The 144,179-nt window shown below is 37.9% G+C and overlaps 2 long non-coding RNA genes across 2 annotated transcripts; both read right to left on the bottom strand.

The window, feature by feature from the left end:
* Positions 1-38,171: 38,171 nt before the first annotated feature.
* On the bottom strand, positions 38,172-138,590 carry LOC122422302. The gene is made up of 3 exons (XR_006263773.1): positions 138,495-138,590; positions 136,027-136,109; positions 38,172-38,295 (listed from the first exon to the last, which is right to left on the bottom strand). It is a non-coding gene; the product is annotated as an uncharacterized LOC122422302 (long non-coding RNA).
* Positions 54,158-69,286, bottom strand: LOC122422301. Its single transcript, XR_006263772.1, has 3 exons — positions 69,274-69,286; positions 58,369-58,371; positions 54,158-54,305 (listed from the first exon to the last, which is right to left on the bottom strand). It is a non-coding gene; the product is annotated as an uncharacterized LOC122422301 (long non-coding RNA).
* Positions 138,591-144,179: the final 5,589 nt, after the last annotated feature.

The raw sequence follows: 144,179 nt of genomic DNA, 5'->3' as shown, positions 1-144,179 counted from the left end.
TATACTGTTAATGTGGATTCAGGTTCCAATCTAGAAAGAGACTGGAATGAGTACCTACGATCAGGCTGGGAATAGTGAGAATAAGGAAGAGCATGTAAACACAATTACAGATCTTTTCGACTGCAATGTTATCATCTATTAAACAAAAAGTTTAAAAGTAAGGACCACTAAGAGGCAGTTAAAGAAGAAATATTCTGAGTCTATACAGAAGAGTAACATCCTTATCAGTATATTTCAGAGTAAGCTGTGTTTTTGAAGCAAAGCATGGAAAAACTCACATCATTATTAGAAAGATCCAAATCAGATAGACCAGACTAGGAAGTGTTCAATGTCATCAATGTCAAGTGTTCTTCATGTCATCACTCCATATATTTAATCAAACACAAATTGCAATCACAAGTTCTCCATGGTATTTCTTAGAATGAACAGAGTAGGCAATAATGGCCATAAACCCTTATTTTGCTCTCTCCTTCCCAAATCTCATGTGTGTGCACCAGTGCCTACATGCACACATGTGTGTGTGCACACACATACACAACCTTGCCTTCTCTCTTATTGAACAAGGAAAAATAGCTCTGTCTGATGGACTCATTTTCCAACATTCAGTGAAGGAACACTTTAAGTATCTAACCTTGTCTACTGATCTAAACAAAACCGAAGAGTCCAATAAGTGAATTCTAAGAATCACTCATACTTCCATGACCAGAGCACTGAATGACTCTTAGAACACACGGATCCTGACAAAATGTTTTTCCCAATCTACTGTCTTCACTGTCTTTCTTATAAACAGTTGGGGACCACAGATTTTGTTCCTGTTAGCTCAGATTAACTCAAATACAGAGTGTGTAGTGGTGGGGAGCGTGTGTTTTACAATGCTGTTGTTGGAAGACAGAGTATCTTCTGTCATATAAAAGCTTTTCTGTCAAACATGCCTTTAGTTAGGAAGTGACTTGACTCACCCGTGTAGGTTTGTAAATGAATTATGCCATGAATGATAGGGAGAGACCTGCTGATGTTAAATTCTTGTTAGAATTAAATAGGGCACATTCCTTCATTTAATCACAACTTCTCCAGTTATAAACCCAGTTATTTTTATGTACTGATTACTTAGGAAATTACCCAATTGCATTATAATTGTCATTATATTTTTAAAACTTTATTTTTACTATTGTCCTCGAAGTGTCCTTCGAAGTGGATTTATATTATAAACCCATTTTTCTGAGAGATTTGGCATACAAAAATGCTGGACATCTCACCAAGGATCATACTTCTCAGAACAAAAATTAACTGAAAATAACCTTTAAAATACAAGGTTATATAAATGTAATAGCATTAACAGGTTATAAAAAAACAAAAGGTGGAGGCGTGAAAAGAATACTAACTCATCTACCTCAGTCTTTCACTAAAAAATCTTGAAAAGCATTTGAATGAAATATCACATGATAGTTTATAGTAGGAAAAGGCTATATATGTAAATTATAGACTAGGATGCTTCTATGGATTTATAGGAGAATGAGGAAGTGAAAGTTCTCTAGAACAGACTATTGTTGAAATGAGTTTGTCTAAATCTTTCCTAAACCACCTTATCCTTAAGAAAAAATAAAACAAAAGACGTTTTCTAGAGTTCATGTAACCTCAGGTAGGTAAGTATCAATCCTGAAGGGCACTATTATATTTTCTTGGGCAGGGAATGCCCAAGAGAGTAGTTCTCTCAGAAAATGTCACTACAGATATTACATTCAACCAATCATGGCAAGATGTTTTCTTTGGCCACTCTGAATCCCATGTGATGCTTGCCCTGGAAAATTCAGTCTCCGCGTGGCACTCACTCAAAATCATGGACATGGGCATCATTAGTAATGCTTCAAATAAGAATATATAGATACAGATATTTATAAATATAGATTACAGAAAGTGAATAAAATAGGAACAGGCTCACATTGATGCCCAGTTCTTCCCCTGCATCTCATCTTCCCTCCATCTCTTTCCTCCTACTAGCACATCGGCTCAGTCTTCTAAGTCACAGGGGGAAAACCATTCTTTAAATATGTTTTCCCCATGTGCTAGTATTCTATTTAATATCCTTATTAGTACAAATAATGGTTTATAACAATATAGCTGGGTTTTCGCTCTTTTTTTAATTTATTTTATATTGGAGTATAGTTGATTTACAATGCTGTTAGTTTCAGATGTACAGCAAAGTGATTTGGTTAGACACCAATACCACCACCGCCGTACACACATCCAGTCTCTTTTCAGATTTGTTTCCATACAGGTTACTACAGAGTATTGAGTAGAGTTCCCTGTGCCATACAGCGGGTCCTTGTTTATCTATTTTATATACAGTAGTGTATACATGTTAATCCCAACCTCCTAATTTATCCCTTCCCCTTACCTTTTCCCTTTGGTAATTCCAAGTTTGTTTCCTAAGTCTGTGTCTGTTTTGTAAATAAATTAATTTGTATCTTTTTTTTAGATTCCACATATAAGGTATATCATACAGTATTTGTCTATCTCTGTCTGATCTAATCTGATAATCTCTAGGTCCATCCATGTTGTTGCAAATGGCATTATTTAATCCTTTCTGTGACTGAGTAATATTTCATTGTGGGTTTCTCAGATGGTACAGTGGTTAAAGAATACTCCTGCCAAAGTAGGAGACACAAGAGATGTGGGTTCAATCCCTGGGTCAGCAAGATCCCCTGGAAAAGGGCATGGTAACCCACTCCACTATCCTTGCCTGCAAAATTCCATGGGCAGAGGAGCCTGTCGGGCTACAGTCCATGGGGTCACAAAGAACTGGACACGACTGAGCACACATGCGTGCAATCTTCCATTGTATATACACACCATAACTTCTTTATCCATTCCTCTGCTGACAGACATTGAAGTTGATCCTGTATCCTGACTATTATAAATAGTGCTGAAATTAACACTGGGGTGCATGTGTCTTTTCAAATTAAGATTTTCTCTAGATATATGTCTAGGGGTAAGCATTTACTTTTTTAATCTCCATAAAAATCTAACGACTCTGCTTCTTCCCATCATTTCATCAACAAATCATCTTTCAACTCTTTGGTCTGTTGGACATTCTTCATAGTTCTCTTGAAACTAACTTTTCTGTGCTTTCATTATCCTACTTGGAATTTACCTTCTACTCACTATCCAATCTTCCTTGGTCCCCTTTTTGATACTGTTACCAGACCTGCCTCTAGAAGATGAACACAACTTTGAGACAACCACTGTGTACCCAAATATCCTGGAAGGTTCATGAAAACACACATTGCTGGGCCCCTGTCCCAAAGCTTTTGATTCAGCAGGTCTGGAGTGGGTCTGACCACTCATATTTCTAGTAAATTCCCAGGTGATGCTGATACTGGTCAGGGGACCATACATAGAAAATCACTGCCCTAAGTCTTAGTTCTACCTTCTTCTCTCACATACCCTTATTGAGAAACTTCATTTATTCTGATGATTTTTAACTCTCAACGTCTCATAGGTAAGTCTTAAATTGCTATTGTCCAATCCCCAAACCCCCACTAAAATTCATTCTCACATCTCTCACATTTCCACTTGGCTGCCCCTCCATCACCTTGATCTTAATACGTACTGTCTAGCTTGTCATCTTTCTTCAGAAACCAGTTCTTTCTCTGGATTTTCCCTTTCTTGCTCCGTGAGTAGGACCATCATGTTTTCCCAGTCATCCAGGTTCCATACTGGGATATCATCTTTCTTTCCCTGTTTCACAACAAGTTTTGTGTCTCTTGACTCCCCTTTTTTATTGTGACTTTGCCATTATCATCGCAGGTATTCATTACTTCACACCTGGACATGGGTAATCACTTATTTCATCTTTCTACCTCAAACTCACCCCCCACATATACATGACTGTCAAATTAATCTCCCTCAAATACCACTTTGTAAACTTTGCTAATTTCCCATTATGGTTGGGGCACAGCTTTCCAACTGATGTGGGCTATGAATGGATTATAGGTGTGTTCATGTATCCATTTCCGGAGCCCTGAGGTATCCGGCCTGGCCTGGGACAGCTGAGCCTCAAACAGCCAGAGAACGCATCACCTCCACCTCTTACCACTTTCAAAACCACAACCCACTCTGTCCATTTCAAGTCTTCTCTTCTTTTACCCCAAGATGCTTTTTAAATATATTCATTTTCTATGTGTGCCATGGACTGAGAAATTTTGGCAATTACTGATTTGTAAAATGTCCAAATTCCTTGATCCAGTATTAGAGATGTCAATATATATATAATAAGATACTTGTCTCAACCAAAACCAATGACACCATGTACAGTCCTCCCTTTTAAACTTCGCTGACTCTATTCCACAGGTTGGTTTAATTCTGTCTACTCTCTGATTATAAGAATATACCAGTTTCCTCAAGTCCAGCTCAAGATACTCCCTTCAGGAACAACACATCCAGAGTTTGGTGATCATCTGCTATTTTCCAGGTTAGGTGTTGGTGTAGAATCAGAACAGCAGATGGGGTTCCAAATTGCCCACTGTCACTATTTCACCTTCCCCTGTATCCCTGCGGCAACTCAGGCACCAGGCTTACTATGTTGTATTGTTTGTCTTTGACATACTTACACATTTTTTGACTATATCAAAAGAAAAACACCTCCAATGAGCAAATGTTGGGGGCCTTTCTATTTTGTGTTGGTTACTGTGGTACATGGTAAGGATAGAAGCAATTTAAACGGAAGCTTAGAACAGACAATTCTCAAAGAAGGTTAAAGGCAAAAGAGAAACTAAAACTTGCAGAACAATGTGAAAAGTACTACAATAAGGGACTCCAGAAAAGAACAGCTCTCCCTATGTTTCCTGCCAGAGAAAGCAACACCTAAGCAATCAGAACAGTATGTGCATGGGCTTGTAGTTTAGAAAAATGGCCTCACATTTATGCTGAACCTCTAAGTAGTTGTGTGTAGTTTGAGCAGAATGAGAGAGAAAAAGTGTGTATGCCTGTGTGTGTGTGTGTTTATATGTGTGTTTGGATGGAGAGTGGAGGGGTAGCTGTTGGCAGGAAAGATATTGAAGGGCTAGATATTTACCAAAGAGTTTGGACCTTTTCTAAAGGCCATGGGAAGTATTAAAGAGTTTTAAGCAGAGAACGACATTTTCTTGGAAAAAGTAGCTCTGTATACAGCATGGAAAATGAATCAGAGGGAGGAAAACTCACGGAAGTAAGACAATTTGGAAGCTGCTGCTGCTGCTAAGTAGCACACTGATGTCCAGCTCTTTGCGACCCCATGGACTGTAGCCCACGAGGCTCCTCTGTCCATGGGATTTCCCAGGCAAGAATGCTGGAGTTGGTGGCCATTTCCTTCTCCAGGGGATCAAACCCAGGGATCAAACCCACTTCTCCTGCATTGGCAGGCAGGTTCTTTACCAGTAGCACCACCTGGGAAGTCCTATTAGGAAGCTATTGCTGGTATTTAGGTGACAGATGATCCCAGTGATGACAGTAAAGATGGAGAAAAGTAAAGATATTTGAAACACACGAATGTGGCGTTACAAGGTATATTTGGGATAAAGAAGAGGAGAAAGTAAAGGCAATACACAGCGCACAGGTTCAGAGTTGGCCTTATCCAGAAAGACAGCTGAGCCTGAAATGCAGAGGGTGGATCCAGAGAGCACCTGGATGGGGGAGCAGGGAGATAAAGCTCCCAGTTGCCCACCACAAATGAAGTGATCGCCTCACCGGAGGAGAGGGAAGGGAGAGCCGGAATGGGATACAGGGGGATGATCTGAGGAGGATGAATGTGCTCCTGTGGAGAATGAAAGAAAGGACAGAAAGAAACCGAGGTTGCCAGGAAGCCCCAACCGTGGGGCAGAGGCTGCTGGCAGGATCTGGCCCGGACAGCAGAGGGGGCGGCCAGCTGAGGACTCTTCTTACCCAGACACAGAAAATACCACCCTCACTCGCCAATTCATCTAGTTCACGTGTCCCTTGAAGGTAACTTTTACATTAAAGTAAAAGGGAAAATCTGTCCAACATTGTATGAAATGGGGAATGATCCAGGAAAACCTCCTGTGGGAGAAAGTAGAACAAAAAGAGTTTAAAGGATGTTACAAAAAGGGGAAAGTTGACTTTACAAAAAGTCGCCTGAGTCTGATGAACATGAAACTGCTGGAGGCTTTGGCAAAAGTGATTTCAGCGAGAGCAATATTAACGGATAACAGATAACACCAAGGTGGGTGGATGCAGGGTGGATGAAGGAAGCTGAAATAGACCCAGAGTCAAGATCTTGTGAAAGGCAGAATGACATATTAGATAAAAGCACAAATTCTGGAGCCTGGCTGCCCGGGTTCACACCTGACTTTTATCTTTTCCACTGTTTGACCTTGGGTAAGTTACTTAACCTCTCCCTGCCTCAGTTTCCTCTTCTGTGTGATATACTAGTACCATTATTATTAATAGCATTATTATGAGGATTAAATAAGTGGATCTATGTCAAGGACTATAGAACCATGGCATCCAGGGAGCAACCAAGTTCTCTATCCCTTTATATCACCAGCACCCATTCCAGAGCCATATGCATAGAAAGTCAGTAACCCGGTAGTGATGAATGTTGAATCATCCGCTTTATTTCAGGGGAAAAAGGAACAAATATGGCACTCCAGAACCATCATCTGTAAGATTTAGGCCCATTTCACTTGAACGATATTTTCATCTTATGTTCACAAAACTTCAGTGCAGAATACTATTCTTCCCAGTTTACTAACAAGACTGTTTAATAATTTTATTTACCACATAATCCAGAATGTTGATGTCATGTTTCCACTACCAAATAAGGAACATATTTCCATAATGACTTATGAAAATCATCCCTCACCCCCAAGATGTATAGAATTTAAATTAAATAAAAACACTTTCATTCACAAGTTTTTTAAAAAGTGGCCAAAAGAATAGGGGTTAGTTTTCCGAATAAGAGGAAGTTCCATAGTGTGAGCGCTTTGGGTCACGTTGGCAGAAAGTCTGTTGGACTCGCCTTTTGACGGCCACATGGCTTCTCCAGCTTCTGCTATGTGAACTCACGCAACAAGCTCAAGAAGGAGAGAAGAGGGGTTTCTACCATGTCACATCTAATCTGGGTAGAAGTTCCTCCCCAGAAGACTTCAGCACACTTTCTCTTCTATCTCATCATCCGGAAAGGGACTCCATGATCGCTATTAGGCCAGGCATTCCAAAAGGGAATGGAATTATGCTATAGTTTAGACCAACTGTGATCTACCTCACATGACTGGGCACACCTTCTGTGCCCTGATATCTGAACAAAGGCAGGATATCTTTAGCCAAGAAGAAGGTGGGAAAGCAAAAGTGTTTGACACATAATTGGGTAGGGACATAAATACTGTATGCCAGACTCCAAGGTAAGTACTAGGGTTCAACAACAAACAAAACATGATTCTCATCCTTAATTTTCAAGATCAGAATAATTTCAGATTTTCTGCTCTAATAGGGATATCTGTGACAACAAATAATCATAGAAGTTAATTTATCTTTTATTAAATACTATTTTAAAATTTTAAATGGTACATGCCATTCACATAATCATTTTCCTTTGATGTTATTAATTTATTAACTAAAATTGTGATGTCCTATATCTTTCAATTTAAGATCAAACAATAAAAACAAAACTAAACTATTTGACATTGGATTTACTAGCCTACACAACAAAAACAATTTTCCTGTTTACTCATATGAAATTTTCTTTATATTCATAAGATAGTTTCAGATAGTTTTATAATATTTTATTATTACTATAGGCTAAACTTTCTCCTCTACAAATCTAAGAAATTGTCAAGGTCAAGGCTTATCTTTTATTTTTGATCACCAGCATGTAGCATAGAACTCACTCTATAAATGATTATTATCAAAAAAAAAAAAACAAACATGAATATATATCCTTTTAAATGACTTTTCTAGTTACTAGTTCTCTCTTTTTCCCTGATTTGTTTGCAATGGCTCTCTTTTTTAGAGTCATTTCATTTAATTTCATTTTTAGCTTAGGTTTGTTTTTGTTTCAAGCCAAGCAGCAATCCTTATATTTTGAATTAAAATGTCTCTCCTGTCCCTCTCTCCCTGCACTTCCACTACAGTGACTATTAAATTTAAAACTTAAATGCATATGTGTGACAATCATGTCACCTCCCTAAATTGTATTCTTACAATAGAAAGTACACATGATCTCAAATTGATGTTTCCATCTCAACTGACTCATTTGTCAGGAGTCACAGCTATAATTTGCCAGCCGGTTGACACAGCAAATCATGGGCTGGACTGACAGCACAGGACCTTTCATCGGTTGTAATCTACAACACATGCGTATTACAGAGCGCCAGGTGTAGCTCAGAGGGTGTCAGAGTGAAAAGCAAGAAGAGGAAATCTTCCCTGCTTCTCAGGACTTGTTAGCATAAAAGCACAGTGATGCACCACTACCTACCTTTTAGTGTAAACGTTATGAAGGACAACCCACTTCCAAATTGACAGTCCTATTTCACAAAACACTCAGATTTGAAAGTCCTAGAATGGATGCAACAGTTGTCAATAAAAGTGTTATCTTCTGTCATCCTATTTTGAAACATCAGAGACTAACACACAGGGATGGGTATTTGGAGGGAAATGATGAAGTAGCCTCAGTGCTCTTTTGTGGAAATATCCCCACTCTCATGTCAGTCCTGCATCCTTCTGATCACTCAGAGACCCACCTGGCATACCCCTGAGTAAAGTGTTTGAGATATTTGGGTAAAATTTGAACCTATCACACAATGGGAATACATGATAAATAACTAGAAGACCCTACAGTTGTGCAGTACTTCATAGACAAGAGAGAATTTTTAGTCATCAATTCAATCTTCATAGTAAGAAGATCTCTTGGAAGCTGATAGATCTGATTTTGTTTTGTAATTGAAGTATAGTTTGGCTTAGTGATAAAGAATCTGCCTGCCAATTCAGGAGACGCAGGTTCAATCCCTGGGTGAGGGAGATCCCCCTGGAGAAGGAAATGGCAACCCACTCCAGTATTCTTGTCTGGAGAATTCCATGGATAGAAGAGCCTGGCGGGCTATAGTCCATGAGGTTGCAAAGAGTCAAACATGACTGAGTGTCTAACGACACTTTCACTTATCACAAACATTCTTTTTCTATATTCTTTTCCATTATGGTTTGTCACAGTATACTGAATATAATTCTCTGTGCTGTACATTAGGACCTTGTTGTTTATCCATTCTAAATGTAATAGTTTGCTTCTACCAACTACAAACTCCCAGTCCATCCTAGGAGCTGCATCCACTTTTAAATTGCCCATCTTATCAAAAGAAGTCACAAACTAAGGTTATAAAAATCAGAATATATTCTAGACATTCAGTAGCACAAATTTCCACTTTTACATGCACAAAAACAATGTCAAAATATCACTGTGCAAGTACATATAAGTGTGCTGTTTATAAAATAATTCATTAATTTAAAAAAATATATTTATGCTGTGCTATAGATGATATGGCTTGGAAATAGGGCACATGTTTGAAATTGTACGATTAATAATGCATTCTGTGGTACCGAATGCTGGTTTTCCCCTAAAATCTGTTCTTCCATGATGAAATTGTAGCTGAACGAGAATTTTGCTATGGTTTAAATGTCTGTGGTGGGGCCTTTAGGAAGTGATTAAGTCATCAGGGTGGATCCCTCATGTACGGGATTCAGTTAGGTCATTCAGTCATGTCCAACTCTTTGTGACCCCATGGACTGCAGTACGCCAGGCCTCCCTGTCCATCACCAACTCCCGGAGTTTACTCAAACTCATGTCCATTGAGTTGGTGATGCCATCCAACCGTCTCATCCTCTGTCGTCCCCTTCTTCTCGTGCCTTCAATCTTTCCCAGCATCAGGGTCTTTTCAAATGAATCAGTTCTTCGCATCAGATGGCCAAAGAATTGGAGTTTCAGCTTCAGCATCAGTCCTTCCAATGAATATTCAGGACTGATTTCCTTTAGGATGGACTGGTTGGATTGCCTGCTGTCCAACGGACTCTCAAGAGTCTTCTCCAACACCACAGTTCTAAAGCATCAATTCTTCGGCTTTTCAATGGGATTAGTGACTTTATAAAAGAGATCTCCAGAGAGATCCTTCTCCCTTTCTGCCATGAGAAACACCACAAAAAAAATGTGCCATCTATGAACTGGAAAGCTCTCACCACACACCCAATCTGTGGGTGCCATGATGCAAGACCTATTTTCTAGACATTGTGAGAAATGAATATCTACTGTTTATAAGTTACCCATTCTGTGGGATTTTGCTATAATTGCCCAAATGGACTAGAGAGCTTTCCACTTATATATTTCCCATCCTCCCTCCCAGTAAATGTGAACACATAACTAAGTTCCCTCCAAGGGAATGGGAGAGGAAATGATGCCTGCCACATCTGGTAAAAGACCGCCTGACCTTGCTGCACTCTCTTTCCTTCCCACAGTTGGAACATGTTGTGATTCAGCCTCAGCCATAGAAAACCATAAGGCACTAGGAAATGACAGGGAGACATGATGGAAAGAACACAGATCCCTGAATGAGCCGTAAGTCAAAGCAGCATACCTGAGACTGCTTTATCAGAAAGAAAAAAACAAATATGTCTCTCTTTAACCACAATTATTGTTGAGTCTCTTTCCTATAGACTAACCTCATCCAAACCAATACATGTTCTCCAAATTCTGTCACTATAACCTTGTGACTAAATGAAAATAGTTATTTTGGAGATATCAAAAAAGTTCAGTATGAAACCTTCTGAGAAAAGTGAACTCTGGATTCCTATCCTAACCCCAAAACCCATGTGATGAACCTCACACGGCTATCCTAAAAGCTAATTACTTTGTCTTCTCTCACTAAGAGAAAGGTACAAATCAAGATGTAACTTAACCAAGGTAACCCAACCAGGTTTTCAACTCAGGTACTTTGGCTTCAAATCCATGGCCAAGTCCCACTCTTTGTTTCTGCCAAAATCAGGATAGTCTAGTGATCCTTATGTGAAGACACAATTTTATTGTCTAAAGTTCCTTAATGGTACAGCTTGTTTCCAAATGAAAATTAGCAGAAGCAATTATTTGACTACTAGAGTGCTTTCATCTACTTTCCATTTAATGGATAAATAATAGTTTAGACATTTAGACATGGAGAGGAGAAAAGAAAGGCTAATAACATTTAATAAATTGAAAATTTTGTCCATCTTAGAATTAACAATTTATCCATATTTTAATTATTAGATACATCCCTGATCTAAATACAACGTATTGTCATAAGTCAAGGATAGCATTAAAATGACAGCTATCTGAAATAATTTTATAGGCACTCATAAAGAAAATTTTGCACAAGAATGAAAAAGTGGAAAGCATCTTCTTTAAACTTAAAAGTCCTTCCCTGTAGGTCGGGCGTACACACAATATAGGAAACAGGCTTTTGTGTCTATATGAGAAGAGACTACAATGATGACACATGAGCTGAAGATGGACCGGCTTCCCTAGTGCCTTGGTGGTAAAGAATCTGCCTGCTAATGCAGGAGACATGGGTCCGATCCCTGATTCAGGAAAATCCCACATGCAGAGGAGCAACTAAGCCCGTGCACCCCAACCATCAATCTGCAGATAGTGCACCCCAACTATCAATCTGCAGAAAGAGCCACCCCTTCTGAAGCCCATGCGCCCCAGAGCCTGTGTTCGGGAGCAAGGAAGCACAGTGAGAAGCCAGCGAATCACAACGGGAGCAGCCCCACTCTAGCTGTGCCCCACTCTAGCAAAGCCCACGCAGAACCAAAGACCCAGCGCAGCCATAGATAAATAAATGAAGCTGTTTTAAAAAGAAAGACAGACAATCGCAATATTACTCACAACTTCTACTTACATGGTCAAATATTTCACCTTTTCTTTGCCTCTGTTTCCACCAAAAAATATCAGGAATTAGATTATAACAGATATCTCTTAGAACATTGCCCTTCATTAAAGGAATATAATCTTATTTCTGATAATCCATGATATCATACCCTACCTAATAATATACTTGAATTTAACAGTAGACATGTCTAAACTTCAATAAGTACAGAAAATTCCCAAGTGGCAACCTCTTGGAAATATTTTAGCTGGTTGATCTTTCCAGGCATTTTCTTTTATTCCTACATTTCCTACTGTTTCATGTAGCCAATAAATATCCTTTTAAGTGCAGTAGTAATGCTTACAATAATACTTCCAAGCACCAATTAAAGATAAAATATTAATGTTTCTTTTTTACATTTTTTTAAATTATTTTACAGATTTCCATTTTTTTTCACATTGTCTTGTTGGCAAGCTCAACTCAGAATAGTTGTAAATAAAGGAAAAGCAGAATGTCTGGACTAAAATCTGACTAATGAGAAATAAATGATCCAAACTGGGAACAGGATTAAGAATTAACATTTACCATCTATTTTGTGCCAGACTTTATGCATGATTTCAGGTGGTTATCAATGAGAGCAGAAATAAGTTTTATCCCTTCATCCATTTGATAAGTGGGAATTCAGAACTAAAAGATGTCTTATTCATAGATTATTCTCAGACAGCAAATAGTAAAGCTAGGATTAGAATTTAGATATGTTCGATTCCAAAATTCATGACGTTTTTAAAACTTTAGGAAAAACTGATTACATGTTTTTTTAAAAACTCATAAAAAGTTTTTTAAAGTGTTGATATAGAGAGATATCTATCCCTGAATTTCCAAGTAGATTTTCTTCTTTTCTTTCCTCTCCGGTCCCTGCTCCCCCACCTTTTCAAGTTCACCTTTTCAAGTTCAGATAGAAAGCAGGTAAGAGCCCAAGAACAAACATACTAGAGGAGACTGTGGCCCCACGAATGGCCCAAGTATGGAAGAAAATGAAAAGACATTTAGGGAAATCAATCAAGTTACAAGAGAGTGCTCAGCTGAGCTCAGATTTCAAAAGGACATTTGTAAGAGCTGGAAGGAAAAGTACTAAGGCAAAGATAAAGGGAAAAAAAGGAGGAGCTTACATCTGTTGGATGAGTGTAACAAGGTCTTAAAACTGAATTCATCGAGGCTTAGAAGGAATTCCAGTCATCAATGGGATGTTTAAAACTCTTAAAAGGAAACCCCCCAAGAGGAAGCGAAATGCCAACTGTTTATGAAAGGTGCTTAATATTTACAGAAAACAAGGAGACAAAAGACTTAGTCAGTGCCTGGTTTGCCTCAGCCTTCTCCACTAAGGGGAGGTCAGTCTGAATCACAAGCCCCAGAAAAGGGAAGTATTTTGTAACCGGTGGTTCTTAGTCTCCCTCTGGTTCCTGAGAAACTCCAATATCCACAAGGATGTTAGAAACAGGATAACCCTTCCAGTTCCCTTACATTCCTCCTCAGTGACCTTCACTGTACCCCGCTTCAATACAGCCACTCTGCAGCCAACCCAGAACCGCTTCATTCCTGAAAGCACAAACTCCAATAGCCTCCTCTGACCATGAACTTCCCTTTTTTAATTCTCTTTGCCACACCACACTGGCACGTTGAACTTACTGACACCAAAACTCTCTTAACTTTATATTTAGCTCATGGTGTCCCCCTCCTGTTTTTATTCTCTATTATACCAAGACTCCATGGTTCCTCATCTCAACAACTCTCACCTAGCTCATAAAATTCCAACCTCAGATCCCTCATTCTTGTATCCTCTCCATTTCTATAATCAAGTTAATGAGCCCAGCTGGGGGGGGTGGGGGGAAGCAAACCAACTTTTGAATGAATACCACTATAATTGTATCATTTTACATCTCAAAAAGAACCATCAATATTTAATGGTAATTGTTGTTTTACATATCTCTAATCAGCTCTCTCTCCTTTTTCTAGGATTTTAGAATTTCTTGAAGCTCCTCAAATCCCCTTTCATACCTTTACTCCTGTTGTATCCTGGAGATGACATGGCCCCTCAGTTCAAAGAGGAAAAATAAGCCATGAGCAATAAACTCAAATTCAATGCCTTCCTACACACAGTTAACTGCCTCAAGAACCATTCTTACAACGTGGTGGTTTAGTAGCTAATTCGTGTCCAACTCTTGCGACCCCATGGAATGTAGTCTGCCAGGTTCTTCTGTCCATGAGATTACCCAGGCAAAGATACTGGAGTGGGTGGCCATTTCTTTCTCCAGGGGATCTTCCTGACCCAGGAATCGAACTCACGTCCCCTGCACTGCAGGTGGATTCTTTACTGCTGAGCCATTAGAGAAGCCACAATTATGCTCTTGCTCTTCCTTCTGTCCAAGGCTACCTTCTCATGAGGCATACTGCATCTCATGTCTGCTGCAGTGAATAGCTACAGCAGTGACCTCCAGTGGTTCATATTTCTCAGCACCCACTCTTTTCACCATGATGCTGGTCTTGGCCACGTGACATGCTGTAGCCAATGGAACAGTAGCAAACGTGATGTAAACTGAGCTTTGGGAACAGCTTGTGTATTGAAGTTTGCCATTTCTTGCTGCTCTTGGGAAACCTGGGACCATCACTATGTGAATAATCCCAGGATAGCCTGCTTTAAAGTAGTAAAACCCTAGGCCAGAAATACACATGGCCCAGCCATTGCTATATCTGATACTGAGCCAACTGCTAGACCTAAGAAGGCATCCTCAACCATTCCACCCAGGCAAGCCACCAGTAGACCTTGGAGATCATCTCAGCCAGCTCAAACCAAAACAACTCACCAGCCAACCGACAGATTTTTGAGAAATAATAAACATGTATTGCCTAAAGCCACAATGTTTTGGGGTGATTTGTTATGGGGCAAAAGCAAATTGATCTTTGCCCCATCAAGTATATCTTCTGACTCCTATATGTTTCAGCCTTCTCACAGGCTCTTTTTCATCAGAGTACGAACACCCTGAGGTTCTTCCCAATTTAAACCATCACTTTCACTCCCATGGACAAGCTACTTCATAACCAAACTTTTTCGAAGAGGTGCCTATTTTCTTCACTTGCTGTTCAGATCTCAACACTGAAATCTGACTCTTGCAGCCACCACTCCAATGAAACTGCTTTTAAAGTTAGCAATGAACTTGCTGATCCAATGAACACTTCTCAGTGATTATTTTACTTGACACTTCTTTTTGTACACATGTATGTTTGCAGTATTGGAGCATCTGTTTATAACAGCCTCATCCCCTGTCCTTCTGAAAACGCCTAGTCATACTTTAGGACTCAATTCAAGTATCATTATTAATTCATTTTAGAAATTTCACAAACTCTTTTCTCTGGATTACCAGAATGCACAAGTAACCCTTCACTTGTCACAGATATTATTCCACCTCTTTGTTTGCTTGTCAGCCTTACATTAGATATTTGTTTTGATCCTTAAAGCACAGCATTTAACATGGAGAGGGAGGTCAGTAAGGGGTGGGGTTTTTGTTTCATTTCTTTAACAATGGAGATTCAAAATCTCCCCAACAGAAATGAGAAAAATGAAATTTAATAGAGATAAATGGAAGGGCCTCAATTTTGTTCAGAAACATAAATTTCCAACCATATTCTGCTAGACTTCTATTTTCATGATAGTTTAAGTGAACAAAGACTATGGAGATTATTTCAGTTTGAGCTCAAAGTCATCCCTAAACATAACAGTAGCCTTTTTTAAGTAGTAAAAGCTTAGGCTAGCGTAATGGAAGCATAGCACTCCACTTCAGGAGCGGTTATCATCCACTATAAAATTCCATCTGTTTACTTTCTGAAAGCCACCTTTTCCAAGAGATATCAACAGTTTAAGGGTCTGAACATCATGTAATTTGTGGAGAGGTGAAACAGACGTTTGAGAAGACTAAGGGCATGATGGCAGTTTTTAAAATGTGAAATGCTAGTGCATGGCGGCAGGATTAAGTACCTGTGATTTTGAAGAACAGAATTAGGACCCATAAGAAGATACAGAAAGGGAAATTTCCTTCTGTAGAAAAAAAAAAAGATTTACCAGCAGAAAAATAGTTCAAGAATCAAATTGGCTGCCTCAAAATGAAGGGAGAGCTCACTCATAGGATTTGTGTCCAGTGAAGGATAAGTAGCCGTCTATTGGCCTCTGTGACACCTTCCAGGAATGGTTTTTCTCATTTGGAAGATTTTGTTGGCTTACAATCCTGTAGTTTAGCTGTGTCATGCAATAGGTTGTTTACAAGAGGTTTTTCTTGTCGGCATTGTTGTTTTTCTTCATTTTCTACTCGTCTGCCTTACTTTACCTCCCGTAAAGCTGCACTAAATCTATTTGTCTAGCACTTACTGGAGCTTCACTGCAATATCTCTTTGGAACACTATTCTCTGAAATGTTTTGAAGTTGTGCCAGCTGAGGCTGTAGTCATCACTGTCACTTCCTTTTAGTGCTTTCATTCTATCTCTGCTCTTGGAACAGTCCCAGCAGAGGCAAAGCTGACTTCTTTTACAAACAAAATCAACACCATGCTCCCTCTTGATCCAACACAACAAAACAAGAGGTAGCTATAACTCCAGAGCTACTGTTTCTAATATTAGTGTCCTTGTCAGACACATTTCCTTCTCAGCGACTCTGAAAGACCCTGTAACTTTACTAGGTGAATGGTTTTGAACAGCAATCCTTCTTCATTTTTGCTGTCTCTTTCAGAGAAGAAGGGAGGCAGGAGAGAAAATACAGTTTGACCTAGGTAGAGTCAAAGTTCAATTATAATCTCCATGGCTGCTTCCTCAGAGAGAAAACAATGATGATGAAATTAGGGTAAGGGTGAAAATATTCATTAGACTAAGAATAAACAAGCAGCCAAATGGATTGATTTTAGCTTCACTTTCTTACTATGACCTTACCCACTCCCTGTGGAAAGACTAATTCTTCATAAATGTAGATCGTTGCAGATTTGTGACATAAAAATATGTATGTGTGTATGCGTGTGTGAGTGACTGAAGCATGACAAATTAGATGAAATTTTTTTTTGTACAATGCATTGTGATGATGATATCCCAGTAAGATGTCATCTGTTCTCTTTCTGTTGGGTTGGCCAAAAATTTATTTATTAGTGACTACATTTTTCAATAAAGTTTTTGGTGAAAAGAAAAATGTCCTATTTTTGCTTCACCAAATGAAATTTTTGCCCAACTCAATAGATTTCCTTTTGACCTCTTAGGAAATCTTAGACAAATTATCAACAGTTCTTGAGGTTCTACTGTGAAATTGTAAGTATTTCTATTATTTTAGGTTCCTGCCAAGTGTGCTAAATACATCATGGCTTCTTAAAAATCAGAAGTTGTACCAGGACTGCATGGAGCTCCCAAAGAACTGACGCATAAAGATAACAGGAAACAAGACAGAAGGTACATTTACATTTCAGGTTAAAATGTACAGATCACAATAACCCAGCGGTTAGAAATCATATATAATTCATCTTTTGTTAATTTATTTATTTTTAATTGAAGGGTAATTGCTTTACAATATTGTGTTGGTTTCTGCCATACAACAACATGAATCAGCCATAGGTAAACATACGCCCCCTCCCTCTTTTAACTCATCTTTAGACAGTCAGAGCCTAGACACAGAGTAAGTCCTCAATACAGTTTTCTAGAATGTGTGTTTATTCAATTCAAAAATGGTTTGATCTTCACCACAAATTCCTTTGGCATTCATAGTTCCTACGGATTCTTAAGAGTTCTGCTTTTAAAATCTACAGTTCTGCCAAATGAGGCTATTGGTGATTCAGAGCAGAGATAGAAATCATCAAATATGCCAGAAATAATATCTAAACCATATGCAGTTATTGAAAGGATATTCAAATCATGCAGCTGTAAAGACTGAACTGAGTTCTTTAAGAGTATTAGGAAGCTATTTGAAGTTCTCACTAAAGATAAGGTGCAAGTTTTCTTTCTACAAATCACTCGCAGGAAGCAACTGGTACAAAACTTGTTGAAACTGTCTTTCAGAAACAAACATAGAAGCACATTCATAGAGACTTCCTTACAACTGAAAGAAATCACCTTCCCTGCTGCTGCTATTGATCCAAAGAACTTAGAAAATGCTGAAATATTGATTTAAGCCTCATTATGGTAAGAAATGCCTAATGGGTCATGGACTTGGTTTCATAACACACTGTCACACCTCGATGCAGCTGATACCTTTCAGAGAGCAACTCGTCTTCGGATCACTCTTATTCCTGCTCATCAAGTACCTGCAGTGTGTGAGGGTCAGATCCTACCGCTATCAGTTTGCTTGATCATTCATTCCTCCCTGCGTGCAATATATATTTATTGAGAGTCTGCCAGAGTAAAACATTGTACTCTGGGTTGATGCTACTGGTATATCTGAAACAAAAAATATTCTGGTCCTTAAAAAGCTATCATTTGATCTGAAGAGAAAAGCATTGAACCATATCCTAAACAGTTAATTATTTCATTTTATGCAGACGAGTTCTGTAACACAAAATGAGAGCTAAAACCCAAAGTACTAAGTTTAGGGAATCTGTAAGAGTTTTTCTGATGCAACACTATTTTGCCTGAGATCTACAGTATGATGGTAGTTTGGGAATTTATTTCTGCTGTTGGGTCTGAGAAGAAAGGGGTAACTTATTCTGAGTCCCCTTTTAAAGATTTGAATTTCCAAGTTAGTGAAAAATGTTCTCTAATTCTTCCTAAACCCTCCTTCTCTGATTCTAACTGGGACTTCTCCCCTTTTTATTTTGTCTTCTTTCCAAGGTGATGATAAGATAGAGTAGCAGCAGAAGGAATGCAAAGAGAGAATTATTTCAATTCTATTTTTTAAATCTATGAACTAATAACTACACCTTATGATAGCTAAAGATGTAAAACATGGTGATTTTAGCAGGCAGGTCAGAATAGCCATTAGAAGTTTGGCAAGTTCCCTGGAGAGCTGGTATGTAATAATACGGTGACGATTCCAGTGAGAGCCTAAACTGGGCAACAAAGCCTGGGCCTCTGTGTGACCTGGGATGGGCCTCCAGAGCAGAAGAACATGAGCTGATAGTTCCGGGTTTCACGTGAGACAGTCTCTAGGGATGACCAGAAATAACCAAGCCCAATTTAGGGGAGAGGTTTAAGGTCCTTGTACAACAGACAGAGAACACACAATGAGTTGGGGGTGTTAGCATTAAGAGGCCATGTGCACTCACAGGCACACGTGGCCTGTGACATCTCGGATTGCCATAGGCAAGTGAGGAACCTGCCCAGACTCCAGGCTCTGGAGACACCTTACTTGGCCTCACGCCTCTATTAGCTGTATGATCTGAGGCAAGTTCCCTTACTCCTCCAAACCTAACTTTGTTCATCTGTAAAATGAGGATAATAATAATTGTGAGTCACGGGGTTGAGGCAGGGATTAAGGAAATCAGATATATCAGAAATTTTTACATATTTACACTTATACAAAGTTGTATGTCAAATATATCTCAACTTTTAAAAAAGTCTAAATCACTAACTGGTACTAGATTTGTCTTTACGATATGCATTATTTTTTATTATTGTCAATTTAGCCAAAATTTGCTGGACTTCTTAAAATATAAAATAAAACCTCCAAGTTTTGTACCCAGCATCTCCCACTGCCTTGTTATTTTGACAAAACCACCAGTTTTGGGCTAAATTACAAATATTGTGTCACTTTCCTGCTTAAAATTCATCAGGGTTCCTTATCAATATCTTCTTTGCATGGCGTAAAAGGCCCTTTTAAATGCCAATTTAAATTTACTTGCCTATCACTCTCTTTCAAGCAATCTTTATTCCAGCCATGTCAGCAAACTTACCTTTTCCCAAATGAACTCTATAATTTCAATTTCCTTGCTCTGGCAAATGCTGCTACTCCTGCCTGTTAGGCTTCTTTTCATTCTACACTTTCCCAAACACTGCAGTCCAATTTGGCCAATTTCTACTTCTCTGTCAATGCTTTGCCCATTCACCACACTGACTGCCTACTTCTTGAAATTTCTAAGTGTAGTTAATTATCCCCTCCTTAGCATTTCGAATCTAATAGCACCTACTTCGGCTTCCCTGGTAGCTCAGTCGATAAAGAATCCGCCTGCAGCGCAGGAGGTCCAGGTTTGATCCCTGGGTCAGGAAGATCCCCTGAAGAAGGCAATGGCAAACGTCTCCAGTTTTCTTGCCTGGAAAATCTCATAGACAGAGGAGCCTGGAGGCCTACAGTTCACGGGTAGCAAGAGTCGGACAGGACTTAGTGACTAAGCCACAACAACACCTACTTCATCAATGTTTTAATCTTTTCTGTGTTTATCACCAGCACTAGACGGTAAAATTCTGGAATACAGAGGACCTATTCATTGGTATATAATATCTATTTTTTTTTCTAAATAGGTGCTTAGGTTCTTATTAGTGATTTTTTTAATTAATTAATTTTTTAATTGAAGGATAATTTCTTTACAGAACTTTGTTGTTTTCTGTCAAACATCAGCATGAATCAGCCATAGGTATACATTAATGTCATCTTATTTAAAATTAACATGAGTGTCCTACACCCACAACTGCCTTCAAGACAATGAAATCACCTTGTTTGAATTATTTCTGGGCTTGATGCATGTCATTTTTCTCTATCAGGAATTCTAGAGTTTTTCCCTAATTTTAAGAAATTATGAATTGTGGTAATTTACAAAACTAAGACAGGCAAAAGAAAACAGAGGTCTCACTTTCAAGAATTAGTTCCTGGTACAAATATATTTTGTGTGTTATAAACTGCAAAGAATTATGCAAATAAGTGTTTATCTATCATCATTTTCCAGCAGCAGATAAGAATCTCAGGCAAGTAAAGGTGACATCTGGGAGAATAGCTCCTCTGGATCAAAAGCCAGAGGCAGACCCCAGACTTCTTTATGTTAGAGGCCACCAGTTCCAGGAATTCCCAAATGAAGTCAAACTCTTCCCCACCTACAGTTTGGTGCAATCAACTCTGCATTCTTTCATTCATTCAGCAAATATTTACTGGGCACCTCCTCCATTCAGTCTGTTTTTAGGCTCTGCAAATACTGCAATAAACAAAAGAGACCAAGTTTCTGCTATTAAGAAGCTTATACTTGGGTAATTTTATGTAAGGAGGAAACATTAAGATTGATGATGTTAAGAAATCTTAACAGATTTCTCTTAAGACAATTTCTTTCCTCCCACCAAAAGTGGGTCATTCTATAGAAATAAATGATCCTCCTTAACTTGCCTACTTCCCTGATGGCTCAGTGTTGAGGACTCTGCCCGCAGTGCAGGAGACCCTAGGAGAGGTGGGTTCAGTCTCTGGGTTGGTCAGATCCCCTGAAGAAGGAAATGGCAATCCACTCTAGTATTCTTGTCTGACAAATCCCATGACAAAGGAGCCTGGCGGGCTACAGTTCAAGGGGTCGCAAAGAATTGGACATGACTGAGCACACACACACACACCTTGCCCACTTAGGTCCAGTACAGTAAGATCATTAAAAGCCAGTTCTTAAGAAATTACCATTTAAGTGTTGGAAAGTGAAGTGAACTAAGAGGCTTGGCAGAAATCCCGATTTCAGAATAACCTGGATCCTTCCGTATGTTAATGAAGTTTTGAATTAAACTCTTCCTCATCTTTCTCCATGACTTATTTCTGCTCAATTTTGAAACCAGGAATTCACCATAATGCTAATCATGTCCTTAAGTTGAAAGGGAGGTAGTATCCTAAAATGTTCAGTTTACGGTTATACCACCCTGAACCCACCTGATCTCGTCTAAAATGTTTAAATTTTAACTAGCCATCAATATCAGTATGATTCTTTTTATAAACTTATTTTGGGTGTATTTTTTTTTTTAGAATGAACATAAGTAACAGTTTAAGATTGCATTTAATGTTTTTTTTAAATTACAGCTGCTTTAAATGTCCTGATTTCTAAATGATACTCTAACATTGAGGTTTTTAAGATACAATTAATTTTGAATTTTTACATTTTCCTTAGCTTATTATAAAAATTCAACTATGACATGAAAGTGTAAGCTTTATAGGAACCGTTTATGATGGAGATTTAAGGTGAATTATGTGGAACTGAATGATTGTAGGAAACACATAAATATATGTAACTATTTCCTGTTACAAAAATAAAGTACATGATAATATTGGGATATAAAAACACAGTGCTGAAATTTTGAATGCTACTCATTTTTTCCTATACAGTTGAGTGCCATAATATATATGAATTCCAAGTGTTTCTATCACAGTTGTATTTTATAATGGCAACATCTACAAAATGGTATCAAAATGCTAACGTCTACAAAAATGTTAATAGTTTTAATTCAAAGAATTTTACACATTCAGAAAAGCCATAAATAGAGCAATTTATCAGTCATGTGAAAGAAGCACTCTACTTTTTCCTTACATGAGAACTATTTGGTTTTATCCCAATTTAATTACTATGTTACCTAAGGACAGAAGATAAGTTCTGAAAAAGTAAAAGGAAATTAAAAGGGCAATAGAGTAATTGTGCATCATACTCTTTTAAGAAAAACTTTTTTTCAAAAGTAAACATTTCGGGAGATCCATTTATGAATAGATTTTAAACTAAAGAAAATGGAAAAAATATAAATGAAACGGATTATGAAAAATAATAAAATTTTACACAATATTTAGTTACTCAATTGTTTTCAACAAGTTTCTGCAGACTCAAAACTTCTATTTCAGATAAGCTTAAGATTTAACCATTTAAAAAAGACTTGTGATTAATCTGTGTTTTTAATGGATCACATTAGCACTATATTGTTTTCAGATCTGTGAAACTATAAGATAGACTTTACAAATAAAAATTAAGAATATACACATATATATATAATTTTTTTAATATATTTTGTTGTTCAGTTGCTCAGTCATGTCTGACTCTTTGTGACCCCATGGACTGCATTACGCCAGGATTCCTTGTCCTTCACTGTCTGCCAGAGTTTGCTCAAACTCATGTCCACTGAGTCGGTGATGCCATCCAACCATTTCATCCTCTGTCATCCTCTTCTCCTCCTGCCCTCAATCTTTCCCAGCATCAGGGTCTTTCCCAGTAGTGAGTAAGTCTCATTTATCCTCTTTTGTCCCCTTCACCTCCTTCCCCCAATCTTTCCCAGCATTAGGGTCTTTTGCAATTAGTTGGCTCTTTGCAGCAGGTGCCCAAAGTATTGGAGCTTCAGCATCAGTCTTTCTAATGAATATTCAGGGTTGATTTCCTTTAGAATTGACTGGTTTGATCTCCTTGTTGTCCAAGGGACTCTTAAGAATCTTCTCCAGCACCACAAATGAAAAGCATCAATTTTTCAGCACTCAGCCTTCTTTATGGTCCAACTCTTACATCCATACATGACTACTGGAAAAACCATAGCTCTGACTATACAGACCTTTGTCAGCAATGTGATGTCTCTGCTTTTTAAAACACTATCCAGATTTGTCATAGCCTTTCTTCCAAGAAGAAATATTTTCTTGGATTTGTGTTAACATCAAAAGTATCATGTGTAACAACAATTCTTAATTTCTCCTAGATTTGGTGGTGGTTTAGTCACTAAGTCATGTCCAACTCTTGCAACCCCATGGCAGGCTCCTCTGTCCATGGGATTCTCCAGGCAATAATAGTGGAGTGGGTTGCCATTTCCTTCTCCAGGGGATCTTCCCAATCCAGGAATCGAACTCGGGTCTCCTACATTGCAGGCAGATTCTTTACTGACTGAGCTTCAAGGGAAGGTCAGATTCTTATTTATTCCTCATTATATTCCCAGGTGGCACTAATGGTAAAGAAGATGCCTGCCAATGCAGAAGACAGCAGAGATGCGAGTTTGATCCCTGGGTCGGGAAGATCCCCTGGAGGAGGGCATGGCAACCCACTCCAGTACTTTTGCCTGGAGAAAAGGCTCCTAGAGAGGAGCCTGGCAGGCTACAGTCCATAGGGTCACAAAGAGTCAGACATGACTGAAGCGACATGGTATGCATGCACATATTCATTACTGATGGCTATACTATTACATATTAACACCAAGTTTTTCTGAAATATGAAATATATTATTACTATTAGGTATGTAATTGTACCTTGGATTTATTTAGCTTTCTTTTAATTTGCACCTCCTAACTTTTTCTCACCTCATAAAGTTCTAAATTATATTAATATTTTATACACAATTTCACTTTATTGAAGCAGAAAAAGTTGATAAATTACTAATCATAAGAAAAAAATGTCTGTGAGGAAAAGTACAAAACTAAGCATCAGATTAGAAAAGAACAAATATAAAGGCGAGCACTTATAGATTTAGCAAATAAAAATGCAAGACACCAAGGTAAATTTGACTTTCAAATAAAAACTAAACATTTTTAGCATAAGTGTATACCATGCAATATTTGAGACATACTTAAACCAGAATATTATTTATTGCTTAGCTAAATTTTTACATTTAACTGAATGTCTTGTATTTTTATCTGGCTAGCCTAATAAAGGTGAATTTATAAGCATTGATGTATCATTATCACAGTTTCATCTGTTTTTCATCAATAGATTTCTATGTTACAAAGTCAAAATTTCACACACTTAAGAGCTATGACTTTTTCGTGGTCAGGGAATATTGCCTCTTCTACATTTACTCAGTGTGGTTTTCCCTTTTACTTAGGGATAACCTCTTAAAAGGGATCAGCCAGCAACTTTTACATTTCCAGCATAGCAGCAAGAACACTTTAACAAACATGTAGTAAGAGTTTCACATACATGAGACAGGAGATGTGCTATAATTATCACCATTTCGCAGATGAGGAAAATGTGCTAGGAAAGGTTAAGCAACTCGTTTAAGGCTGCACAGAGGGTCAACAGGAGAAGCTGAAGCTGAAGCTCCAAGCAGCCTGTCAGTCCCCACACCATGCTGTTTTTCTCTCCCAGTTAGGGAAGAGGCAGGCGTAGGTGCACCCCTTATCTCTGCCTCTGCGGCGCTCCCACTCCCTTACAGACGTGTTCTTTAAGGATGGCCAGATCCCATGGCACTCCAACTGAGTTCCCACCTCTACTATGTGAGGCCATAAGAGGGCATGCCAGGTGTTGCAAACACCCCTAACATGGTCAGCATGCTGTGTGGGCACAGACAGAGATGCGTCAAAGGATTCCCCCCAAGGTTTCAAACCAGCCAGTTCCCAACCAGCACCCAACATTCAACTCCTTATCAGTAGTCTCTGGTTTGGGAATATTTTATTCCTAAAGATAATATCGCCTCATTTTTACACTTGATACAGTTGAGTACTTGATGTTTGAAAGGATCTCTTTGTCCATGTGTTTGTGCGGTTGAGGACAGATTTTTGAAGGTCCAAAGACTGGGCCTTGAAGGAAAACCCACAGAATCATTTTGTTTCCAAGCTCAGGAATCTCCACAACTCATCTGGTGCCAGAAATTAACCAGTGCACAATAAGGGGTCAATACCCAGGAGCTGGAGTTGGCTAAAAGGCCGTAAGGTTGGAGCAAGGACATACCAGGCTCCACAGTACTTCACACAAGACTGCCAAGGGATTAGCTGGATGTTCCTACGCCAGATTCACTTAACAGGAACATGGCAAGTTGTGGACACTAATTGGCGCTCATAAGTATTTTGGATGATATAAAAATACAACAGGAAATAGGATTTCCCCTTAGAATGTGACCCATCCCTGTAAATAGAATACATTGTATAGATTTTAATGTATGAAAAATATGAATATTGGCATGAAATTTTCAAATGTATACCACCCTTCACTCTATGCTACAAGGCTTCTATACCTATAACAATTAAAATAAATACAGAGTAATGACACAGTTTGTACTCCCATTCCTTTTTCTCCATCTAGTAAAGTTATGGCTTTGTCACACGATCACTTGCCTGAACGATGGCTTGTTTTCGTCTCAGTATCTCTCTCACACACATTGTATGTATGCATATGTATGCATGTGCATATGTGTGTATACACATGTCAAAAGGATTTAATTTTCATTTTCAGTCTATGCTATCATTCCTGGATTGATTACATACCTACTCAAAACTGTAGATTTTCTTTGTTCCTGAAACTCAGAAAAATACCTCATTGTACTACAGCTTACTAGCTCTCAAATGCACACAGACCTCATCACCTAGGATCTATGAGCATCAAAACACAGTTTTGAGAGCAAGTGGAGAGTAAAAAACTAAAAGGGCAAAGAGAAATGAGAGCCCAGAAGGGGAGAAGAAAGTGTCCCACCAACCCCACTCTGTGTCCAAATACCCTTTCTCAGTAAAGTCATAACCAACTGGCAGTAAAAGTAGCCAAAAGACTCTGGTAACTATGTAACTAACTCTCACCTAACACTGACACTCTGCCAGACATTGGTCAAAGCTCTTTACAAATCTTAACACATTTCATCCTCATAACAAATTTATGACAAATTATAATTTACCCCATTTTATCTACCCTAATCTTTCTTTCTGACAAAGATTCTCAGCTAATCTAAAAAATAATGCCTAATTTTCTTTTAATTACTTCTGAGCAATTATTTCAGAAATACTTTTTCCCTCCCTACATCTGTGTGGGCCACTAAGAAGACAGCTGATCTGTGCCCCTGTAAGTCTCTTCATTGAAGAGGTCTTTGGGAGGTAACTAAAGTCATGGAATCTGCCTGTGGGCTGAGCATTGTGGTCCTGGGAGCTGAACCTCAGGTCCTGAATGGGAGCACAGGATGGACCTGGGGGCGTGCTTCCCTATAGTAGCTGTGTCAGAAAGGTATCTGAGTGTACACAGTGGCATTTAAAGAGTCAAGAGTGGCAAGCATTCAGAAAATGAAAATACAAAATTCTTTAGAAAAGAGAAAGATTTGATCTGAAAACCAAAAAGAAATTAAATAGTCTTAGGACATTATGATGGTGCTGATAAGTCTATTGGTATTACTATTTAACTATGTGATATACTGACCAACATCACAGCCATTGGAGAGCAATGTTCCATATATTATAAATTACATGCATTTCATAATTTGGTTTGTCTCATGGTGCAGTAAACACCAAGAACTGAAGTGAATTACAGTATTTGACCTGCTAATACTGTATTGCCAGAAGTAATAACTGTAACTGTCACTATGCCTGTTAGATTTACCTTCACATGACCTTGAACACTTTGTCTCAGTTTTCAAGCTCCTTTGTTAACTACTAGTTAGACTTTCAGACCTTTCAACACAAGTAATTGTTACGATTTGCAAGTGATGATAGAACAGGTCACTGATTTCCCCTGTTACCCATAGTAGTCTTACACAGAATGAAGGTAGCTTTGCAAACTACCTGTTTCCATGGTACATAGATAAGAGACCAGTAAAAGTCTATACATTGTTTTATCCGGTAAAAGTCTATACATTTTTTTATATTACCGTGGATATTATATTACATTCACTAGCTATAAAGTTTTATTTTGCCACATAATTTATAATTTTTCACTTAGTTCTTGAACTTTACTCTGAATTATATTTTTCTAAGATCATATTTCATAGATTTGCATTTTGAATATCACCAAATTCAAGAAGCACCTGGTTATAGGAGACACTGAACTAAATGTTATGTTAATAGAAAGCTAATGGCATAATTGCTAACCAGCAAGAATATTCTAGAGTAGACAGCCCTCAGGAAGACCCATGAACCCAAATTAATGTGATCAAATAAAATATTAAGAGAATGATAGATAACTATGTTCAAGGCGCTCTTCAAAGCACATCATACACAGTAAAGTATTTAATCCTCACAACAACATAGTGAGGCTGGTACTCTTATTAATTTCCCCACTTATAGATGAAGAAATCAAGGCAAACATAGTAAATAGCAGAGGATTCAAATCCTGGTGCCCATGCTTTACACTCCTGCCTCTAGGCCATGAATTCATGCACTGCTTCTAGTGTATGTCTAGTATGAGGCCGCAGGAAAATCCTAGATTAGCTGAGAATTAGTTCCACTTTTAAATTATATGGTTAATCTAGGAAAGTTTTTTAAAAGACTGGATGTGGGATATTATGGGTTGCATAAATGCCTAGGTCCTTGGACAAAAGAAACATTGTAAGAATAAGGAGCTCTTCTTAGAAAAAGCCAATAAATGGGAAGTATAACGTAAAAATTAAATTGCTACATGTAAGCACTGGTGAAAGTGAACACAATGGTGTAGATCTTCGAAGTACAGAGTGTGGGTCTTGGATTTGCTCCAGGAATGATGGGAAATCATGCATTAAGTAGGGTCATGACGGCGAGAAGGAGCAGCAGCAAGAGTTAACAGCCACATTCAAATTAAACGGGACGCTGGCAAATTCAACAGAATTCTGAAAGTTAAGGATATCAAGTCACTACTGGGTTTCCTATCATTTATTCACTAGAGTAAGATTGAGAGAAGAATTAGAGCCACACATTGGGTTAGAAGAAGGAAAACTGAGAAGGGCCAAATCTTACTTGATAAGACAATAGTAGTAATAGTAATAGCAGAATAATTTATTTGAAAATACATGCAAGGAATAATTTATACAATGACTTTTTTATAAGTACCAATAACTTTCGAATTCTGAAAAATACAAATGGCCAATCAATGATTACTAATGATTTATAACAGAAATTTTCAAGCTATGACGTGCATCAAAATTACCTAGATGGCCTGTTAAAACACAGATTGCTAGATGACTGGTTAAAACACAAATCCCTCTCCCAGAGAGTCTGTGTTAGTAGGTCTGAAGTGGGGCCTTAAAATGTGTATATCTAGCAAGTTCTCTGGGTAATGCTGATGACTCTGATTCAGGAACCACAGTTTGAGAACCAAGGGTCTAATAGCCACAGGTTAAGCATTTTAAAGTACCTAAGATAGTCCATTTAAGAAACCACTTTGGTGTACTATGTTTATAAATCACAACATAATACAAACAAATGAGATAATTTAAGAAAAAAGTGTTAGTCAGGCTCAACTATCATTTTTATAAGTACATAGGAGAAAAGAACATGTTAAAAGACACTACAGATAAGCAATCAGCAAAGTTCAGACTCTACAGGAAAAACACATAGTTTTGAGAACAAATAAACTAGAATACAGGGAGGAAAATAAAGAGATGGGTAAAAAAAAGCCCATCAGTTAAAGGGGTCTTAAAGGACATATTAATCAGTAGTGATGTGTGGACAGTGTTTACCCCAATTCAAAAAACAAACTGTAAAAAACATGAATTTTTATGTCAGTAGAAAACAAATCATGCCTAAGTATTTCATGATATTAAAAATTATTGCTAGTCTATGTATAATAATGACTTTGTGGTCATGTTCAAAATATACTCATCATTTAAGAATAACTGGTAAAATATTTACAAGTAGAATGATGTCTGAACCTTGCTTTAAAATAATACATACATGGATCATGGGCTTCCCTGGTAGCTCAGACACTAAAATAATACATACATGGATCATTTTCTAAGTCACTTATAAATTCTAAATTTTTCTTCTCTTTTCATGCATGCTTCCCAAACTTCATCAGACAAAGGAATGATGGGAAAGTGACAACACAGCTTTTAACAGATTCCTAATAACATGTAACAAGAAAAAAAGAAAATAAACTCCAACCAAACAGAAAATACTCAGGAAGGAGAACCACTGAAAAGTTGAAATGATCCAAATATAAAACAGAGAAACTTTTGACGTGAAAAGAGTCATATAGCTTGCTTATTTGGAAGGTACAGTTCATTTAGGAAAGCAGAAAGTGGATCTCTGTCCCTTGATGGTCTTCATCGCATATCATGTCATCAGTCAAGTTATTCTGTAGTATTCAGACATTCTATAAAGTTCTTTGTCCACACCAAAATCACACCAGAGAACACAGAGAATTACATGTCATCAGATCCATCCACAAATACCAGCATTCCAAAGCACCAGAAGCAGAGAGCCCCTGAGAAATCTTTCATTCTCCCAAACTCCACATGTAACAGACTGTACTGCTAATTAAGTGAGACAGATGCTGCATCTCGCCACAGAAGGGGACACACGGCGTGAAGAGCCAGCAGAACCGCTACAAAGTGCTCAAGGTAAACAAGCCACTTCCTTCCTCCTCCTTGCTGAGCATCCTTGGGAGCATGCAGCTTATTTGCCTAAACATACCTTGCCCAGACCTTGGGCTACTTTAGTCCAAATAAGAGTACGTTTTATTTTTAATAATAGCAACTGCCAGAATGTGCTTACACTATATGTTAGTTTGATGGAGGAGCATAGGGGAAATAAAACAATCATGTTTATGAATTATAACAATATAAATAAGCTTTATTACACTCAGATCTTACATGCCTTTACAAGGACAAAACTAGATAATACTGTCACTGGTCATTATATTACTGCAGAGTTTATAGCACTTAAAAGCAAAGAGAGACATGATCTTTTGCTATTTTCAATAAGCAGAAAACTGAAGCAGTAGAAGAAAAATTGAATTGCCTATCATTTTGCATAAAGTCAGAAATGCAGCTACTAAATTGTCCTTTTGTATTACAGAAAAACAACTTACTATTAATAATTTCTGTGATTCATGCTTGTTCAATGTTGTTTAAATGCATAAAATATGTAACACGGGCCTGTTTGGTGCCAGACTCTGTGCAACTTGATTGTGAAGATATGAATACTAACGTGATAATAACTGATATTTAAGTGCTAACTATATATGAAGCATTATATTGATATTGACTAATTTGTTTCTCATGAAACCTCTGCTATGTAAGTATTGATACCATTTTCGTTTCTATTTTACAGGTAAGGAGACTGAGGCACAGAGATGTTTGTTTGTCTAGGGTCACACAGGTGCTAAATGGCAGAGGCATTGCCAGAGGATAAGTTAGACATGGAACATTAAATTGAATATGTGATCTTAGGCCTTTGCGTACAAAAGAGGAGATTTTAGTTGAGAAGAGGAGACAGACATGTAAACAATCATCAATAATACTGACAAAGAAAACGAAATTGAAATGCAACCAAGGATCCGGCACTGTTTGATAGTGGATATTCAACTATTCAAATAAAAGCTCTCCTTTCATATCAAACAGTTCTTCTGTAGGATATATCTCTTTAATGCCTCAATCAAGTGCTGCTGGAGGCCGAGACAGCCACAGTTATGAGGAAGAAAGGCCGTGCTCCCGGGATGGAGGGTCTGGGCTCACTGGACTGACAGAGGCTCACAGTTTATAAACAAGTGTATTCACGTAAGACGCTTTTCCAGGTTATTTTTTAAGATCAATTATGTTTTATTCTTTCGCTATTGCTGACATGGACTTACAACTGTCATGTGAGGTAAACCCTTTTCGATTTACGTTAGAGAATTCTGGCTGCAAATAGTTCTGGTTTTCCTAGAGTCGTGCCTGTGCTCTATGCTCTTTATCTTTCAAAGCTACAAAGGAAGGGAGATATTTAAGTCATCCTGAAACAAGATTTTGGTTATAAAAAGTGACATTTTAAAATCTAAAATATAAAAATTAACTATAGGTATTTTCATTATAAGCTGTACTCTTAGGGCTCAATATACTATAATAACTCTAATCACCAAGCCTTAATAGAGATTGGGAATGATTCAGAATATGAAATTTTTCACACCGAATTTTGCCCACTCAAGTTTCTCTTTGCTCTGAATCTATACTAAAGGCTATAAATGGCTCTCATTCCCTCAAGCATGCCAACCACTCATACTTTCCCGAAGATATGCAACGCCTTCTTAGAGAACTACAAGAATACCAATCAGTTCACAATCACGGTTACAACCTAAGACTAGAAATTCAATTCAGAGCCTGTTTATCTCCAAGGTCGAGTACAACATACTGGCATGGAAAGTAGCTCTGATGTGCTTTCCACCATGGAGGATGTCCAAATACTGGTTCAATTCTAAGGTATTCAAATGAGGGAAGGCCCTATTTTCCCACCTACTGAAAACATTCTCCATTTTACAGATTAGCCTGAGCTAAAACTAGTCAATTTAGGAATTCTGCACTCAACACAAAGAACCTAAAAATATTTATGGAATAACTGCTATGAGTAGAGCTGTCCCTATCTCAACACATCTGTGCGGGTGTCAGAGACCAAACACGGAACGTAGGGATGGGCATAGCCCTGGTGTCCCAGCATACACTGCTTGGGTCATGCTCGGAACACCCTGCAGAAAATGAGTTTATAGACACCAAAATTATGAAAGCTAGATTTCTGGTGAACACTTTATGTACAAGTCGCTATTGTTTGATTGTATTGAAATAAATGAAATTGCTTGGCAACTATAAGAGGCTGTGAAACTGCCTGGGCTATTGCTGTAGACACATGAAATAGGTCTATCTACTCCTTTCATGGATTCCAAGCTATAATTTATTTCAGCACTCATGTTTGTGCTCAGATTTTTTCAGTGCATATTGTGGGCATTATCCAGCATTTTATCAAAAGAACAGTGGCTAGTTTATATTAACTCCACCTTTTTAGTAGTTTTCCTCCTTTGACAAGGCTGTGCTTCTTTTAAATATATCTCATTTTTAGCATAGAGAATCAAATCTCATAAAAGTAAGAATATCTGCCTCGATAAATCAGCTCAAAGCCTTTTCTGAAGTGGGAATTCTCTGTTTCTGAGAAATTGAAAGATTTAATGAATATATTCTTGCTATATTATGATATCTCGTTTTTCCCTCTCATAAATACTTGTTGGGTTCATGATTTCCCGCCCATTGGACGGGAATGGCATTGCACTCGCTGCCATTGTGGGTGCTCAGACCCAGTTTAATTTCTCTCACAAGGAGAGTTGACAAAAGATCACAGCCACTAAGCCCTGGAATTACCCTAGATATTGCCCTCTGTGCTCTGCAAATGAAATCCTACAGAAGACCCTTTGGAAAAGACGAACATGATGGTTAACACTCAGAAATCCATTTTGCACAGGGCAGCATTCGTAGACACAGAAGTGCGGAATGACAGGCAGAGCTGCCAGTTCCTGGATGAGAAAAGTCAGATGCTTAGCACTATACACACGTGCGCACACACACACACACACACACACGTGGTCCCGCGCAGACCCCTCCCCTCCTTCAGCTCAGAGTGCCCAGCTCCCTTTTCCCACCCACCTCTCTCTCTCTCGTTCTCTTTCTCCCATGCCCTTGATTGACTACCAGGTCAGATAAGAAATTAAGACCAGTGAAATCAGAACCAGACCGCACCTGTCTCTTCTGCAGCCAGAAGAGAACTGAAATAAAGCACTTATGAAACTGCTGTGATCATAACCTTCAAAACGCTGAACTCCTCCCAGCTGTCGGCTTTCCCAACCAAAGGTTCCACAATAGAGACGCTGGCATCACGGCCTGAAAATTCTATTTGTATCAGAATGCTGTCATTTTGGGACAGGGCAGAGCGTTCCACACTGTAAAGGTCCCTTTATAGCTACAAAGATTCTGAAAATAGATGTTGCTCCACTAATTTAGACTTGCTAATAGGAGGATCAGTTTGCTTCTATTTAAAATGATTCATTTGCTGTGAGAGAAAAATGATAGTAAGCAATGATAAATACTTGGAAATATGAACAATGCTTACTATTGGTCTTCATTCAGAGGACGTGGGTGCTTTTTTCTATCTCTTACAACCAAACTATTGACATTTATAAACTGCTATTGGATCATTTGCAATAAAGTTGGGCTCTCAGCTAGAACTGTGAGTTACTCATTACCAGCAGCAAAGGAATAAGGAAGGGAAACAATTTACGTGCATAATGGCCCAATGTATGTGCGTGAGTGTGCATTGCTACCTATGTTTAATGAGAGCATTTTCAGTGATATTTTTCAATATTTCATTAGATAACAAAGATTTCATTTTCTAAATTAAATGATTTCTACTTAGTACAGACTGTGACAGAAAGTAACAAGCTACTAGTTTTTAGGAAGAAGTGCTTCTACTCTGGGAACTTCAAACTGATCATTTTAATGACATGAAAGAATTTCTAACGGGTTTACTTCACTAATACAAGCCTTATTATCATTCTCAGTAACATATTTCGTTCCTAAGCAATGAGGAGCAACATTTAAGTGAGTGCAACTGAGATCCATCATGAAATGTAAGGAGTCCTGTGAACAATATGCATCTCTATACTACACTTGCCCACAATCTAGCTTAGAAAAAAAGATTCTGTGTTGTCACATTGCCATAGCAGTTGCATATGGAAATTAGTTATTTGTTAAACTTGTGCAAGAGACTAAAGGTAAAAACATCCAAAAGCTATTTTAGCCAGATGTTAAATCCTCTCACATTTGCATGTGATGTTACAAATTTACATATACACGAGTCAAGAAACAGAAAAAGTCTGTAAATATTTATACACAAAGAATATACACTAAGCTTGTATACAGACGACCTCTAATCTCCTTCTTCTAATGATTTATTTTATACTGTCTCAATAGAAGCAGTTCTTCAACCGTGCTATTTTTCTTTTGAAATAGTAGATTGTTTACACGACTGCTTCAAAGATATTTATGTAATTAGGGTTCTATTTCTACATTGGCTTTTAAATCCAAGTTCCTCTTGTTTTGGAATGTCATGTGCCTACAAAAAGCATCACAGTGCCGTTGCTGCGAGCTGAGCCTTCCACACGAGGCAGGGCGGGAGGTGGTTAGGCAGAGAGACACCGAACCAAAACACCAGCTTTGGAATTCTGGCTCTTTCACCTACAAGCCTCTCTTTTCCTCTGTTTCCCCATCTTGAAACACGGAGGAGAATCACACTTACTTCACTGAGGTGTTGTGAAGCTAAGCAAGTTAATATTTGTAAAGTGGTTACAGTAATACCTGGCACCTAGTAAATGCCAAATAAATATTTGTTTAAAATAAAATAAGCATTCTCAATTATTACTACATGTATCCTAGCATGTAAAATCTGATATATATCTAACAAGATTGCTTTCAAGCATATATCTGTGTGGGTTTTAAATTTTCTGTTTCAAAATCATTGCAAACTGATAGTAACACTAATAATTGTGAAAAACATCAACAACAACATATATTAACTGTTTACTATGGCCAGGAACAATTCTAAGCATCATTTCACATAATCCTCCCCACTACTCTATGAGATAAACACTGTCATTATTTCCACTTTACAGATGAAGAAATTGAAATTTAGCAGACATTACATAATTTACTCAAGTCTCCAAAATTTTAAGTAGCAAACCAGGACTTGAAAGGAAATCTACCTGAGTCCAAGACCAGAACCCAAACAGCTTTTGCCTCCTTCAATAAAAGATTCTTCAATGTCTCAGTTTTTCTTGGGTCATCATTTCTTTGTACTTTGATAACTGAACTAGTTATCTCAAGCCCTTCTTTTGTACAGTCATTGACTTACATTGGTTCAATCTAATTATTGAAAAACAGAATGCTTGATGCCAGGCCCCTGGGGATGGTTTCTAAACTTTTAGCCACACTTGAGCTTGTTTCAAGCTGGGATGGAAAGAATGCAGGACTAGGGATCACAAAATCAGGATCCCAGCCCTGATTTTACCACTAACTATTTGTGTAACCTTAAACAAGACACTGAACGAATCTGGCCATGACAGTTTATTGTGACACAGTTATTTATGCTTTTGCACTACTATTACTTATTAAATAAACTTAAATAGAAAATAGTTTTGCTGTTGAAGAAAAATACTGTCTTGAACTTAAAAATACAAAAACTAAAGGTAGTATTTGATTTCTCCATACAGTGAGATCACTTTAAACTAATATTTTAACACGCGCCTAAATCTGATACCCTTCCTAGCACAATAAAATTCATGGCACTTGGCTTCTCACAATTTAAGAGGCCATCGGTTAACATTCAAAACATATTATTGAAAAAGTATTTTTTTTCACAGTCTGTTTTTCAAGGAAGAAGAAAAGTTTGATATTTTCTTACATACCATTACAAGAAGTTTGATGGCATTCAACTGGGCTAAGTTAACCAAAGGAATGCCTATCTGTGGTGTGTGTGTGTGTGTGTGCATATTGCACACTTTCTCTGTCTCCATTACACGCCTTTTTACAGGTCAGCATGCCCCAGTATTTCTCTAACACTGAGAAAAAGAAATCAAATACTGTTGGAAAAAGGAGAGGCTGGAATTAGTAGATGGCGACTGGATTCCTATGTTCTGCTTCTGTCAACAGTCACAGTACCATCAGCTGTACATTCCATTAAAAGTCCAAGTGGGAGCTTTAGCAGAGAAAGCAACAGAGTGGACTGTGGGCAGAAAAGATGTTCAAAACTTTATTAGCACAAGTTGGAGCACAACACATTTCTAAGGCCCAAGAGAAATGACCCAAAGGGACCATATGCCACTGTGGTATATGCCCAGGAGTGTTTGTGTGGTTGCTCACCTTTCTGCAATTGCCACTAGGAATTATGCCTCTAGTTTCAAAATGTCTTTAGCAAATGCTGAAATCATTTTTTCATATTAAAAGAGCAGATGACAAATTCACTGAGAGTTTTGCAAGAATAAGGACTAGCTCAGAAGGGATAAAGGCAGCTGATGAAGCTGCGAAGTCCAAATAAATTATCTGAACATTCTATTAAAAATAACCCCTGCTGACTTCAGCAGGTGGCAAGGAAAATGGACTGGAAGATTGTATTTTGCTTTATATATCAAATCTTTCATATTCAAGAAACAAATATTTCTTAATTGTTTTATGGTATATAGAATCACTGTTACTAGTACATTAAAGACCAGCATACACAGAAAAAAAAAATAAGCATCCTTTATGCCTATTCAAATATTTACCTTCAAGAGAAGAGATTTTCAGCCCCCCAAAGACCTGGGTTCAATCCCTAAGTCAGGAAGATCCCCAAGAGGAGGTCATGACAATCCACTCCAGTATTCTTGCCTGGAGAATTCCATCGACAGAGGAGTCTGGTGGGCTACAGTCCATGGGATCACAAAGAGTCAGACACAACTAACACTTTCTCAAAGACCCTGGAAATATTTCTATACTAGAAAATACCAGTTCCTACAAAATTTGAAAGTATTCTTTTAATATCATAAATGTTACTTGTCTTGGGAAAGTCTTAAATTAGAAACTGTAGTTTTAACTCACAAACTATGAGTTGGGCATCTTGTGGTGTGGGGTCTCCAAGACTTATGAGAAATACCTGGGTCACAAACACAAATTGTGTTTGGAACTCTCAAAAATCATACTTGTTTATTCTGAGAATCAGAGAGTCACGTAATTCCTAAATTTCTCTACAAAACAGCAGCTCTTTAAAATGATGTTTTCATTTTCTCCTCAAATAAATATTACAACAGAATTTTTCTGCTAAACAGAGTTTTAAGGGGTTTATAAGCCACTTCACTGCAGAGCAGCCATCTTGAAAAAATTATGGTAAATTGATTGAGATCTATATTAACACCATTTTACCATTTATTATTCTAAACAATACAATTTACGTTAAAATAGAAACTGCAACACTTAATACAAGAAAGAAACTTTCTTTTTTTTATGAAATTCCAGAAATGCTGAGGTGAAAAAATTTAAAATCCACCTAGTGATCTTATCCTATTATTTCATAAATATATTTATATATACAGAAACATCTAAACCTCTCTTTATATTGATATTAGAAGAGTACACTCACATTTCCTTGCTAAAAAGCCTAATGTCTGTAGGATTTATCACCAAGTAGATGTGTATTTATACATGAAATAGATTGTATCTTAATAAATATATTCTTTATACCAATCAATACTTGAAACCCTAAAATCAATTATATGAAAAAATGACCATTTCGCTCCTTGCAGCCTATAGTACCTCACATCCCCCGTGAGCCACCTCCCAGGTAAGTCAATAGGCGCTTCACATGGGACCTGAAAGGAGAATTCTGCTCTGTAAGTGTAATCCATTTATTGGTTTATGGACCAAGAAACCTCTCGGGAGTGTTACAAACTCATATGCTTTCCTTGAGTGATGGGTTTTGCACTTGGATTTCTTATTTAATTGAAAGATGTGTAAAAACTTATGTATAAATAGAGTTCCCTATTGGCTACACATTTCAAGAGTATCTCAAGAGTATAAATTATTCCATCAAGGGGTTGGAATAAATTATACTCAATAATTGGAATCAATTTTCCCTAGAGTAAGCACAAAAAAAATTCCCATTAACATGGATAGAGGTTGCATATAAAGCATGAGATGAGAATATAATATCACCTACCAAATTAGCTTTGTATTCCTGAGGAGCTGGAGAAGTAGCATGCTGAGATAAGCCTGCTCATATTGAAGTATATCCTTTCTGGGTAAAGTCCCTACTGCATCTGGATGTAGCACAATGTCAGTGCATCAACTGCAGAAAAGAGAATACACAAGCCTAAGTGGACAATCAGTTTTTCTATCTCCTATTAAATGGCAGTGGCGTTGCCTGGCTCATACCTACCTTACAGTAATTCTGCAAAGACTGAAGATTTAGTATATGAAAAATACATCCCAATCCTTTGGAAGAAGAAAAGGTTAAGCTTGCCAATTTGAGCATCAGTAGCAGCAGCGATCATGTCTGGGAAACTTAGTATATCCTAACTACTGGGCTAAATATTATATTTATGCCGTTTGTTTGAGAGCACCCAGACTTCACAGGGTTCAAAGAACAGTGCTATTACTTTCTAGCTGAATAACCTTGTGCGACTGACTTAACCTCTCTGAAACTCAAGTGCCCCATCTGCAAAATAGCGATGACAATGGCATTGCCCTCATAGGCTTGCTGTGAAGATTAAATATGCTAGTTTATATAAAGCACTTAGAACAGTTCAAGGCACAAAACAAGTGTTCCCTATTAAAAATTGTCATTATTGTTAATTTAAAGGAAAATAGAGCATAGTTGTACATATCCCTGTAATCAGCAGTATGTTTGTGGCACAAGTTCCAAAAGGAGTGTATTCTGCACAATGACTGTGGGAACTTGCAGAGGTCAGGTTGGAAGGCCATCTGATGCAAAGAGCTGACTCAATGGAAAAGACCCTGATGCTGGGAAAGATTGAAAGCAGGAGAAGGGGTCGACAGAGGATGAGATGGTTGGATGGCATCACCAACTCAATGGGCATGAGTTTGAGCAAACTCTGGGAGATAGTGAAGGACAGGGAAGCCTGGCATGCTGCAGTCCATGGGATTGTAAAGAGTTGGACATGACTGAGCGACAACAAGAACAGCAAGGAGGATTGTACCTCCCCATCACCTTAAAGTCAAAGTTGGCCTCTTGACTTGCTTTGGCCAATGAAATATGAGCAGAAGCAATATAGTGTCACTTCAGGGTAGGAGCTTTAATATCTGGTGTGGTAGCATCAAGATACTTTTTTCCTGTTTCATGGTTCTGGCTAATGTTCTAGGTGCCTGCATAGGGGAAAATGATGCTTCAGAGATCTTCGATGACCCATGATGGACATAAAATTTGAGCCAGAGATATACTGTTTTTTAGTATAAGCTTCTAACATTTGGAGGTTATTTGCTACTTTAACAATACCTTGCCTATTATGACTGACCCAGAGCCCAAAGACAGTGTCCCAAATGAGGGAGGAAATTCACCCCAAAGTGATGAGAACAAGGATGCATTGATGAGAATTACCTGCTGCCAGGGAAAGGCCTGGTCAACTTTACCAGCCTCAAAAACGGCCAGTTCAACATCGTGCATGGCAAGAAGAATAATTTCAAAATATAATCCTCAAGAATTAGAGAATAATTAGGCAATAATTAGGACACCACGCTTACATGGGGAGCCAGAGAAGGCAGAGATCCTGGGGTAGAGAAACGGAATGTCCTTTCAGAGGAAACCATGTACCTCTCATCACCTCTTTGAGTTGGAAGGAATTTGAGGGGCAGGTGTTCCACAGACTCCCCTGGTGGAGGCTCAGTCTATTTTTATTCCTATTTCTAATGTAATTCAAGCTCTTCTTTTATACCATCTTCTTGCTCCCTGATGTTAGCCAAACTATAATGGCTTGAGAAGTGAAGTGACATACAAAAACAAACATCTGAAAAAATGTCAATAAAATAAATCGATAACAATTACAAATAAAATCCCCGCAGGGTGCCAGGCACTGTGGGAGGCAGCACAGAGGCACAAAGAACCGCTAAGGTCCGTGCCCTCGTTCAGAAACCACTCGTAACGGAGGCTTTCCCAGGCACTGACCCTTTTGCTAGGCACTTTACATGAGTTATCACCAGAGTGCTCAGAACAGCAGAGGTGGATTCTATTACCCCCACTTTAGAGGTGAGAAATTTAGACCTGGGATTACTTGCATGAGGTCCTACAGCAAGAAGAAAGTCAAGACAAGATTTGAATTCTGGAATCTTGACTTCAGAAGCTGAGGTCATAACTACATGATACCCCTTCAAAGAGTCTGTGTTTTGGTTGAGGAATAAAAACATTGACATAAAAATAAATTTTAGCTGCAGTAATAGTTATAAAGTAGAAGATGCTTAACTGACAGATGATCGGCGAAAGACAATGAAGTAGAAAGCTTGGTTCTAGAGAGGAGATAGCCCCAGTTACTTGTGTGGCCTGAAGAAACTTCATACGGGAAGAGGGCTCCAAACAAGGATGGGTAAGAACTGGACAAGTGGTCATTCCAGAAAACATAAGAAAAAACAAAACCCTAGTAACTAGGTACCACCTAGGAAAGACCACCAAAAAAAAAAAACAAACCCACTACTAACTAACGAGAAGCAGAGCCAGTCTTTCATCCCAGCTTCAAATACCATTTCACTGCTAGCATCCTTCACATATTTCTTGATTCTAAAGCTGAGAAAAAGAAAAAAAGAAAGAAAAACTTCAAAAGACCTTTTCGACATTTATTTCTTTGCTCTAAACACAGCTGTAACATTATCAAGATTTCATTCTTAAAGAGACTAATCTCTCACAGAAGCAGCACTGTTCTGATGCTGCCTCTTGTATTTATTTTCCTGTATAAGACAGTGACAGATCTTAGAAACACTCTGGGAAATAGTTCCAGTTGAGCTCACTTGCCATTCAGATGAAGAAACCACGGTCCAGCCAGGCTGGGAAGGTGCCTGAGGTCACAAAGCAAGAGTCCCCTAGCTCCAGCTTCCTAAGGGGAGTGGTGGTTGGGGCAGGAATGGATTCCTGGCTCCTGCAGAGAACCAAGACAGCTAACAGAGCTGAGAGAAACAGGGCAACACAAGGGCTGAGAGTCTGGAGAAAGAGATTATTACATATACTAAAATGCAACCTGCCTTTGGCCCTCAGCATACTATGCATTGAACTTCAGAAATTTCCAGGGATTCTTCAACTTCCATTTTACACATTATAAGAAATGTTACTGCCTGCATGGTATAGATTTTTTACTCTTTGTCAGAAGAAAATACAAGATTCTCCCCAAGTTTAATAAAAGTGGAATAGCCCTTGCTAAGAACCACGGTCAGTTTTATAAATCAACTTAGGTCTTTTGCCCCCTCCACACTCATTAATCTCTTAATACTATATGAATTTCAGAGTCGTATCATTTCACTTAGTTAATTTGAAAGACATAATTTTAAAAGATGTTCAACTGAAAGTAAAACTTCTTTAGAATGTACATTATTTTAGATCAATTTTAACCATGGCTTTTGTTTTAGAACAACAGTGCACCAAAATAAATCCACACATAGAGACACGCTGAGTTGATGTCCTGGGTTCTGTTCTTAAAGCTCTTAGAGAATTGTCTGAAATTATAAGTGCCTCAAGCAACTTTCAGGGTCTACTGTCCTAAAATACCCCATTTAATATAATAATTCGTGGCTTGTTGATGCTAGGAACAGGATTAACATTCCCAAAGCAATGACAAGTTTTGGAGTCAAAAAACATTTTGAAAGACATTTTAGAGTTCATTTTTTATTTTTATTAATTTTTTAATCTAACTCAACACTCAGTGGAGTGAAGAAGGGAGAAGAAACTTCCCTCTGCTTAGCAGTTAACTATACTCACTAAAACAAAGGAAGTGTTCAAATAGCCGGGGAAATGTAATGATATTTTGAGTTTAGGTGATTTATATATTGTGATTTATTTATATATGGTGATTTATATATATTTAGGTGGTAGCATTGCTCTACTAGCTCTAAGGTAATGACTGTTTATAAAAAAAACTCTATTTACTAAACCAAATCAAAGTTACTTTTAGCTGAGTTTTTGTATCTAAACAGCCTGAAGCAAACAAAAGATGAGACAAAAAAGACAGAAAATCATTTTTGTTTCATATTTCATGTATCTCCTATCAATTTGGAGTTCTACCAATAGAAGTTGAATCAAGTAAAATAAAAGTAGAACTAGCCCATCATATACAGGAGAAATTCTATGAATCATAAGAATATTCCTAATTTATGATCCATGAAGACCTCCTAAACTGTTCTAATCACTATGAATCATTTAGATACAATAATTATTGAAGTATTAAAGCATAAAATCTCTCCATTAAGAAACGTTTAGGATTACTTAATAGTCTAATAACCATAGGAAATTTCATATTTCTGTGCTGGTTGTAAACAGATTGGTGCTTCTTCAGAACTATAATATGATTGAGAACATTTCAAAAACTTTTTTTATGGCATAGTTAACCAGAAAATCCATTTAAAATTTAAAGTTAAAAAAATATATATAAATCCTGTTTTCCTTTGTATTTTGCAAATTTTATTGCATCAGTCAAAAAATGTGACTCGGGTAGTAAAATGTAAATGTTGCTCAGTGTAATGGTATGTGTTTGAAATACAACCCATTTGCTCTTCATTCATTTTGCCTTCATAGTTGGCAACACTACAACATTTTTTCTATAAAATATTCTTTGTTGTCCTGTTATCATACTCATATAATTTCTTTATGTTATCTTTCTTGATAAAATATTTTCCACCCATGTCTGCTTTTTATCACTTTACAACTTACTGCCACATGCCCTTTTCTCTTGGCAAAGTTTATGAAGTGTCTTGGCTAAGAAAATGCTTGAACTGGCTTATCAACGGCAATTGTCGCCTAGGACTTGAGTGACCACAAGGCATTATCTCAGGGTCAGCACTGGACTGTCCTCCCCCTTTCTCTAGCGACATGTTTTATGATCACCTTGAGAAAGCAGACCAGATTTTCTTTTTTCATAATTTACAACATAACAACTGACTGAGCACCCATTAACATCTTCTCTCTGCCCCCCGTGTGTAGATTTTCCATCAATCACTAACGCATAGGCGTTCCTCGGTTCCGTCTGTGCCAGCCAGCGCAGCGGAGTCCAGGGAGGACACCGTGGCAGCTGAACAAGTTGAGCATTTAAATACCCCACTCATCCCGGGTTTTGGCTTCCTTGCATTCATCTAGCTGTTTATGGACACCCAAAAGCTCCAAAAGCTGTTTTCCTTGGCTGTGAATTGGCCTCTATAAAGTGTGTCTTAGTAAGAGTATTGTATTCCTGTCCTTTAAAACCTAGCCAGGTACTTTTCAGCTTTGGCAGCCTTTCTGATGCCTGCACCAGCAGGGCTTTGTTCCTTTACAATTACTGACAACACACAGCTCCTAACACTCCGTTTGACAAAGTCATCTTGGCACTTGGTTAACACGACTTTGAAGCACAATCACTGTCCTCCCTAGAATAGCTTGTATTTGTTTAGCATTGGAACCCAGTGAATTATGACTCCTATTAATAATGGAAATACCAAAACACGAGTCAATTTATTCATTTAGAAAAACAAAAAGGTCCTCACTACATCTTCATAAAAATGAATGACTCTGATGAGCTGTGGTAGGCAGTATCCTAAGCAGCTTGTCCAACACACACAAAAAAAGAAATTATATGATCCCTGTCATTAAAAAACTGTTATTAGAAAACTCAAATGACATGACTGTAAAATAACTGGAGAATCTTATGTAAGAGAGCAGTTGATGAGAATGTGTGATGAGCCATCAAGTGAATGTTTAACAGTAAAAAAAAGAACTTCATTTCAATTTAGAGAAAAGGTATACATTTTTTTAACAAAAAGAGTGTTAAACATAGGAAAAAATTGGTAAACACTGTAATGATTATAGAGTTGGGGGGGGGGAATTACCTTGTTAAATAAAATTTTACCTGTACCTATTTTTGTTGACATCAGCATATATTAGTCTTATTAGTCTTAGCTTATAATAATCCTAACAAATATTCAGCACCTATTATATAGCCAGCTCGACACTCGATCTTAGATTGCCTAAGGAGAGAAAGCAATGCCTGACACAAAAGTTCACGGGCTGCTATCTTATTAATTAAGGGATACAATCCTGGACAGCAGCTGTGAGGGACAAAGGCAAGGAGGAAGTCGCCTCTAAGAGGAACTGATTGCTTAATTGTACTTCATCATCCTACAAAAGTTTTGTAATTGCAACTTTTCATTGTCAAAGATTGCCACAGGGCTCATTACCTCCCCCAAGTGTCCGGGTTGCGCGTTTGCTGGCCCTGAGCAGCGGGCCCATGGCTCTGCCCTCCTCAGCATCAGGAGAAGAAGCTCGGGGCAAGCCCAGAATGCGCTGGGTGCAGGCTGGGGGGAGACACTGTCAGGGTGCACCTGTGTGAAACTGACTCCCTTCCAGCCGGCGCACCTGCACGCAGCTGGGACGGGAAGAAGATGAGCTGGGGGTGGGGACTTGAAGTGGTACCTGGAGGTGTCTGATCACACTCATCACTTCCTCTAATCCTCTCAGCAGTAATATAGATTATGTGCACTTATAGAGTTTCACTGAGTCTAAGAAGCTCACCTAAAAGCATGTAGCTATTAGCAGCCTGTAATTAAGAAAGTTTAAGCCCATACTAGTATTCTAGTATTATCAATTGGTGGATTCAGCCAGGAAAAACATATGTGAAAAATATATATACATATGATCTCATTTAGTGGAAAGAGAAATTCTTAAACTGACCTTCCCAATTATCACATACCTGGCGGCTCAGTGGTAAAGAATCTGCCTACAATGCAGGAACCACAGGAGACATGGGTTGTATCCCTGGATTGGGAAGATCCCCTGGAGAAGGAAATGGCAATCCACTCCAGAGTTCTTGCCTGGGAAATCTCATGGACAGAGGACCCTGGTGGGCGACAGTGCATGGGGTCACGAAGAGTCAGATACGACTGAGCATCCTTGTTTTTCAAAGAGTAACTGTTATAGGAGCAGACATCAGCCTCCTGGTCCTCTCAGCCCCACCTTACTTCTAGTAATTCAGGACAGACATTAATTCTAAAGAGACGTGTGTCTAAGAATGATGGAACACAAACAAAAGAAAACACTTTTCCATTCAAATAAAGACCTCAATGGCAACGGTGACTTGGCGTGCCACAGAGGTAGGAGGTGTGGAGGACAGGAAGAGAACTGCGAGAATTGCAGGATTACAAGAACTGACAAAATTACAGGATTACAGACTATAGACTAAAGCATCTTCAGTCAAGGTCATATATGGCAGGTTGATTGTCTGTTCTTGGAGGGCAGGAGCAGGTCTCTTTCATCCTCATGGCCCCATTTCCCAGCTGAGTACAAGGCACCTAATTGGTGCTCATCCATTCATTATTTCAGTCAATAAATATTTACTGAGAATCCCTTATATGTCAAGCACTGACCTACGGACTGAAATATAGCATTGAACAGAGCCGATAAATATCCCTGCCTTCTTGGAGGTTACAGTCAAATGAAAACAGATGTTCAAACTCCAGAAAATATAAGTTAACTTCATGGGGTGATGTGTTAATAAGCAAATAAAGTGAGTATTTGGTTGGCTAAACTGAATTTACAGAGTTAAGATAGAAGGGAGTGTAGAATTGTTATCTGAAGGGAGCAAACCAAAAAAAAAGTCTTAAAACACTCACTGGTGTATATGTCTTAACATTTTTAAAAAGTGAATAAGTGGTTCAACCTCTCTGAATGTTGTCTCACTATCTGTAAAATGAGGATAAAATCAACTTTACAAGATTTTTAAGGATGAAATAGATACTATATGTGAGATTATTTTCTAAAATACAAAAATGAATATTAGCTATTGTTGTGGCTCTGGTATTATATCCATCTTTTACTCTTAAAACATGAATTTGTCACTTTATAGATTTGTAAGAGCCACATATGAGTGAGTGCATGCACATACACACACACTTTCTCAGAGGAATATTCTCTCATTTCAAGAGCAAATTAACTTCTCACTCATCATTGATCCATTTGAGAAGTTATTTTTTTTTAATGTCCGAAAATATCTTTATTTTGCCCTCCTTTATGAATAATAGATTAAATGAATATAGACACCTTGACTTGGTAATTTCTTCCCACTTCTTAGAAATATTAGTATCAGTTCTAAAGATTTACTTGCATGTTGATGTATGGCAGAAACCAACACAATACTGCAAAGCAATTATCTTCCAATTAAAAATAAATTTAAAAGATTTACTTGTTCTTTGATAGGTACGTGGCTATTTCATTCTGGCAGCTTTTGCAGTTTTCTCTTTCATTCTTTCATTGCATCACAAAGTGGTTTTAGTGTGAAATTACTTATTTTTCACTTGTGCTTGATATTTGGTGCATTTTCAGGGGACTCGTAAATTCTGAAAAACAAAAAAACCTGAAGCTTTTTTCTCTTCATATTTTGCTCCTCCATTTCCTCTCTTCTCTTCTTCTGGACTTCTGACTGGACACACGTTGGAGCATTTTTATTTATCCTCTGTATCTCTGACCTTACTTGGCTTCTGTCGCTTAGTAATTCTCTATTAGTAAACGGCAGTTTACTAACACACCGCACAGAGAATCATTTGAGAAGTTTTTAAAAAGAGAAATTTTGAGCGAATATTTCTATAAAGGAATGTAACCAGCAGTCAAATAAAGCATTGTTGATTGAGGAAGTTATTTCAATAAAATCAACCCATCCTATTCAAGCATCTCAATTATTTGAAGGATGAAACCCAAAGTCATATAAGCAACAAGAACTTTGAGAGCTTAGAAGTTGATAAAAATGTTGTTATCTTGCAACTCTAGTTACATCTGTTTTCTTATGAGACTCAATAAAACAGAGATAATAAACAACATTCACAAATGACAGGTGCTCTCATTTTATTATTTATGTTTATATATGGAGTATCTTTTTATGCTTATTTATTATTTTATCTGTTAAAACTTTATATATATATTTTTTTTAAGGGAGGAGAGGGTTACTAAAATTCAAAAGTTTGCTTTTACAGACGCTTAAAGGCATCTGCTTTTCTAGAAGATAAAGTTGAGTCAAAATTTGGGATCTGCAAAGCAATATTTTGTTCTATGCGGTACATCTAATAGGTAAATTACTGCATTAATACTTAAAATACAGCAACTTCTGCTGCCAACGTAACTACTATTTGATAACTGAAATTTCTTGGGGGAAGTGGAATACATTCTAGATGTAATTTGGCAGTGTGAAAACTTGCTAATAAAGGACCATTCTTAATCTGGTCCCTTAATCCTACTTAAGGTGTTTTTATGATGAGAAGTGATTAAGTACAGAGCACTTCCTACATTCACAACATAGTAATTATTTGAATTCAAGTCACTAAAACTGAAATTTATATGTTGGAGGATGGCATGGAGCTGATCACCCAAGATTACAACTTAAAATGCCATACATATTTGCTATGGTACACACTTAGTAATTCAGCAAATTGTTGCCTTCCCCTTTATTTTCCAGGCTCAACTCAAACATGAAAAGGAAATTTGACCCGCATTTAATGACCAGATCTATTAACAGTTTTGTCATGGTACCTACATCCTAGTTCGACCCAAACATAATACTTGAGCAGCACCAGATGCCACAGCCTTAGTTTCATTAGCATGAAAATGCATGCATGGCAGTTGTTAACAGAGACTGTTTAAATAACTGTATTTGTGTAGTTAAAAAAAAAAAAAAATCTTTGTCTTACTCTGGAGATTTGAGGCAAAGCTAATATAAATCATATCAACTAAAACATTCAACATATGTGAAAAGTACTCCATTCCCTGATACGGTCAATATGGAATAATTTATGTTTGTCAACAGCATTTGCCAAGAAAAATTGCAATTAGATGTCATTGTTAGATTCTCTTTTTACTTGTTTTGTTGTGTGATTTGCCCATTTGCTCTCATAAAAGCTTACATACCTAATTTAATGTTGAATTATAACTAAAGAACTTTCATATACATTTGTCAGAATTGTCTATGGAATGTGCTAAGTCGCTTCAGTCATGTCCAACTCTTTCTGACCCCATGGACTGTAGCCCACCATGCTCCTCTGTCCATGGGATTCTCCACACAAGTATACAAGCGTACTGGAGTGGGTTGCCATTCCCTTCTCCAGGGGATCTTCCTGACCCAGGGATCAAACCTGAGTCTCCTAATGTCTCCGGCATCAGCAGAGAAGTTCTTTACCATGAGTGCCACCTGGGAAGTACTTCCTCTTATGTCTATGAATAATAGAAAAGAGTTAATAATAAGCTCACTACCAATACCACCACAATACCACTCCTTTCCAAGAACTTAGAAACAAGCTTGTATGCTGGGAGAGTATATAATAAACATAAAATGGATTGGAGAAGAAATGGCCAAAAAACTTTGACTGTAACCAGTTTATGAATTTTATCTAAATGGGGAAAAAGACAAATAGAAACAGATGTTACATACGTCTACTATAAGATTATAAAACTAACCTCCTCTCATGCTTTCTACTTCTCAAATAACATGGCCAAACAGAAAGGTCATGAGTAAAAAAGGTCATTCAGTAAAACAATTCACTTGTGCTTTATTTACTGTAAAATAACACATTGGTATTTTGCTTTTGTATATTAGTCTTCTGTGAGCTTCAGTAGCACGAATCAGGATCACTGAACTTGATGAGCTCTAGGCCAGTGAAGTTTCTAAGTTGGTCAGGAAAGGGTCAGGCCAAGACCTCATCACTTTTGCAGGCTCTTGCTTGTTGTCTTGTTCAGTCACTCAGTCATGTCCGACTCTTTTCAACCCCGTGACCTGCAGCATGCCAGACTTCCATGTCCTTCACCATCTCCCAGAGTTTGCTCAAACTCACGTCCATTGAGTCAGTGATGTCATCCAACCATTTTGTTCTCTGTCGTCCCCTTCTCCTCCTGCCTTCAATATTGCCCAGCATCAGGGTCTTTTCAAATGGGTCAGCTCTTTGCATCAGGTGACCAAAGTATTAGAGCTTCAGCTTCAGCATCAATCCTTCCAATGAATATTCAGGATTGATTTCCTTCAGCATTGGCTGGTTTGATCTCCTTGCAGTCCAAGAGACTCTTGAGAGTCTTCAACACCACAGTTCAAAAGCATCAATTCATTGGCACTCAGCCTTCTTTACAGTCCAATTCTCACATCCATACATGACTACTGGAAAAGCCATATCTTTGACTATATGGATCTTTGTTGGCAAAGTAATGTCTCTGCTTTTTAATATGCTGTCTAGGTTTGTCATAACTTTTCTTTCAAGGAGCAAGCGGGCTCTTGGAAAACAGTCAATTGCTTTTTCTTGATGAAACTCTAACTTTACTCCTTAATTTTTCATTCAAACTTCTACAATGATAAAAGAAGTCAAGTCTCGAAATTTCCTACACTTTATATTTATTAATGTCAGATTATTTTCAGTATAGTTGACTGTTTCACAAAGGAAGATTTCTAAAATTTTAGGACAGGTAACCTAGAAGAGAGGGTAGTTAAAAGAACAACCAGTATCTAGTCACTGGACCCAGAATCCTCCAACATGGCCTGGTGGCTATGTATCAGGGGAGAAAATGACATTTTATATTTCCCTAAAATCAATCCACATCCCTCCCAAAATTCTGTTTTTCCTACCTGGTGTGCCACATGAAGACAATACTAGCGACAACAGTGATCATCATAGCTAACATCTGTGATTCCCTTATATGTGCCAATCACCTTGATAAGCTTCACATACACATATAAATTTTCATTTAATCTTTGCAATAATCCTAAAATATAGATATTATAATCTCTCCCATTTTGAAAATAAGGAAACTAAATGCTCATTGCTTCAGTAATTTATCCAGTATTATACAGCTAATACGGAGAAGGCAATGGCAGCCCACTCCAGTACTCTTGCCTGGAGAATCCCAAGGATGGCAGAGCCTGGTGGGCTGATGTCTATGGGGTTGCACAGAGTTGGACACGACTGAAGTGACTTAGCAGCAGCAGCATACAGCTAATAAATGATGAGGCTGAAATTTTAGCCCAGTTCTTTACAAATCTATAAACTATGCACTTGACCATTAACATATGTATTGCCACCACCAAGTGTGTCTAAGCTATTTTTGAGCCTCTTTATAATTTTTTCTTCTTAGAAGATTCTTACCCCAATTTTTGCAACCATTGTATAAATACAATTACTTATAATACCATTTTTCCTTTATAGTTTTCCTTTCCTTTATGGTTAATCCTAAAGGACTAACCTTTCCTTTATGGTTTTCTAAAAAACCACAGCTTTGACAAAATGGACTTTTGTTGGCAAAGTAATGTCTCTGCTTTTTAATATGCTGTCTCGGTTGGTCATAACTTTTCTTCCAAGGAGCAAGCGTCTTTTAGTTTCATGGCTGCAGTCACCATCTGCAGTGATTTTTGGAGCTCCCCAAAAAAAGTCTCTCACTTTCCACTGGTTCCCCATCTATTTGCCATGAAGTATTGGGACCAGATGCCATGATCTGTTTCTGAATGTTGAGTTTTAAGCCAACTTTTTCACTCTCTTCATCCACTTTCATCATGAGGCTTTTTAGTTATTCTTCGGTTTCTGCCATGGTGGGGTTGTCATCTGCATATTTGAGGTTATTCATATTTCTCCCGGCAATCTTAATTCCAGCTTGTGCTTCATCCAGCCCGCATTTCTCATGATGTACTCTGCATATAAGTTAAATAAGCAGGGTGACAGTATACAAGCCTTGAGGTACTCCTCTCCCAATTTGGAACCAATCTGTTGTGCCATGTCCAGTTCTAACTGTTGCTTCTTGACTGCATACAGATTTCTCAGGAGGCAGATCAGGTGGTTTGGTATTCTCATCTCTTTAAGAATCTTCCACAATTTGTTTTGATCCACACAGTCAAAGGCTTTGGCATAGTCAATAAAGCAGAAATAGATGTTTTTCTGGAACTCTCTTGCTTTTCCTATGATCCAATGGATGTTGGCACTTTGATCTCTGGTTCCTCTGCCTTTTCTAAATCCAGCTTGAACATCTGGAAGTTCACAGTTCATGTACAACTGAAGCCTTGTTTGGAGAATTTTGACCATTAATTTGCTATCTTATGAGATGAGTGCAACTGTGAGGTATTTTGAGCATTCTTTGCCATTGCCTTTCTTTGGGATTAGAATGAAAACTGACCTTTTCCAGTCCTGTAGCCACTGCTCAGTTTTCCAGATTCACTGGCATATTGAGTGCAGCACTTTCACAGCATCATCTTTTAGGATTTGAAATAGCTCAACTGGAATTCCATCACCTCCACTAGCTTTGTTCGTAGTGATGCTTCCTAAGGCCCACTTGACTTTGCATTCCAGGATGTCTGGCTCTACATCAGTGATCACACCATCATGATTATCAGAGTTGGGAAGATCTTTTTTGTACAGTTCTTCTGTGTATTCTTGCCACCTCTTCTTAATATCTTCTGCTTCTCTTAGGTCCATACCATTTCTGTCCTTTATTGTGCCCATCTTTGCATGAAATATTCCCTTGGTACCTTTAATTTTCTTGAAGAGATCTCTAGTCTTTCCAATTCTGTTGTTTTCCTCTATTTCTTTGCATTGATTGCTGGGGAAGGCTTTCTTATCTCTCCTTGCTATTCTTTGGAACTCTGCATTCAATTGGGTATATCTTTCCTTTCTCCTTTCTTTGTCTTTCACTTCTCTGCTATTCACAGCTATTTGTAAGGCCTCCTCAGACAACCATTTTGCCTTTTTGCATTTCTTTTTCTTCAGGATGGTCTTGATCACTGCTTCCTGTACAATATCAGGAACCTCTATCCATAGTACACAGGCACTCTGTCTATCAGATCTAATCCCGTGAATCTGTTTGTCACTTCCACTGTATAATCATATGGGATTTGATTTAGGTCATACCTGAATGGTCTAGTGATTTTCCCTACTTTCTTCAATTTAAGTCTGAATTTGGCAATAAGGAATTCATGATCTGAAGCACAGTCAGCTCCCAGTGTTGTTTTTGCTGACTGTATAGAGCTTCTCCATCTTTGGCTGCAAAGAATATAATCAATCTGATTTCAGTGTTGACCATCTGGTGGTGTCCATGTGTAGTGTCTTCTCTTGTGCTGTTGGAAGAGGGTGTTTACTATGACCAGTGTGTTCTCTTGGCAGAACTCTGTTAGCTTTTGACCTGCTACGTTTTGTACTCCATGCCCAAATTTGCCTGTTGCTCCAGGTATCTCTTGACTTCCTACTTTTACATTCCAGTCCCCTATAATGAAAAGGACAATTTTGGGGATATTAGTTCTAGAAGTCTTGTAGGTCTTCATAAAACTGTTCAACTTCAGCTTCTTCAGCATTACTGGTCTGGGCATAGACTTGGATTACTGTGATATTGAATGGTTTGCCTTGGAAATGAACAGAAATCATTCTGTCATTTTTGAGATTGCATCCATGTACTGCATTTCGGACTCTTTTGTTTACTATGATGGCTACTGCATTTTTTCTAAGGGATTCTTGCCCACAGTTGTAGATATAATGGTCATCTGAGTTAAATTCACCCATTCCAGTCCATTTTAGTTTGCTGATTCCTAAAATGTTGATGTTGACTCTTGCCATCTACTGTTTAACCATTGCCAATTTGCCTTGACTCATGGACGTAACATTCCAGGTTCCCATGCAGTTTTGCTCTTTACAGCATCAGACTTTACTTCCATCACCAGTCACATCCACAACTGGGTGTTGTTTTTTGCTTTGGCTCCATCTCCTCATTCTTTCTGGAGTTATTTCTCCACTGATCTCCAATAGCCTATTGGGCACCTAGCGACCTGGGGAGTTCATCTTTCAATGTCTTTTCTTTTTGCCTTTTCATACTGTTCATGGGGTTCTCAAGGTAAGAATACTGAAGTGGTTTGCCATTCCTTTCTCCAGTGGACCACATTTTGTCAGAACTCTCCACAGTGACCTGCCTGTCTTGGGTGGCCCTACAGGGCATGCTTCATAGTTTCATTGAGTTAGACAAGACTGTGGACCATGTGATCAGATTGGTTAGTTTTCTGTGATTGTGGTCTTCAGTCTGCCTGTCCTCTGATGGAGAAGGATAAGGGGCTTATGGAAGCTTCCTGATGGGAGAGACTGACTGAGGGAGAAGCTGGGTCAGTTCTGATGGGCAGGGCTGTGCTCAGTAAATCTTTAATCCAATTTCCTGTTGATAGGCGGGGCTGTGCTCCCTCCCTCCACTCTGCACTCAGTGCCCCCAACCCCACAGCGGGCCACGGCCTCCCACGCCTCCGCTGGAGACTCCTGGACACTCCCGGGCAAGTCTGGGTCTGGGTCCTGGTGTGCACAGGCTTTTGTTTGTGCCCTCCAAGAGTCTGTTTCCCAATCCTGTGTAAGCTCTGGTGGCTCTATGGTGGGGTTAACGGCAACCTCCTCCAAGAGGGCAAACACCATACTCAGAGCACCCAGAGCCCCGACTCCTGTGGCAGTCCACTGCTAACTCGTACCTCTGCAGGAGACGCTCGAACACAGTTCTGGCCCAGTCTTTGTGGGGTCTCTGGGTCCTGGTGTGCACAAGGTTTGTTTGAGCCCTCCAGGCATCTCTGGTGGGTATGGGGTTTGATTCTAAATACGATTTTGTCCCTCCTACCATCTTGCTGGGGCTTCTCCTTTGCCCTTGGGCATGCAGTATCTTTTTTTGGTGGGTTCCAACATTCTCTTGTCAATGTTTGTTCAACAGCAAGTTTTAATTTTGGAGTTTTTGCAAGAGAAGATGAGCGCACGTCTTTCTACTCTGCCATTTTTGGGTCTCAAAAAAACCATAAAGGAAAACTTTATGGAAAAAAAGAACTTACCTTAACCATAAAGGAAAGATTAATCCTTCAGGACTAAAGGAAATCAGTCCTGAATATTCATTGGAAAGACTAATGCTGAAGCTGAAACTCCAATACTTCGGCCACCTGATGCGAAGAACTGACTCATTGGAAAAGACCCTGATGCTGGGAAAGATTAAAGGCAGGAGGAAAAGAGGATGACAGAGGATGAGATGGTTGGATGGCACCACCAACTCTATGGACATGAGTTTGAGTAGGCTCCAGGAGTTGGTGATGGACAGGGAAGCCTGGTGTGCTGCAGTCCATGGGGTTGCAAAGAGTCAGGCACCACTAAGTGAGTGAACTGAACCTATAATAGCATTACCTAAGAGTATTGTATAAATAGTATGAGTACTATTTTTAGTTACTTATCTTGAAATTTCCCCCTTCCAAAACATCCCCTACTTTTGAATTATTAATTGCATATTCCTACCCATAAGAATAATATTTACTCTTATCCTCTTTTTTTTTCCAGACTGAAAGCTTCACCTGTTTAGTTTCACTATAGGCAGCCTCTTCTGAACTATTCCTGGCTCTTTGCTGGCTTTCTTAGTCTGTTCTGACCAATACATTAGTGACAACAAATAGCAAGTAACACTGAGCACTACACGTGCAGACAAATCTGATTTTGAACAGGTTTTTTCCCTAATATACAAAAAGGGTGGAAAAGAGGAAACTTGCAGGCAAATGGATGCTTTCCTGAAATGTTTGTAAGGTCATCAGTGTAGAAGGATTACTTTTGGTTTGGAGGAGGAGCGGTTTGTAGATCAGCATAGAGTAGAACAATAACTGTTAGAAAAGGATATATTTCTTTAAAATGCATAGCAAGGACCTACTGTATAGCACATGGAACTCTGCTCAATGCTATGGAGCAGCCTGGATGGGAGAGGAGTTTGAGGGAGAACGGATACCTGCATATGTCTGGCTGAGTCCCTTTGCTGGTCACCTGAAACTATCACAACATTGTTAAGTGGTTATACTCCACCCAACACTAAGTTTAAAAAAAATTGTTAAGGAGATATTTCTGCTCACAATCAGGAAATTCTTTGTGATGTTGAGAGGCCAACAGATTCGGCACCAAGGAACTGAGTGTGGAGGCCTCCAAGCAGAGCTGGAAGACCTCTTTGTACAAATATTAATCATGATGCTACACTGTCTTCAGGGTCTGTTGAACTCCCAGATTCCATATTTCTTTTTGATAACACATAGTTTCTTCCAAGATTAAAAACCCTATGGTTGGTGCATTTAAATATTTTTAGAACAGCCACTACACCTTTTTAGATAAATTTAGTCTGGGAGAAAACACTTCTTGAACTATTAACTTCCCAGAGCATAAATAATAGAGCTAATTTCAGTAATACAAAGTAATTATTCTTCTATGGTCTGTATTGTGTAGCCTTGTGGAAAAGAACCATGTTTTCTTTCATCCAATCTGTCAGTTCTTGAATGGATTATTGTTCTATTGCTTTAGATGAGCTAATGTTAGTATTTTGGGATTAAAGGACTTTTATAAAACATGGTCCTTCTCTTAAGGACCTCAAGAAATTTGATAAGGAAGATACATGAACAACTATACTAAAGGTAACAAATGCAAGAATAAAAGTCTGCATAAAAAGTCTATAAAAGTCCAGAAAATGGAACTGTAACTTTATTTAACATGAGGTTATCTTGTACATAAGAATATTGATTAAAAGAAAAATTAAGAATTCCCTGGCAGTCCACTGGTTAGGACTTGGTGCTTTCATTGCCGTGGCTCAGGTTAAATCCTTGGATGTGGGGCTGAGATCCCACAAGCTGTGCAGAGCAGCACCCTCCCCACAAAGAAAGGAAAATTAAGCCAATTTTTCATTCCTTTATTTAATGTTTTGCCTCCTCTACCTCCTTTTCAACATATATTTCTTTTATTATAGGTCTTGACTTCATTACATAATTTTATATTGTTCGAATTGGGCTCCCCAAGTGGCTCAGTGGTAAAGAATCCACCTCCCAATGCAATAGGTGCACTTTTTATCCTTGGGTCAGGAAGATTCCCTGGAGCAACCCACTCCAATATTCTTGCCTGGGAATCCCGTGAACAGAAGAGTCTGGTGGGCTACAATCCGTGGAGTCGCAAAGAGTTGGACATTACTTAATGACTAAACAATAACAACATGATAAAAAATCACAGTATGAGAAAGATTTTTACATGTTTCAAAATTTCTTCTTTCCCTTTTAAGCAATTAGTTATCAAACTCATTTTTCATTTTGAATTCAGAAGTATTGCCAATATCCTTTTATAATATAGATTCTACTCTCTACTCCTGGGAATTGAAGTTCTATTCTTAATGTATTGTCATCATGTATGAGAATAACAATGACCCTCTGATAAGATGGCACAAGATTTGAAATTGTTTTGAATTTCTACACTTTAGTGAAGTTTCTCTCTGCAACTTTGTTGATCAGGTCTTTCTTTCCCACTTTTTTATCTTTTCCACATGAATGTAAGATGATAAATCAGGGCCTGGGGTATAATCCACAACCAAAGGGCAGGAACTAACTGGCCCTCAACCACATAACCAACGTACTATAATGAACAAAGCTGATTAAATTCAAGAGTGGCTCAGAACAGATTTTATCGTAATAAGCATTTCCAGTTTCAGACCAAATAACAAAGTTCTCTGAGACTCTTGGATTAATGTCATGTTTATCAAACAAGCCTGATCAGAAGGATCACCCGACAGCATTCAGTCCATATACCTCTCCCCTAAAATGTCAGATTAAGTAGATCAGGGGTGGGATCTGAAAATACTTTAACAAAAATCTAAAATTATCCTAAGAACCAGGCAAATTTAACACAGCTTTAACATATCACCATAAGTCATTGTCATCTACTACATATTTAACCTATAGACTTCATGATATAATTCACTAATGATTTAATCCAATCCATGCCTCTTTCTGACAGTGAATACTCAGTGTACTAAAGACACTTCAAAATAAATGGTGTGTACCTTTCTATATGTTCTCTTTTAAGAAAAATTGTTATTGAATAACATAAACAAGGGAGAGTTATTTATACCAGTATATACAAATCTGAAGAAAGGAATGGAAACATTATACAAAAAGAAAAAAGAAAAGAAATAACAAATATGCATTAGCCACAAACTTTAACCCAAGACTAATTGGATATACACTCAAAGAGTTCTATTCTCCTTCTCTGATCCACACTCACAGTTTTTTGTTTGTAACTACAGCAATTCAGACCTTGTAGCTGTTGAGCATAAACATTCAGACAAACATTTTCAGCACTTTACATGCATCTAGAATGCCTCTTTCTCAAATCAGAATTCCTCCATTTCTTGCCAAATCAAAACATTCCTAGACTTGCAGTCTTCTTATTTTTGGAGAACTCACACTATATTACATCAAAAGTATTAAGATGATGCCTCAATCACATTAAACATAATTTTTCTATAAATATTTTTTAAAATTCTTATAATATGCCTTTTGATACTATTTGGCCACAAAAAACTAACAAGTCACAGCTGGCTATGATTTCTCAGCAGTTACCATGCACATTTTAGGATTCTTCAAAAGGGGAAAAAGTGTCACCCATAAATTGTTTTCATATGTAAGAAATTTCATAAATAATAAAATTAAAAATTAATAAATGGCAGATAGTTTGTTGAATGTTCATCCCACTTTTGTAATTTCTTTCTCTATTTAGAATCAAATGGAGTTTTTTTGCGGGGGTAGGGTTTGTTTTTTTTTTAAGATATCAAACAACTGGTTTCTGAAAAGTTTGGAGGCCCTCTGTACTATCCCTATAATGCTTAATGGTCATTTAAGACTGTGAAATAAATCAACTCATCTGTTCCTCTTTTCACTGTCCCATGTCCATTCCAGAAATCCTTCACCTTTGAAGTAAACAAAATAAAGCTCCTTGGGTGATCAGATATGATTATTTAAAAACAGATTTGAGAGAGGATTTCGAAAGTAATATTTATGCCCATGGTTAAAAAATTTGTAGTTTTATTTGGGAGTCTGTGGCTCTTTTCTGAGCCTTACAAAATGATTCTAGGTCATTAGGCTTTCCTGCTGTTCCCATCTGTCATGATGTGTCAGTTCCATTGCAGAGGAACTAAACTTGGGAGGTAGGTGACAAGGGCAAGCCAGTATGAACATAATCAGTCATCGAAATTACCTTGCTTACTTACCTTCTCAAATATAGATACATATATTTGTGAACCTGTTAGGGCTCTGATCCTTCGTGCTTGTATGAACAGTTAGCTTTATAAAACAGAGCAGTGAATACTTCTCAAACACATATCTAAGAGCAACAATTTATTGGAATATGAACTAAGAATTGTCATCTTGGAGGATTAGAAATGAACTGACTCTCAAATCCTGACTTGGATAAGGAATTTTATTTTTCTCATTATTAGTTTTATAGTAACAGATCTAGAAATAACAAAGCATGTCAGCAAAAGTCTCTTTTCTCAATATTTGTGTCTGAGTTGGCAGCATAACTGCTGACAATCTTACATGCAATCTGCTCTGCTAAGATCTGCAGACTTAACTGTGTTTAGGTAGTTCAGATAAGCTTTGAATAAGCATCTGAATTTCTGGGTGCTTATGGAAAATGAACCAGATTCCTCTCCTTTTGAGATTCACTATGTCTTACTATAATGCATTCATGTAGGAATAATAGAAGGGCTTGCTTTACATACCTAATCTTACCATTAATATTAAACAATGAATTCAAAGTTGTCAGCCACGTGGTACTTCATTCATTCCAGTGAGCAGGAATCTTTTGTGTTTATTTTATTTCCAGACAGTAAAATGCTATGCTATTTGCTTTCTTAAAACAGCTGCAGTGTTTCTCTGGGGAACTGGCATTTCATGGAAGAGTGTGATCACTGATTCCAAAAGACTAAATGATATAACAACTGTAAAATTGTGCATGGAGTCAGGTGATATAACAGGAGAGGAGGCTGGTGGTGACAGGCTTTGTTTTCCTGGTCTAGTTAAAGTCCAGCTACTGCTTCAATTTTTTCTTCCTGTTACCACCGATCATATGCTGTTACTTTCCTTTACCAAATTAAATCTGCAAGTTGAAAAGTTATACACCATGAGGAATATTTAGGGGCTTCCCAGGTGGTGCAGTGGTAAAGAACCTGCCTGCCAATGCAGGAGATGCAAGAGATGAGGGTTCGATCCCTGGGTCGGGAAGATCCCCTGGATAGGAAAGGGCAACCCACCCCAGTGTTCTTGCCTGGAAAATTTCATGGACAGTGGAGCCTAGCAGGCTACAGTCCATAGCGTCGCAAAGAGTCAGACACAACAGAGCGATTAACACACACACACACACAGAGAAAACCTTACCTCTTCACAACTGATTTGCTTGCAGCTAGAATAAATTGCCACTTACCTGGTAAGCATATGTGGTTCATGAGTCCAAAGGACATGTTTCTATAAGAGGTGTTTTCTAAGTCCCTAGAAAAATTTACAAATATATGCTCCCCTTTCCAAAAAGCCAAAAAATAAGCCTGCTCCCACAGCCTTAACAGGTGGGTTCTTACCTGTTATCAACAGGCAAGTTGATCAACAGTAAGTAATAACTTAAACTTTTAAAACAGATTTTTTAAACTCAAAACACATTTGCCACTTAAAAAGAAAAGCCAAAAAAAATTGAGTAATACGCTTTAACCTTCTACTGTATTCCAGGCACTGAAATATTTGCTTCTCCCCACACTCCATTTCATTCTCACAACTTTTTGAAGGACATGATGTTTGGGAACTGACAACTAAAACCACCGTTCTTGGCCAGGCACAATAATAAACCATAATAACCAATAACCGTTTACATGAGTTGTCTCACAACAGGAGGCCCCCGTAAGGAATGCGGTGCTGCCACTGAAAATTAACTGGGAGGACTCAGGAGGAGCCGAAAGGAGGGAGCACGTTTCCCAGAAACACTCACTGAAATCCATCTTGGCCGAGAGATGAGTGTGCCACCAGGAAGGACCCTGCGTCAGACCACAAATGGGCGGACTAGGTGATTGGCCAGAGACAGCCAGTATACCAACTCCTTCACCATAGAACCTGGGACTGGGACCTGTCCAGAACAGTTTCCCACTGCTCACTTATACCTCTATCTGCCACCCACCAAACAGGGGAAAGATCTAGGTGGCCTTTCTAATTTCTCCCCTCTCTCTTTTTTTTTTTTTTTTTTTACCACTTGCTTCTTCAACATCCTCTTGAGGAGAAATGGGGGAAAGGAATTCTTTCCTGCTACAAAGTGATGCCACAGAAATGTAGGAAATGTCTTAATCTCCTTCTACCAAATCAAAATTTTTCACTTTATTAATTCACTAATTTAAAATCACTCTTCTGAATAAAAGCTTAAGAGAAAGTATACTGGCATATAAACAGCCTATTTATAATGCAGGATTTAATATCTCAACTTATCTCTAAAAAGATTTATCCAAAAATAACCACTTTTAAAATATTTTAACAGTGAACTTTATAAAAATTTTAAGCAGAGCTATAGAATGTTTTCATCAAAGCATCTAATAGTCAAAATTTTATGTTTTTATATACAGTAAATTAATAACTAAATTCTATTTTTAAAGAGTATTTGTTTAATATGTGAATTTAAGTTTACTGCCTAATCAACAAGCCAAGCAAATGCTACAAGATATGATAGAACTTCAGCTTAGAGAGGACATGCTGCTGCTGCTAAGTCACTTCAGTCGTGTCTGACTCTCTACAACCCACAGACGGCAGCCCACCAGGCTCCCCCGGCCCTGGGATTCTCCAGGCAGGAACACTGGAGTGGGTTGCCATTTTCTTCTCCAATGCATGAAAGTGAAAAGTGAAAGTGAAGCCACTCAGTCGTGTCCGACTCTTCCCGATCCCATGGACTGCAGCCTACCAGGCACCTCCGTCCATGGGATTCTCCAGGCAAGAGGACTGGAATGGGGTGCCATTGCCTTCTCCAGAGAGGACACGGGGGGCTTTGTTATTTTCAATATCCTCAAGTAGTAATGAAACAACCACACCAGCTGAGCCTAACCTAGCATGTGATGATTCAGAAAAAGATGTGTTTATACACATTGTAGCTAACCACCTTAAGGATAGATATTACACCCTTTAATAGATTAAGAAGGGTTTCCCTGCCTGGGAAATCCCATGGACAAAGGAATCTGGTAGGCTACAGTCCATGGGATTGCAAAGAACCAGACACGATGGAGCATACACACGCTCACACACACACACACACACACACACACACACACACAGAAGCTGAAGCCCCAGAGAGCAGGTGCATGGCTCAAGGTTACACAACTAGCAGATAATAGAAATGGGAACTAAAACAGTTCTTCTGATTCTAAACCCCTCACTATTTCCAGCACATATACTAAAAGTAAAACAAGAAGCCATAAAATATGCCAACTGAAACATCATTATTTTCATTGACATCCAATAGCAACAAATTAATAATGATAAATGTATTCAATTTATTATTTATTTATTAAATTTATACATTGAATTAATTACTTAATGCTATTAAATAGACTAATAATCATGAATTATTTCCTTAATTGAATTATCGGAATCATTTTAAACAAATTAATAACAGCTCAATGATGGAAAATATAAAGGAAATTCATGAGACCTCCTCTCTTTTTTCTTCATTCTTGCTCAAAATTTTATCTTACAAAGTTCAGAAGTTGTTACTTCCTATCTGAAGTTTCAAAACCTTTTAAACTGAATAATTTTCACTTCCAACCAACTTGGTCATGTATACCATATGTCAACAATTTCAACTAGATTCTCAGTTCATTTCCATCCCCCATAATTGTGCCTCTGCCACCTACAACTCCAATAGCTCTCTCTAAGCAAGATGTTCTACCTCCCAGCTCCCTCCCACCCTTTCTTTGCTCATACTTCTCTGCGAACTTCCTCAAAGCTCTGACCTCTCCAGCCTCACCTGGGTGTTGCTTCCTGGTTTCCCTCTCCCCTGTCCAACCTCAGTCCTCATTGCTCATGGTTGAGTATGTATTTTCTCACCTCCAGAACACTCCATTGCTTGCACACATAAATATCTGCTGTGCCTTCCAGAAAAACACCAAACTCAACCTAGTGACATCATCTGAGCAGAGAAATAAGTGCCTCTGATGAAATCACACCATGCACTTCCTCTCACCTTAGCAAAGCCTGAAACATCAGCTACCAACACTTTTACTTGACTGATCAACCATCTTCATCTCATTACCTCCAGGAATAGCAGATGAGTCCTACTAAGATTCTTGCATTATACCTGCCCCCAAGTCTCCCTGAAATCTTACTCTATGAGCCATCTTCAGCCAAAAAATAGTATAGATGGATGATGGATAGATAGAATTCACCGATGCTCAGTTCCCTTCAGAGCACAATATGCTTTTTGTGTGTCTTAACTTTTAAGAGTAACTGTACTCTTAAAGATACTGTCTTCATTCCTCATTTCCAAGTCAATTCTCAACCCATTTAGAGCTGTTTTCTGTCTCCACTTCAACCCTACTCCAAAAATATCCAGTGACTTCCTTTGTTGCCAAATCAGTGGATCCTTTTTAATATCATTGCTTAATTGGCACTGTCAATTGTTCCCTCCTTGGAAAAATTGCCTATGATTTCTAAAATTTTGCGTCACCTGTTACTTTTCTCTGTTTTTCAATGTACCCTCTCCTCTGTTCACTACTGAAACACTTGTGTTTCTCAGAGTCCTATCATCAGCTCACTGGTTTATTGATTTTAAATGCTTTCCCTGATTGACGTAATTCTTTCTGATGGTTTCAAAATGCAGATGACTCCCCATCTCTCTCTATCTCTCTCTCTCAGACACACACACACACACACATACACACACACACACACAGATATCCCTAGCCAGCCCAGTCATCTTTTCCAAGCTTCAGAATTACATATTTAACAGGCTGCTGGAGATCTCCGTCTATATATCTTGTGTACGTGTGCACACTCAGGCATGTCTGACTCTTTGCAGCCCCATAGTTTATAGCCTGCCAACTTCTCTGTCTGTGGAATTTCCCAGGCAAGAATACTGGAGTGGGTTGCCATTTCCTACTCCAAGGGATCTTCCCAACCTAGGAATCATTCCTTGTCTCTGGCATCTCCTGCACTGGTAGGCAGACTCGTTACTACTTACCTGGGAAGTCCTATGTAGATATAAATTCAACACATTTAAAACTGCTGTCATTCTTTATCCCTAAATCAGGGCTCCATCCATTAAGATCCTTAAATTAGAAACCCCAAATTCATCGTTGACTCTTTCTTGATAAATTTCTAATCCAAATATAAAGTTTTGCTAATTTTACTCAGTAAAATTTTTCTCCTCCACTGCTCTAGGTTAGGAATACATCCTGATGGGGGATTGCTAAAACTCTCCAATCCAAAACTGTTTCCAAATGGTCCACTGTTTGAAAATAATCCATGCAAAAATACCCAGGCCACTTTCCTGCCTAAATCTTTGGTGGCTCTCATGGCCTTCAAAGAATCAAGTCTTGTTCTCTGCAACTTCACCAACCTCGTCTCCCCAGATTTACTAAACCCAAGGGCAGACCCAGGTTTGGTGGGGCCTAAGGCACTGTAATTTGAGGAAGGAATCTTCTTTAAGAAAAAGGAAACAAAATTAGATACAAAAGTAAACATGTCTTTTGAGTGAAAAAAAGAAATCACAACAAATGTTGAAACCTGAAAATACAAGTCCTTTTCCTGGAGGTCTCTAGGCATTTAAACAGAAATGTTTACACAGACATGATTCTAGATTGCAACCTGGCCTCCCCTTCCCAACTAAAACTTCAATAACTCCCAGCAAACCCCAGAGATCATCAGGAACTATTCAAGTGAAAGAACCTGAAGGCTGAGTTTTATCAGCTTTCCAGTAAATTCTGTTCTACTTGCACTTTAAGTTTCAACAAACTAAGCTATGTTCCAAACACACACGAGGCAACCTGAAGTCTCTTTGCCTTTGCTTATGCATTAAAGTTACTTGTCTATTCTATGCCCTGCCCCGCCTTGCCCTGCCATCCCATCTCAGTCTCCATGCATCCTTCTTGCCTAAATAATTCCTAACTATTGTTCAACATTCACATCAAGTGTTGCCTGATTCACCCACAACAGGAGACTCCCCTCCTCAGAGCTCTCTTAATTTCAAGAGCAGCTCTCCCCTAACATTTGCAAGGTCCAGAGCAAGAATCCAAATGGAAACCCATTTGCGGTATACCCAAATATCTAAAAGTTATAAATCAAGCTGACAAACTGTTAACTAAAATAGATTCTGTCCTTCCACCATGAAGATACATCTTCTGGATGGCTGAGTTCAAAGCTAGAATTCTTGAACTCCTTGCAGCTCTGAGCCAGAACTTGCCACACTGGAAGAGCTTTTCTCAATGACAGGATCACATCGACATTTCTTAACTAACCCTTTGCACAGACTTTCTTCCGCATGGCAATGGCTTCAGATGTGCACATGTCAATAACCAGCCCTGTTATACATATTGCAGCTCCACCTATTACCACTGCAAACAGCTGTCCAGAACCAGCCTTTGGGGCTAGGAGGGTGCACATTAGGGGCACAGTTCAGCAAGTGCACTCAGGAAAGAGGAGAGTGCAGAGAATTCCAGGTCCAATGCAGTCTAGAAGAGGAAGCAGACTTTGGTGATTACATGTCCCTGATCATCCAAATGCTCCACCCCATAGGGAAGGGACAGGCCACACACAGGAGAATGCAGAGTGAGGCTTTCTAAAGCAGAAAGGTCAGGGCAGGCATCCCTCTTGCCTGGGTCTGAGGGAGACACTGTTTATATGAATGATATGTATGTATGATTGTGAGCTCCTCATGAGCAAAAAATACTTTTTCATCCATTGTTGCCAGCAAACCACAAATGCCTAAGAATAAACGAGTAAGTGAATAGAAGAAAAGCATAAATCAGGAGCTAGAATGCCTATAAAATGATTCTCATCAGACTCCCCATGGATCTCTAGAATCCGTTCACAGAGAAGAAGACTTTCCCACCAGGAGACAAGACTTCTTTAAGTGCAGTTCTCTGGGATGCCAATCACAAATGCAGTGACTTAAAATACCTAGATGGTGTCCAGCAATACGCCTTTTTACAAGTTCACCAGTGATTCCCATGTGCCTTGACCAGGGGTTTAAAAGTACAAATACCATCTGAGGTAACACCAAGAACCATCTTCAAAATAAAGTGTAATTGAGTCTCAGTCAGTAAATAATGTTGCCTGGTAGCAAAGTCTTCCCCAACTCAGCAGTGAGAGAGCAAGTCTGCCTGATGGAGAGTTGGAAGGGACAAGGTGAGGGGAGGCTGTAAAAGGGAAGATAATAAAACGCCACTTTTCAAGAAATGCATGCACAGTACCTAACCCATTATCTGGTGCCAAGTAACTGCTGAAAATGTGGGAGGTTAAAAGAGGAGAATAACCTTCAAATGCCTCTCTGCTCAGTTCGCAGTTGGTCCTGTTTCTCTCCAGCTGGGCAAAGGCAAATAGAAAGTGTGCACTGAGGTATTTTTGTCACACGCAGCTGCAATTTCTGCTACCGCACTTCAAAAAAATTCAAGTAGGATCTTTAAAAACATGTTATTGGGATGAAAGAATTTTGTTCCCAGAGAATTCATTAATCAAAGGATCACTGAAAAGACCTTACTACCAAACAATTTGTAAATAGGATGAGTTCTGTACCAAGCCCGGGATGCTTCCTTCATTAAGTTTAGGGAGGAGCAAGTTGCAACAACTGTGTGATGGAGCAGAAAAAAAAGGGGGCATTGGGGACTTCCCTGGTGGTCCAGTGATTGAGTTCACCTGCCGGTGAAGGGGACAGGGGTTTGATCCCCGCTCCAGAAAGATCCCACGTGCCGCAGGGCAGCGAAGCCCATGTGCCACAACTATTGAGACCGCCTGCCCTCACGCCCGTGCTCTGCGCAAAAGCCACCACAATGGGAAGCCTCATACCACACTTGAGAGTAGCCTTCGCTCACCCTAACCAGAGAAAGCCCCAGGCGCAGCAATACTCAGAGCAGTCAAAACCAAATAAATAATAAATAAAAGCTACTTTTTAAAAAAAAAAGAAAGGGGACATTGGAATCAAAATCTCGGCTTTGAATACTATCTTGGAACTTTGGAAAAGTTATCTTTATTTTCTCAATTCAAAAATGTAGTTAATAACAAAACTATTTCACAAGGCTATTTTCTAAGGTTTAAATACACTGGTTTATAGAAAGCACCTTCACATCACGTTATACTTAGGATCTAAAAATGTTTGATAAACTTAAGCCCCGTCACTTTATCTATAAACTACAATCGTCATGAGTATAGCACGTCACACAAGACAAAGATACATTAAAGTCCGCTTTTACCAACTTGACTTTCGAGCCAACCATCCACTAAATTTTTCTGTATTGGTATAAATGTGTCTCAAACAACAAATATTTGTTTAATTATGACGTATTTCTTATTGTCTTACTTGGGTAGTCCATAAAACCCTGAGTTTCTCACATAAAATTGAGTACATTTACCAGTGACTCCTGTGTCAGACTGCTTCAATTAGTGGACATAAATTATCACGTTTAATTGTACTCACCCAAAGCAATAAATACATGAGTGTGTGAATTGAACTTAATCTGAGTTCAGACTTTGGCTTGCCTGAGTTCATCAAGTTTCTTATTCTTCACCAAGCTCCTACTAGATATACAATGAATCTGTTCTTTTGATTTAGATTTTGCCTGAAGAACAGTAAGCCCAGTAGTTTTAAAGAACAATCCAGTATTTAAGTTATCCTATGTTCTTTTAAAATAATTCACAAACCCAAAACCAAGATGTCAGGCATGGGAAACTTTATGCAAATACATTTTCCAAAATTGCTAGAAAATGTGTGGCAGCAGGTCCCACACATAAAAACAATCTTTACAATGCCAGGGTCACCACTGAGGATGATGGCATCAGTGGTTTCGATGAATTCAGCCTGAGTTCTTGATTGACTTTTTCAATTCTTATTCAAATCCTTATTAATATTCCATATAATACCTTCTCATTTTCTTCAGACCCTAAATTTAGAAATGCCTTCATTTTTCTGTGTGTACATAAAATGCACCTAAACCTAGAAATTGGTAAGAAAGATAATAAGCTATAAATCCAGAGGCACAGGCTAAATCTTGAATTTAGTACTAAAGTCCGAGTAAATAAATTAACTCTTACTGATAATATTCTCTAAGATATTATTAAAATTGCAGTCATTTACATTTGTAAAACAATACTTTGCAATTCATAAGATTTTAATAATTAACACATCTAGTTCAAGCAAAAAAGAAAAAGGCCGTGAGTAAAGCAAACGGAATTTCTGTGCACGATTTCTAGAAGCACTAACAGTAATAGATACTAACAGGTCTTTCCCAACAGGACTCAGACTTTGATTTATGCCTCATACAATTGGCTTTGTGCTCCATTCCTTAGAGTCTTGAATGGTTAAATCTTTACCTCAATTGGAAAAGTCCATTCTGTAAGCTTTCACTATCAGAGTAGTCAGGCTGCTGATACTATTTCTCAGAAGAGTTCCGTCAAGTTCTTGAAAACCATTCAGTTAAATGATGCCTAACTATCTCCTAATCATTAAGACAATCAGTTCTATATAAATGATGCCTAACTATCTCCTAATCATTAAGACAATCAGTGTCTATATATGACCTGTTGTCAATTCTCTTCTTAAAGTCACCCTCCATGGGCAAAAACAAGAGGAGAAATATTTTCTACTATAATCTCCTTGAAGTTTAAAGAGTCAGTGCAGCTGGAAATGTCTCATAACTCTCCATTTTTTATACCATCAACTTGTCAAGAGCAAAGACTGAGGGGGGCTCCTTTGGTGTCCATGATTTGTATCTGTTTTGCTCTTTCAATTAAAAGTTTACTTATGCTTTATTTTTGTTGTTGTTGAAAGTATCCCAAAAAATAGTATCTGTAAAGCAGCACGGAGTATAGTATTTCTGTGAAATGAATCAGGGAATCTTGACTACCGAGCTCCAGGAAATGCTGGGTTAAATTACCCTGGCCCATCAGTGACCGTGCTGTGTAGTTAAAGGAGGGCTGCTCTCGAGGGCCGCTAACCCACTTACTATTGTGTGACCTTTGCTGCAGAATTTCTTTACCTCTCACTTCCATTTCTTCATCCATAAAATGAGGAGACTGGAATGCAACAGATTTAAAACTCTAACAGCCAGTGATTTAAAACTCTAATATCCAATGAGTTTTTCTGGAAAACAAAATAATAACTTGATATCTGAGTTTCACTGGCTCTACTGGTTTGTCCTTATTTGCTTGAAATCCCAACATACAAGACATAGCTTCTGGTTTCAGGTTTTAACAAGATGCATATACTTTTAATGTCAATTATTCAACTTAAATTTGTAAACTAATCTAGCATTTCCTGGAACAGGTGAGAAACCAGACTGATATTCAAGTAATGTAGCAATTAACTAGCCCTGTCTGGATCATGGTGCTATGTTTGTGGGACAAGAATATAGAAGAATTTTGTGGCACATAAAAGCAATTTACTAAAAAAAAAGAGGACAAAATCACATTTAAAGTATTCTTAACTATTTTATTTTACCAAGTGTATATTATTGCTATTGAGCTCTAAATTATATAATATACAGTTTTTAAATACTGTATATTTCAAAGTATTGAATTATAATTTACTTATAAAATGTAAGCTCAAATCTCCCATTATTCTGATAACACATATTGTCAGATGTAGGTAGTTTTGAATAGCAAATATATTGTGATGGCGATTCAAGAATAATAGAATCTTTGCCTCTAACACAGCTCTTTAAACCAAACCACAAGTTGCATGAATTGAATTGAATACGAATTGAGTGTGTTCCCTCTCCTTTAATATAAACAGTCTTTAAATATAGACATTAAAATAACCAACTCAAAAACAAGCTGAATATCCATTATGAGATGTTAGTATTGTGACATGAAGCTGTAATTACAGGTCGTTAATTTTTATACTTTCATGTATTTAATATAATACTTTATTAATTACATAGATGAAAATAAATAGACTTCACATGTTGTGTTTTGTTTAGAATAGTAATTTTTTAAAAGTTCTGAAATAAAATGTCAAGGGCTATTGTTTCTATTTTGTTCCCATTCGTTTATGGCTTTTTTCCTTTAAGACTGGGTAATGTGAACCTTACCATAGCCTTTCATTTAAAGTTTTGAAAAACTCTGGATTCTTTCTTTATCAGCAAATAAAGATAAGAGTAGCATGCTAAAAATGCCAATTTTACTTCTTGTCTTGAAAGGTGATAATGTGCTTTCCAAAGCAAATTTTTTTTCCTAAGTCCGAAGACTCAGTAATAACACCTTAATAATCTTTTCATCTTGAATAGCACAGTTCTTTGAAAATATTAATTACTGAACCATTCATGATATCATTTTGAAATTATGTTATACCACTTGTAACACTTAAGCAAATTCAAAATGTTGTACAAAGAGAAATCAATATTATTAGAGGGCTATTGACCAAGAAAAATTTTTTCAGAAACACCACTCTTCTAAGCCTATGTGAGTACAATAAGCTTGAACACTAATTAGCTGCTGAAAACAACAAAAGCTTTATATGGATGGAGAAACATGTCATTAGTCATAGGTCCTACGAGTGGAAAAATTTTAAGATACTTGAATCATGATATTTAAAAATAAATGCAGCTATCTATTATAAGTCCTTCATTTTAATCAGGTTTTTGGTACACTTAATTGATGCATTCTTGTAGCAAATAACTATGTAATGGAAAGAGATGATTAAAAATGAGTAACATGCTTATTTTAAAACCCAACCATTTCTACTGATGTAATAGGAATAACAAATCTTAAATCGCAATCATTGTATGGTAAATAATATAAGGTTTTTGACTTTTCATTTACGCTTCAGAACCCTAACCACATTGTCTCACTTATTTGTAATCCATCAACCCAGGTGACAAATAGTCTTCTATATTTACCCACTCAGAATGTACAAGAAGCATACTGTATGAGCAGCTGAAACTACAAACACTACTGTCAATCAACAGTCTGGCAGAGTACCATATTTCTTTTCACCAAGAGGCTTAAAGCAAAGAATCTGTGCCTAATTCTTTTAAACCTTATAGGTCAAAAGGTTTTAAAATTATTTTTGACACCATTTCTTTGCTTTGTCAACAGGCCTGAGTACTTTTTAGCTTGTAAAGGATATCAAAAAATGACTCATTTTAACATCACAAATTTATGGGTTTTGAGACATCACTTTTCACAGTAACATAATTCTGCAGGCAGATTAGATGAATGCTATGCCTCAGAAAGATGTTGATATGATTTTGAAAACTGTGTCCTCAAAGCCTGGCTACATAGTACCTAGAACTGAGCCAAATGGCGAGTGAGCCCTTAGAGGTGTTTTTGCCTACGGTGACGGCCACAGCCCTGGGGTGGGTGGTCCTTAGTTAAGGGAATCTCAACTTCTAGGGGTATTGGCAATTCGCTGAGGCCTACACTGTGTCACAGGAAAACATCTTAGCAGTTCTTTTGAAGTCAATGAATTAACTCCCCCCAAATCCAAATCACAACAGTCCATACACCTGATTAAGACATTAGAATCACTTTCTCCTTATACAGGAGCACTGAATCTTCCTTCCCTGAGTTTTTACTCCTCGCTTACTTGTTCCATATTCAAGTCACTTCAGTGAACCTTCTGGTCTTTTCTAAAACCTGCCCCCTCTTTTTTAACATCTCAAGTACGTCTTTCCTATGAACTGAACTATATCAATGAACTTTCCCCCTTCCAGGTATTTCCCGATCCCTGGCAGCCCTGCTGCCAAGCTATTTCCCCGCCCAACAAACTGGTTTGCTCAGAGCAGCTCAGAGAAAAGTCTTATCATTCTGTTAGCACACTACTCCTGGGAAGCAAATGTATTCCTTGCCTCTGTTGTCTAATCTTCTCACACTGATATCAGTAAGGCATCTTCATGATTACATACCTTACACCTGATATACTCTCTCTCTGCAAACTAGGTGACTCCACTCCCTTCTCCAAAGTCTCTCTCTTGGTGAGCTTTTCTTGACACGCTGAAGAGCAATGACAAGCACTTCCTGGCCTCACCCTGGCCAAACATGAAACACTTTCACGGGCTCCCAGTCACACCCAAGAGTGATACACAGGGCTAGTATGTGGGGTGTCCTTTCCTTCTTTTAATGCCACTGCATAGCCTTATACTGTGGTAGGTATGCTCTTCATATCAGACTGTGGGAATATGGTTGAGCAACTGACATACAATGCAGCAATGTATCAAACGCAGTAACTGCACAATCAACATTTGTATGATGATGCTGAGAATGCTTAGAACAATCACGTTTTCTTCACACTCCACATGATTTGAAGGGAATTACTACTCCTTTTTCCATTCATTAGGAAGCTCAGGGTATCATGTCATCGATAAAGAGGAAGTGATTCAGAAAAGAGTGACTGTAATATTCACTCACAAACTTGTACATGAGAGAGAGAAATTTAAAATATTTAAGTATACTATAATTAAGATAATTCTTGTAATTACACAAACATGTATAGTCACATAAATATATATATTACACAATAAAAATTAACACCCCCCATTATACAATTAAGCATCTTCTCCAGAGAGGAGGAAACATCTTCGAATTCTCTTTCCTGTCCCAAACTTTCAATGGCGGCGAAAGCAACCACCATTAAGTAATGGTTGCTTTACAATGAATGTTTTATTTTTTAAATGCCACTCTCAATAAAAATTGAGCTTACTGAGACTATTGCATGTTTCCTAAAGCTCAAGTTTTTTACACATAAGCAATAGCAGTATACACTAAGCCATAGCTTAGGTTTGTTGCTACTGTGATTGTTATAAAGCAAAGGATTTTAAAGGCTTTTAAATTTCACCATGTTACATCTGAATAACATTTTGCAAGCTACACCTTCATAAATTTGGACTGTAATTGTAAATGAATAATAAATAATAAGCATATTGTCCTGAAATTCTTTTCAATTAGCTCTCCAATGTGGTTTTTTTTTTTTTTTTTTTGGTCTCTATTAACAGATTGGACAAGTTATAACAAATTATAATTTCCAACATGTGTACTATGATGATGTAGGGTGGGGTGGTAAATCTCACCTGCATTTGCCAGTAAGCCATTTTTAATGATTTCATTTCTACCATTTTACTTCTAGAGCCTAAAATCTTAGGCAGTTTTTGTTTCCTAGGTATTTGTCTTTTTATTTCCTATCCTAGATTTTTTTAAAGAGAAGGAGAGGAAAGAAAAGAACTCTATACCTTAAAAATTTTAACTAAGCTCCCTTCCTAAATCTATGGTGAAAACCCATGCCTTTCAGATTTGCAAATCATTTTGCAGTAGACCCTTCTATCACATTACTTGGAACAAAACAAAGCAGAAAAGGTCTGTAGACATATTACACATAGAAACATAAGGTCATTGTCTTATAAAAATTAATCTGCTTTTAAAAAATTTTCTCAGTAAGGATGTTTCACATGGAAGGTATAGATGGTTCAGTGATATGCATATAGGTACTAAAAACTGTCTCTCTCCCAAAATGTAAAGTTTAGAATAAATCTATAAATGGCTCTAGGGTGGCTTCTTTGGCTTCAGGGGTGTTTCATATCTGTGGGACTCCAAGCCCAGTGACATTTTGATACAGTTTTAGTGGAAAACTTTATAAAGCCATTCCTTGTGCTCGATTGCACCCTAGAGAGGATAGTATGATGATGAGGTTCTCATGCACCCTTTGCCCTTGTATATACATTTTCCTACCAAGTCAAACCAATAGAACCTCATTGCTGGGTAAAGGTTGACTTGGAGTTGAGTCCTGATGGGACAGCTTTTCCCTCTTCCTCTCACCTTTCAAATTTCAATTGCCCCACTTTAAAAAGAGGCAAAGAGTTAACAGAAATAGAGTTGGCTTTAAAGACTATTTATATTACAACATCAGAATTTCCTTTTTAAAAAGATTATAATAGTGTTCCTATCTTTCACAGTGATGTGACTGAGATTATTGTCTATCTGAAAATATTTCCATTATGTCTCAGTCATAAAAAGAACTCAATAAATATGGAGTTTATTGAAGAGAAATCAGCATGTAACTGTGAAATAGTAAGTTAATAAATAAAATCCAGTGACAATATACCATGATAAAATTATCCAATAATATATATGAACTACCATTTCAAACCAACTCTCATGAAAAGGCATTTGCCATTCCTCTTATACAGCACCTGCATGATTCGTTCTATTCTCTCTGGACATTTATGTGATGAATTCTTATTACAGAGTCTGAGAAGTTTGATATTCTATTTGTAAAACATAAAAACTTGTTAAATGAATATGCTGTTTTTTCCCTCCACTTTTATTTTACCGTTACCCAGTTGTAGGCCAATCAGAAGTCAAACAAAGAATTTTCTTCTGAGATCAAGAAATGGCAATTCTATTATGGAGCACAAAGTTATAGCTGTTTTAATACATACTTTGCTGAACAGGGCATCTCTTAGCCTATAGCTGACAAAACACAATTGTACAGTGAGATTCATTTCCCTTGCCATAGATTACACTGCGTTGATTCTGTTTTGCTTTTGGTCAAATGCCAAAGCAATACATCTAGCAACAAAAAAGCAATGCCGCTAATTAAAACAACATATTCAATCCCAACATATGCAAAAGGAAATAAATATTTAAATAAACATGGACTTGATCAAGACGGTCATGATTAAAATTATACAAGACAAAATGAAGGCCTCAGAATAGTGAATTCCCTCCCTAACATCTCCCATCTTGACTGGGTTGAGAAAGTATTCAAATCACAGAATATTTAATGATAAATAGGATAATATATATGAAATAACAAAATACACAAAGTTTAAAAAGGAATTCATACTATGAAAAAATTTTGTCTCTAAATAGGGCTCATTGACATATTCTTCTAAATATTTTTTCTATAAAATTTAAAGTATAATTTTGATTACATTAAATTATATTTTAATTAGGTTTCCCTGGTGATTCAAATGATAAAGAATCTGCCCGCAATACTGGAGACACAGATTCAATCCCTGGGTCAGGAAGATCCCCTGGAGAAGGGAATGGCTACCCACTCCAGAATTTTTGCCTGGAGAATCCTATGGACAGAGGAGCCTGGCAGGCTACAGTCCGTGGGGTCACAGAGAGTCAGATAATTAGCTAGTTATCAGGTCATACATTTGTAAAGTTCTATATTAATTTATTGAACAATTTACTGACCACCTACTAGGTGCAGGGCACTATAGTAGGTGATGAAGTTAAAAGGATGAATAACACAGAAATTTTTCTTTACCCTAACTAGTAGTTCAGTGAAAGTTAATCATGCAAGGAGAGAAATAGGAAAAAAAAAGTAAATAAAACAGACAACTACATACGAAAAATGATTGAAGAAAATTAACTGTGCTTGAGATAGATAATGTTGGAAGAAGTCTACTTTGGATAGGGTGGTCCAGGAAGTGACATTTAAAAAGGCAACATCAAAGCTGAGCCCAAAGGATGAGGAGGATGTGATCATGCCAAAGACAGGGAAGGGAGATATAGTCAAAGGGACAAATGAATGCAGAGCTTTTGCAGAAGAAGAGCTCACAGTGGTCTAGGAACAGAAGAAAAAAAAAAAAAAAAACTCAATGGAGATAAATCTGAGAAAAACAGCCTGAGGTGGGACTGAAGAAGGGAAAGGGGTTGGATTTATAGACACTGAATGGAGATGGGACTAGGATGGTAGCAACAGAAGAGTGGATGGTTTCAAGATATATTTTGAAGACAGAAGTGATAGGACAGAACTGTGCTGTTAAAACTTTCATGTTGATGTATGGCAGAGATCAACACAATATTATAAAGCAATTATCCTCCAATTAAAAAAATGATAATAAAATAAACTTTACAGAATTTAAAGAATGACATCCAGAAAGGTTAAATGCATTGGACAAAGTCATGTGGATAATGCAGGGTTGGGACAAAATCAAGTCACAGACCTAAATGCCCTCTATTACACCAGAAGTTTTAGTTTCTCATATCATGTTCCATACTGTTTAATGCAATGTCATCCTGAGAACCTAAGAAAGATACATTTATGAATATGTATATGTATATGCTGCTGCTGCTGCTAAGTCGCTTCAGTCGTGTCTGACTCTGTGCAACCCCATAGATGGCAGCCCACCAGGCTCCTCCATCCCTGGGATTGTCCAGGCAAGAACACTGGAGTGGGTTGCCATTTCCTTTTCCCATGCATGAAAGTGAAAAGTGAAAGTGAAGTCATTCAGTCGTGTCCGACTCTTAGTGACCCCATGGACTGCAGCCCACCAGGCTCCTCCGTCCATGGGACTTTCCAGGCAATAGTACTGGAGTGGGGTGCCATTGCCTTCTCCAGTATATGTATATAAGTGAATCTTAATAAATCATAACTTTTTTCTTCTCTAAGAATTTAATGATAGCTGAATTTTTGTTACAGTGTTTCAGTCACCGATATCATTTGACACTACAGCTGTATACCTCGTCTGCTGAGACTGCTAATTGTCACCAAAAATCCATTCTCCCCTTCATTTGTACATGTGACTACCCAGCTCAATTATATTTCCCAGAATTCCCTGGGGGCTCAGACGGTAAAGCGTCTGCCTACAACGCGGGAGACCTGGGTTTAATCCCTGAGTCAGGAAGATCTCCTGGAGAAGGAAATGGCAACCCACTCCAGTATTCTTGCCTGGAAAATCCCATGGATGGAGGAGCCTGGTGGGCTACAGTCCATGGGGTCACAAAGAGTCTGACACGACTGAGTGACTTCACTCACTCACTCACTTGTAGTTAATAATAGCCGTGTACTAAGTTCTCACTGATAGAATTGAACAGAAGTGATCGGTGCCCCTCTGTAACTGGCCCTTGAGGTCTTGAGCTTTCTTCTTCTGTGTTCTTATTCCCCTTGCAACCAGCCAAAACCAGGATATGGTGGTGGTGATCCAGGGTATGCTATGCAGATGATGACAGCACCCTTGAACCCATCAGAAAAAGGGCTTTGAGAGAACCTGAATCTTGAAAGAAAGGGGTCATGTTGGAACTCTAATGTGAGAAAAAAAGTTCCACATTTTTAAGCCACTGTATTGTAGGATCTCTATATTTCAGCAGCCTAGCTTTATCCTAAACAATAGAGATTCATAAATCTTTACAAGTCAGTACAAGATAGTTGCCATATTGGAAGCAATCCTGAAATTTAATGAGGAAAAATAGAGAGTCCTAATCAAGTAGTTCCCTGACTTTTGATTTAAGTCTTATTTTCAAGATGTGTTGGTGGGAGCAGAGGTAATTCTCATACATGTATTCCTTTCTGCACCACCCATGCACGTACACAAACTCTGGGCTCCACTGTTCTATGTGCCTTTCCTAGGCAAAAGGGGTAGTTTCTCAAATCGTATGCCATCAGCCCCCACCACCACATCGAATGCTTCAGTCACTCACAGATCTGAAGGCTTGACTGAGGAGGCAATCAGTGTCTTTGAGATAGAGCACTGAGCTCTGTAGACAGGCAATGGGGCACCTTGAACATCAGCTACAGTGAAAAGAGCTTAGACTAGCTTCAGTTCAGTGCCAGAACCACGACTCATGAGCATATGGGTGGGATCAGTGTAGCAGCAAATATTAATAATTATGTAGCCACATGGTGTTGAAGGCAACCAAGTCACCTATGCCATCACATGAATGGACTTCAGTCTCTTTAAGGCTGACAAAATTTCCACTACTCAAAAGTATGTCATGAGGATAACAGTTGAGAACCATTGGCTATGCGTGTCAACTCTTGGTTCAATCAACTGTGGTCAGTGTAACAGGATAACATGAAAACTTTTACATCAGATGACAACTCTGGCTGCATTTCTCAGAAGGGTGATTTGGAGGTTAACAGGCAATTAGTAATTCATACATTATCCAATAGTGGTAATAGTAGCAGCATAGCAATCATGATCACAATAATGATAATAACAATAAAAATTTATCAAGCACTTACCTAGTTTCAGGCACTGTGTCAAACACTTTATATACATAATTTAATCTATAAAATTTTATTATTATTCCTATATCACAGCTGAAGAAACATTGCTTAATACAGTATGGCAGGGAGAAGTAACATCATGGTATGCTTTCTCTTGTTTCCAGAAAATGCATATAAATTGAAAACAAAAATTCCAAAAGAATACTAGCTTCTGTACCACATGATATTTACTAAGGATATTTTAGGTGAAATTTGGATATTCAGTTTCAAACTTTCAACTGTGCTTTGCATACAGAAAGTGTTAAATATTTGCTGAATATTGAGGAAATGAATAGCTTGTGATTTTATTCTTATACCTAATTCTGCAATTAAACATTGCTATATACATTTATATGTTGGGTTTTGGGGGTTTTTTTGCTAAATTTTACTATTGCCTACTTGTACTGTTACTTACATCCCCAACAACAATATATGTGAATACGAATTCCCCTTCAATCCTGCTAAAAACAAAGATCTTTTTATGAAGCAATGTGAAATTTAAATTTAATTATATAAAACTTTTAAACTCCTGTTTGCCAAAAGTAGTACAAATAAAGTTGAAAGATAACCAAGGAACTAAAAGAAGATATTCTTAATACTTACAATAAAGAGTTTATATTTTACATTTCAAACAATCCAAATGAAGTACAAGTGACGATAGGAATCTGTAATTCATAGAATATTATACACACATCCCAAGAAACATTTGAAAATGTAGTCAATTTCCCTAATAGTCTAAAAAATTCTAGTTAAGACCATAATTACTTTTTTTACCTTTCAGAATGGAAAAAATTGAACAAATTCACTCAACCCATTAGTGAAAAGTGTAGGGAGATTTGATTCATATGTTTTTCCTGGAAGCATAAACTGGTGGTTTATTGTTGTAGGGTAATTTCCAGTGTCTATGAAATATTCACATGTATAATACCCCCACAATCCAGCAATATCACTTCTAAAAATCCATACTAAAGAAATAACATAGAATACACACTTAAAGAAAGTCAGAGAAGTATTGCTTTTAATAGTAAAAAAAAAAAAAAATATGGGAGGGTGGCTGGCAACTCAAAGTTCGACTCTGAGGAGGAGTTAAATAAATGAGATACAACAGTACAAGACCACACTACAGTGGAGTACTGTTGTTTCGGAGTCACAGCGGTAAATGTCAGATCACTGAGTATGTATGATGATGAGTTGAGTGCAGCTAGTAGGAAGCAAAACACTTGTTACCAAAAAAAGATTCCAATTCCATTTGTTTTCAAACAGACGATGTGGCCCATATCAAACAAAATTCATCTGCAGATTGCTTCCCAGCAGGTCGCTAGACTTTTATGTCTAAAATAGAATTAAATGTACTGATGCAGAAAAATAAACATGATGCAGTTTTAAGGGAAAAAAAAGTAGTTGCCAGACCAATGAATGGCATGGTCAAAGAGGTAGGAATATGTATACATATGAATGTGTGTAAACATATAGGGGGAAAATTGAGACCTCCCTGGGGGCCCAGGTGGTAAAGAATCTGCCTGCAACACAGGAGACCTGGGTTCAATCCCTAGATTAGGAAGATGCCCTGGAGGAGGGAGGGAATGACTACCCACTCCAATATTCTTGCCTGGAGAATTCCATGGACAGTGGGGTCTGGCAGGCTACAGTCCTTAAATGTCAAAACTTTGGTCATTTCTGATTTAGAACATAACCTTTTATGATTAGTCAATCACCATCTAAGTATTTTTTTCCAAAGAGAAAATATTATAATTAAAACAAAAATAGCATATACATTTAAATACTTAACTTGCCCTAAATAAAGATTTCAGACTCAGAAAGGAAGAAAAAGAAACACTTAATAGTTTGGAAAATTCTGACAAGATTTTCCAATATTTAAGAAAGTTTAGTTCAATTCACTAACAAAGCTAGCATATTTTCATTTATGTACCAATCACAGAATAATTTGATGAGTGTATAAGAAGCGATTTGCCTACAGAAATGAAAGATACAATTAAGTTCTGCTTCTCTCTACTATTAAACTCTAATTTTGTGGTAGAGCACCTTACATGAGTATTTGGGAGTCAAAAAAAAAGAACATTGACAAAGCATTCCAGATGGGAAAATGGTCAATTTTTTTTTCATATTATGATACTTAACACACTTGAGACTTAAATTTAGAGTTTGCTATTTGTGATTCTTATTATGGACACACATGCTTCCTTTATTTGGTACTTTATACTATTCCATTACTCCTTATGGTCAGATTAAGTTTGAGGAAAGCATTACTATAAATATTCAAAGTTTTCTCAAGGAGATAGAAGGTAAGATTGATTTTATTCTTCCAAGAACTCTAGAATCCCCAGGCCCAAATTATTTACACTTCTTGTTTGATTACATTCAGCTCTGTTGATCAGGGAACTAAGTTTATCACCTATGGTCTCCTGAACTGGCTTCTAGGTTCAAAACTAAAACCAGCATCTCTCCTGTGACAACTTTGGGCATATAATGAGATAGACTCCTTAAAGTGACCTAAACTAGAAGGCAGCAAAGACCAAGTGTTTCAAGATCAATTGTTAAAGTAATCATTCTAAAAATTAAATCTTGTGATATGCTGTGGCCAGTAATTCTATCTTGAACTCTTAAGAAAAACACTCTTACTACACAAAGAGTCGGACACGACTGAGCGACTAAGCCCAACACTAGAAGCACCAGCTTAACTGACTCCAGTGTTGTCAAAATAACTTGTAAAACCTGGTCAGTGGTAATATTTCTTCGTGTAATCGAGCAGGACCCTGTAGGGCCTTCTCGGGACAGACTTCCTCCCCCATACCCTCTGCTTCAGTTCCTCTCAGAGGTGCTTAGATAATACCATATGATGCACATCAGAGGCGGAAACTACCACCAAGTGCAAGAAATTAACTACTTAATGACCGTGAGCATGCAGCCCCAAGACCTCCTGGCACCTAAGACCCATTAAGTCCTGTGACGCCGCCCTATTACCTCACCATCCACCAATCAGAGAATTGTGCCTGAGCTGACCGCTTGCCCTGGGACACCCCTCTCTCACCTTGCATTCAGAGTGCTTTGCTGGAACCCATGGGGAGCTCAGGCTTTTAGAGGCTGGCTGCCCCAGACTCCTTGTCTGGTACCTTACGTGAACCACCCTTTTCTTCACAACACCCTGGTGTTGGTACCTTGTACTGTGCGTGGGCAAGTGGACCCACGCTTGGTTCAGTAACAGCACTGAAAATGTCCTCCTCGCCGGGGAGTAGAAGGTGAGTTTGTTTACTCCATTTCAGATTGACTTTGCCCTCTGCTTTCCAACATACCACCAAAGAAATTAGTCAGAGTGATGAACTTTTTAAGGGGAGGCAACCATAAAGTGCAGAATCACTAAAGGCAGCCAGCCAGTGCCAGGTTTATACTCAACCAAGGTATTTCCCTGGTGGCTTAGACGGTAAAGCGTCTGTCTACAATGCAGGAGACCTGGGTTTGATCCCTGAGTTCGGAAGATCTCCTGGAGAAGGAAATGGCAACCCACTCCAGTATTCTGGCCTGGAAAATCCCATGGATGGAAGAGCCTGGTAGGCTACAGTCCATGGGATTGCAAAGAGTCGGACACGACTGAGCGACTTCACTTTCTTTCAATTCAGCTAAATACCAAGGAACTTTAAAATTACAGAACCTGTGCCTAGGAGCCTTAGGCATGCTGAGATCAACCTCTGGGGCAGTCACTGCAGATGCTTCAGTACTGAGAGTCTGGGTTAACATGGGACTCAGTAAATGACAGCTGATTTACTGACATCAACAAACAAGTTAATAGTACAGAGTAACACTGGCAGAGAAACTCTTGTTTCTGCTTTTGAGAGATTTCTCAAGCATGCTCAAATGTGAAAAGGAATAGATTTATTTTTCTCTGTAGCTTTGCCTTAGGTTTCTGTTCCATGATTTCCCCAACTAAAAGCAATCTTGCACTCTCCTCTAAATTCCATTTCTGCATTTCCATTTTATCTTCCACATAGTATTGTTCATGTACATTTAAGCATATATCCTGTCATGATACTCCTCTGCTCAAAACTCTGAGATGTGACCTCCTCCTCACCCATATCATGCAAAGAAAAAGCCAAAGCCCCCAGTTCACTATGACTTTCATCTTAAATACTCTCCTGCTGGGGCTCACGTTACCTCACTCCAGTCACCAGGAGCCCAGGCTGTGCCTCAAACACCCCAGACCCTAGCTCTAACTCCCAATGACTCTATAGAATTTACCTGGAGAATTACCCAAAAAATGTCTTTTAAAAGAGGCACACCCATGTGACTATAACTTAGGAATTTAGTATAGTTAGTGCCATTTAACAGACACAGAAGACATTAAGAAGAACTGGCAAGAATACACAGAAGAACTATACAAAAAAGATCTTCATGACCCAGATAATCTCGATGGTGTGATCACTCACCTAGAGCCAGACATCCTGGAATGTGAAGTCAAGTGGGCCCTTTGGAAGCATCACTACACACAAAGCTAGTGGAGGTGATAGAATTCCAGTTGAGCTATTTCAAATCCTGAAAGATGATGCTGTGAAAGTGCTGCACTCAATATGCCAGCAAATCTGGAAAACTCAGCAGTGGCCACAGGACTAGAAAAGGTGAGTTTTCATTCCAATCCCAAAGAAAAGCAATGCCAAAGAATGCTCAAACTACCACACAATTGTACTCATCTCACACACTAGTAAAGTAATGCTCAAAATTCTCCAAGCCAGGCCTCAACAGTACATGAACTGTGAACTTCCAGATGTTCAAGCTGGATTTAGAAAAAGCAGAGAAGCCAGATCAAACTGCCAACATCCACTGGATCATAGGAAAAGCAAGAGAGTTCCAGAAAACATCTACTCTGCATTATTGTCTATGCCAAAGCCTTTGGCTGTGTGGATCACAACAAACTGTGGAAAATTATGGAAGAGATGGGAATACCAGACCACCTGGCCTGCCTCTTGAGAAACCTATATGCAGGTCAGGAAGCAACAGTTAGAACTGGACATGGAACAACAGACTGGTTCCAAATGGAAAAGGAGTACGTCAAGGCTATATATTGTCATCCTGCTTATTTAACTTATATGCAGAGTACATCATGAGAAACGCTGGGCTGGAAGAAGCACAAGCTGGAATCAAGATTTCCGGGAGAAATATCAATAACCTCAGAAATGCAGATGACACCACGCTTATGACAAAGCGAAGAAAAACTAAAGAGACTCTTGATGAAAGTGAAACAGGAGAGTGAAAAGTTGGCTTAAAACTCAACATTCAGAAAACTAAGATCATGGCATCCGGTCCCATCACTTCATGGCAAATAGATGGTGAAACAGTGGCAGACTATTTGTTTTGGCTCCAAAATCACTGCAGATGGTGACTGCAGCCATGAAATTAAAAGACGCTTACTCCTAGGAAGGAAAGTTATGACCAACCTAGACAGCATATTAAAAAGCAGAGACATTACTTTGCCAGCAAAGGTCCATCTAGTCAAGGCTATGGCTTTCAGTAGTCATGTATGGATATGAGAGTTGAACTATAAAAGAAAGCTGAGTGTCGAAGAATTGATGCTTTTGAACTGTGGTGTTGGAGAAGACTCCTGAGAGTCTCTTGGACAGCAAGGAGATCCAACCAGTCCATCCTAAAGGAAATCAGTCCTCAGTATTCATTGGAAGGACTGATGCTGAAGCTGAAACTCCAGTACTTTGGTCACCTGATGCAAAGAGCTGACTCATTTGAAAAGACCCTGATGCTGGGAAAGATTGAAGGTGGGAGGAGAAGGGGACAACAGAGGATGAGATGGTTGGATGGCATCACCGACTCAATGGACATGAGTTTGAGTAAACTTCATGAGTTGGTGATGGACAGGGAGGCCTGGCATGCTACGGTCCACGGGGTCACAAAAAGTAGGACACGACTGAGCAACTGAACTGAACTGAGTGCCATTTAGTGTTCTAACAGAGGAAGCCAAACCACCTGACACTTTCTCCATGGATGTCTTGGAAGAGTTTGATACTTATCAACAAACGGTGTTAACAACACACAAACGGGGTGTGTGTGTGTGTGTGTGTGTTAGTCGCTCAGTCGTGTCTGACTCTTTGCGACCCCATGGACGGTAGCCCACCAGGCTCCTTTGTCCACAGGATTTACCAGACAAGAATAGTGGAGTGGGTTGCCATTTCCTTCTCTGGGGGAACTTCCCAACCCAAGGATCTAACCTGAGGTCTCCTGCAGTGCAGGCAGATTCTCTATGGTCTGAGCCACCAGGGAAGCCCTAACCAGTACTACTATCCTACTAAGTACAGCAGGCATTGCCTTAATCATCAAACCTAGGATAGGTAATACAACAATAGATCAATTTTCATATCTCTTTAAAATTTTATTTTTAGTTCTGGTAAAATACACATAAGATAAAATTTATCATCTTAGCAATTTTTTAATATACAGTTCAGTGGCATTAAGTACATTCACCTTGTACAACCATTATCATCCATCTCTAGAACTTTTTCATCTTGCTATATTGAAACTTTGTAACCACAAAACAATAACTCTTCATTCTCCCTTTCCTCAGCCCTTGGTAGACATTATTCTAATTTCTGTGTCCATGAATTTGACTAAATTTGACTACCCTAGCTTCCCTTCCACATATATACGTGAAACTATACTATATGTGTCCTTTTATGACCTGCTTATTTCATTAGCTGACTATCCTCAAGGTTGACCTATGTTATAGTATAAGTCAGAATTTTCTCCCTTTTCAAGGTTGCATAATATTCTATTATATATACATAAATATGTATATATATATATACACATACCACATTTTGTTTATCTTTCAAGCAATGGAGATATGGGTTGCTTACATCTTTTGGCTATTGGGAATAACACTACTATGAACATGGATGTACAAATATCTTCAAGATCCTGCTTTCTTTTGGGTAGATACCCAGAAGGGGATTTTCTGGATCCTATGGTAGTTCTATTTTTAATTTTCTGAGGAACTGTCATACTATTTTCCACAGTAGCTGCACCATTTTAAATTCCCACCAACAGTATACAAGAGTTCCAATTTCTCCACATCTTCACCTCCACCTATTTTCTATTTTTGTGATATAGACATCCAAACCAGGGCTTCCCTGGTGGCTAAGGCAGTAAAGAATCCACTTGCCAACACAGGAGACCCAGGTTCAATCCCTGGGTCGGGAAGATCCCCTGGAGACAGGAATGGCAACCCACTCTAATATTCTTGCCTGAGAAATCCCATGGACAGAGGAGCCTGGTGGGCTACAGTCCATAGGGTCACAAACAGTCAGACATGACTTAGTGACACTTTAAAAGGGTATGAGGTGATAGTAACAAGTCAATTTTTATAGCATTAAAAATATTTGCAAATTGATAGTCTTTGCCATTACCTAAGTACCCAAGCTGACCATGTCTCCACAAATATCAGAACAGGATTTGGTTTAACAAAGATTAGATATTTTAGTCTTGGCCTAATGTTCTAAAAAAATTTTTTTTCTTTTACTGTCTGGAGGGAAATACTAAGGATAAGCAAAAGACAAGTGAAAAAGACAATGGAAAAATAAACTTATAAATCTTTAGGTGGTTTGAGACTGATGAAAAGTTTAGTTAAAATAAAGCACCAAACGATTTGTCTTTTTGATAAGTAAAAGGTGAAAATTTAGTAACTTTATATCAGGTATCTTAAGGTTATTTTTCTTCTGTATTTTTATTTTGCAGCAACCTGAGAACTGCTACTCAACTGCAATAATTGGAATATTGCTGCTATTTTGAAGGTTATTTTTAATATTTTAGTAGGTGGTTACTTTCCTTTTATCATGGATTGTCAAAAGTGTTGCATACTTGAGAGTGATCTTATTACATTCTAGGACCAGCTTTTTTTCCCCAAGAGTAATAGTCAATAATTGTATAAAACTAGTCAACAGAAAAACAGGATTCACTTAAGAGAATTTGTTTTTCAGTTAGCTTTGCAGGGACACACTTATTCCACTGAGAATAGGATACCTGCGCTGACATCCACTCAGAGAAGTAATAACTTGCCAAATCCTACTTATCAACGTGTCCCCTTTTCTCAATTAATTCAAGATTTCCAGTTTGTTTACTTTCATCTCCAAAATAGCAACAACTTCCTTTAATATTTCAGACAGTCTGGCATTTAAGTAACTGATTGATGAATGTTCAATTGCACTCAGAAGGCGACAGCAGTTCTCATCATCCGTAATTCATTAGCATATAATGGAAATGCTGTGCCAATCAAATTAAAGTTGCATGTGATAAGAGCTCTTCGTGATTGACTGAAATTCCCCCTCACCCCCACAACTGTTGTAACTGCATTTGGTCAAAATCAGCTCTCTGCCTGCGCCCAAATTACTTTCACTCTTTTCCCTTCTCCAGCGTGTCACATTCGTATTCCATACCTAAACAGCAATGGGCATCATTTCTCTGCCAATCTTGCTTTCAGCTGCATGGTTTTGTTTTTCTCCCCTTTGTTGCTTTGCATTATTTATTCCTGGGCTCCAGCAAAATATTGGAATGTGTAGCACATGGGAACAGAAAGAAAGGATATTAATTCACAGAATTCATGTTGTGTATGTTTAAATACTTTTGGCTTTAAGAAGCTGCCATACTGAAATTAGAGCTATTTGCATATATACTAACCACTACATACCAGATGGCAAGATGCCTCTGCGTGGAGGATAATCACCAAAAGTCCATATCCGTGTTTTCAGAAAGGCATAAAAATATGATTTATATACATTTTTTGTTGCGCTTTTTTAAACAAGGGTTAAGTAACAAAATAAAACATGTCACATTTTGTTTATACTTTTAGGCCTCACAGCCGAATATGTCTTTAGTCTGCAAACATTTAAAATTTTTAACTTCAACATTTCACCACAGAAGACATCTGAAGGTTAGCCTCTTCCCTTACTCTAATAAATTCTATAACTCAGAGCTTGATCAAAGCACCCCTCTCTTAACTCTAACAATGTAAAGAAAGAAAATTTTAAATTGAAGTCATTTAGAATACCTCAGTAGTTAAAATGGTTTTCATAGAAACAATCAAACCTTCTTTAAAGTTGCAATTAATTCTTAGTTAGGGGAAAAATTCCATATGGAATAAAATTCTCTTTGGAAATCATGTGTTTGCATTCCTGCTGTATGATTATTCTTACCACACCAGAAACTTCTTAATTAATTGCACTCTTCATGGCTACACTGAAACAGATGTAAATAAGTGCTTTTTATAACGATTAACTTTCACAACAGGCTCCCTCACAAGAACTGTGCAGTTGGATTGTTGAGCGGCCGCTGAGGGCATGGGCAGCTGGGGGAGGCTGCCCAGCTCGGCCTGGGGGGCTCCCTCCTCATTTGCATAGGCAGTTTGTTCTAAATCCAACAGATGGACAGAAAGACATGTCCAAACGAAAAAGCTCGGGAGGTGCCTGTGTTGAAAAGCAAATGGACTTACTTGTTGAGTTTTGAGTGGTGATTATATAATTAGTGCCGTAAGTTGGGAGAACCCACCCTGTACTAACTTGCTTTTATTTTGCTTTTTTTTTTTTTTAAGTTGGCAAGAAAACAAGACTACTGAGAATTTAAACCAATGAAAAATGTAACAGTGAGAGAAATTAGAGTAGGAAGAACTAATAAAAGCAAAATACAGGACGAGGTCTTGTAAGGAGTCCAAGAAGAGTCGCCCTGGCGGGCTGCCAGTCCTTATTGATTTGAGGGATGTAATTCATTACAGAGGGAGCACGTATGCGTCTTCTAGGAACTCCAGCGCTCAGCATGGTGGAGAGGAAGGGAACGAGCCCATGTGTGTGCACTCTAATAGCAGAGTATTAATTTCAAGTAGTCTTGTTAACATGCTTTTTGAGGCTTCTTGGAAAAAAAATAGCAAAAATGTTACAACTACACAAATGTGCATATTCTATGCCTGACATTCTCTCAAGGACATGCGTACTGCCTCCTTGCAGTAGGTTTTTCATCATAAATTTTCTTCTTTTCCCCAGTTTTATTGAGGTATAACTGACAGATAAAATTGTAAGATATTTAAAGTATACAATGTGATGATCTGACATATGTATACATTGTAAAAGGATTTCCCCCCCCCCCATAGATATCAAGTACAGTAATACATCCATCACCTCATACAAGTCACTTTTTCTTTTTTTTGGTGAGAACATGTAAGCTCTATTCTCTTAGCAAATTATACAATAGTGTTGTCAACGCTAGTCACCATGTTATATATGAGTCCTCAAACTTGCAGTTGTGAAGTTACTTTTAAATTAGCAGGCTACCCTATAATCTGAGTGAATCTGAGAGGGAGATCTCCCACTAAGTCAGCGAGTGTCACAGAACAAAAGGGGAATCTACAAGTGACCAGAGGAAATCAGACTTGAAGCATGGGCATTTCTGATAAACCAGGCGAGTTTTATTCTAGAGATAAGATTCTCTCATGGGAAAAGGAAGACCATCAGATGCAGTCAGCACATATCAATGACAGAGACCAGATGAAGTTTAACCTGTGAGAAGTTAGACCCTGTGCCATTAAAGAATTCACCATGATTCCTCTCACAGACTTCAGTCAACATGTGCCTCTTCACAAGACAGTCCCCATCATGATCTCACGGGGCTGTCTAATGGTGGTTTCTGAGGCCTGTTCAGCTTTGCCATCAAACAATAATATCAATAATAACAATTATTTAGTGCCATATATTATGTTATTTACACAATTTTCCCTAGTTCCCCCAGACAATTCTGTAATCTAGGTATTATCTCCATTTTAAAAATTAAACCTGGGGGTCAGAGAGGTTAAGTAACATGTCCAAAGTCACACAGCCAGCTATCATGGAAGTGGAATCCAAATTCAGAGCTGTCTAGCCTGAAAGGCTAAGCTCTATTTACTCTCCCCTGCTTCAATGAGACCCCTTCATCCCATTCTCTAGGTAACATGGGCAAACCCAAGATGTCTCTTAGGTTGTAGGGTACCAAAGGTAGAGAACCATACCTTCTGAACAGCCCTTCCCACATCTCCGTTTTGTAAAGGTCTCTTGTTTTTACTTAAGTAAAGGCAAAGGACAGCCTTTCTCTTTTACAACCATCCATAAAATAAGACTAATCCAGCCTCACAGGATTTATAACTCTGATTGAAGGACTGGGACCAAAGTCCAAATACAGATGTGGAAATGATCATTCTTACACCTATTATGTATGAGGAGCTTTTGACACAAGCGCACGAAGTGAAGCTTCCATCTGTTTCTAAGCCATCCCATCTTTTATGTAGGTCTTCTGAGTTCACAGCCATAATTCCCAGTTTTAAGGCATATTGCTCACACACACACACACACACACACACACACACACACTCTTCCTAAATTTATCTATTGGTCCTCTTTCTTTCCACATGTATGTCATGGGAGGGTTTAGAATATTAGTGGTACTCAATAACTATTTATTATCATTAATTAGCTGAATGCCTCAAGAAAGCCTAATGAAAAGGGAAAAAAAGAGTTTGGTTTAGGAAAACATATGATTAGGCCCCCGCTGACATCCTCCTTTTGATTACAGAACTTGCCTGTAGACTCACTGAGAAACTGCACTCTCATTGCTGTGTCCTCTATCCAGACTGTTCTCTCTGTTAAAGAGAAAGGCTGTTAGAAGAAATTAGTATAAATTAGGATCAAACATGAATTCCCCACATTGCATCAAATTCAAACTGTGTGACTTAACCTTTAAATTGTCTTCCTTGGGATTTGCCTCCTTCCCTCACCCTTTAGGCGGCAGTTTCTCCCCAAACCTTTTAGCTCCTCACCTCCAACTTACTTAGGAAAAGAAGGACTGCTAAGAGCTGTTCTGCTTTCCTGGGATTTGTATTTAGAAGATTCCCTTTCACTATTTGATAGCCTCAGAGCTGAAACGGCTGTTACACACCACTCATCACCAACAGTGTCAGAAGTTGTATCAGCATCTTCAAAAAGAAAGTCATTACATTTTCAGTTAAAAATAACCATATTCTAAGCTTACCTCTAGTCCCTGCACAGCTTTTTATAAGTTAAAGTCAAACTGTATCTTTAACCTGTGTTTGACATGCTCAGTAATTCCTATCAGGTGTCAGACACCTTTGTTTTATTTCAAGAAGCTAGCGACTCCCTAGAAGTGGTCAAAACCAAAAAGGTCTTAAGATTTTGCTTGACTAGCATCCCAAGGTGTTACTCTTGCCCCTGATAGATCTTTCACCACAAAAATATGCATCAAGCCACATTTACCTTAGTATTGTGGCTATTTGATTTGCTTAAAAGTAATAGTGTTCCTGGAGAAGAAATTGGCAATCCACTCCAGTATTCTTGCCTGGAGGATCCCAGGGACAGAAGAGCCTGGTGGGCTGCTGTCTATGGGGTCGCACAGAGTTGGACATGACTGAAGCGACTTAGCAGCGGCAGCAGCAGCAATAGAGTTCCAATTTATGTAATAAAGTGCAGCAGAAGAAAAACACCAACACAGAACCATTATGGTAAATATAAGGAGAGTTTTCTGGTACAGATGTTACATGATGCTGAGACTTCTTCTAGATCTAATAGCATCAAGAAGGGTTAGGGGGAGTAGAGCTACTTCTGACTTGTTCTTTAGGGTATAAAAATTATGTCTGGGGCCTCCGTGTATCGACTTGATTTCCAAAGATCTAAAGAGCAGGGGGAGAAGTGATGATGGCCTTTTGTTTATAGAAGCAAACTTTCCAGTCCTGAATAACTGTATGGGGGAAGGGTAGAACAAAGTATGGTTTTAATTCTGTCCTGGATCAAACTCTGAATAAAGTGGCCTGGCTCACTGCCAACACATATTCTTTGGTTCAGAAAGTCCTCTGAGCCTGGGCCAGAGAGGGTTCTGACCCTAGATTTCTAAACAAGTGGGTCAAGATAAAATGTATCAAATATCTCATATAAATTAAAAACTGATCATTGTCTGTCTGGAAGAAATAACCTAGAATACCTTTTCTTAATTTTTATTTCTCATTTTCTTTATTTTACACACCTTACTTCAAAGAAATACGTGCAATAATTCTGCAGTCTTGCACAGTGAACCTGGAAGTCACTCATCTTTATCTGTGCATTTCACTAATGTAAAGCAAATTTCTCAACTCCTTTGTAAGTTTTAGATTGATTTATAAGACAGAGTATTATTTGGAAGCTGTTCATAGATTCTATTTATAGTTACCCAATTGAACTAACAGACCTCCGCAAACAAATCAAGTTATCATCATCACCCTGTGACTTTAAGAGTGAGCATTTTGAGTGGATTTGTATCAAGTTGTTAATGAGAGCTAGAGCGGTGGCTTATTTCACTGGATTTTCACTTCTTGAGACATGGAATCATGTACTGAATAAATCAAGTGCAAATGGCTGCATCTCAGCCTCCAATGATCTACACTAGAAAGTAACTGCACTTAATACAATCAGCAATCTCCAGGATGGTGGCCCAGGAACCCAGAACAGAAGGAGGGCTACTAGCCAGCTTTGAAGGGGATCCACATGAAAAGGATCTTCCCTGGTGGTTCAGACGGTGAAGAATCTGCCTGCAATGCAGGAGCCCTGGGTTCAATCCCTGAGTTGGGAAGAGTCCCTGGAGAATGCAATGGCAACCCACTCCAGTGTTCTTGCCTGGAAAATTCCATGGATAGACCATGGGGTGGCAAAGAGTCAGATGCAACTGAGTGACTAACACTTTCACTTTCTTTCACTTCTTAGGAAAAGGATTCGGAAACTTCATCCACGTGAAAAGAAGGCATCGGGAGACAAAATACCTTGTCATATGTCGGGTCAGAGCTATCTGGCCAGTTCGCAGCCTTTTCAGCAGTGTGTCTCCCAGGAGTACTCTCGGGTATTACCTGCTATTCTTACAGGGCTCTATGAAGGTTTACAGATTGTAGGGCAGGCACAAATGTGATACAGAAGGCAGTTTCTGTCTTCATGGCATTTATAATTCAAAAAGCCTATGAGGATACATCAGAAGTCTCCTTATATCCCCAAACAAAAGAAATAGACAACCTGCCCAACAACTCTACCAACGAACCATAGTCATGAAGTATAATCTGCTCAAGTTCTTCCTTAAAATGAACCCAAGTTCAGAATAAAACGTGATTCTAGTTTAAGAACAAAAAAGGCTATGTGAAAGTGAGAAAAGAAACCCTTGCACCTGATTGACTTTCCTCCACTTGAGTAACCACTGCATTGACACATGCTTGTTAAAGATAAATGAAATTATAAAACTTGGAAAAGGCTTAGTGCCTGGTGCATAATGAGCTCTCAAGTGTTGTCAGAAAGAAAATCAGAAGGAGCCTAGGAATGGGAAACATTGTTGATCAAAGAGGACATACATGTTTTTCAACATACATAAAATTAAATTCTAGCACAAACTGAGAACCTCTCAGAGATATACGGAGTCCTGAATTCCTTCATAACACCACAACGACTCGTTGGGACTTTATAAGAAAGGATTAGGAACATTTTGTTTATTTTTTAAAAGACTGCCCTTAGGGGGGGCCTAGAGGTAAATATGTGGCTTATAGGTTTGTGCTGATCCTCCCCAAATTTGGGGGTTGTTGTTTAATGTAAGTCATCTTGAATTTTAAACCGGCTATTCCGGACTGTTCCCTTAACTAAAACAAGACGGCCCCCTACCTTCGCTGAGAGATCTCAGAATCCCAGAAGTCTGGCAGCCTCCACTAAGCCAGCTGCTGTTTGCAGGATTCTGATGATCTGGGACTTCCCAGGTGTCAGAAGCAAACAATAGATCACAGCTGGCATTAATTGGCAGCACCCTGGTTGGCAGTCTCAGCAGAGAAAGGCCAAACACTGAACAGGCCACAGAGAGAGGACTCCCCTCACTCAGCTAATATTAATTGAAATGTCTTCGTGGAATGCTGTTTTGCACATTGCAATGAAAACAGTTTGTTTTTAGGATTTAAACATCCCTCCGCTGTGTTTGCAATCTGAACACTACAGCATGTGTTAAAACATAAGATCCAGGGAGGCAAGCTGACTATAAGCAGAGTAGTTTAGAGGCTGGGGGTTGGGAAGCTGTCTTTCTTTGGCAATTTTCAAGCTCACTGAAGTGCATGGGAGTGATATTGCAGCACGAGCAAGGGAAACGAAAGATGTTTAAACTTTAGAGGATTTTTTTTCACTGAGTGTGTTGTTGGTAAGAACCTTAGAAGAGGAAAAAATGACTTAAATCCATAAGTTTTCCTCTTGATACTGCCCCTCTTAAAATCCTAGTCCATCATGCTAACTTTATCCTGGTTATGTAGGGCAAGTGTCTCTATCCTTCTAGTTAAAAGATACCTAGGAATGTGGTTTGCAGCCAGGAGTATAGATTAGTATGCTAATGTTGTTCTATGGGTAGCATTGTTAAATAAGCCCGAGATATCTCTGGAATCAGACAGAGCACATTATGCCAGCCCCTGTGTATCATTTAGGATTATACACGGACTGTTAAGAAGACAGAACAATAGCCTCACATTTCTCTGTGTTGGTGTCATCTCCCCTTCGTATCTGGGAACAACACCCGTATCTTGTCCTCAGCTACTGACATTTGTCATAAATTCCAATTGACTTTTTGCCAGAAGAGCTTCAGGATGATTTTTTTTTTAATCTTTTCACAATCTTTAGCATGATTCATTTCGGAAGTATTGAATATTTGGGGCCCAGATATTCCAGGAAATGATCAAGAAGCAAGGAAATCAGTCCTTACTTGGGGAATCCAAAGATAATTTTGTGAAACCAGTAGACGCTCTGGAAGACCATGAAAACTTGCTGGTAGGAACTGAATACATCAGGGCTCAAGAGGTAAAAATAATAATGACAATAATAAGACAAAGATATCATTGCAGTTTAGCCATTAAAGGCTTTATGTAGAACATAAATCTGGAATTGTATTTTGAAGAATATGTGGAACTTGGACCAAAAAAAAAAAAAGTATTTTAGATGAAAAAAAAGAGAGAAGGAAAAAATAAGATAATGATAATAAATAAATAATGATAAATAAGAAAGCCATAAGAAGAAAAACAAAGTGTGCTGACAAAGAGTACTCCCAGATCTTTTGTACAACAGAGAAAGAGCAGAACTGTGATTATACTGGTTCAGTTCAGTTCAGTTCAGTTGGTAGTCATGTCCGACCCTTTGCAACCCCATGGACCACAGCACGCTAGACCTCTCTATCCATCACCAAATCATGGAGTTTACTCAAACTCATGGCATTTAGTCAGTGATGCCATCCAACCATCTCATCCTCTGTTATCCCCTCATGCTTTCACCTTCATTCTTTCCCAAAATCAGGAACTTTTCCAGTGAGTCACTTCTTCACATCAGGTGGCCAGAGTATTGGAGTTTCAGCTTCAGCATCAGTGCTTCCAATGAATATTCTGGACTGATTTCCTTTAGGATGGACTGGTTGGATCTCCTTGCTGTCCTAAGGACTCTCAAGAGTCTTCTCCAACACCACAGTTCAAAAGCATCAATTCTTCAACACTCAGCTTTCTTTATAGTCCAACTCTCACATCCATACATGACTACTGGAAAAACCATAGCTTTGACTAGATGGACCTTTGTTGGCAAAGTAATGTCTCTGCTTTTTAATATGCTGTCTAGGTTAGTCATAGCTTTTCTTCCAAGGAGCAAGCATCTTTTAATTTCATGCCTGCAGTCACCATCTACAGTGATTTCAGAGCCCAAGAAAATAAAGTCTGCCACTGTTTCCACTATTTCACAATCTATTTGCCATGAAGTGATGGGACCGGATGCCATGATCTTAGTTTTCTGAATGTTGAGTTTTAAGCCAACTTTTTCACTCTCTTCTTTCACTTTCATCAAGAGGCTCTTTAGTTCCTCACTTTCTGCCATAAGTGTCATGTCATCAGCGTATCTGAGGTTATTGATATTTCTCCCGGCAATCTTGATTCTAGCTTGTGTTTTATCCAGTCCAGCATTTCTCATAATGTACTCTGCATATAAGTTAAATAAGCAGGATGACAATATATAGCCTTGACATATTCCTTTCCCAATTTAGAACCAGTCTGTTGGTCCATGTCCAGTTCTAACTGTTGCTTCTTGACCTGCATACAGATTTCTGAGGAGGCAGGTCAGATGATCTGGTATTCCCATCTCTTGAAGAATTTTCCACAGTTTGTTGTGATCCACACAGCCAAAGGCTTTGGCATAGTCAATAAAGCAGAAATAGATGTTTTTCTGGAACTCTCTTGCTTTTCCTATGAGCCAATGGATGTTGGCACTTTGATCTCTGGTTCCTCTGCCTTTTCGAAAACCAGCTTGAACATCTGGATATTCACAGTTCACGTATTGTTGAAGCCTGGCTTGGAGAATTTTGAGCATTACTTTGCTAGCTTGTGAGATGAGCAATTGTGCAGTAGTTTGAGCATTCTTTGGCATTGTCTTTCTTTGGGGTTAGAATTAAAACTGACCTTTTCCAGTCCTGTGGCCACTGCTGAGTTTTCCAGATTTATTGGCATACTGGATGCAGCACTTTCACAGCATCATCTTTTAGGATTTGAAATAGCTCAACTGGAATTTGATCACCTCCACTAGCTTTGTTCATAGTGATGCTTCCTAAGACCCACTTGACTTCACATTCCAGGATGTCTGGCTCTATGTGAGTTATCACACCATCGTGATTATCTGGGTCATGAAGATCTTTTTTGTATAGTTCTTCTGAGTATTCTTGCCACCTCTTCTTAATATCTTCTGCTTCTGTTAGGTCCATGTGATTTCTGTCCTTTATTAAGCCCATCTTTACAAGAAATGTTCCCTTGATATCTCTAATTCTCTTAAAGAGATCTCTAGTTATTCCCATTCTATTATTTTCCTCTATTGCTTTGCACTGATCACTGAGGAAGGCTTTCTTCTCTCTCCTTGCTATTCTTTGGGACTCTGCATTCAAATGGGTATATCTTTCCTTTTCTCCTTTGCCTTTCACGTCTCCTCTTTTCATAGTTATTTGTAAGGCCTCCTCAGACAACCATTTTGCCTTTTTGCATTTCTTTTTCTTTGGGATGGTCTTGATCACTGCCTCCTGTACAATGTCATGAACCTCTGTCGATAGTTCTTGAGGCACTCTATCAGATCTAATCCCTTGAATCTGTTTGTCACTTCCACTGTATAATCATAAGGGATTTGATTTGGGTCATACCTGAATGGTCCAGTGATTTTCCCTACTTTCTTCAATTTAAGTCTGAATTTGGCAATAAGGAGTTCATGATCTGAGGCACAGTCAGCTCCCAGTCTTGTTTTTGCTGCCTGTATAGAGCTTCTCCATCTTTGGCTGCAAAGAATATAATCAATCTGATTTTGATATTGACCATCTGGTGATGTCCATGTGTAGAATCTTCTCTTGTGTTGTTGGAAGAGGGTGTTTGCTATGACCCGTGTGTTCTCTTGGCAAACTCTGTTAGCCCTTGACCTGTTACATTTTGTACTCCAAGGCCAAATTTGTCTGTTACTCCAGACAGCTCTTGACTTCCTACTCTTGCGTTCCAGTCCCCTATTATGAAGAGGACATCTTTTTTGGTTGTTAGATAGGAAGGTCTTGTAGGTCCTCATAGAACTGTTCAACTTCCACTTCTTCAGCATTACTGGTCTGGGCATAGACTTGGATTACTGTGATATTGAATGGTTTGCCTTGGAAATGAACAGAAATCATGCTGTCATTTTTGAGATTGCATCCAGGTACTGCATTTCAGACTCTTTTGTTTATTATGATGGCTACTCCATTTCTTCTAAGGGATTCTTGCCCACAGTTGTAGATATAATGGTCATCTGAGTTAAATTCACCCATTCCAGTCCATTTTAGCTCACTGATTCCTAAAATGTCAATGCTCACTCTTGCCATCTCCTGTTTGACCACTTCCAATTTGCCTTGATTCATGGACCTAACATTCCAGGTTCCTACGCAGTATTGCTCTTTATAGCATCGGACTTTACTTCCATCACCAGTCATATCCACAACTGGGTGCTGTTTTTTCTTTGGCTCTGTCTCTTCATTCTTTCTGGAGTTATTTCTTCACTGATCTCCAATAGCATCTTGGGCACCTACCGACCTAGGGAGTTTATCTTTCAGTGTTCTACCTTTTTGCCTTTTGATACCTTTCATGGGATTCTCAAGGCAATACTGAAGTGGTTTGCCATTCCCTTGTTATACTGGTTCATCCTCCAGATATTAGAATATCCCAGATTTCACAGATAGAAACTTTGACACAAAACATAATGTTGATAAGTAATTCTCCAAAAATTATGACTTAAGCCAGTGTTGATAGGTAACAACCATAGAACTGAACAAAGGCAATAAAAGCTAGCCCAAGAGTAATATCCACTCAAATCTTGGTCTCGCTTAAAGTGTTTGATATGTACAAACACATCCCTAGTTCTTCTTGGGCACCTTTAAATCATTTTTTCTCAGTGGGTGCAAACATCTCTTTAATCCATCTTCACTTCTAGCTACCTTTCCTCAATTCTTCTCTCCTTTCTTCCTCCCACTTTCACCTTCCCAAAGGATGGAGTGGAAAGCACTTTCAGAGCTTTCTCTTTTTCCTATGTAAAAGCTATCCTATTTTTTTTTGTAAAATTATTGAATAATGGATTCTTTAGTTTTTTGAGATATTTCTTTATTTTAATTTTTGGCCCCGCTGGGTCTTGTTGCTGCATGCTGGCTTTCTCTAATGGTGGCAAGCAGGGGCAACTCCTCATTGGATTTAGGTTTCTCATTGCATTTTCTTCTCTAGTTGCTGAGCCCAGAATCTAGGGCACATGGGCTTCAGTAGCTGCAGCATGTGGCTCAGCAGTTGCGGCGCACAGGCTTAGTTGTTCCACAGCCTGTGGGATCTTCCCGGACGTGGGATCTTCCCAGATGAGGGATCAACCCATGTCCCTTGCTTTGCAAGGTGGATTCTTAATCACTGAACTGTGAGGGAAGCCCAAAAAGATTTTTTAAATGGGATGGTGGTGGTGGTTTATTCACTAAGTCTGTATTACATGTATCCCATGGACTATATAGCCTGGCAGGCTCCTCTGTCCTTGGGATTTCCCAGGCAAGAATACTGGAGTGGATTGCCATTTCCTTCTCCAGGGGATCTTCCCAACCCAGATATTGAACCCTCGTTTCCTACATTGTGGCAATCTCCTGTATTGCAGGTGGATTCTTTACCACTGAGCCACCAGGAATTCCCTTTAAATTGGATAGTACTTTACAATTTTCCAAAGTTTCACCACATGATCTCATATAATTCCATAATAACACTTCCCCTCCCTCCCCTCTAATGACCCTCCCCCTGTCCCTCTCCCCACTGGTAAACACTAGTTTGTTTTCAATGTCTAATGAGTCAAAGCAATCTTATTTCTAATCTGTCATGTGAACCTAGCCTGCTAACACCTTGGACTCAGTTTGCATAACTATAATACCTGAGTCAGTGTGTTGTGAGGGACAAATTCATATAATTAAAAACATTTTGCTTAATTTCAGTGGATAGACTGTCCTGCAAAGAATGACAACCACTACCTTAAAAAAAAAAGTGAGATCCTTCATTGCTATATGTTTAGCTTGATGTAGGAATGGAATTTATATCTTAGATTGAAAAGAAAGAAAAAAAAATTAAATAAAAGTTCCAAGACAGAAGTGAAACTTTGCCCACTCTTAATCCCAAGAAAAACTTCGTTACTTAGGACAATCCATTGTCTAGCCAGGCACTCCCCTGTGATAATCCTTCCCACCTACTGAGTATCAGTCACAGGAGTGAGGGAATTTAAGATGAGTTTATTATTACAGTTTCTAACATTCAAAACTGGGAGCTAAACAAACACAAACAGTGAATGTGTAAAAATTAAGAGTGTTAACGCAAACCATATTAATGACTGTAAATGCAATCTCTGGGGACTTGAGTCACTCTTATAAATGGTTGATTCCTTTTATCACAGTATCTAGCAGTAGAAACAAACTCACACATCACTCTATTAATGTACTTAAAACCTACCAATCCAGTTGTTTACAAATGGAATTCAAAAGGAAAGGATTCATTCAATACATTTGGGAAATGCTTTCAGATCTCTTGAAGTAAGGACAGCTATGCAAAGATTCACTTTTCATGAGTGACTTGTTCTCCTGGATTTAAATACAGCAGTAGAGAATGGGGGAAACCTTAATTTTCCTTCTCACTCTGCCTACACCCCTGAAGAGCTACCTCTGTGAACTTGGGAAAATTCTTAAGTGTTCAGAACTCATTACTTATGACCTAATAAACAAAAAGGTGTGAGAACTAGGGTAAAAATTGGAGCTTCAAGTCAATCTGAGAGATTTTGCTCAGGAATGGATCAGATGAAGGCGAGCTCTTACCAAACAAAGATAATGCAGAAAGGAAATTATGTAATTATAGAATTTTAAAGCCAGAAACAACCTTAGAGCTTATCGAATCCTACTTGCTCATTGTGAAGATGATGGACTTGAAATCTGGAAATAATAAATAAGAATGTCCATGCCATTAGCTAAATTGTACAGCCATGATGGGAATCCAGAAACTGAAGCAATACACATGAATACATGCACACACACACACAAGTTAAAATGTTTAGGACAATGATTTCTTCATATACAGATAATGTTTGTACAACAAGAAAGTTACTGACAAAATAATACAATACAATAAAGCTTTTTTCTCTCTTGACTTTTCCTTGAGGAGATGTTACTGTAAAAGCGGTCCCAGGCCCAAGGCAAACAAAATAAGTCTTGTTCACTCCAGGGTGTGAGTCTTTTGCCCTCATGCTGGCTACAGAGAATCAAAAGGATGAAGGAAGTAGCCAAAAAAAGAAAATCATCACTATTATTAAGGTGACCCAGGCCAGAGCCAAAATCACATAAATGAGACCTTCTTGTATGATGGATGAAATACATCCTCCTGTTTACCACTCTTGTCTTGTTGCAATTAATATATTATTTTTTAAAGGGACATCTGTACTTGTAATTATTCAGTGTGTTGCTACTATAATTTATATTATCACACTCTTCTTCATAATTAATGTTATGCATATTTTGAGCTCTTAGTGAAGAAGAGACTCTAGGTCTGCCTAAAACCCTATGTTTACTCGAAATTACTGATACTTTCCTCTCAGTTCAGCATGTTTACAAACCTCTCTCCCCTAAAATAAGCCATCTCTCTACTCTTTCTGCCTCTTTCTCCTCTGTCTTTTCCTAACCAACCTCTCAGTGATCTAAACTGATATTCTCTACTTTTTCTCATTTAATCTCCCACAGGCTACAGCAAGCATCACTTTCAGGGATTCAGGAAGTCTCAGTTGAATCTATTTTACAACAATCCACAAATCACCAAACACAAAGACCTCTTCCCAGTCCTCTTCCTCCTGGGTAGTATCTGGCATCCCACCACCTTCTTCCGGGAACTCAGCCCTTTCCCGGCTCTCTTAATGCCACTTTCTTCCAAACTTGTGAACTTGTTTTCAGCTCTTGCTGGGTCCTCTTCTACCACCAGCCCCTCCCCTCAGTTCAGCTCAGTCACTCAGTCGTGTCTGACTCTTTGCAACCCCATGGTCTATATCACACCAGGCTTCCCTGTCCTTTACCAACTCCCAGAGCTTGCTCAACCTCAGGTCCATCAAGTCAGTGATGCCATCCAACCATCTCTCATCCTCTGTCATCCCCTTCTCCTCCTGCCCCCAATCCCTCCCAGCATCAGGGTCTTTTCCAATGAGTCAGTTCTTCACATCACGTGGCCAAAGTATCAGAGTTTCAGCTTCAGCATCAGTCTTTCCAATGAATATTCAGGACTGATTTCCTTTAGGATTGACTAGTTTGCTCTCCTTGCAATCCAAAGGACTCTCAAGAGTCTTCTCCAACACTGTAGTTCAAAAGCATCAATTCTTCAGCACTCAGCTTTCTTTATGGTCCAACTCTCACATCCGTACATCCCCTCAGTCAATAACAATCCCACCCACTGTCCAGGTTTCATCTGCACCAGTGGCTCTTAACAGATCCTTGATTGCTGCCAAGAGATATGAAGCAAGACCTGGAGACATTTTAGGGTTGTTAGAACTGCAGGAGGTGCTGGTCACCTACTGGGTAGAGGACAGGACTGCTTCTAAACATCCTACAGTTCACAGGACAGCCTTCTGAAACAAAGAATTAGCCAGTCCAAAATGTCAATAGTGAGAGGATAAGAAATCTCAATCTATACCTACTTGTTTATAGGCTAATGGTTCTTATGTAATAATCCACAGTCTATACTCCCAACTAAATTTCAGACCTATTTTTAGTACAATTCTTCATTTGTGTCCAGTAATCATCACTATTTGCCTCCAACCTTTCTCTTTTTATCATCTCTTTCCCAGATAAAGACCTCACTCACTCCAAGCTCAAGTTAGAAACTTGGAATTATTTGCCAATCTTTCTCCACCAACCCACACAACTTACGTGTCACCACATCCTGTTTTATTTTATAATCCTATAACTTCCCAGGTGATCCGGTTGATGCCAGACTCTCCCCATTTTACTCCATTCTTTACACTATAACAGCCATCATTCTACTACCAAAGTCCATCTCGTCTCACTTATACTTGAAAATAGTTAGCGTCTCTTACTGTCTAGAGAAGGAATTCTTAACCTGGATTCCAGACTTCAAGAAGGAAATTGGAATAGGACTAGAGAGGGTTTCCATACATTGTCTAATATTATATTTGAAATTAAACATGTAGTACATTCTTCTGGGAAGCACATTAACAGCTTTTATCAGATTCCCGTGGCAGTGATTCTCAACGTTTCGCATACATCAAAATCACCTGAAGAGCCTGTTAAAACTTATTGCTGGGACCCACCATGAATTTGGTAGTCTGGATTTGGGCCTGAGAATTTGCATTTCTGACAAGTTCTCAACTGATAGCAATGCTACTGATCCTGGGATCACAACTTTGATAAACACTGTTTTACATAGAAACCATCTAGAGCATTTTATTTTATTTTATTTTAATATATATAGAGGCCTGAAGCCTGAGTTTCACTCCCAGATATTCCATGGGGTGTGGCTGGGTTTCTGGATTATTTTTTAATCCCCTAATTTAAAAAATTATTAAAATTATTTTTTAATTAGGTGATTCTCATATATAATAAAGTTTACAAACCATTGTTCTAAGGGGTCCATGACCCAAAATCGGTTAAAAAAAAAAAAAGGATAGAGAAAAATCAAAAAAACCTTGAGCACGGAAGCTCCCCATGTGGCCTCTACCTGCCTTCAGGCCCCTGTCTCCGCCCACCCACCCAGCACTCAGCGCTCCAGGCCTCTCTCACTCCCTCCATCACTTCACACTTGACCCTCTATATGTTCACACCCTTGGGAATCCCTTCTACACATGGCAAATTTTCCTGCCATTATCCATTTGCTCATATACTTCCCTCTGCCCGGAATGCTCTTCCCAAACATTCTTTCCAGAAAATTCTACTCATTTTTCAAAATTAGCTGAAGCATCCCCTGCTCTGACTTTCTCCCCTCTGAACCCAAACCCAAGCACCACCAAGTCAGAACTATCACTCCCTATTTCAAGTTTCCTCAGCACTTTATTAACAGTTCTATCTTTTCACATACCATAAAAAAGTACCATTTGCATTGCTGTATCTCATTTGACTGTGAGATCCTGGAGGGCTGGTAATACCTGGTATCCTGTGCAGCACTTAACCAACCCAGTCAATAGAGTTCACTATTTCATCCACTCCTTATACTCCTCCTATTTGTTTCCCTAAACTTTTTCTATGTTAAAGGTTTTCTGCACTTTAAATAGCAAACACACTTTTAGAAAGTGAAGTTACTTTAAATGAACAGGAGTCTGTGGAATGGTTGTGAAAATCAGAGAAGGGAGACATGCAAGCAAGGCAGACCTCAACCGCTTTATTTACTTACTATGATAACTAAATATTTCATTGAACATATTCAAATACTTATAGCTCTCACTAGCAAACCTGCAAATAACTACTTAAAAGAGTGTGTGTGGTGGGAGAAACTATAAAAATGTCAGATTAGGAGAACACTTATCTGTTCCTCTGTGTCTAATTGCTGCCCTGTGTAACTTGAATTCTCATAGTGAATTACATGGGATGTGAATTTGGCCCAGATGTATTGCCAAGTCTCCTCAGCTTGGTTTCCAATAAAGTTTTTTATGAATTCTCTTCCCTGCCCTTCCACAGATAAGTAAGTTACATTCCATATACTAATTCCCTCCAAAAATATATTATACAGAATAAATCAAAGTTCTATTATTTTGTGGCTTACAAGAAGATGAATTGGGGGGAAATTTTTCTCATCGTGATGGCTCAGAGAGTAGAGAATCTGCCTGCAATGCAGGAGATCCAGGTCCAATGCCTGGAGCAGGGAGATCCCCTAGAGAAGGGAATGGCAACCCACTCCAGTATTCTTTCCTGAAGAATTCCATGCACAGAGGAGGCGCCAGGCTATAGTCTATGGGGTCACAAAAGAATTGGACATTGCTGAGTCCACAGAAGTGGACTTTTCTCATCACAATTTCAAAGTTCTACAAAAAAGATAGTAAGCCTACTAATTGATATACTTTTTGTATCAGAATTTGTAAATGAATCAGCCAAGAAGCATTTTTTAAAGAGTAACAAAGGACTAACTGACTGATGGACTATAATTTCTATAGTCACTTTCTTTGCCAAAGTTACAGCTGAAAGCAGAAAAATTTCTTGGGATTTTAAATAGCAGGGCAACCATTATTTTTCACTGTAAATCTGTTATGATGAGTTTGTCATTTTCTTGACTCTATAAATTGAAAAACATTCATTTTTAAAAACAAGCTAAAAATATTACAAAAAAATTTTTAAAAATTGTCACCATTAGATTTTCTATGTTTGCAAACAGAATATACATATTTGTTACTCAGAAATTCCACCAAATTACTAACACTATACATTTTGCCTTTTCGTTTCCTGAGTTCCTTAACTGAACTACAGAAATTAAGCAATTCTCATTTGACCATCAATTTTTTTAAGCTTAAATGTTTTCCTGTCTAGGCACAAATATCTAAAACATCATTTTTCAGTTCCTTTTCTAAATATTTCTTTGCCTCCTTAAATGATATTATTTTTACCTATTTACTCCACTTGTTAAGAATAAATGAGACACCAAGAACCAAATTTAAAGTTTCATGGAAACTTTCTATAGTGTATGTGTGTGTGCACATGTGTGTGCTCCCTACCATATGAGAAATTTTAGTTAATTCTTAAGTACTGTCAATTTGAGTGCCAGTATCAATACCATTGTTGTATAAAAATGCCACAATCTGATTATAGGTAACTGGTAACATAATTCTGATATTGATTTCTCCAAATCAAAACTTCATTCAATGTCTTTTTCTTTCACAACATGAATGAATTTGTAATGAAAAATGAGTCTTCTCTCTTTTAACAGTTTTCCTCAATTGCAAAATTTCTTGATTAATGTATGACCTGCTGTTAAAGTATCATCAGCCAGACTTTAAAATAAGCACCAATTTTTACTGTGTTCTTTTTCTCCACTTCCCCACCTCCTCCTTACCACCCCAAGGCACAAAAGGAATAAATTTAATTATTTAATTTAGCAAATTAAATTACCTTACTGGGAACTTGCCATGATGCTGTCCTTAGGCTCCCTGTCTACCAAGACTCCACATATAGGTGAAAAGTTTTCAAATATTCTTCTCTAGTGTTTACACTAAATGAATTTTCTTGGACAAGATCCCAAATGGACTTAGCTTACCTTGAATTCCTAGCAAAAGTGATTTAGTTAATTTTGCAGCAGTGATTCCATGTGCCACTAAAATTCACAATCAGTGAGTGGGTGGTCAGTATGATATGTTCTTTCAAGTTAAAAATAAATTTTCATCGGAGAGAGTGTTTTGACTATGTTGCTTATCTATGACAGCTTTATAGATAAAAGATTCCTCCTCTGGGGCACCATTGAATATGAAATAAACCCACTTGGAAACAACTTAGTAGCTATAACTGTAATTAGTAATCCACATTTAACTCCAAGAATTATATAGACCTACTGCCAAAATTGTTGGTGGAACATTGTGCTAAAATTTTCTTGGCATTGGGAAACCTAAAACAAACCTTACTTTTAGTGACTGAGATATTTTCAAGCAGTCAAAAACTATGCATTTCATAGTGCAGAATAATTCTAAGTGAAAACGCTTGATGCCCTATGAAGTAATTTTAAATGTTTTGTATTCAATTTTAAAGCCTTAGTTTGCTCTTGCAAATTATTTTGATAAGCAACAAAATGTTACCTCATATGAAATTCATTATTGCCAGAATCTAGAATATTCAAAATACAAAAGAGAAAATAAATCTGAGTAATTAAGAATAAATCAGACCTACTTCAAATTGCATTTTCTTAACAAAAATTTTAGATGATAATGTTGTAGGAAAGGGGGCCCCCCTCCAGGGCCCCAAAAGTGGGCTCTTGTCTAACACTCAGAAAAGAATTGTCTGAGGAGACACATACTGACAGAACAAGAAACTTTACTGGAAAAAAGTCTCTGCCATCCGAACAGAAAGCAGAGGGTAAGGGAACCCAGGAGAACTGCTCTGCCACAGTGTTGGGTTTTATGGTGATGGGATTAGTTTCCAGGCTGTCTTTGGCCAATCATTCTGACTCAAGAGTCCTTCCCGGTGGTGCACACATCACTCAGCCAAGATGGATGCTAGCGAGAGGGATTCTGGGAGGTGGTCTGACATGTGGTGTCTCCTTTTGACCTTTCCCAAACTCTTCTGGTTGGTGGTGGCTTAGTAGTTCCATGATCCTTACCAGGACCTCTTGTCATAAAACAACTCATGCAGATGGTTACTGGAGCCTGGCAGGGTGGGCGATTTCAGTCAGTGTGCTCCCCCTAACAATAAGAAACCATGCTATTTTGAACACTGGGAGAGTTCCAGAGTCTTAAATTATGGAGAGGGTTGTTTATTTAGACCCAGATGTGAACATTTTTATAGACAATTTCTTGGCAAAGGGAGAATATATCATGCAAATGAATATCTAGGGGCTTTTCTATTAGGACTGAGATTTTCTGTGGACAAGGTGTTAGTTATAAAAATGTTATAAAAAAATAATCTTTGGGAGGCAAGATAGGACAGGAACAGCTAATAATGAAGCACACTTAGCAGAGAATATAGAACCTTCATTTAGCTAATGTCCATCAAACTCAGCAAACTTCCTATGTTGGCATTTTCTATATAGGTGATTGTAAAACCCCTAAAATTGCAACCAAAAAAAAAAAAAATTGTTTTACTCTTTTATTTCTAAGTCTTCATAGTTGGCTTTCTCTATGGTGTTAAACACGTAGAGAATAACACAGAGGAATCATATTGTAATATATTAACTAATGTGCTCTCTCTTCAGTAATGCTTTCTTAATCTGTGTCCCTTCCCTATTCAAATTCTTTGAGATATCCTTGGCCTTAGGGTAGGGTTGACACTTTGGAGAAGAGAACAAAACAGTGTGATCCTTGGCTTTGGAGCTTTAATGACTGAAATCCAGGCCTAGGACAAAAAGATCTGGAATGATAGGTATTTTCCAGTCAGAACCAGTTTTTCCTACCCACCAACCCTGGACGAGGTGAAGTTTGCCACTGGAAGGGAGATAGAACATGGAAACAATGGTGTTTGAGCTGCTCTGGGAATCTGAACTAGAGGAGGGGCGATAACAAGAGGAGGCCTGGAGCCTGCAGATACGGTCAGTGAGTGAGCAGAGAGGGCCTCTGTGGGTGGAGACAGGGAGCCCAAAAGCCTCAAAGAGAATTCCAGCACCCCCTCTGCCCTACCCCCTCCCTGGGCTTTGCACAGAGGACACCAGAATAAAGACCGTGGTGTGGAAATTCCGGGTCAAAGGGTCTAAGATAGTTGTGCAAAGTTCCTGGTAGTCCCACCGGGACCAGGAGATAGGCTCAGGAGAACCGAGAAAGCTGTCCTGCTCCAGAAGATGCATTCAAAAATCACTGAAAGAGTTGAGAGCTGAGATTATCTAAGAGAATGAAGACCATTTAGGTTTGAAAGAAATCTAAGTAGATCAACAACCAGAGACCTGATAAAATAGGGTGTCTTGATGGATGCTAGAAAGAAGAGATGACAACCACCATGACTTCAGTTCAGTTCAGTTTAGCTGCTCAGTCCTGTCCAACTCTGTGACCCCACGGACTGCAGCACGTCAGGCCTCCCCGTCCACACCACGACTTGGCACTATGTAAGCCTCCCAAGAGGCACTAGTGGTAAAGAACCCGCCTGCCAATGCAGGGGATGTAAGAGAAAGGGGTTTGATCCCTGGGTTGGGAAGATCCTCTGGAGGAGGGCATGGCAACTCACTCCAGTATTCTTGCCTGGAGAATCCCAAGGATAGAGGAGCCTGGTGGGCTACGGTTTATAGGGTCACACAGAATCGGACATGACTGAAGTGACTTAGCAGGCATGCAAGCCTACCAGTTAGTAGGTTCAACCCTGGGGATGCAGGTAGATCTTCAATGTTCTGAAATCTCTAGGGAAACAATTTGGCAATGACAATGATTTCAGACAAGACATCGTGACCCTGAAGTATTAACCATACATTAAAGACCAAATAAGAATAACCACACCAGGGTTTGGATTTAGTTCTTCTCTGATTCCAAAATCTGAGCCAACACACTTCACTAAAATAATAATGAGTCACTTACATATTATTCAATAAATAGTGTGGTGACAACTGCCTCATCATTTTGAAAAGAAGATTACTCCTTGTGTCAAAATAAATTCCAGATGGATCAAAGATTTTGAATTACAAAATGAACCATAAAAGAATTAAGAGAAAACATGGGGAAATATTTCTTTAATTTTGTAATGTGAAAGGCCTTCCTCAACATGACATAAAACTGAGAAACTGTAAAGGAAAATGCCAAAAAATATAAACAGAGCTAAAAGATTAATGGTAAAAGGAAAGAAAAAAAGTTTTAACTATTCTGATAAAGAGTTAATTTTCTAATTTACATAATGTTTGTACAAGATGGCAAGGAAAACTCCAAAGCGAGTGGGGGGAGTAATAGAAAAATGATCAATGAACATAAATAAGCAGATCTTCAGATATAAAAACAAAATGGTCAATGTGCAAAAAGATTCTCAATTTGATTCACAACTAAAGAAATGTAAATCACATATAAGTTTTCATCTATCAGACTGACACACTTTTTAAAGGTTGTAATATCCATTATTAATGCCACAGTGAAGAATTCTGACCCTTTTGATAGGAATTTTAATAGGTATAAATTTTTTAGTGCAATTTAGTAATATTGTTCAAAATCAGGAATAAATATCATTTTTCTAAACATTTCCATTATTAGGAGCTGACTCTACTGAAAAAATTATGTTCCCATTGATTAATATGTTCTTATCAGTCTTATGTATAGTAAGACTAAGCAGGAAAATAACTCAAAGGCTTATTAATGAAAGTATGGTCAAGCATATTGTGAAAGGGAGTTCCCTGGTAGTCTAATGGTTAGGACTCAGCGCTTTTTCTGCCATGGTACGGGTTCAATCCCCCATCAAGAAATGAGATCCTGCAAGCCTCTCCATGTGGCCAAAAAAAAAAAAAAAAAATGCTTCAATTAAAACATGTAAATATATTGTGATATCATCATAAAACATTATAAGCCATGTAAAAATGACATTATGCAGTCATTTAAAAAGTTCATTTCTATAGATATTTGATTAAATGAAAAAGTAAGGTATATTTCAACTTTTATACTATAGTTCAATCATATTTGTAAAGACTTTAAATAATACATATATATATATACACACACATAACATGCATAGATATAGTATCTGTGCTGATAGATGCAACTATATTTTTCTACAAAAAAATACATATGAAGCCTCAATGGTTACCTTCTTTGAAGAGATTATTGGGAACAGAATTAGGGGCCTGAAAAAGAGAGGGTAACTTTTAGTTCTCATAACTTTCTGTACATTTCATGCATACATTATTTTTATTTTTATTTAAAAAAAATTAACTTCAAAAAAAATAAAAACCAAAGACAGTGGAGTTGTTTTGTTTTTCTTGGTTTAAAATTAAAAAGTCACTCTTCAGTAAGTACGATGCACCTCTAGAGACCCAGGCAGCTTCAGCTGCCAGAAAGGAGAGAATTTTGTCAGGCTTAGCGTAGTTCTAAATCACTGGTTTTGTTATTACACATCCCTGATTTCATTTTCATGTCCCAGACGACTTCTTTGAACCCTAATTCAAACTAACTGAAAACCTAAGGAAGTCAGTGGTCTAGAGGTCTTCTCCACTTGCAGTTGGTCCGTAATTAAGTCAATCAGTGAAAAGGTGTCAGCTTGACTTTGAAACCCCTTTTCCTAGTGTGTTGGCAAAAGGGATATAGAGAACCAAGACACTGGCAAGCATGCTATCTGCCTTTAGGCAGGCGGATGTATCTCACCTGTATGCTTCCCTTACATGGGGAAGCATGGCACAGACTAAGTTCCACCAGCCCTCCCGTCACAACTCTGATGCCACTTTCCCAAAGAGGCATCCCCTCACCACCCATCCAGGGGAGCCTGCCCTCCGTGCCCTCCTTCTTATTCTCCCCCATGGTTGCCTAGCAATAGCTAGGTTTACTGTACCTAGCCTAAGAACAGCTAGGAATATTGTACACAACATTGTTGTGTACAATAGTCTAGCTCAGTCATGTCTGACTCTTTGCAACCCTGTAGCCTGTAGCCCGCCAGACTCCTCGGTTCATGGAATTCTCCAGGCGAGAATACTGGAGTAGGTTAGGTAGCCGTTCGCTTCTCCAGAGGATCTTCAAACCCATGGATCAAACCCGGGCCTCCTGCATTGCAGGTAGACTCTTTACCATCTGAGTCACTGGGGAAGCCCACTAATAATGTAAGTACCTATATATTATATTCATACTATATTCAAAACAAATTATTTAGGGTAAATCCCATTATATCACTATGTAAAAAATATTAAGTAACAAGACTAAAGTCACATCCAGCTAATAAGGAAAAAATATATATATATATATCAGTTTCATATATAGTATGTTATATTATACATACAATTCACATTTGTAAGTAAAGTACACAGTAGAAATTTGCTTTGTTAATTTTAGCTTCAGAAAGAAATGGAAACTCTAACCCTAGAAAACCATGAAAAAAAAATCACTAAATTAAAACAGTCCTACTTCTCCTTTAACATGGACGCAGAAAGCACTTTTCTAGTGAATAATGAGAGAAGACTTTCTTCTGACTCTAACATTTTAAAAAAATTACATCGATTCTTTCCAGAATTGCCCCAGAAGCAGGAAGCTTCTCAGGGCCACTCTGCACACAGTTTTATCTGATTGTAGAGGACTCCAGTGAAGCTAAAAATGGCCCGAGAGCCATTCTATTGTATGTAGATATAATTGTCATTTCACTATTTATGTCTGGCATGTGGTTATATAGTGTCATCATTATCATCAGCAGAAGCAACAAAAATAATTCTGAAGCATGGTGCCTGGTGTTTTGAAAAATAGCATGAAAACTGATTTTCTTTACCTTATGAATTTTACAATTAAAAAAAGATAGTATGGATAACACAAACATGTAGGAAATTTTCTATGAAAGCTCAATGAGAATGGAGTGAAGCAAAAGGATTAACACCAAAGAAAGATTAATTTACCTTGACAAAAATATTCTACAACTCATTGCTGAATTCTTAATCCTAGTCTTTCTTTTGTTTTCAAAGCCCATGGGTCAAAACTCTGTAAAATGATATGCAGTTTAAAACAGACACACTAATTATAACAGTGCACAGCTCTTTCTCTTATCCAGTGGCTTCATACCAGCCAGGAAAACCATGCTAGCAACAGTCATTTTTAAAAACTGTAGTTACCAATAGGACCCTGAAATCAATTCTCCATTAAAGTGTGTTTATGGATTTGAAACAACCAACGAAACAAACTTTAAGCAAAGCAAGCAAGCTACCATTTAAACTTTTTAATATTAGCAAATAGAACCTTATTACCAATCAATCAAAATAACTTTAGACCAATGACTTTCAACTGGGAATAATTTTGCCCCCAAGGAACATTTTTAATTATCAGGACTTGGGTGTGGAAAGAGCAAGGGATGCTACTGTTTGAGTAGAGAATTGAATATTCATATGTAGAACTCAGGGCAGAAGTCAGGACTGGAGATATAAATTTGGGATTCACCAGTATATGCTAATAATTAAACTTAAGGACTTTTAAAAAGATTACCTCAGAAGTGACTGCCTATAAAAGAGGAAACGTTACATAAGCTCTGCTATAGGCTATATTCTCCAAAAATGGTCATGACAACATTTCCTATCCCACTTACTCATATACAATGTCACTCTCTGAAAGTGGAGTCTGCGTCCCCTCCCCTTGAATCTGGTTGGGCTAGTGAGTCACAACCAAACAAATATAGTGGAAGTGACACCACTTGACTTCCAAGACTAATTCAGAAAAGGAGACCCAGCTTTCCTTCTTGTTACTTGGAAAACTTGGACTTGGAGCCATGGGCAGTGATGCAAGAAATTTAACTACCCTGTGACTGCCTTGCCGTGGAGGAAGCCAGGTCAACTAGAGGTGCCGTGTCTAGGCTCTCCAAATGTCAGTCTCAGTTTTCATTGATGGGAATCTGACGACTGCAAACGAGGGGCAAAGGTGAAGCTGGGGGCAGGGCGATGGCCTTTGGATCCCTGTCCATCTCTCAGGACCCTGCTTAGTGACCAGCCTCAGCATCTGGAAGGAAACCAAGGGGAACAATTTCACTCTAATTACTCAGTTAGCAATTAGGAAAAAAATACTTTAAAAAATTACCATAATCCTAGTATCATTTCTCTGCTCAGTGATGGTGGGAACTCAGTGATAGGATAGAGGTTGTGTCTGGCACTGACCTGTCTTACAGTCTGCTCGCAATGTTCTCCACTCAAAAACAAAAGAAATTATCATGACATATTTATGAAGAAAATAGGTTCATTAACAGTGCTCTGTTTTTTCTGTCATCTACCTGTCTCCTTCATTACCCAACTTTAAATTATAAAGGCTCAGGTGCAAAGACATTTTAATCTGTTTACATACATTATTATATCACCCAGAGCTATGACTATTACAGATGATCAACTATTACATGTTTTTGGATGCTCAGGAAATCTTTAAATCTTTACCATTGCTTCAGATATTTGGTGTTTATAATGATTGTAAGCACATTCTTCACCAATGCTACTAGGATGGGATGAGAAATACATTTCATGAACCAGGAAGGTGCTCATTTATCTCATTTCTGTTCTGCCATATATTACACTAAATTATGAAAGTCTAGCCAAAGAATTCAAAGGTGAACCATAAGTAACGTTGTTTGCTGCTAAGCCCTTGGGAGGCAGCATCACAGCATTTCATGTTACTGTAAATGTTACTCTGTTCACTTAGTTCCTTGTTGGAATAATCAGTTATGAATTATTCCTCTGAAATAGAAAATAAACAATTTAATAGTGCCTTTAAAGTTATTTATATCATTTATAAGAGTGCTGGCTATCCAATAGTATGATAGCATTTATAAATAAGCATTTAGAAAAAATTAACAGTACTCAAAGGAAGAAATTATTTCAGAAGTAATTATGAATCTCAAGTTTCTGTTTCAACTTCCCCACACTAAATAAATTTGATGGTGACCATTGTAGGTCTTACAACATTTTCACTTCCGGATCCATGAATAGAGACAGTGGCAGTTTCAGAAAAATTGTATTGGATGAAAAAATATGCAATAAATTTTCAAAGAAAAAGCCAACCTTCAAGCAAAACATAAGACTCATATAAATACAGAAAAACAAATTCTAGGCTGATACCAAGCATGTTTCTTCAGCATATAAAGAGTTCTGAGAGTTATAGGAAAGTCTGATTTCACATTTTTAAAGTAGGTAGCACACTTAAAGGGTGAAATTGTAGAAGTCCCACCAGCTTGCCCAATCCCCACACTTTCACTTCTCCAAAAAAATTCCTATCACTAGTAGTTTAGGGAACCTGCAATATAGATAGTAGGAAAGGTCGTAAGAAAATAAAAATGTAATTCTACCATCCCTCATTGCCCTCCTCCTATTCTAAAAGTAGCTTCTTCCAAGGTGATGTTGGGAAATAAATGAGACCTGAACAATAACATTAATTTGTGCTTTGTAATTACCTGAAGGAAATGTGTTCTCTGGATGTACACACACATTGATGTGTACACACACATTGATTTGACTAGATAATAACAACACAAGTTAAAACTTTTCAGACCACAATTTAATAATAGATATATATTTCATTTCTTTTTTAATTGAAGTAAAGTTGACTTATTGCATTAATTTAAGGTGTACAGTATAGCAATTCAATAGTTTTATAATGGTAAAGAATCTACCTGCAATGAGGGAGACCTGGGTTTGATCCCTGGGTTGGGAAGATCCGCTGGAAGAGGGCATGGCAACCCACTCTAGTATTCTTGCCTGGAGAATCCCCATGGATAGAGGAGCCTGGTGGGCTACAGTCCATAGCATCGCAAAGAGTTGGACATGACTGAGCAACTAAGCACACACACACAAGCTAAGTTATTATAAAAGACTGACTATACTCCTTGCGTGCTGTGTCTAACCCTTCAAGAGCCTATGGATTATAGCCTGTCAGGCTCCTCTGTCCATGGGATTCTCTAGGCAAGAATACTTGAATGGATTTCCATGACCCCTTCTGGGGTCATGATCCCCCTTCCGGGGGATCTTCCCAATCCAGGGATTGAAACTGTATCTCTTAAGTATCCTCATTCTTTATGACTAGCACCACCTTGGAAGCCCTAGGATTGAACCTGGGTCTCCTGCATTGCAGGCAGTTTCTTTATCATCTGAGCCCACCAGGGAAGCCCCATAATCCTTGGGCTGTACCTTATATAACTGTGACTTATTTATTTTTTTTTTGTAGTTTGTACAAAAACATTTATATACATCTTCTTAATAGAAGTACAATTTGATTTTATTGTCTTTTGTCTTAATTCTTAAAGAAATGGGAGAATTCTTCAAGAATGTGAAAAATTCTTTAAGAATTCAAAATTCTTAAAAAAAACTCAAGAATGTGGAAAATTCCTCAAGAGATGACAGACCACCTTACCTGCCTCCTAAGAAATCTGTATACAGGTCAAGAAGCAACAGTTAGAACTAGACATGGAACAACAGACGTTCCAAATTGGGAAAGGAGTACATCAAGGCTGTATATTGTCACCCTGCTTATTTAACTTATATGCAAAGTACATCATGAGAAATGCTGGACTGTGTGAAGCACAAGAGATTGCTGGAATAAATATCAATAACCTCAGATATGCAGATGACACCACATATATGGCAGAAAGTGAAAAGGAACTGAAAAGCTTCTTGGTGAAGGTCAAAGAAGAGAGTGAAAAATCTGGCTTAAAACTCAACATTCAAGAAACTAAGATCATGGCATCCGGTCCCATCACTTCATAGCAAATATATGGGGAAACAGTGAAAGGCTTTATTTTCTTGGGCTCCAAAATCACTGCAGAAGGTGACTGCAGCCATGAAATTAAAAGACATTTGCTCCTTAGAAGAAAAGCTATGACCAATCTAGATAGCATATTAAAAAGCAGAGACATTACTTTGCTGACAAAGGTTCATCTAGTCAAAGCTATGGTTTTTCCAGTAGTCTTATATGGATGTGAGAGTTGGACTATAAAGAAAGCTGAGCATCGAAGAACTGATGCCTTTGAACTGTGGTGTTGGAGAAGACTCTTAAGAGTCCCTTGGCCTTCAAGGAGATCCAACCAGTCCATCCTAAAGGAAATCAGTCCTGAGTATTCATTGGAAGGACTGATGCTGAAGCTGAAACTCCAATACTCTGACCACCTGATGTGAAGAAGTGACCCACTGGAAAAGACCCTGATGCTGGAAAAGATTGAGGGTGGGAGGAGAAGGAGACAACAGAGGATGAGATGGTTGGATGGAATCACTGACTCAATGGACATGAATTTGAGCAAGTTCTGGGAGTTGGTGATGGACAGGGAAGAATGGCGTGTTGCAATCCATGGGATCACAAACAGTCGGACACGACTGAGAGACTGAACTGAACTGAGAATATCAAAATATCAGTTCTTTGGTTCTCCAAGACAATTTTGAATTCACAAAAGAAATTTAGAGGGTTTGGGTGAAAGTAGTTTTTACCTGGAATTAGCAAAATAGTTCTTTTCATTTGTTCATGATTCAATTCATATCAATAAAAATTCAATTTATTGATAATCAGTTCAGTTGCTCAGTCATGTTCAACTCTTTGTGACCCCATGGACTGCAGCACGTGAGGCTTCCCTGTCCATCACCAACTCCCAGAACTTGCTCAAACTCATGTCCATTGAGTCAGTGATGCCATCCAACCATCTCATCCTCTGTCATCCCCTCTCCTCCCACCTTCAATCTTTCCCAGCATCAGGGTCTTTTCCAATGAGTCAGTTCTTCACATCAGGTGGCCAGAGTACTGGAGTTTCAGCTCAGCATCAGTCCTTCCAACGAATATCCAGGACTGATTTCCTTAAAGATTGACTGGTTGGATCTCCTTATTGACAATACATCACACAATATACTAACATTTATTGTTTTAACTATGACCTCAGCTATAAAATAGAAATTACAATTTTCAGAGTCTGAAAATTTTTATCTTTGTGAATTTTATTATTTAATTAATTATTATTGTAAAATATCTTAGCTTTATATAGTTAAGTGCTTCAGCATGTCAAAAAAATTGACATATATATATTATTTTATATATATATATAAGTATATATATATCTTTTATATATATTTTTTTATTTCATTGGATAGTGGAAAATCCCTTCACATTAGGTAAAACAGATGTTATCACCATTTTCTAGGTGAAGAAGTTGAGATAGAAGTAAAGGATCTTGCCCAAGAACATGTAACAAGCTTTGGATTCTAACTAACAATAGGGACCCAGTATCCTGGCAATCAGTCAGCATCCATGCACTGACTGATGGAAGTTGTCATCCTGCTAGGGTGAAAGTTAACTGTTCATTTTAATCAGTTTAGTGATTTGTCAGTCATAGTTTAATCATTTTAATAATTTAAAAATAGAAAAAATTGAATCTACAGGTTCCTGAGAGCTTGAAAAGAAACAGCTAAAGTAAACACCATCCGAAAGGATACATGAACCCCAATGTTCATTGCAGCACTGTTTACAAAAGCCAAGACATGGAAGCAACCTAAACGTCCACTGATAGATGAAAGGATAAAGAAGATATGGTACATATATATAATGGTATATTACTCAGCCATAAACAAAGAACAAAATAATGCCATTTACAGCAACATGGATGGACCTAGAGATCGTCATACTGAGTGAAGTAAGCCAGACAGAGAAAAACAAATATTGTATGATGTGTCTTATTTTGGAATAAAAAAAAAATGATAGAAATGAACTTATTTATGAAACAGAAACAGACTCGTTTCACTTAGAGGATGAACTTTTGATTTTGAGGGAGGCAGATGGGGCAGGGATATTTAGAGATTTGAGGATAGAAATGTATATGTTTCTATATTTAAAATGGATAGCCAACAAAGACCCACTGTATAGCACAAGGACTCTGCTCAAAATTCTGTAATAATCCAGAAGGGAAAAGAATTTGAAAAAATACACACATGTTTATGTATGCCTGCATCACTTTGTCGGACACCAGAGACTAACACAACATTGTTCATCAACTATATGCCAATATAAAATAAAAAGTTAAAAAGAAAGAGAGAAAACAGGTTTCCATATGAGACACTGCTATAGAATAAGTCCCAAGTGACCAGAAAGAGAAAATGCACCTAAGCTTTTACTTTTACAAGATTCTCAAGTCCCATTTTATAGAAAATTATGCTAAATAAAAATTGTATTTAGGATCTAGATTGACCACAGTGTAAACATTTTTCACATTTTTCAAAGGAAGGAGCTCTTAGAACACGGGGGTGTAGTGGCAGACAGCATCTCTTGTGACTTTAGCAAGCCTTTTGATTTGGCCTTGCATGATAGAGTCATCAACGAACTGGAAACAGTCTGGGTCACCCAAGTGATCCACAGCTGCACGGTTAATAAGTGGTTATCACTGGCTCAGTGTCAACTGGGTGGGAAATGAATAGAAAATCCCAAATGTAAATTTGTTTAACATTTGCCATCAGTGACCTAGAGAAATGGAGAGCTTATTTAAGTTTGCAGCTGGATAAGATAAATGTCTTTTCTGGCAGTAAAAATCTCAAAAATGAAGAGAAGGCATAAAATGGAATCAGAATTCCACCTATCTTTAATTGGGAAGAAAAGTAGTGGGAAAAATCAAGATCAATAAAACTAAGAGTAATAGAGTATCTTTGAAAAAAGTGATTACTAGAATATATTAATAGAATGAAAAATTATAGCACTTGTTTGACCTTTTGATGTCTGCTTCTATAACCCAAGTTCACAGCGGCTGTACACATCCACAAAACACCTACAGTACACCAAAAAGAAATAGTATTAGGATGGAAAAAATGTTGGTGGATATCTAGTGTTCTGTATAGAAACTTTTCTTTAGGCAGACTTAGAAGTTTCTAGTGAAAGAATAAAGTAGACTTGTTCTTGTTGTGTGTATTTAACACAGGCTATATGCTGTCGGACACGACTGAGCGACTGAACTGAACTGAACTGATATGCGTTATGCGGAGAAGGCAATGGCACCCCACTCCAGTACTCTTGCCTGGAAAATCCCATGGATGGAGGAGCCTGGTAGGCTGCAGTCCATGGGGTCGCTAAGAGTTGGACACGACTGAACGACTTTCATTTTTCACTTTCATGCATTGGAGAAGGAAATGGCAACCCACTCCAGTGTTCTTGCCTGGAGAATCCCAGGGACGGGGGAGCCTGGTGGGCTGCCGTCTATGGGGTCGCACAGAGTCGGACATGACTGAAGTGACTCAGCAGCGTATGCCTTATGAGGACTTCCCTGGTGGCTCAGTGGTAAATGCAGGTGACGCAGGTTTGATCCCTGGGTCAGGAAGACCCCCTGGAGAAGGAAACAGGAACCCGCTCCAGTCTTCTTGCCTGGAAAATTCCATGGACAGAGGAGCCTGGTAGACTATAGTCCCTGAGGTCACGAAAGAGTCAGACACAACTTAATAGCTGAACAATAGCAACAACACATGCTTTATAAAGTTGCACAGTCCCTGGAGTAAAACAGAAGTATGAGAAGTGGGGGAGGACATTGTTTTTTTTTTCTTTTATTAATACAAAGACATATTTAAAACATTAAGTGATCAGGCCAATATCATGCAGGGAATAAGGTACATAACAGTTTAAAAATAAAATTAAAAAATTAGTTAATGATACGGTTATGCTTCTCACCTGGACAATTCTGCCTTCTCTATTTAGACTTCTTCTACTACGGATCTTTGAAAATAATGCAAAATGTTTGAAAATGACAAGCCTCAAGCCATGAAATACAATAAGTGATAGAGAAAACTAAATCACATCATGCTGAAAACTTTTCTCTCTGAATTTGCAGATGTTAAAAAATGAAAAGCATTTCATTGTCTGTTGGACTGAGTTCTTTTTCCTAAGAATTTCCACAAAGATTTTGGATGAAACACTCCTATAAATGTAGTATCAGTCGTGTGTAATATCAATTGAGACTGTGGTAATATCCTGCAGTTCATATGGAAAGGGCAAACAATAACTTCTTTTATTTTAAAAAATCAATTTTTGCTTATAGGTAGGATTTTGCTATTTGAAAAGGGAGAGCAAAAGGACAATGAATATATTTTTTATCTCTATCACCCTCTGTCATGAATTAGGAGAAATGTAACATTTCTCGAAAACAGTATTCTCTTTGCTCCCTCATCCAACACCAAGACAGTCACTGTAAAATGTGCAGGAGTTTAAGAAAACAATGCAGAATTGATCAAGTCATTATATGTAATCCCTTGGAAGGAAGAGTTTATATCTGTGCATGGTTTCCATGGATTAGCCTACTTAAAAATTACCCACTTAGTTTGAAGTTACCATATGTAATCTGAGATGAAACATCCCTTTTCCTTTGACCTTTCAAATATGCTCATTTTAAAATAGATCTTATATAATGTTCCATGCATGTGTATATGTGTGTCTGCCTGTGCATTTGTGTGGAGATATATATGATCTTCTTTGATTTACCATAGGGTTGTGTCCTCATAAACATCATAAATTGAAAATATTTTAAGTGGAAAATACATTTAAAACACTTAACTTACCAAACATCACCACTGAGCCTACCTTAAATGTGCTCAGAATGCTTACTTTAGCTTATAATTGAGTAAAACCATCAAACACAAAACTTATTTATAATAGAGTGTTGAGTATTTCATGTAATTTATTGAGTGAAAATGAAAGTGTTAGTTGCTCAGTCATGTCTGATTCTTTGCACCCCCATTGACTGTAGCTCACCAGACTCCTCTGTCCCTGGGATTTTCCAGGCAAGAAGACTGGAGGGGATAGCCAGTCGCTCCTCCAGGGAATCTTCCCGTCCCAGGTTTCAAACCCAGGTTTCCTAACATTGCAGGCAGATTCTTTACCATCTGAGCCACTAGGGAAGCCCAAGTTATTGACTACTCTACTGAAAAGGTAGAAACAGAATAGTTTTATGGGGACAGAATGGATGTAAATATATTAGTTGTTTACCCTCTTGATCATATGGCTGACTGGGAGATTCAACTGCCCTGCCCAGTAGCACGAAAGCATCATATGCATATCACTAGACCAGGAAAAGATCGAAATTCAAAGTTCAGTTTCTACTGAATGTGTATTGCTTTCACACCATGGTAAAGTTAAAAAAAAAATTGTAAGTTGAACTATTATAGTCTGGGACAGTCTGTATTTACCTAACATATGTATGAAAGACTGGGATACTCCTTTATTACAATTCTGTTTTCTTTCATATAATTAGCCAATCTCTGACTTTAGATCTTTGGTTGGGAGTCCAGAATTTAAATTTTAAAAGTTTTGTTTAAATTAAAAATTTAACTTGGATTTTAGTAGTTTATCTACATAGTTCCATAGAAGAAATTAAGTGATTTTAGGACAACTGCAATTAATGGAAGTTTATTAATTTTGACTGATTATTTCATGACAAACTTTAAAGGAAGCCAGCAATGAAAATTTGCAAATACTGGGATTATCCTGAAACTTTTTTAACTTTTTTAATTGAAGGATTTGCAAAAGATAAATGTTGTGAAAAAATTTTAAGGGAGCATGAAATGCCATATCATATCACATCACAATAATTTTCTAAGTCTCTCATCAAAGTATAGAAACATAGAAATTGTCACGGGTGCTAAAACTATGGCCCACTCATTTTCTTCCAAAAGCAATCATCCTAAAATCAACTTTGAATATTAAATACATTGTATCTCTCACTGTAATTCAGTTGATAACTTTGCCACCCTTGATTTTCCTAAGTGCTTTGTTAATCCATTTCTAGCTCTACAAATAGCAACTTGTGGTTAAATGTCATGCCAGATTAGAACAAATAAAATTACACTTTTTAAACTTATGTCCCTCAAGTTTCAAAGCAAGCCCTCTTCACACTGGATTAGTTCACTAAGGCTGCCACAAAACAGTAACAAATAGTGGGTGGCTTAAACAACAGACTCATGGTCTCACAGTTCTGGGAGCTGGAAGTCTGAGGTCAAGGTATCAGCAGCTTGGTTCCGTAAGGGCTGCGAGGGAAGGATCTGTCTCAAGCCTCTCTCCCTGGCTTGTTGATGGTCATCTCTTCTCTAGGTCTCTTCCCATGGCCTTCTCCCTGTCTGTGTATCTGTCTCCAAATGTCCCCTTTTTATGCTGGATTAGGGGCTATCCTAATGACTTCACATTAACAGATTACCTCTCAAAAGACACTTCTCTAAATAAGATCACACTGAGGTACTGGGATTCAGGACGTCAGCATATGGATTTGGTAGGGTGCACACAACTCAACACATGACACTATTATAAAACTTTATGTAGAAAATTCTTTACATAAAAAATATGCATGCATTCTAAGTCATCTCAGTCATGTCTGACTCTTTACGACCCTACAGACTGTGGCCCACCAGGCTCCCCTGTCCCTGGGATTCTCCAGGCAAGAATACTGGAATGGGTTGCCATGCCCTCCTCCAGGGAATCTTCTCAGCCCAGGGATTGATACAAAAAATACATCATCTGAGTAAAGAAACAACATTAGAACACATCTCTGTAAGTATGACCAACCTGGATAAGATGAAAGCACTGGGTCTGTGTGTGAAAGCCCAGCAACCAAACACAGATTCACTCAAGTTTGTAGTGGAAGTTAAAAAAAAAAAACAAAAAAAAAAAACCTGTATCAATTGAGAACTTTTTTGTTCTAGTGACAAGTGACAGAAAACCCAACCTAAATGTGGCTTAAACAAAAAGGACATGTATTGGTTCCTATAACTGAGAAGTCTAGGGACAGGACTGGTTTGGAATATGTCTGGATTCAAAGCTCAGGCAATGTCATCAGGATGAAATTTTCCTACATTACTCAGCTCTGCCTTTATCTTGTTGGCTTTATCCTTTCAGATTTAAGTCCTGCAAGAAGAAATTTTCCACAATCATCTGCAAAATTCTTCTGGTATCTTACTGTCTCAGATTGGGTCATGTGCTCATGCTAAGCACTGTGGCCTGGGAAAGGCAAATCTCTGAGTTAAGTCTGAACTTGCAAACCACACACCTCGAATGGAGTAAGTTCTAACTTGGTAAACTCAAAATGGGGGGAATGCTGATCCCTAAATGAACATCAAAATATGTTATAGAGGTGAGGTAATTGGATAGGAGATGCCAAAACTCAACAAATATTCACTACAGAGGCCCAAGTGACAAACCCAGAAGTCAGTGGGTCAACACGGAAATAGTATTTCCTTACCTATTCAAGATCTCCCTTCGGTCAACAAGTAAGTTTTAAGAACCCATTTCAGAGTTCTCATATAGTGCCTAGAGTATCTATAAAACAAATATCAGCTAAACGTCTGATTTTGTGTGCAAAAACCCACATCAACCAAACTTTTGCAAAAGATGTAAAATCACTGAAAACAATGACTTTGATTTCTTGAATATAAATAACCAGTGTGACTCAAGAATGCAGAGGACTATAGACAATAGCCAAAAGAGAATCAGCTTAAGTAAAACCAAGAAAGATTTTTTTTTTCCAAGTGGCCTTTTTTTTTTCCTTTGTGTCTCTAGTAGAGTATCCAACCACTGGAGAGAAATCAATATTTTATCCTCCAATAGACTAAGAAAAAGGAAACTGTGAAAATTTTTATTTAAAGGCTGGAGTCACTATATCTTCTCAGTTCATTAAGATGGTGTCACAGATTCATGGATATGATATTTCTGGGTCCACACTCTCTCAGACCAATTAAATGGGCATGACAAATTATTGGTTGTAGGTCTTTCATTTCAACTCATTAACTCATTGTTCATATATTTGTTGAATCATATTTAAGACTGAGGATCTAGAACATAATCAAGAGAATATGTGTGTAAAGCAGCTTGTTGGTTAGAGATGAACAGCTTTTGTTCTAGCAGATTTTGTGACATCGTTCCTTATTTTTATATAGTTTTCCACTTGAAGATCAAACAAATAGATCCTCTAGATTGTCACCACCTTTGGGTTTCTCTGTGTTGCTATTTTTGAGGGGGGGGGGCTGGATATGGAAGCAAGCTGTCTTAGAAACATGACCAACTTCATAATTTTTAAGCAAGAAGTTTGGTCTGCACCACACATGAATATATATCATTGAAAATTATCTGTTTTTGTCTTCTCTCTTTTCTGCACTGAGGAAGGGTTTCCCCTTGCACACCTCTCTCCTTTCCCTTCCTCTTTTTATCCATCAAAGAAGTGTCCAAAAACAAGAGAAAGGATTAGACCCAGCAAAGGAATACTTTAGATCCTACTTAATATGAAATGAGTTCCAATTACCAAGTTCCCCACAGTGCACACCAAAGGACCAGCTGAAAATGGTTAGGAAATGTCAGCAATTTTAAATGTGTTACTAATTATGTCTGTACCTCATCAACAACTCAGCACTTTTATTCTTGGTAACCATGACTCATCCTCTGCATCCATTCATCATTTCAGTTAGCTTTTTCTATTATGGCTATTTTCATGAGAAAAGTGACCCCAAAGAGGTGTTGGTCCTGGATGTTATTTAGAGACACACCTTCCAGCCACTTTTCTCTATCACCATATCCTGCAAGTTCTCACTCTGATCTTTGAGTATTCTGAGTACTCTAAAATCTCTTCAACACTATAGAAATGTGAGAAATAGACGTGCATTGCCATATATACACGTGTAGATTTTAATCCTGTTATCTTTTAGCCATGAGGTCAGGGATTCCCATTGTATTCCTAAAACCCAAACCTGAAATTGCTTAGACTAAAGGCTGCATTCATAAGTACCTGTTCAATAAACAAATAAATGAAAAGAATGGATGTTGCCAGACATAATAATCAAATACAATAAGGAAATACTTTACTATCTATAACTTTGAATCCCCTCTAGACTGGATGAAATATGTTACTGGAAGACCATCAATCAATTGAGCACTTTGATGAATGTCTGCACATGAGTTTGAGAGTATAAGCCAGAAAACATGCAATTATTTTCCAAACTATTGGGGAACCCTGAAGTGGAGAGGTAATCTGGATGAAAGAGGAGACCCCGAATGGCAGCCGAACTCTGAGGGACTTGGGAGAGCAAGGTTCACTGCTATGAGCTTTATAATGGTTTGTGCTAGAATATGTCATGGACTAAGCCCCTCTTTTGCCTTCTACAAAATATTCAGTTAATTTTACATTTTTCACTAATGTGAGGATGCTCTTTGGGGAACTTAAGAAGTCTGCAGCTTTCTTGCCTTGCTAGACTCCCTGATGGGTGAAGATAGCTCACAAGAAAACAGGATAAGGAAAGTATAAATCTTTGGGTGGAAATTTTTCAGAAATAGTAGAAAAACTTTTGGCTACATAAGTCATCCAAGAGACTGGGGGCACAATTCAACTCTAGAATAGATCAGATGGTTCAGGGAAACCAAGCTGCCATCCAGGTTGACTACTGCCCCCTGAGTGGAAGGATGGAAGCCTCAGAGAGGTAGAAATAGATGCTCTTTGAATATATTTTCCACTGTGCCATTTGCAGTTCCCCACCAACTATCAGCTGATTACTATCAAACAGCTTGGACTATGCCACCTTTCTTATGACTAAGCTCCTAAAAAATTACCAGAATTTATGATTATTATTGTCAGTTCAGTTCAGTTCAGTTGCTCAGTTGTGTCCAACTCTTTGCAACCTTATGGAATGCAGCGGACCAGGCTTCCCTGTCCATCACCAACTCCCAGAGCTTAGTGAAACTCATGTCCATCAAGCTGGTGATTCCATCCAACCATCTCATCCTCTGTCATCCCTTTCTCCTGCCTTCAGTCTTTCCCAGCATCAGGGTCTTTTCCAATGAGCCAGTTCTTCGCATCAGGTGGCCAAAGTATTGGCGTTTCAGCTTCAGCATCAGTTCTTCCAGTGAATATTCAGGACTTATCTCCTTTAGTATGGACTGGTTGGATCTCCTTGCAGTCCAAGGGACTCTCAAGAGTCTTCTCCAACACCACAGTTCAAAAGCATCAATTCCTCGGTGCTCAGTTTTCTTTATAGTCCGACTCTCACATCCATACATGACCACTGGAAAAACCATAGCTTTGACTAGATGGACCTTAGTTAGCAAAGTAATGTCTCTGTTTTTTAATATGCTGTCTAGGTTGGTCATAACTTTTCTTCCAAGGAGTAAGTGTCTTTTAATTTCATGGCTGCAATCACCATCTGCAGTGATTATTATAGTACCTAACATTTATTAAGGTCCTGCAATGCATCAGTTATGATGTTAAGACTCAACAAGTGTTATCTCATTTATGGGTATTTATCCATAATATCCCTCATGACGTAGGAAATATTATGCCTGGAACAGTGTAATTGACATATAAATACTCTTTCAGTGGGTGAATTCATATTAATAGCCAATTACTAGCTAGCTATTCAACCCTTAGTATGTGCCAGACAGTGTTCTAAGCTCTTTCTATAAACTAACTCAGTGATTCCTTAATACAAACCCATGAGGTAGATAATAGTCTTATTCCTATCTTTATAGCTCAGAGAAGTTAAAAGTTTGCCTATAGCCCTACAGTCTGGCTCCAGATTCCACACTCAACCACACAGTCTTCTGAATGAATCAGCCAAGTAAAATTTGGAGAAGTTAAATAACTTGCTCAAGTTCCTCTGTCCAGTGAGAACAGGCATAGGACTCAAACTCATGCCTGGCTGTCCTCAAAATCTACACTCTTAGGGGCTACACACAAAAGAGACCAAATTAATTAACTCATAACTAATGGGGTTCACAAAGATTCTAAATCTTCTTCAAGTCCCTCGAAAAGCTTGGAGCATCTGCATAAAACTCGCAGTCTAGAAGAGGTGGCAAGGTGAGATATAATTTGATATGTGGTTTAAAGGGTTTTTTTAATTTCTGTTGTTAAAAACACTATAAGTAGGACACTGTAAAAACAGGAAGCTCAATCAGGATTCTGTGGTATTAATCCAATCAAGGGATGATACTCTCTTGCATCAGGATATTAGCTATAGTAGTGATGAAAAGAAAGTAGATTTTGATGTATTTTAGAGGTACAGCCAACATAATTTAATGAAGTATTAGATGTGGAATATGAGAGTTAGAGAAGAGTAAAAAATTGCACCAAGATTTGTGGCCTGAGCAACTGATAAATGGAGTTGTCGTCAATTCAAGCAACTTTGTTTTGTTGGTTGTTTGACAGTATCGGGTTTCCCTGGTAGCTCAGCTGGTAAAGAATCCGCCTGCGATGCGGGAGACCCGGGTTTGATTCCTGGGTCAGGAAGATCCCTTGGAGAAGGGATAGGCTGCCCACTCCAGTATTCTTGGGCTTCCCTAGTGGCTCAGATGGTAAAGAATCCACCTGCAATGCAAGAGACCTTGGGTTTGATCCCTGGGCTGGGAAGATCCCCTGGAGGAGGGCATGGCAACCTACTCCAGTATTCTTGCCTGGAGAATCCCATGGATGGAGGAGCCTGGCGGGCTATAGTCCACGAGGTTGTAGAGTCAGACACGACTGAGCGACTAAACACGGCACAGCACACATGAGGGGTTTCAGAATGTTTTGAACACACTGATTTTGAAATATCTGTTGGATATCTAAAGTGGAAATGCTGGGTAGCCAATTGAAGAGAGATGGAGTTGAAGATATAATATGGGGGTTATTAACATATAGCTGGTATTTGAAAACCTTAAAATAGTTTATCAAGGGAGTGACTGTAAAGAGAGAAGAGAACTAAGGATGGAGTTCTAAGGTGCTCTCAAACTCTAAAATGTAAGACAGAAGAGGAGGAACCACTGAAGAAGATAGAGAAGGAGGGAGAAGCAAAGCAGAGGGAAACCAGGAGAATGTGAAATCCTGGAAGCCAAAGGCCGGTATATATTAAAGAGACGGGAATATCCAACGTGTAAATATTACTTATGGGTCAAGGAAGATGAAGACTGATAACAGACATTTTCATTTACCAAATTGGAGGTCATTGGTTACCTTGGTGGAGTGGCATGGAAGACTAGTAAATTAAAGTGGGATAAGAGGGATCATCCCTGGCATCCAGCGGTTAGGACTTTGCCTACTAATGCAGCGGGTGTGAGCTGATCCCTGGTCAGGGAGCTCAGATCCTGCATGACTTGGGACCAAAAAAAAAAAACCAAAACAGAAAAAATATTGAAACAAATTCAATAAAGACTTTTAATAATAGTCCACATAAAAAAAAAAAAAAACTTTTAAAAAAATAAGTAAAGTCATCAAAGAGAGAATGAGAGGAACAGAATTGAAGACAAGGAGTATACACAACTCCTTCAATGAGCTTTTTTGCAAAGGGGGCAAAGAAAGCATGGTAAATAGGAGGAGAACTGGATCCATAAAAGTTTGTTGTTGTTGTTTTAGATGGAAGAAATAACAGTATGTTTGTATGAAGAAGTGAATAATGCAGTGGCATGCATATCTGATGTTGAAAGAAGCAGAGAGGAGACATTGCTGGAACACTGAGTATGTGAGATGGGATAGCACCTCCTGCACATGTGGAGGGATGGACTTTCAATAAGAGCATGGGTATTTCATTCAGGTGGAAAGGCAATATATGGGAATATAACACTGATGAGCAGACATGGTGTTGAAGATCTCTGGAAATTCTCTTCTGATTGTTCCACATGTCTCAATAAAAAAAGAAAGAAGGTCATCTGCTAGGATTGAACATTGGGGAAGAAGTGTTAGAATTTTGAAAAGAGAGGTGTGAAACAGTCACTTAGGTATGTGGGTGAATGACCACCTCGGAAAGCATGTTTGTTTGGTAACATTAAATGTAAAGTGATACCATTCAGTTTGGCTATGTGTCTTATAAGTTCTGCAACAGCCATGTTCAGTGAAACAAGCACAAGTGGAGAGAAGCAGAAACTTGGATTTAACTACAGTTTCATCAAGTCAGCTACCGTGAAGCCCAAGAAGGGAAAAATTGTCAAGGAGATATACGAGTGAGTCATATCAATTGCCTGTGGAATTCAAGTGATTAAAGAGGAAAATGGTGATATCGTGGGAATGAAGGACATTGAAATGTTGGTAGGATCAATGGATTGGAGGTCATGGCAGGAGAGAAAAATTGTACATTTTGATCTGAAAATTCCTTAAGACTCACCAACGTGTTTATGCTTTAAGAATTTCTTTAAAATTTATCCAGCATTTTTTAGTTGAGCAATTGCTTCAAGTGATCTTAGCTAATCTATCACCAGAAATAGAACACTCCCTTAATTTTTAAACTGTTTTTGTTTTTGTTTTTTTAATTCCCTTGCCGCAAACATCCATCCAAATACAATAGTCTACTGACTTTGCTCTGCCATCCCTTTCCCTTGCCACCACCCAATTCAGGTAATTCAGCAATTCATAGTTAGATCATTGCCACACCCTGTCAGCTAGTTCCTTTCTGAATCCATTTTATAGCTATTAGAACAAGGGTTTTTCCTCTCAAATATTATTTTGCTTTTTGCTTTGCATTTAGATAACTGAACAATGAACAGTTAAATTCTTTGCTATCTTTTGTTTTTAGTATGGTACATAATCATTTTTAAACATGAAAGAGTCCCTCATAAGCATTCTGATGTCTTTCAATAGTTTGCATTATATTTTTTCTTGCAAAAATGTGCGTTGCTTGGTATTTTCTTTTACTAAAATTGAAAAGTAAAGCTATGTGCTAAGAATGAAGGAAATCAATTTATAATTGGTGCTATAGGAAGAGAGCAAATTTTAAATTACAACTCTAAGGACAAAATCCAGGTGAGCTGAAACAATACCAGTTGAAACAGGAGAACATAACAGTGTGATCCCAGGACCTCTTTCAAATCATCTGGGGTGCTTCTAAAATGTGTTTCCTGCACAGGCCCTGTTGGAAACCAAGCAAATTGGAGTCCCTGGTGGTGTGCCAAGGAGCTATATTTTTATCAATTTATTCAGGAAATTCCAATGCACTTCAGAAGTCAAGAAGCATTGATACAATTGGGTTGATCCCTACTGTGTTTTGAGCTTCTCTGTCAAGGTTCAGCAGTAAATTCCATAATTTTAAATCATTCATAAAGAATTTGAATTTGATACTTTTCATTGAATCTTTTAAATTAAACTTTCCCTTCTCATTCTATTACTTTTTTTCCCAATAATATATCTGTTATTTGTTTTATTTAAATTGTTGCAAGTTAGAAAGACTAAGAAGCTAATTTTTTATCAGTGGCTGTAAATGGTTTCATATTTGCAAAGTACATTTTTCTTTCCAACAGGAAAAAATATCGATTTTTGAAGGAGTAAAACGTATTCATGAACAAATACTGATACTAATAGATAGTATATTTTTTAAGTGTTAGCCTCATTTATAGTTTTCAAGTTCTAATTCTTTCTACATCTACATGTAACATCTACCTTCAAGTGAAATCTAAGAAATGGAAGTTTATTAAATTTGGGCTTTACTGAAAAGCAACTGACAGTTGGAAGTTAAGTAGGTGCAGGAAATATCAAGAAAGAAAAGGTTGACAAGAAGTTCCTAAATAAAATCCTTGAATTTCACATACAGTTTCACATGCCAAACAAAATAGATAATGTAGTAAAGATCTGTAGGGAATATTCTCTTAGAAAACTATTGCTTCTAGTGATTAGTACCCACCTTTCCCTAATATAAATTTGTTATAAAAAGGTAAAAAATCCGATACATTATCATGCTTAGTCTCTCAGTTGTGTCTGACTCTTTGCCACCCTATGGACAGCCCACCAGGCACCTCTGTCCATGGGATTTTCCAGGCAAGAATACTGGAGCAGGTTGCCATTTCCTCCTCCAGGGGATCTTCCTGACCCAGAAATTGAACCCACACCTCTTGTGTCTCCTGCATTGGCAGGAGGATTCTTTACCACTGAGCCACCTGGGAAATCCAATCTGATATATAGGTATATATCAAATATAAATATACAGATATACTCTCAGGAAACGAGTTCCAAAAGTTTTATAAATCTGTTCATGTTGAAAGAGAGGGAAATTTTAAAGTTTGATAAAATTATTAAATAAAATTTATAGAAAACACAGGTTCATTAAACTGTTCACCAAAATATCTTCTTTTCTTATTGTTGCACTATAAATTTTAACTGTAATAATAAATAATAATTTCTCTGGAATGTACTACATATTCAAAATTTATCATCACCATCCAATCTAGAATTCTTAAAAAATAACACCCAGTAAAAGAAATGCTCTCTAATATTTGCCATTAGAACATACTGCAAAAAAGTATTTCTACAGAGCAGAATAATAGAGGAAACCATATTCTAATATTTTAATTTAAAGCTACATCATTCATTGTGAATAACAAGCATGAGTATATTTACATATTACTTAATTTGTCAAGGAATATGTTTTAAATGATAGATTTTTTTAAATATCCTAAAGGTATACTGGATTCTGGTCTCCCAAAACAGTTTATGTTGGGTTGTTTTTTTTTTTTAACTACTTATAGCTAATCCGAAGCTCAGAGACTTAAGCATCCAAAATAAAAATTTTAATCCTAAAGTTTCTCAGGAGATAGGCCACAGCCACAAAGAATTTTCCTCTCAAGCTGACTCTCTGTGGATCATCACTTCATAAATAAAAGAAAACTATATAGCAGACCTAATCATTTCTATGTATTCATTTCAGTAAAATGAGTGTTTCCCATTCAGTGAGTCTCCCTCTCAATTCATTTGACGGACATAAACAGTAAAGACCGTGAGTTATTAAATTAACTATAACAGTTCATACTTTATGGTCTTTGCTGTATGTCAGGCATTGTCCTAATTAATCCTCTATTTTGCACCATCAGCCGCAGGACTGATTGTGCTGCTGCCGCAGTGGGATCACTCCTCTCACCGCTCAGACCCTACACTCACTTCCCAGCTCACTCAGCCTAACAGCCAACATCCTCACTCTGGCCAGCAAGTCCCTCCACAATCTGTACACATTCTCCTTTGCTGCCCTTCCTAATCTCTCAGGGCACAATGGCCTCCCCATCTTTCTTCCAACAAGCCAGTCACAATCTGCCTGAGGGTCCTTTCCATTGCTGTCCCCTTTTCCTAGAAACACTCATACCCAGGTATCGGCATGGCCATCCTCCCACTTCCTTCAGACCTTTATTCCTAAACCACTTTCTCAGGAACATCTTCCCTGTCTGCCTTGTCTAAATTTGCATAATTCCCCTCAATACTTCCAACCCCCTTGCCAGCTTCATGCTTCCCTAGAATTTTTTGCTAGCATACTTTATATTTTTCTTATTTATTTTCTATCTCCCCATTAGAATATAAGTTCCATGAGGGGAGAGATTTTGTTCACTGCCATGGTAAAAGTGCCTAGAAAAGTATCTGAAATATAGTAGGTGCTCAAAAAATGTTTATTGAATTAATGAAAGGAGATATTAGCTTTCTCACTTATTTCTGAAGCAAATAGAGGACAATGGGTTTGTGTAATCATGGAGAAATTTAAGGAATGGAAGCATTAAACGTTAATAATAACATAAGCTCAACAGAAGTCTCCTGCTTAAGCTATAGGTGGTCGTGGTGGCTTAGTCGCTAAGTCATGTCCAACTCTTTCAACCCCACAGACTGTAGCCCACCAGGCTGCTCTGTCCATGGGATTTCCCAGGCAGGAATACTGGAGTGGGCTGTCATTTCCTTCTCCAGCTTAAGCTATTACTCCTTACCAAAGCAAGAGCTAAAGGGAAATATAGTCTTTTTCTGCCCCTCAGTTCCTGACCCATTTTAGGTACTTAATAAATATTAGTTGTATACTCTTTGGCCCAGTCTTCTAAAGCTTCTAGCTTTGTGACAGAGTTACATTTCAGTTCTTGATGAATCTGTAACAGGTCAGCATCCAATCACTCTCAAAACTTGATTTGTAATCTCTGGTTTGACCAAATCTAGTCTGGAATAGTTCTTGACATAAAAAAATACAAAGTTGGAAGGCACAGGAACTGTGATTGTGAGCATAAATCCACACAAAGAGCAGCCTCACTCTTAGGGCATCCAAATCACGGAAGTGGCCCAGAATCCCAGCTCCCTGCAAGAAGCTGATGAAAGTAGAATGCAGGCCATGGCAGCCCGCCCTCATGAGGGGTGGGGGAAGTGCTTCTGGCCTTGTGGCTCACCCCCCGGCCCGCCTGCCCCCACTTTGTTCTGCTGTGTGTGCCCGTGCTGGCTCCACTCACCTCCAGGGCCACCTGTTGAGGCTCAGCTGTATTCTGCAGCTAGCGATGGCCACAGCGGGAGAATTCCAGTCGCTAGCCTGCCAATGGTGATGGAAAGCTTGGTGCTACCAAGGCGTAGACTCTTAATAAGCACACATTAGATACTCTTTGTAGAGTGTCCAGGCTGGGGCACTGCCAGTGAGCATGGGGGAAAGTTCATGGGCTTTGGGATTCGACAGACACGGATTCAAATTCCAACTCTGATTTTTTTAAAAATAGTTCACGATTACTAAGAACTCACTATATACCAGGCACTTATATATACATATAAATCCTTTGATACTGACATTATTATTCCCATTTTTATAGATGAGGAAACTGAGGCTTACTAATGTGCCCCAAGTCACACAGCCAATAAACAGCGAATCATGGACTTGACCTCTAATTTTTCAAATCCGTACTCTCAACCACTGTTTCACACTATGTGGGTTTGAGAAAGGAAATTAACTTTATCAACTCCTGAAAATTTAAAGGAAAAGATAAGAAATAACCAGAAGGTAATGACTGCTCATTAAATGTGAAAAGGCTGTCTTTTAAATGTGATATTTGAAGAATTATGGTTAATTATCCTATGTGTTAATGGATTGCTTTACATATTTAGGAAGAATGACTACTTTTAGAGATATATACAAAAGCATATACAGATGGAATGATAGTATGTCTGAATTTACTTCAAAATAATCCAGTGGGGTAGATGAAATGAGATTGTCATGATAATTACTGAAGTTGTGATGAGTACACTGGGGATTATAGTACTATTCATTCTACTTTTTACTATATTTGGAGATAATAAGTGTTTTTAACATGCTCTTTAAAATAATGTGAAAAGAAATATGTGTGTGTACATCTTTGCGTGTATTCACAGAGTAAGAAATAGACTTGTTTTTCTAGAGCGAGCCTCCACAAATGGGAAATAAGCTACTCTGTTTCTTATGACTAAAACTGATCTTTAGATATATGGTCTCTTAAATAAAAAGTTGCTCCAATATAAAATTATCTTTCTGTAGCCATATTTAAAAATAAAAAATGCTGTATCATTAGTTATGGGGAAATTGCCCTAAAACCAACAAATGTCTTCTCTGGCATGCATCCTTGTATTTAAACGGTGATTAAATGAAGAAAGTAAGTGTTTTCTGCTTCACACACAAAGCATTAAGATCTGAACAAAATTCAAGGAGCAGAAGGTTCGAGTTTTCTGGTCAGTAATTTATTTTAAAGGCTTAAAATACTGGGGATTTTCCCCCAAAAAAAGCATCTTTGGGGGTACTGAATTGGAAAAATATCAAGAAAGTATGAGATGAGAAATACAAATAAAAGATTAAATTTCATTCATGTACTTTCTATTTTTTCACAAAAACCTGAAAGCACATGATATGGGTTTTGTATTGTTGAATTTTTCATCCAAAGAATTAAGTGATATTAAACACTTAAAATTTGCACAAATGCTCACTTGGTGAATTCATAGGGATGTGACTTGTCTTCAATTTTAGTATGAAATGCAGGCAGCAATTTGGAGATGGAAGATAAAATATTTTAAGAAAAAAGATTGTAAGGCTATATATGGTGGACATCAGGTAGAAATTTAAGATGTTAGTCCACCAAATTTTTATCTGTTAGGAAAATATTTACTGGTCTTTTTTATATTCAACCAGCAAGAAAGACACTGGTAGTGATCAAGTTTTCCGTATTTTAAATTCTTCACTTGTTCAAAAACCAGTTTGTTGTTTTACTATAAATAGCTCATTCAACCATGACAAAAAAAGGAGAAAATTGAGTTGCACTCAAGCAAATATTCAAAAATCTTTTGAGTACATGACCATAGAGTCAGAATCTAAACTTTATGCATAAAGGCAAGAATGACAACATCCAGTCTGTTCCTTTCAATGTTTTTGGTGAGTCACAGAAAGCACAATTTTCACTTTCCTCAGCCTGAATTTTTTAAAGGAGATGACATACATTGTTAAAAAGAAATCTAGATCTCAGAAAATACCTCATTGTGAATTTTCAAATTAAAAGTAACATGTAAGGGGGGAAATGTATAGTCTTGAATAGCTACATATCACTTATTCCTATCACAATCAGTCAGTTCAGTTCAGTCGCTCAGTCGCGTCCGACTCTTTGCGACCCCATGAATTGCAGCACCCCAGGCCTCCCTGTCCATCGCCAGCTCCCGGAGTCTACTCAAACTCATGCCCATCGAGTTGGTGATGCCATCCAGCCATCGCATCCTCTGTCGTCCCCTTCTCCTCCTGCCCCCAATCACTCCCAGCATCAGGATCTTTTCCAATGAGTCAACTCTACCACCCACCAAATCAGAAAAAGAAAACTAAAACTGTAGTTCCCCAGAAAGAGTGTCAAACTTACAGATAGAATTTCCAGTTTCAACCCCAGTTTTGTCTCCTACCTTTGTAAGTCCACTAACTACTTGGTTTCCTCATCGACAAAATAATGATAATGAGAGTTGAGAAAATGAAGTTTAAATCAAACAAACAGTTAAAGACGTAACCAAAACAAAAGCATGTCTATAATTATTCTTCATATGTGCGTACATATACATATAAATATGCAAAATAAAAACACATTAATGTGTAAACTAAAGACATGCATTTTTTATTTAGGGCATAGCATGTTGCATTTAGCAATAGGATCCTGTGCTATTCCTAATGGGGGCAGGGAGGAAGCACTCTGTGAGAAAAGACAACCTTTCAGAGTACTTTTACTGCATGAATTAAAGGTTATTTCATTAGTTCGGGCAAAATTTGTTTAATATTTGTACCACTTAGTCCTGCCAATTTTCCTCTTTGTATTTCTACCAAATCATGCTTTGATTTTCACTTGGGGATGTTCATGCATTGATCATCTTTTCTTTGCTCAGTAAATCAAACAGCAGTCAAATCGTCATGCTTTGAGAGTTATATAAAGTCATTCTTTAAAAATGACACTCAAAGGAAAAAAAAAGCTTATTCTCTAACACTGGTTTTTATTTTAGTAAGAATTTTCTTCAAGCCAAAACGAAAGTCAAGTCTATATTTTCTTCTCCTATCAATTCTTTTCCTGTTGTCAGTAATTTAGTCTCGGGGGAAAAAATTGAGATTAGAAAGGAAAAAGAAACAGAGAAAGATGGAAAAAAAAAACAATTACAGTGTAAGACTGAAACATAAAAAAAATTAAAATAACTTAGAAATGGGATGAGTATAAGCAAAAATACATGATTTTAACATGACTAATGTTTATTATTAAACAAAACCTTGTGTTAAATTAGAACTTGAAAACTTTGTCAGTCTGATTAGTATAATGCAAAAGTCTAGTAAAAGTAAAATATCAATATTTTGCACAAAAGTACCTATAAATAAGAAGTTTGGAGCTTAAACTAGTTAGCATTCTAATGATCTTTTATTTTTTAATTCTATAACATATCTAGTATTTCAGTAGGTTATTATTTCTTAAAATGCAATTTCATAACCATAGGCATGAATTTGTACATATGCTTGAAATGTGCAATGACACATTTCCACAATGTATTTAAATGACTTTTCTGTCTGCCTGTTAAGATGACAGAATAAGACAGCGAATCTTGATGGTCTTGATAAAAATGGAAGAATAATGTATTATTGACATCTTCATCCAATATACCCCTCCCACCCAGAAAAAGATGCTTTCAGAAATGCGTTTGGCAAACTTGATATTGTTCTTGTAGATCACATGCTTCAGGAGCATGACTTCTCTGAGGAAACACTAGATCTTGTAACAGAAATATCTTTAAATCTTTTAGATAGCCAGTCCACAGGGAAAGGTTTAAGAAAGGATCAAAGCTTGTCCTTTCAGCTTGAATTATTCCATTACAGCTGAATGTGACATAATTACAAAAGATGTTGGATGTGGAATCTCATCAGGATTATCTGACACTCATCTTTGTTGAGAAAGTCTCCCCAGCTGTTGCTCTGATCGCTCAAATGTGACGGGAGTACAGAGTACAAAAGTACTTGTAAGTGACCACTGCTTGGGGTGAGCTTAGCTTCCTTAGGCCATTTTGTGACTTTCCACAAATATCAATAGTATGGAAAAACAGAAAGCATTGTTCCAAGTATAGTTCCATTTTATCTTTTCAAAAGCAGCTTAGAAAACATAAAAAAGCAGCAGCAACAGCAGCGGTAGTGGCAAGGGGCTTATCTTTGGGCACAATTTTGTTCAAAACAGCCAAACTCATTTAGCTAGAAACATTTCAATCAGAAACGATCATTTTGCACTCCCGTGAAAGACTGCATGTGTTCTTATTTGTTTATACGATCTCATCTTAATTTAGCATTCCCCTATCTTGATAGTCTGATAATGACTTTGCTGGTGGAAATTCTTGTTATTGGGGATGACTCAGAAAGAGCATTTATGACCCTGAAAATGAAGTAAGCTGAATAAATATTTAATTTCCTCCTATGTTTAACAAGCTCTGGCCATTGGTAAATCACCTTTAAAATTTTAAAAGGTGTGTTTTGGGACAGCATTTGCCAAAGTTTCTTTTTTAAATATCATTACGGGAGTTCAATTGTACAATGTAACATCAAATATAAAATGTTGAATAATTACTCATTCCAAAGGATTTGAGAGAAGCAAAAAAAAAAAAAAATACTTTTCTTTCCTTCCTTGTCGTGGATTACATTTTCTTCATACATTATTAATGAAGTTAAACTACTAGTAACATGCCAAATGTGCTGCATAGGAGATTTGTGCCTAATCCAGCACAAAACAGGCCCAGTCACATAATGAGAGAAAAAAGAACAAATGTCAACAGTTTCACACTGGGACTAGATTAAGCAGACCGTACTTACTGATTTCTTACACAGGGATTATCTCACTTTTAGTCCTATGAGAAGGAAGGCCACACTTCTCTTATATTAACACAGAATTGCACCTGAGGAAAAAAAAATGGAGAGAAGGTGCTTCATTTCCACTCCCCCTCAGTCCCATGGCCATGGAACCTTGGTTTATTAAATACCACATACTTAAGCCATTGTTTGGATAATGGGCTACATAAAAATGTCTAACCATGATATACAAGTATTAATACTTTAGAGATCAAATATAATATTGCTTCTCATTGAACTCTGATTAGATCGTTCTTAAAATAACTGGTGTTTATTGTTTACCCTTCTACTTGCTAGGTTCAAAAAGCTCCATGGCTTAGATCATGGCTGGATTCCTTACAGGCAATATTAATGTTGAAAGAGTTTAAGGATTTTTTTTCCCCCTTTAATCTCTGGAGGCTAAGGCTTGCAGCCCTTACGTAAGCAAGCCCCATTGACTTCAGTGAGAGTTTAGCAGTTGCATAAATATCACAGGACCTGGCTCCCAGTCTTCATTATTAGTATTGCTCAGAGGGAACACATTCACTGAAAGTGTAGTTTTCAGACTTTTGATTATCTATGTAGACAGATGATATCTACTATTCATGTCAAGAGTATGCACTATTAAATTAGGCTATGTAAAAAATTAAATTTATTTATTCATTATTTATGCTTCAAAATACAGAGTTTACTGTGTCCACAAAAAAAAACTATGATTGCCATTGAATCCAAAGACTGAGCCCTTTGCTTCAATGACCACAAAGCTTCTAACATTGCTTTACTAAATCACTTCCCAAATGTACCTTTTTAAAAAACTTGATCCTTATAAAATGCTTCAGAAAACTTTATCTTAAGAGAAATTTTGTGTTAAAATTTACTCCCATTTGGTTCATAAACAATTTGTTAACTTACTTTGGCTCTTATTCCAACTACTTGGTATAGTGGCTCAGAAACCAATAATTCATTTAATGGGTGAAACAATCATTTAGGGAATTTTTTTTCAATGGCACCAAACAATTGTTCATCATCAAGTTTGTATGCAATTCTGAAATAACTGTTTGGAAAACTTTGGCAATTTAAAAAAAAGAATAAGTGAAAGAAACTTGACAAATAGAAAAAAGAATGGATAAGGCCATATTGGCTTGACTTATCAAAATAGTAGATACAATTTACTATCATACTCTAACTGTAAACACCCAGAAAAAAGAATAAGTTTTTTAACCTTTAAGGAAATCTCAAAAATAAATATTTTTCCAAGTTAACAAATTTGTCCAAATTCTTTTCTCCATAAATTTTGATTTAAAATTTTTCATTAATATGAATCTTCTTTGGTAGTTCAGAACTCTATCTATGACTCTGAATGGGTATTCATTTCAAAAGAAAAAGTTGCACAAATATTGCTAAAAATAATTGATCACTGGTAAACCTTGAATTCTACATTATATAGGGTAGATGTAGACACAGGTATATGCATTCAGAATCATACCTCCATAAAATAAGAAAAATTTAAAGCATGGTCATAGCTTATTTAAATCTAACAACACAGTCACGTGGATAACATTTATTCTACCAATGAGGATCTGCATGACTTTCTGTATTATGCAGCCAGTAGAAAAACAGAGCACTTAAATCCAAGTCTTCTGACTACAAATTGAATACTTTTTCCCTTCACATTAAAGCAAACATTCTGTTAAATTCACTATGTTACCTTTTACATGAAAAAATTTCCAAACACTGGAAAGAACTTTGAAACACATTTGCATACTCTTTCACTAATACTTGTTTTAGTGTTTCCAAAAGCATACTATGAAGATCACTGTTGGTATCTGAGATGACTTTAGACAGTATCCAGTCAACATTTTCATTTTAATAGTAGTCTAATATTTATTTTTCAAGACAACCTCTATTTACGAGGTTATGTTTTCATTTTTAGCTTAGTTGTACTTAAAAGAGTCCATTTCAAGATGTTTATTTAAAAAGTGATGCTCTCTAAAAATATTATTATCATAAGTGGCATAAGACTGGCAAAATATGAAGACAAAATGGGAATGACAGATTTGGAAAATGCTGATTTGTAGATTCTTCCCTGGGAGAATACAAAGAAGAACAAAGTACACTTGTCAACTTCAGAAATGCGTAGTCTTATGATAACTTTCACATGCATTATGAGAAATTAATAGCGCTGTTAGAAGAGAAGAAGTATCTAAAACCAACAACTTAAGCTTCCATTTTAGGTATTTGGAAGTATCCTCTCTACTAGAATAATCTCTTCCAAAAAATAGAAGCAGATACATTCCAAATACATTCTAAGATCAGCATTACCCTAATACCAAAACCAGAGAAAGACTTTACAAGAAAGGAAAACTATAGACCAATATTTCTCATAAGCATAAATGCAAAAATTCTCAACAAGATATTATCAAATTGAATTCAATAAAGACAGCTTTACATACCTTCATCTGGTTAATACAGGCATGAATACATACAACTAACACAACAGAGGAACTTTAACAACTCCAAAACGATATGTAGAGACAGAGGAAATGTCTTCTGGTTGGAGGATGGGAAAACATGCTTGGAAGGTGGCATTTATGAAGAATGGGTCAGGAATTTGAAGATCAGTAGGGGAGAGGGAAGTCAGGCAGAAGGAATCTTGTGGATAAATTTCTGGACATTAGGTTGGAACAGAGTATGGGAACACAGGAAGGGGAGCTTGTAATGGAAGCTAACACTGGAAAGATAAGTTGTGGCTGGATTGTAGAAGGCCAAAAATGCAAGCCCGATTCTTGGACTTGATTCTGATGTCAATACCTCCGCTGTGCCTGAAATCTTTTCAGCTAAGAAAAGTCACAATCAGAGCTGAATTCTAGACAGGTCAGGCTCACAGAGGTACACTGAAGACGAAGTGGGTGGAGGGTTTGCAATTTTGTGGTTGAGAAGAAATAAGGAGCGAAATTAAGGCAGTGTCAGAGATGATAGAAATGAATTGATGAGCACGAGAAACATTTTTGTGGTTCAGTTGACAAAACCTAGTCATTGATTAGATGTGGAAGAAAAAAGAGAGGCAGAATTTGAACAAAATGAATAAGTGGGTAAATCCCAGTAGAACCAGAGAGGTTTTGTGGAATGAGATGAATTGGAGATGAAAGCCTTGAATTTGAATATTGCAAAAGATTGCTATTAAGCTTTACTATGATTATATCAGTGTGAACAGATTCAGAGTACTTGCTCCTTGGATTAAAGGAAGTAACCATTTTAATTAGTAGGACACAGTATAAATTGTTCTAAGCTCCAAAATCATATAATAATAAGATAATATATCATTAAGGCTATATACTCTTAATCAAAAGGATATATAATGTCAAGCAACTGTGCTTTTATAAAAATTAGCAAACAACCTATTATTCTCATATGAAAATATTTGGATGAACATAGAGAACATATGGTTCTCTATCTTCTGCATTATTTAGATATTGGCATAAAAAGAAGTAAATATTTGAAGTAAGCATACAACATCTCTTGGGATCAAGAATGATGAGTAAACTAATAGCTTTTCAAACTGTAATTCAAATCCTTTTATTGTGAAAGTGTGTTAGTTGCTCAGTCATGTATAACTCTTTGCGACCCCATGGACTGTAGCCCACCAGGAGCCTCTGTCCACGGAATTCTCCAGGCAAGAATATTGGCGTAGGTAACCCTTCCCTTCTCCAGAGGATAACTAAAGTACAGTCTTTGTTCAAATTTCACAAAATTTTATGCTAGTGTCCATTATTTGCTTTCATACTTTATTCAAGACTCCACATTATATTTAAATGCATTGAGCAGCCTCAGCTATATGCAACAAACTCTGGTTAAGTTCTCTTTTCATTTTTATTCTATTACAAATATATTCTAATTCTCCTTGTTATGACTTCGTAGATACACCCATTATTTAAAAGTGGATATTTAACTTCCAAATATATAGGATTTTGTTTGAAGTATCTTAAACAACATTGGGGCTTCCCTGCTGGCTTAGCAGTAAAGAATCTGCCTGCAATGCAGGAGACACGGGTTCAGTTCCTGGGTTAGGAAGATCGCTTGCAAGAGGGCACCTCAACCCCCTCCAGTGTTCTTGCCTGAAGAATCCCACGGACAGAGAATCCTGGCAGGCTCCAGGCAACAGGGTCACAAAGATTCAGACACGGCTGAAGCAACTGGGAACGCACACACTGGCCATTTTTAATATTAATTTCTCATATGGATACTCATTTCTCATATAAATGTTTTCTTCTCTGCAATCACTCTGCTTTTTTCAGTCTAATTTTACTGAGGCTTTTGGTGGCTAAGTCGACGCTCTCTCTTGGTAAATGTCACATTGCACTTGAAAATAGGCAAGTTATTTTCAAATATATTTTTATATTGATTTCTAACATAATTCCATAGTGATAAGAGAAAAGACTCTGTATGATTTCAATACCTTTAGACCATGAGATTTTTGTGCCTTGCTTTATGTCCCTGGATATGACACTGGATGTGTCCAGTGTCTCCTAATTTACAGTCTATGGGAGCTTGACTGTATCCTACAAGGACACAATCAAGGATACAGACTATATCCAAGAATTTGTATCCTACCACTGTGTGAGAATTGTATAAATCTTAATTATGTTGAATTGGCTTACAAAGCTTTTCAGGTCTCCTATATCCTTTTATTTCTCCATATATTCATTCTATTATTGTTTGAGAGTTTGATATTGAAACCCAACTAAAAATCTTAATTTACCTACTTTAAAAATTTGTAATATATAGTGGGACTATATGTAACCTAGTTCTGTATTTTCCGAGTCTCTTGTAAATGTATTATCATACTTTAATAATTTTAAAAAATTAAAATTTAATTCAAATCCTTTTAGTATAACGATTTTATACACTTTGGAAGGTAACATCATAGAGTTTTCTAATATTTTCATTCAGTTTCAGTTCAGTCTCTCAGTTGTGTCTGACTCTTTGCAACCCCATGGACTGCAGCACACCAGGCTTCCCTGTCCATTACCAACTCCTGGAGCCTACTCAAATTCATGTACATCGCATTGGTGATGCCATCCAATCATCTCATCTTCTGTCGTCCCCTTCTCCTCCCCCCTTCAATCTTTCCCAGCATCAGGGTCTTTTCAAATGAGTCAGTTCTTCACTTCAGGTGGCCAAAGTATTGGAGTTTTAGTTTCAGCATCAGTCCTTCCAGTGAATATTCAGGACTGATTTCCTTTAGGATGGACTGGTTGGATCTCCTTGCAGTCCAAGGGACTCTCAAGAGCCTTCTCCAACACCACAGTTCAAAAGCATCAAGTCTTCAGCACTCAGCTTTCTTTATAGTCCAACTCTCACATCCATACATGACTACTGGATTCATTAATAACATGTAAACAGTCAAAAAGTCAATTTTGAGAAATACACATAAAAACATGAAAAGCCATAGCAGATGAACTGCAACACAGATACAACGTTAATGACTAAACCAGAGCAATTGAGATGAATTTTTAGAAACCTGTACATCTAATTCCCATGCATTCCAGAATAATAATGAGCAAAGACAGTCAAATAAATGAAGACTCTAGCTTTCTCTTATCTCTCAATATATGAACTTGGTTCCTGGAACACCCTCACCAGTTTTGTACCTCCTCAAATCAATGCTGTAAGCAAAATGGCATTTCCTGTTATCCTGTGTCCTGCCTCTCAAATGACTAAGTCTAAAGCTGTTTCTACAGTCTTCCTCTCAGCTTGAAGTCAAATCCCTCTAAACCACTAACAGCTAAAGTCTTGGTATTTAGTCCAGGAGATATTTACTTTAAAATCCACATTCTAAGTTCAAAAGTGCAAAATTCCAAAGATAATTGTTGTAACTACTATTATGTTACTGCAAGTGCTATGAAATTCCACGTTTCGTCTGTTTTTGCACACCATTTCATTTTAAGTACCTATCACAGTACTTAACATGTGTTAGTTGCTCAATTAATAATAACCGAATAGATAAAATTATTTAGTCTCTAACAATTTAATTTTAAGGACACAATATTTGGAGGGCTGTGGGGGCTGCACTTCAGATCATACCTTACTCAAAAGTTCAGTCTAGACTAGGAACAGGAATGCCTGGTACCAGCTGAGCATCATTAATACAAACTCACAGCTACCAGACAAGAAACTCAAGGTCAAGATAAAGTAAAGAGTTCAACAATAAAATTATTTGTGGAAAACAAGTATGAAGAAAATCTTTAATGAGAACAATAGGAGAAACGGAAAGAAATGGGAGGAAAAAATTTAAGCTCCTTGTCTTTAGTTTAAAGAGAAAAACAGGTTTTCAGATGTCATCAGAAATATATAGGGGGTGGGGAAGGGATAAATTAGGAGTTTGGGATTAAATATACATATACTACTTCATACAAAATAGATAACCAACAAAGACCTACTGTATAGCCCAGAGAACTATACTCAATACCTTATAATAACCTATAGTATAAAATAATCTAAAGAGAATACATATATAGATACATATCTATATAGTTATAATTATAATTATAGTTATAGTTATTATAGTTATAATTATAATTATAGTTATAAATAACTATATAATTATAGTTATCTATATGTATAATGATATATATATATGTATATATGTATAAATATACATATATAAGTATATGTATAACTATATATACTATACACTCTGCTATATACCTGAAACTAACACAATATTGTAAATCAACAATAAATTTCAATAAAAATTTTTAAAGAACCACATAGAGACTTGTCCTTTGATTGTTTTGCACTAATGCTATTTCTTGCATCTACAGAAGTGACCAGAGAGATAACATTCCACAGGCGATCATATATGTGTGCCCTGTTCCTGAACAAAAACTGCCTTCACCGCCTCTCTAGTCTATTGCTTTGGAAATCCTAATCCTAACCTTCTCATTGAACATGGTCTTTTTGCTTAAGTGGCAAGCAATAGTAGCTATAGTATCCAGTCACTGCACCCAAGAAAGATTAGCTTATTACTTGTCTCCAATAGTTGCACTGGAGAAGAAGTTGAAGTTTTTTTGAAGAAGCTGAAGTTGAACAGTTCTATGAAGACCTACAAGACCTTCTAGAACTAACACCCAAAAAGATGTCCTCTTCATTATAAGGGACTGGAATGTAAATGTAGGAAGTCAAGAGCTATCTGAAGTAACAGGCAAATTTGGCCTTGAAGTACAAAACAAAGCAGGGCACAGGTTAACAGAGTTTGCCAAGAGAACACACTGGTCGTAGCAAACACCCTCTCCCAACAACACAAGAGAAGACTCTACACATGGACATCACCAGGTGGTCAATATCAAAATCAGATTGATGATGCTCTTTGCAGCCAAAGATGGAGAGGCTCTACACAGTCAGCAAAAACAAGACCGGGAGCTGACTGTGGCTCAGATCATGAACTCCTTATTGCCAAATTCAGACTTAAATTGAAGAAAGTAGGGAAAATCACTAGACCATTCAGTTATGACCTAAATCAACTCCCTTATGATTATACAGCAGAAATGACAAACAGATTCAAGGGATTAGATCTGATAGACAGAGTGCCTGAAGAACTATGGACAGAGGTTCAAGACATTGTACAGGAGACAGGGATCAAGACCACCCCCAAGAAAGAGGAATGCAAAAAGGCAAAATGGTGTCTGAGGAGACCTTACAAATAGCTGTGAATAAAAGAGAAGCTAAAGACAATGGAGAAAAGGAAAGATATACCCATTTGAATGCAGAGTTCCAAAGAATAGCAAAGAGAGATAAGAAAGCCTTCCTCAGCGATCAATGCAAAGAAATAGAGGAAAACAATAGAATGGGAAAGACTAGAGATCACTTCAAGAAAATTAGAGATACCAAGGAAACATTTTATGCAAAGATGGGCACAATAAAGGACAGAAATGGTATGGACCTAAGAGAAGAAGAAGATGTTAAGAAGAGGTGGCAAGAATACACAGAAGAAATATACAAAAAAGATCTTCATAACCCAGATAACCACAGTGGTGTGATCACTCACGTAGAGCCAGACATCCTGGAATGTGAAGTCAAGTGGGCCTTAGGAAACATCACTATGAAAAAAGCTAGTGGAGGTGATGGAATTCCAGTTG

This window comes from Cervus canadensis, chromosome 19 (assembly GCF_019320065.1).
Source record: "Cervus canadensis isolate Bull #8, Minnesota chromosome 19, ASM1932006v1, whole genome shotgun sequence".
Lineage (NCBI taxonomy): Eukaryota > Metazoa > Chordata > Mammalia > Artiodactyla > Cervidae > Cervus > Cervus canadensis.
Note: the sequence above shows the minus strand (reverse complement) of the source record. Positions and strands in the feature narration are given on the sequence as shown.